At 44.7% G+C, this 144,179-nt stretch overlaps 1 protein-coding gene across 3 annotated transcripts; it reads right to left on the bottom strand.

The window, feature by feature from the left end:
• Positions 1-45,130: 45,130 nt before the first annotated feature.
• On the bottom strand, positions 45,131-121,395 carry LOC135506980 (neuronal membrane glycoprotein M6-a-like). 3 transcript variants are annotated; one of them, XM_064926425.1, is made up of 7 exons: positions 121,277-121,395; positions 57,251-57,443; positions 53,846-54,002; positions 51,589-51,742; positions 51,078-51,154; positions 50,205-50,270; positions 45,131-47,728 (listed from the first exon to the last, which is right to left on the bottom strand). In XM_064926425.1, exons 1-7 carry the CDS (start codon positions 121,278-121,280, stop codon positions 47,576-47,578), a joined length of 804 nt encoding a protein of 267 aa, XP_064782497.1. In that variant the 5' UTR covers positions 121,281-121,395; the 3' UTR covers positions 45,131-47,575. The 3 variants fall into 3 exon arrangements, with proteins under 3 accessions (XP_064782497.1, XP_064782496.1, XP_064782498.1); XM_064926424.1 differs by lacking the exon at positions 121,277-121,395 and adding an exon at positions 101,876-102,169; XM_064926426.1 differs by lacking the exon at positions 121,277-121,395 and adding an exon at positions 101,876-102,172 and having other exon boundaries at positions 47,635-48,376.
• Positions 121,396-144,179: the final 22,784 nt, after the last annotated feature.

Here is a 144,179-nt window from a genome sequence, read left to right as displayed (position 1 = left end):
ACAAAAGCATGGATGCATTTTTCTGCATCATTTTTGGACAGAAAATGTCTGATTTTTGCAATGTTACATAGATGGAAAAAAGCTGTTCTTGAAACAGTCTTGATTTGTTCGTCAAAAGAGAAATCAGGGTCCAGAGTAACACCGAGGTCCTTCACAGTTTAATTTGAGACGACTGTACAACCATCAGGATTAATTGTCAGATTTAACAGAGGATCTCTTTGTTTCTTGGGACCTAGAACAAGCATCTCTGTCTTGTCCTAGTTTAAAAGTAGAATGTTTGCAGCCATCCACTTCCTTATGTCTGAAACACAGGCTTCCAGCGTGGGCAATTTTGGCTTCACCATGTTTCATCAAAATGTACAGCTGTGTGTCATCCGCATAGCAGGGAAAGTTTACATGATGTTTTCGAATGACATCCCCAAGAGGTAAAATATACTGCATAGTGAAACAATAGTGATCCTAAAACAGAAATAATCTAGATCCAATAATAGTTGTTTGCAATACAGTCAATACATCTCAAACACGTAAAGTACATCCTCTACAGGTTGTGTTTCGTTCCCTCTCACATTGATGGTAAAATGCCTGTGCAATTAAGGCTGTTGAAACATTTGCATAATATTATGTGTATATTAAAAACGTGGAGTTACTGGACTTATTTTCAACTGTCTCACTCGCCCTCGTTCCCTTGGAACAACATTAAATATGGATAAAGTTTTAAAAACTTCTTTTTTTTACAGTTTTGGAAATTGCACTTGGATTGATTGTGTGCAGCTGTGAAATGTTACGCGAGTAAGAAAAGGTATTTTAGTGAAATTGGTTTCCTTGATGAGCCCCTAACAGTTTAAAAAAGATTCATTTGGAATTCATCTTTTTAAGCGGGATTATCTCTTCTCAGCCTGCGGCATGGTGGGATTATTGTAGTAGAACTGCTAGTTTCCTCACAATGATGAACGTAGATAAACACACTTATTTTAGTATGGGTAGATTTCAACCCAGAACACTTCCAAAAGTTTTACTAAAAAGAAAAACTTATGTAGGACATTTAAATAAACGGTTTTCAACAATAAGATAACTAGCAGAAACAACAGGCTTACCTACTGGAGACACAAGGTTAATATCCATCTAGGCTCATTATGAAGGACTAAAGGTCGTAGCAGTTTAGTAGTGTCTGAACCTTTGGTAGTAGCCTGTTTGCATGTATGATTACAATAGTCATTTCAAAATCGCTGCAGCTAATAGATATGTATTATCACCCCCATAATGGTGAACCTCACAAAAGGTCCCACCTGTCACATATTTTGTTTGCGATAATCTACCAGAACTGCTATGACCGATATTAAATAATTGAGCAGGCATTGTGCAGGCTCCATATTTTGGGAGCTTTACCTGACATGCCTCCCTGGCTTCCGCAGACTGTCCATCCCCAAAGGCACCCTATTCCCTATATAGTGCAATACTTTTGAGCAGGGTAGCAGTGCACTAGGTTGCCATTTAAAAGACACAGCCAGTGTACAGATGTAGGATCTTAATTTGAGCCAATTTGCTACAGCAGGAAAATAATCCTGCGCAACGGGAAATGTGAATTATTAATGGCCATTTTGGTAGGGGCTGATACATTTTTCATTATGGAAAATCATCTCTGGATTTTCGAAGTGGAAATGACAAACTTTAGAAGCCTTTTTAAACATAAATACACTACAAGTTATGTGAGGAGACATTTGCAGCCTGAACAAGGAGCAAAAAACATATTTTTTTTCAGGGGAGTGAAAAGAGATGAGAATCATCCCCTTCCCCACACTTAGCTGTCACGTTCGATCCCGTTCCTCCCTGGTAAAAAAGGTTTTTTTAAATGGGAGAACTTCCTTGTAACCCCACAATAACCCCATCCCGTTTGGGTTGTGTCCCCCACCAGAAGGAAACCCTCTGGTGATAATAGCATGTGAAGCATCCTCCAGCTAGCTTCCTGTTATGGTTCCTTGTACACTAATTTAAACAGTGTCATGGGCCACATACGGAATACTTGTTGACAGTTCTGTACGTCGCTTTGGATAAAGGTCTGCTACTGTGAATGCCTTATTATAACTCTTATGAGGTGGGCCTTTTATGGCCTATTGAAAGGATAAGGAAGAATAAGGATAAGGAATTATGAGTCAATAGACCCAGTGTAACCCATGGGTCTTGTCTTTTTCTCAGCATGGGCAAACTGCACTACAGGGGAGAGATGGAGAAGGAAAACAGAATTGATACTGAGGAGAATCGATTTGTTGCCCAGTGAGAGACCTATGAGGAAGAGAGACAAAGCCCTTTGAACAATTTGGCAAAGCGATACTATCACCTCTGTGAGCTGCATTACCATTTACTGTCTTATTAAGTCACTGACTCTTTAACGGCTTTCTCAGAGATAGCCCACTGCACATTTCTGCAAAAATTGTGAGTCCCAGCCACGTAGGCCTATCACCAAAGACTTCTCCTTCTCCCGAGATACAGTATATTCTCATTCAGAATATTGCAGTCATTTTTAGAAGGTACAGTAGTTATACTGGAAGGTAAAGTTAGGAGTACACACTAGAAACGGAAATCACGGTCACGGTTGTCGTCAAAGAGCAGGACTAGTGTTTGCTACAGTGTCAGTAATTCCACCACTAAACAGACGCTCCAGTTTGTTTGATTGTTAACATCAGTGGGGAAAGAAACGTGTCTAAAGTCTGGGACTGACCAGACCTCTGTGTTCCAGTGAAGCAGAACTCTTGCTTGGTGTTACTCTGTGGTGCACTAAATAATGCATGCTGTTATAACAGCGAATTCATCCACTCTCCCCCCCAGAGGGTGATGACATAACGATGCGCTGCTAACTGCTAGACTTCTATCTCTCTGTGCCTTTCGCTCAGTGTGCACACACACACATGCACACACACACTTTCTGAGTTCAAAAGAGTCATGATATCAGTCTAATGGGCCTTGCACTTATTTTCTTTCCGACGACGGAGGCGCTCCGGTTGTTTCTTTTCCATGGCGTCTATTCTTCATCCTCACAGTGACGTCCAGCCGTTCTGCAGTCCAGTTGCTGCTGAAATTGGGTCATGAATTTGTGTTTGAAAACATTACACACACACACACACACACACACACACACACACACACACACACACACACACACACACACACACACACACACACACCTCGATACAGTACCTCTCATTCCCTAGGAGCCAGGCACCAGCGAACCTGTCAGTAAATCTGTAGACTCATTGGATGTCTGTTCCCCTCGACGCCGCCTGTTGAATGGACATGTGCTGTTGTTGTCATTAAGTGTTTTCATCATTCATTAATACTGCCTTTTTAGTCTTCATCTTTCCCGGACTATAACATATTATATGAAATTACATGGTCATGTTTTTATATATATATACTGTACCACACACACACACCTGCTTGTTAATATATTAAATATTGTAGATCAAAATATGTGATACATGTTTCATTAAGGTACTACACGTAAATACATCACTGTAAAATGACTAGTAGAGAGAATACTACAGACACAGTGGAATCATTGAACAAAATCTGAAGTTTATTGATGAAATACAATAAAATCACAACATAGGTTTCCTTTGAATCACAGCAAAAATAATTAGCTACAAAAAAGAAAAAAACTACAGTAAAACATCAACTGCAGTGTTCCTCACCTGGCTTACTGTAAAACATCACTGCAATGTTCCTCACCTGGCTTACTGTAAAACATCACTGCAGTGTTCCTCACCTGGCTTACTGTAAAACATCACTGCAGTGTTCCTCACCTGGCTTACTGTAAAAAGCAAAGAAAGGGTTAATTACTGTACTTCTATATTTCCATCAACCTTGTCTTGTGGATTTGGCCAGAGGTTCTCATCCACAATGGATGTTTTCATTAGCCAAACAACTTGTGAAGAATCTTCGGGCATGGCGAATCCAGGCCTGACGCTGGTCTGCCGTGATGTCATTGCATGTGTCATCCATAGCCTGGAGAAGGGTGGCTTGTTCGTGAGGACGCCTATCATATGCCTCAATCGGGTTCACGAAAGGAGAGTATGGGGGTAGGTGCAGGGTGGTAAATAGTGGATGGGCCTGAAAACATGCTTGCACCATTTGAGCATGGTGGAACCTGACATTATCCCACACAATGACATAGGTCGCGCCATCAGCTTTCCAGACCTGATTTAGCTCATCAAGGAAGAATACAAGGAGAGCTGCATTATATGATCCAATACGAGGTCTGCGTCCCTCCACACCATCTTCCAATATAGCCGCACACGTGGTGATGATGGCCCCACGTTGGCCAGGTACTTGGATGGTTGCCCGCTGGCCAATTAAATTCCGACTTGTCCTCTGCCATTCATTTGACCACCACGTCTTCCTCGTCTTCCTCCTCCCACTGCTTGGCCTCTATTGTGACCTGGATCACCTGCCGGTTCCATGTTATCGCTATGTTGTTGTAGGTGGATACCACTCATTCCACTATATACTCGTACCACAATGTTAAATCAATCATCAGTAACGAGTTGGCAGTATTGGAAAAGCAATGACAAGGACCTGCATACATACACTCACCGGCCACTTTATTAGGTACACCTGCTTGTTATGGCAAATAGTCTGCTCCTTCGAATAACAAATCATGTGGCTGCCTGCAACTCAATATATAGACTAAATAGAGTAAATAGCTTTAGTTGTTGTTCGACCAAACACTAGAACGTGCAAGATGTGTAATCTAAGTAACTTTGACTGTGGTATGATTGTTGGTGCCACACATGGTGGTTCCAGCATCTCAGAAACCGCTACCCTCCTGGGATTTTTACACACTACAGGCTCTAGAGTTTACAGAGAATGGTGCGATAAACAAAACACATTCAATGAGCGGCAGATCTGTGGGCAAAAACACCTTGTTAATGAGAGAGGTCAGAGGAGAATGTCCAGACACATTCAACCTAACAGAAAGGCCACAAATGCTTAAATAACAGCCGTTTAAAACAGAGGTGTGCAGAAGGGCATCTTGGATTTAGGGAGCGCTATTTTAATTTTTGGATGAAAAACGTTTCCGTTTTAAACAAGAAATTTTGTCACGAAAAGATGCTCGACTATGCATATAATTGACAGCTTTGGAAAGAAGACACTAACGTTTCCAAAACTGCGAAGATATTGTCTGTGAGTGCCACAGAACTGAAGTTACAGGCGAAACCCAGATAAAAATCCAACCAGGAAGCGCCACATTTTTTGAAACCACCTCATGTCAATGACTCTTTATATGGCTGTGAATGAGCTACGAATGAGCTTACGTTTTCCACCTATTCCCCAAGGTGTCTACAGGATTGTGACGTCTTTTTAGGCATTTCCATTGAAGCATGGCTGTAAGGGACCATATATAGCATGTGGTCACATGGTGTCTCCCGCAGAAAATCTTGCGTAAAATACTGAGGTAGCCATTTTTCCAATCGCTTCTTATGAGAAACCAATTGCCTCGACAGATATATTATTGAATATATATGTTACAAACACCTTGAGGATGGATCCTAAACAACGTTTGCCGTGTTTCTGTCGATATTATGGAGCAAATTTTGAAAAAGGTTTGGCGTTATAGTTGTAGCATTTTCCAGTCGATTTCTCAGCCATGCATGATGAAGAAACGGGAGCTATTTCGCCTACAAAAATAATATTTTTGAAAAAAAGGAACATTTGCTATCTAACTGGGAGTCTCCTGAGAGCTGAAAGCATTTGAAGTTCCTCAAAGGTAAATTATTTAATTTGGTTACTTTTCCTATTTTCGTGAAAATGTTGCCTGCTTCCAGCAGAGCCTTGCATAGCATTATGCCATGATAAACTTACACAAATGCATGTCTAGGGTTGGCTGTAACGCATATTTTGAAAATCTGAGATGACAGTGTTGTTAACAAAAGGCTAAGCTTGTGTTTGAATATATTTATTTCATTTCATTTGCGATTTTCATGAATAGGAAAAGTTTCTAGGGGTATTTATGTCCGCTGCGTTATGCTAATGCATTTGGGGCTATGATTACGCTCCCGGATACGGGATTGCTCGTCGCAAGAGGTTTTAACGTACAACACCGTTAATAATTCAGGCTGTTGTGGAGGCAAAAGGGGGTCCTACCTAGTACTAGATAGGTGTACCTAATAAAGTGACCGGTGAGTGTACAGTAATGTCAAATCTGAAAACATGGTTTGGAAAAGTGGTACATGGGACCATAGAAACGGTGTCTGATAAAGAATGATGAAATATTACATCCATAGATAATGTAGTCCAATTGGTTCATATTCCACAGTAATTGGTGTTAATGGATCTCGTTATCCTGAAACTTTCATGATCTAAACATGGAATATTGTTTGTCAGTTTCCATAAAACTATGCATTAAGAGTAATGCAACAGTTACTTCTCATTTTGATCAGTTGTATCAATTGATAGTTAGATTATTGTAATGAAATGGATAGACAGTCATCTCAGATGTAATGTGTGAATTGCATTTTGAAATGGTAATACTTTGATGTTAAGTCATTTTGAACGGGTGATTTTAGTTCAATGAACAAATTATCTTACCTTTATATGTATTGTATCCAAGCAATTGGAAAAAGTGCATATTTGTCATCTTTTTCTTCTTACAAAATGTGTAGATTTCAAAAGGGATTTTGACTAAGACACAGTAAACCCAGAAAATCCTTCAGGCAGATCACTCCCATTTCACTGACTGGTGCATATCTTTGCTCAAGACAGGTAACCCTTTTTCTTTCTGGTTGTTCCATTGCCCTCTGGCATTGTTTTGGCCTTTTAAGTCACAGCTTCTCAAACATTCCCTGTGATGTCCTGCACTGCAGGATTTAATCTGACAGCCTGGCTTGTGATCTCTCAAATTACCAGAAAAACCCCTCCATTCTCCTCAGTGAGAAACCAGCCTAGATAAACCAGGCAAGATTAAAATACTTTCCCTTATCTGCAGCGAAAAAAGAAACAGGCTAGAGAAAACAGGCTAGACTTAACAATGTTTCAATTTTCAAACTTTCAAACTTTATTCACCACATGCACAGGACAAACAGGTGAAAAACAGTATAGTGACATTCTAACCTTGAGGTTTTTCCAAACAATGCAGGGATAATAATAGAAAATCAAATAATAAAAAAAAATAAGAATAAAAACCACACAAGAACTACAAAGAATCCATGTACTGTACAGCGGCCTGCGAAAATATTCACCACCCTTGGCGTTTTTTTCCTATTTTGTTGCCGTAACAACCTGGAATTAAAATTGATTTACACAACATGCCTACCACTTTGAAGATGCAAAATATTTTTTTTGATACAAACAAGAAATAAGACAAAAAAACAGAACTTGAGCGTGCATTACTATTCACCCCCCCAAAAATCAATACTTTGTAGAGCCACCTTTTGCAGAAATTACAGCTGTGAGTTTCTTGGAGTATGTCTCTATACTTTTGGCACGTATCTAGCCACTGGGATTTTTGCCCATTCTTCAAGGCAAAACTGTTCCAGCTCCTTCAAGTTGGATGGGTTCCTCTGGTGTACAGTAATCTTTAAGTCATACTACAGATTCTCAATTGGATTGAGGTCTGGGCTTTTACTAGGCCATTCCATGACATTTAAATGTTTCCAATTAAAGCACTTGAGTGTTGCTTTATCAGTATGCTTAGGGTCATTGTCCTGCTGGAAGGTGAACCTCCGTCCCAGTCTCAAATCTCTGGAAGACTGAAACAGGTTTCCCTCAAGAATTTCCCTGTATTTAGCGCCATCCATCATGCCTTCAATTCTGACCAGTTTCCCAGTCCCTGCCGATGAAAAACATCCCCACAGCACAGGGTGATGGGTGATGAGAGGTGTTGTGTTTGCACCAGACATAACGTTTTCCTTGATGGCCAAAAAGCAAAATTTTTGTCTCATCTGACCAGAGTACCTACTTCCATATGTTTGGGGAGTCTCCCACATGTCTTTTGGCGAACACCAAACGTGTTTGCAATGTTTTTTCTGGACACTCTTCCGTAAATCCCATCTTCCAATACGCCAATGTCTGCTGTGGAGCTTTGCAGCTCCTTCAAGGTTATCTTTGGTCTCTTTGTTGCCTCTCTGATTAATGCCCTCCATGCCTGGTCCGTGGGTTTTGGTGGGTGGCCCTCTCATGGCAGGTTTGTTGTGGTGCCATATTCTTTCCATTTTTAATAATAGATTTAATGGTCACGGTTGTCATATGGAGGAGACCAAGGCGCAGCGTGGTAATGTACATACTTCTTTATTAAAGAAAGAACACTGAACAAAACTAACAAAACGAATCATGAAGCAACTATGAGTAGTGCAGACTGGCAACTAAACATAGAATAAGAACCCACAAAACACCCAAGGAATATGGCTACCTAAATATGGTCCCCAATCAGAGACAATGTAAAACAGCTGCCTCTGATTGAGAACCAATCTAGGCAACCATAGACATATAAACACCTAGACTAGAAAACCCCTAGACAATACAAAAACTAAACAAACCACCCTCGTCACACCCTGACCTAACCAAAATAATAAAGAAAACAAAGATAACTTAGGGCAGGGCGTGACACCTTGGGATGTTCAAAGTTTCAGATATTTTTTTATAACTCAACCCTGATCTGTACTTCTCCACAAATTTGTCCCAGACCTGTTGGGAGAGCTTGGTCTTCATGGTGCCGCTTGCTTGGTGGTGCCCCTTGATTAGTGGTGTTACAGACTCTGGGGCCTTTCAGAACAGGTATATGGATATATACTGAGATCATGTGACAGATCATGTGACACTTAGATTGCACACAGGGGGACTTTATTTAACTCATTATGTGACTTCTGAAGGTAATTGGTTGCACCAGATCTTATTTAGGGGCTTCATAGCAAAGGAGGTGAATACATATGCATGCACCACTTTTCCATTCTTCATTTTTTTTTTCATTTCACTTGACCAATTTGGACTATTTTGTGTATGTCCATTACATGAAATCCAAATAAAAACACATTTAATTTAAAGGTTGTAATGCAACAAAATAGGAAAAACACCAAAGGAGATACTTTGGTGTATATACCGGTCATTGCCAGTACCTTATTCAATGTGCAGGGATACTAGAGTGGTTTACACATAAAAAGTACCTGGTAGTAGGAATATATAATTAGTTGTACTATATACACACATGTAAACAGGAATAATAGTGACCATTAGCAGCATAAATAGATTAATGGTACTGGTAATCAATAGACAGCAACATAATGGAGTAACACATCTAATCAATAATGATTTTAGCAGCAGCGTAGGTGTCTGAGTGGGTAGATACCTGTGGATGGGCATAGAGTCAGTGTGGATAGTCTATGGAAGGGGGAAAGCAGTAGTTGTTAGCCATTTAACAGTCTTACGGCCAGGGGATAGAAGCTGTTTCGGAGTCTGTTAGTCTGAACCTTGATGCACCAATATCGCCGGATGGGAACATGGAGAGCAGTTCATGTCTAGGGTGGTTGAAGTCTTTGGAAATTCGGACTTTCTCAAACACCGCCTGGCATGTGCGTCCTGGATGGCTGGGCGCTCGCCCCCAGTGATACGCTGGGCCGTCTGCACCACCCACTGTGAGGCCTTCTGGTCGAGGGCGGTGCCGTTGCCATACCAGACGCTGACACAACCAGTCAGGATGCTCTGAATAGCGCAGCTGTAAAAGTTCCTGAGAATCTGAGGGGTGATGCCAAGTCATGAGAGAGAGGCTTGCCGTGGCTTCTTCACGACCATATTGATGTGACCATGTCCTCAGTAATGTGGACACCCAGGAACTTGAAGCTCTTGACCCGCTCCGCTGCGGCCTCATAGATGTGGATGAGGGTGTGCTCTCCTCTGGTTTCCTGTAGTCCACAATCAGCTCCTTTGTCTTACCGACGTTGGGGGAAGAGGTTGTTGTCCTGGCAACACACTGCCAGTTCTCTGACATCCTACCTATAGGCTGTCTCATCGCTTTTGGTGATCAGGCCTACCACCGTTGTGTCATCAGCAAACTTGATGAGTGAGTTGGAGTCGTTCATGGCCACACAGTTGTGGGTAAACAGGGAGTACAGCAGAGGGCTAAGCACACACCCCTGAGGGGACCCCATATTGAGGGTCAGCGTGGCGGAGGTGTTGTTGCCTACTTTCACCACCTGGGGCCGACCCGTCAGGAAGACCAGGATCCAGTTGCCGAGGGAGGTGTTCAGTTCCTGAGTCCAGAGCTTGGTGTTGAAGGACGAGATGTAGTCGATGAACAGCATTCTCACTTAGGTATTCCTCTTGTCCTGGTGGGAGAGGGCAGTGTGGGATGCAATTGAGATTGCATTGTCTATAGATCTGTTGGCATGCAAATTGGAGTGGGTCTAGGGTGTCTGAGTTGATGGAGTTGATGTGTACCATGACCAGTCTTTCAAAGCGCTTCATAATTACAGCTGTTAGTGCTACAGGGCGGTAGTCATTGTGGCAGGAGTTGTAGGGAACAGGAATGATGGTGGCCAGTTTGAGACGGGGGGATTACAGACTGGGACAAGAGGTTGAAAATGAGCGTGAAGATCCCTGCTAACTGGTCTGCGCAGGCCAGAGGTATCAGATTAAAAGACTGTCCGTTCTCCTCTGTGAAAGGCTAAACATTACTGCTAATTATGCAGACTGTCTGGACAGTATGGGGTCCAAATTTCCTTGACTGCGCAGATAAACATGACATTTATCCAGGGGGCACTGGGGCGATCTAACACCCACAGCTTCCCTTAAACTCTTCCTGAACATGAGCCCCCTCCGTTGAGATTTGAACAAGGTAACATTTACACTACATTGCCCCCTTCGCTCATGTGGTGTGTGGTTGGTTCCTCCTAATCAAAAAAAAATCTTGTTTCTGGAAAGGTTTTGTTAGATTGACTCCTGCAACAGTGTTTATTTGTCACATACACCAAATAGGTGCAGTGTTGTTTTACAGGGTCAGCCATAGTAGTACATCACCACTGGAGTAAATGAAGGTTAAGTGCCTTGCTCAAGGGCACAAACATATTTCTTGGGTATTCACAGCCTTGTGAATACTGGCCCAACTCGCTAACCACTACACTACCCACCACCGCACTCTGTTGGGTAACTCTGTTGGGTGAGAGGTCTGGTCAACCAAACAAACTCACACATTCCATGTTTAACATACAGTATGCTGGTGACTGCACTAAATCATGGATGAACATTTGTGAGGATTGCGAATACAATTTAGATACAGAATGAGCCTTTGGGTCCTAGAATGATAACATATGAAAAGTAATGTTTGACAGTGATAGGAAATAATTTATTGAATCAATGCAAAAATAGCAGTTAGCAATCCTTTGTTTAAACAAACTAAACCCATCTAAAGTGCTGGCTGAGTGGACATAGAACGTAATCCAATATCTATACGAGTGTGTATGGCGCTAGCACCATTAAGGTTGTGGGTTTGATTCTCGGGGCTAAACATACGTAAAATGTATACACACATGACAATAAGTCACTTTGGATGACAGTGTCTGGTAAATGGCATACATTACTATAGTAATGCTGATCTATGTAGATGAAGCCTAACCTAGCTGTGACCCAATGGACATTTCCATATCAGTGACCTTATATCCTGCGTCACCAGTTTTATTTCACCTTTATTTAACCAGGTAGGCTAGTTGAGAACAAGTTCTCATTTGCAACTGTGACCTGGCCAAGATAAAGCAAAGCAGTTCGACACATACAACAACACAGAGTTACACATGGAATAAACAAATATACAGTCAATAATACAGTAGAAAAAGTCTATATACAGTATGTGCAAATGAGGTAGAATAAGGGAGGTAAGGCAATAAATAGGCCTGGTGGTGAAGTAATTACAATATAGCAATTAAAACATTGGAATGGTAGATGTGCAGAAGATGAATGTGCAAGTAGAGATACCCGGGTGCAAAGGAGCAAGATAAATAAATACATACAGTATGGGGATGAGGTAGTTGGATGGGCTACTTAAAGATGGGCTGTGTACAGGTGCAGTGATCTGTGAGCTGCTCTGACAACTGGTGCGTAAAGCTAGTGAGGGAGATATGAGTCTCCAGCTTCAGCGATTTTTGCAATTCATTCCAGTCATTGGAAGCAGAGAACTGTAAGGAAAGGCGGCCAAAGGAAGAATTGGCTTTGGGGGTGACCAGTGAGATATAACTGCTGGAGTGCGTGCTACAGGTGGGTGCTGCTATGGTGACCAGTGAGCTGAGATAAGGCGGAGCTTTACCTAGCAGAGACTTGTAGATGACCTGGAGCCAATGGGTTTGGCGACGAGTATGAAGCAAGGGCCAGCCTACGAGAGCGTACAGGTCGCAGTGGTGGTGTAACAGTCGTTGTTGCATGAAGGATCGGACCAAAGTGCAGCGTGGTAAGTGTTCATGACTTTATTGGATCAACAAACACTCTGAACAAAATAAACCAAGAGGGAAAACCGAAACAGTCCTGTCAGGTGCAGAACACTAAACAGAAAACAACCTCCCACAAAACACAGGTGGAAAACGGCTACCGAAGTATGGTTCCCAATCAGAGACAACGATAGACAGCTGTCCCTGATTGAGAACCATACCCGGCCAAAACAAAGAAATACAAAACACAAATAAAGAAACTAGAATGCCCACCCGAGTCACACCCTGGCCTAACCAAAATAGAGAATAAAAACCTCTCTATGGCCAGAGCATGACAGGTGGGTGGTATATGGGGCTTTGGTGACAAAACAGATGGCACTGTGATAGACTGCATCCAATTTGTTGGGTAGAGTGTTGGAGGCTATTTTGTAAATGACATTGCCAAAGTCGAGGATCGGTAGGATGGTCAGTTTTACGAAGGCATGTTTGGCAGCACGAGTGAAGGGTGCTTTGTTGCAAAATAGGAAGCCGATTCTAGATTTCATTTTGGATTGGAGATGATTAATGTGAGTCTGGAAGTAGAGTTTAGAGTCTAACCAGACACCTAGGTTTTTGTAGTTGTCTACATATTCTAAGTCAGAACAGTCCAGCATCACTACACTACGCGGGCAGGTGGTGTCATCTGCGTAGAGGTGGTGTCATCTGCGTAGAGGTGGATCAGAGAATCAACAGCAGCAAGAGCGACATCATTGATGTATACAGAGCAGAGAGTCGGCCCGAGAATTGAACTCTGTGGCACCCCCATAGAGTCTTCAAGAGGTTCGGACAACAGGCCCTCCGATTTGACCCACTGAACTCTATCAGAGAAGTGTTTGGTGAATCAGGCGAGGAAATCATTTGAGAAACCAAGGCTGTTGAGTCTGCCGATGAGAATGTGGTGATTGACAGAGTTGAAAGCCTTGGCCAGGTCGATGAATATGGCTGCACAGTAATGTCTCTTATTGATGGTGGTTATGATATCATTTAGGACCTTGAGCGTAGCTGAGGTGAAACCATGACCAGCTCTGAAACCAGATTGCATAGCGGAGAAGGTACGATGGGATTCAAAATGGTCGTAAATCTGTTTGTTAACTTGGCTTTCTAAGACCTTAGAAAGGCAGAGTAGGATAGATATAGGTCTGTAGCAGTTTGGGTCTAGAGTATCTGTCATGTCTTATTATGTCTGTTCCTGTCCTTTCTCTTCACTCTGTCTCTCTCTGCTGGTCTTATTAGGTTACCTTCTCTTTCTCTCCTTCTCCAGCTGTTCCACATCTCCCCTAACTAGCTCATTCACCCTTTCCCCACCTGTTCCCTCTTTTCCCTCTGATTAGGTCTCTATTTCTCTCTCTGTTCCTGCTACCGGTGTCAGATTCTTGTTTGTGTTTTTCATGCCAGAAGCAAGCTATCGTCTCGTTTGCTTCCACCTTGTCCTATCCTGTCGGAGTCTGCCTGGCAGGTGCATCCTGCACTCTACTAACGTTCTTTTGTTCCATTGACAACGTCGGAAGGATCTATGCCATTCCTGTTTTTTCATTAAAAGAACTCTGTTTTCTGTTAAAACCGCTTTTGGGTCTTCACTCAAGTACATAACAGTATCTCCCCATTGAAGAGAGCATCCCCACTTCCGCCCTCAGAGCATGCGCAGACCAGCTGGCTGGTGTGTTTACGGACATAGTCAATCAATCCCTATACCAGTCTGCTGTTCCCCATGCTTCAAGAGGGCCACCATTGTTCCTGTTCCCTGACAGGTAACTAGACCGACTACCGCCCCGTAGCACTCACTTCCGTCATCATGAAGTGCTTTGAGAGAAAGTCAAGGACCATATCACCTCCACCCTACCTGACACCCTAGACCCACTCCAATTTGCTTACCGCCCAAATAGGTCCTGCACCCGCAATCTCAACCACACTGCACACTGCCCTAACCCATCTGGACAAGAGGAATACCTATGTGAGAATGCTGTTCATCGACTACAGCTCGGCATTTAACACCATAGTACCCTCCAAGCTGTCATTAAGCTCGAGACCCTGGGTCTCGACCCCGCCCTGTGCAACTGGGTACTGGACTTCCTGACGGGCCGCCCCAGGTGGTGAGGGTAGGCAACAACATCTCCACCCCGCTGATCCTCAACACTGGGGCCCCACAAGGGTGCGTTCTGAGCCCTCTCCTCTACTCCCTGTTCACCCACGACTGCGCGGCAACGCACGCTCCAACTCAATCATCAAGTTTGCGGACGACACAACAGTGGTAGGCTTGATTACCAACAACGACGAGACGGCCTACAGGGAGGAGGTGAGGGCCCTCGGAGTGTGGTGTCAGGACAATAACCTCACACTCAACGTCAACAAAACTAAGGAGATGATTGTGGACTTCAGGAAACAGCAGAGGGAACACCCCCCTATCCACATCGATGGAACAGTAGTGGAGAGGGTAGTAAGTTTTAAGTTCCTCGGCATACACATCACAGACAAACTGAATTGGTCCACTCACACAGACAGCATCGTGAAGAAGGCGCAGCAGCGCCTCTTCAACCTCAGGAAACTGAAAAAATTTGGCTTGTCACCAAAAGCACTCACAAACTTCTACAGATGCACAATCGAGAGCATCCTGGCAGGCTGTATCACCGCCTGGTACGGCAACTGCTACGCCCACAACCGTAAGGCTCTTCAGAGGGTAGTGAGGTCTGCACAACGTATCACCGGGAGCAAACTACCTGCCCTACAGGACACCTACACCACCCGATGTTACAGGAAGGCCACAAAGATCATCAAGGACAACACCCACCCGAGCCACTGCCTGTTCACCCCGCTATCATCCAGAAGGCGAGGTCAGTACAGGTGCATCAAAGCAGGGACCGAGAGACTGAAGAACAGCTTCTATCTCAAGGCCATCGGACTGTTAAACAGCCACCACTAAGATTGAGTTGCTGCTGCCAACATACTGACTCAACTCCAGCCACTTTAATGATGGAAAAATGGACGTAAAAAATGTATCACTAGCCACTTTAAACAATGCCACTTAATATAATGTTTACATACCCTACATCACTCATCTCATATGTATATACTGTACTCTACCATCTACTGCATATTGCCATCTATATGTAATACATGTATCACTAGCCACTTTAAACCCTACATTATTCATCTCATATGTATACGTATATACTGTACTCTATATCATCTACTGCATCCTTATGTAATACATGTAACACTAGCCACTTTAACTATGCCACTTTGTTTACATACTCATCTCATATGTATATACTGTACTCAATACCATCTACTGTATCTTACCTATGCTGCTCTGCACCATCACTCATTCATATCTGATGTACATATTCTTTATCCCCTTACACTGTGTATAATAAATTTGTTTTGGAATTGTTAGTTAGATTACTCGTTGGTTATTACTGCATTGTCGGAACTGGAAGCACAAGCATTTCGCTACACTCGCATTAACATCTGCTAACCATGTGTATGTGACAAATAAAATTTGACTTGATTTGATTTGGGATGACCACGTCAGCTTTCAATCCGGGACTCTCAGACGTTACAAAAGAGAGGTTGAACAGGCTAGTAATAGGGGTTGCAACAATTTTGGCAGATCATTTTAGAAAGAGAGGGTCCAGATTGTCTAGCCCAGCTGATTTGTAGGGGTCCAGATTTTGCAGCTCTTTCACAACATCAACTATCTGGATTTTGATGAAAGGTAAATGGGGAGGCTTGGGCGAATTGCTGAGGGGGGTGGATGGCACCAGGTAGCCAGGTGGAAAGCATGGCCTTCATTAGAAAAATGCTATTGAAATTCTCAATTATAGTGGATTTATCGGTGAGAACAGTGTTTCCTAGCCTCAGTGCAGTGGGCAGCTGGGAGGAGATGCTCTTATTCTCCATGGACTACAGTGTCCCAGAACTTTTTTGAGTTTGTGCTACAGGATGCAAACTTCTGCTTGAAAAAAATAGCCTTAGCTTTCCTAATTGCCTGTGTATATTGGTTCCTAACTTCCCTGAAAAGTTGCATATCACAGGGGCTATTCGATGCTAATGCAGAACGCCATAGGATGTTTTTGTGTTGGTCAAGGGCAGTCAGGTCTGGGGAGAACCAAGGGCTATATCTGTTCCTGGTTCTACATCTTTTGAATTGGGCATGCTTATTTAAGATGGTGAGGAAGAGACTTTTAAAGAATAACCAGGCATCCTCTACTGACGGGATGAGGTCAATATCCTTCCAGGATACCAGGGCCAGGACGATTTGAAAGGCCTGCTCGCTGAAGTGTTTTAGGGAGCGTTTGACAGTGATGAGGGGTGGTCGTTTGACAGCAGACCCATTACAGATGCAGGCAATAAGGCAGTGATCGCTGATATCTTGGTTGAAAACAGCAGAGATGTATTTGGAGGGCAATTTGGTTAGGATGATATCTATGAGGGTGCCTGTGTTTACGGATTTGGGGTTGTACCTGGTGGGTTCATTGATAATTTGTGTGAGATTGAGGGCATCAAGCTTAGATTGTAGGATGGCCGGGGTGTTAAGCATGTCCCAGTTTAGGTCACCTAGCAGCACGAGCTCTGAAGATAGATGGGGGGGCAGTCAATTCACATATGGTGTCCAGGGCCCAGCTGGGGGCAAAGGGTGGTCTATAGCACGTGGCAATGGTGAGAGACTTTTTTCTGGAAAGGTGGATTTTTAAAAGTAGAAGCTTGAATTGTTTGGGTACAGACCTGGATAGTAAGAAAGAACTCTGCGGCAGATTGCAACACCGCCCCCTTTGGCAGTTCTATCTTGTCAGAAAATGTTATAGTTAGGGATGGAAATTTCATGGATTTTAGTGGTCTTCCTAAACCAGGATTCAGACAGGGCTAGTACATCCGGGTTAGCAGAGTGTGCTAAAGCAGTGAATAAAACAAACTTAGGGAGGAGGCTTCTAATGTTAAAATGCATGAAACCAAGGCATTTACGGTTACAGAAGTCAACAAATGAGAGCACCTGTGGAGTTGAAGTGGAGCTAGGCACTGCAGGGCCTGGATTAACCTCTACATCACCAGAGGAACAGAGGAGGAGTAGGATAAGGGTACGGCTAAAGGCTATCAGATCTGGTTGTCTAGTACGTTCGGAACAGAGAGTAAAAGGAGCAGGTTTCTGGGCGCGATAGAATAGATTCAAGGCATAATGTACAGACAAATGTATGGTAGGATGTGAGTACATTGGAGGTAAATCTAGGCATTGAGTAATGATGAGAGAGATATTGTCTCTAGAGACATTTAAACCAGGTGATGTCACCGCGTTTGTGGGAGGTGGAACTAAATGTTTGGTTAAGGCACATTGAGCAGGGCTAGTGGCTCTACAGTGAAATAAGACAATAATCACTAACTAGGACAGTAATGGACAAGGCACATTGATATTAGGGAGAGGCATGCATAGCCGGGTGATCATAGGGGTCCAGTGAGAGGTTGGGCTGGCTGGAGACACGGCGATTCAGACAGCTAGCAGGTCTTGGCTAGCAAGCTAGCAGAAGGGTCTTAGAGGGACGTCGCGACGGAGGAAAGTCTGTTTTAGCCTCCGCGTGCGGTGACGTCGATAGACCAGTTGTGATGGATTAGTAGGGTTCCAAGTAGCAGAGGGGTCCAAATCCAATTGAGAAAATGGGTATAGTGGCCCAAGAAATTGGCCGATGGATCTATTCAGCTAACAGTCCAATATGCTCTAGACAGCTAGCGGGCCGCTGCTAGCAGCTAGCAGGCCACGGCTAACAGGCTAGCAGATGGGCATTCAGGGGCGTAGGGGCCAGTTGAGTACCCCCTCGAGCAGATTACGTCGTAGTCCATTCGTGATGGATCGACGGGGTTCTGTGCCCCGTACCAGCAGTAGAAGGGGTCCGGGTATTGCAGCCAACGAGTGGCTGATGGACCTCTTCAGCTAGCCGGGAGAATGGGTCTAGCATGAGCTAGCTCCAGGCTAATTGGTGCTTGCTTCAGGACAGACGTTAGCCAGGAGTAATCACTCGGATAGCAGCTAGCTAGCTGCGATAATCCAGGTGAAAGGTTCAGAGCTTTTCGGGGATATGGAGAGAAAATAGGTCCGGTATGCTCTGGTTTGAGTCGCGTTGTACAAACTGGCGAGAGCATTCCGAGCTAAAGGTTAGCTGATGACCGCTAGCAGTGGTTAGCTGACTACTAGCTAGTAGCTAATGAGCTGGCTAGCGTCTGTTGAGGGATTCCGGTTTCGAGGTAAATAAAAATACTTTAGAAAAAAACAGATCCACACCATATTGTGTGAGGCGGGTTGCAGGAGAGTATTTTGAAGTTGAGGTTTAGAAAAATCTAAAGAAGATGTGCGAAGAAAAATATATAAAAAGATATATCCATGGGACTCTACAAGACGAAGGACTAAGACATCTGACTGCTACGCCATCTTGGATATAGCGATTGAATGATTGAATGATTTCAAGGGTAGCACTTTATATCCATTAGTTTAACCCTCAAACCCTTCTTTTATGCCTTTCCTTCCATATCCAGGACAACCTGTTTACCTCCTCCTAGCTTACTGGGCATATTTCGCATTCATACAACTAGCTATGACAAGAACTCTTGGAAATCCAACAATGTGAAATATAAACGTGATATCCTCTTAAGTGAAGTAGCCTATAGCTTCATGTCTTCAACTATTACACTGCTAGACCTCCCCAGTATCTATAAATATGCATTTCCCTGTTTTGTTCCTGAACTTTCCCATGTGCGTCAATACCTATATTTCCAGAATCAGTTATGGAATCCAACAATGTAATTATTTTTGAAACACAACTGCCCACATAACCATTACATGCAACACAGAAATACCCATAAATAACCATAAATATGCCTCTTTGGTCCCTGGACCTTTCCCTGTGCATCAATACCTGTGAAGAAGTTGAGAAGAAGAAGACATTGTTTTGCCATGCGACTGACTAATGAAGCAGGCAGGATGTTACATCATAGCTGCTTCCTCTTGTATGGCTGACCTTCCGAGGCAGTGAAGTTAAACACACTGCATCTATTAGCTTTCTGTTTCTATCTCTATCTCTCCCGGTTCCCTGGGGGTGAGGGAGAAACTGTCAACTCGGAGAGTCAGCACACTCCTCCTCCTCACCACCCACAGATGTGCCTCCTCCTAGATCAACGCTCATTCAACATGGAAAAGCACAGCGGGAGTCTCCCAGTGCGCTGGGAGGAAATCCTGTACACGCACACAGACACACACACACAAAATTCATGCTGAGGCCCTCCTGCTCTCTCCTGGGTCACGCATGTTACAGTGCAGTTCTCTCTGCTCCCTTCCAGAGACAAAGGAAAACCCTGAATTATGTCAAAATTATTAACATTTTCATTAAAATACCTTGAGCTGATCCCAGGCGTGGAAGTAATACCTTGTCAACTTTGGGGGCGGATTTGCACTAACGTTTCTTGCCAGCTTCACCCATAAATGTGTACATTCACTGACATTTTACTTTGCTGCGTTGTTTTGCCTATAGGAGTACACTGTAGCTAGCTGAGTGCAGCTTTCACTGACAGAAGAACACTGCAGAGCGATTTGTGTGACATTAAGGCTAATTGTGCTTGACTGAGGAAACTTGTAAATAGAAATGGGTGACAAGGGTCATCCTTGTCAAGTCCCTCCCTGTCGATCCTAAAGCTAGCGCTGTCTTCTGCTGGATCGGGCTCTCAAGTCTGTTTCTGCTGACTGCTACGTGGTGTGTCAGCTTCTCAACTCTCTTTTGGTCACCAGCAGGTTTTAAAATGAGAACTGATGCTCTGTCAGTGTCAACTGACCAACATGGTCTTACAATGCCTTATAGCATAGTTGTAGAAAGGTAAGAAGCCTAGCTTAACATGACGCAACTCTTAATTACAACAAGTCTTTTGCTTATGACCGCTGACATAACACTGCATATGTAGGATCTTAAATTGATCGCCCTGTTCCAGGACAACTTTTCTACAATGCAGAAAATGTAAAAAATTGTAATGTATTTGAGGTTTAAAAAGGCTTCTGAAGTTTGTAATTTACACTTAAACATTTCAGACTTGATTTTCCATTACGAAAAATATATCAACCCCTACAAAATGTCCATTAGTTATAATCCACATTATAATTCACATTTGTTTTTGCTGCAGGATTATTTTCTTGCTGTAGCAAGCTGACTCAAATTATGATCCTACATCTGTATAGGAGACATGGTGTAGATAGCTGTTATCGGATATATTAAGCCCTTTTGGTTAGTGACATGTATTCCGACAGTATGTCTTAGCATTATCTCACTGATATGACATTGTTTTAAATCCATTATGATACTACACAGTAGGTTAAGTATGACTATTAGTATACACTATTACATTAACAACTACATCTCTGATACTAATACTGTAACGTCTGCTTCCAGTTCACACTCTCATACACCTAGATCCCCTGAACGCAACTCACTCTCACAAAAGAACAGTCAATCTCCCTCGGCCTGGGGCTCCATGCAAGATCTCACCTCGTGGAGTTGCAATGATCATGAGAACGGTGAGGAATCAGCCCAGAGCTACACGGGAGGATGTTGTCAATGATCTCAAGGCAGCCGGGACCATAGTCACCAAGAAAACAATTGGTAACACACTACGCCGTGAAGGACTGAAATCCTGCAGCGACTTCAAGGTCCCCTTGCTCAAGAAAGCACATATACATGCCTGTTTGAAGGTTGCCAATGAACATCTGAATGATTCAGAGGACAACTAGGTGAAAGTGTTGTGGTCAGATGATACCAAAATGGAGCTATTTGGCATCAACTCAACTCGCCGTGTTTGAAGGAGAAGGAATGCTGCCTATGACCCCAAGAACACCATCCCCACCGTCAAACATGAGATGGAAACATTATGCTTTGGGGGTGTTTTTCTGCTAAGGGGACAGGACAACCTCACCGCATCAAAGGGACGATGGACGGGGCCATGTACCGTCAAATCTTGGGTGAGAACCTCCTTCCCTCAGCCAGGGCATTGAAAATGGGTCGTGGATGGGTTTTCCAGCATGACAATGATCCAAAACACACGGCCACGGCAACAAAGGAGTGGCTCAAGAAGAAGCACATTAAGGTCCTGGAGTGGCCTAGCCAGTCTCCAGACCTTAATCCCATAGAAGATCTGTGGAGGGAGCTGAAGGTTCGAGTTGCCAAACATCAGCCTCGAAACCTTAATGACTTGGAGAAGATCTGCAAAGAGGAGTGGGACAAAATCCCTCCTGAGATGTGTGCAAACCTGGTGGCCAACTACAAGAAACGTCTGGCCTCTGTGATTGCCAACAAGGGTTTTGCCACCAAGTACTAAGTCATGTTTTGCAGAGGGGTCAAATACTTATTTCCCTCATTAAAATGCAAATCAATTTATCGATTTTTTTACATGCATTTTTGTTGTTGTTATTCTGTCTCTCACTGTTCAAATAAACCCACCACTAAAATTATAGACTGTTAATTTCTTTGTCAGTGGGCAAACATACAATATCAGCAGGGGATCAAATACTTGTTTCCCTCACTGTACATCTATCACATTAACAACTACATCTTCCAAACTAATACATTATCACATTAACAACTACATCTCCTATACTAATACATTTCATGATGTACTGTATTTAATTCAGTAAAATACAATGCAAAATGTATTTAATTCAGTCTAATAGATGCTTATAAAAAGAAAAGACTGATCCATATGACAGGGTTGTTCCAATTTGCCTCGAGGAATTCAAACAGGCTTGTGTATTAAGATGGCGAAGCCTCCAACAAACAAACAAATAAACAGACAAAACACAAAGCTTTAAACGGTGCCTTCGGAAAGTATTCAGACCCCTTGAATTTTCCACATTTTGTTACATTACAGCCTTATTCTAAAATGTATTAAATAGTTTTTTCCCCTCACAATCTATACACAATACCCCATAATGACAAAGCAAAAACAGGGTTTTAGAAATTACTGCAAATTTATTAGAAATAAAAAACGGAAATATCAGATTTACATAACTATTAACATAAATATAGACCCTTTACTCCGTACTTTGTTGAAGCACCTTTGGCAGTGATTACAGCCTCATGTCTTCTCGGGTATGACGTTACAAACTTGGCACACCTGCATTTGGGGAGGATCTCATTCTTCTCTGCAGATCCTCTCAACCTCTGTCAGGTTGGAATGGGTAGCTTCACTCCACAGCTATTTTCAGGTCTCTCCAGAGATGTTAGATCTGGTTCAAGTCCGGGCTCTGGCTGGACAACTCAAGGACATTCAGAGACCTGTCCCGAAGCCACTTCTGCATCTCTCTGTACTTTACCCCATACATTTTTCCCTTGATCCTGACTAGTCTCCCAGTCCATGTCGCTGAAAGACATCCCCACAGCATGTTTCTTCCACTACCATGCTTCACTGTAGGGATGGTGTCAGGTTTCCTCCAGACGTGACGCTTGGCATTCAGGAAAAATAGTTCAATCTTGGTTTCATCAGGGGCCTTTTGGCAAACTCCAAGCGGGCGGTCATGTGCTTTTACTGAGGTGTGGCTTCCGCCTGGCCACTCTACCATAAAGGCCTGATTGGTGGAGTGCTGCAGAGATGGTTGTCCTTCTGGAAGGTTCTCCCATCTCCACAGAGTAACTCTGGAGCTCTGTCAGAGTGACCCTCGGGTTCTTGATCACCTACCTGATCAAGCCCTTGTCCCCCGATTGTTCAGTTTGTCCGGGTAGCCAGCTTTAGGAAGAGTCTTGGTGGTTCCAAACTTCTTCCATTTAAGAATGATGGAGACCACTGTGTTCTTGGGGACCTTCAACACTGCAGAAATGTTTTGGTTCCCTTCCCCAGATCTGTGCTTCAGCACAATCCTGTCTCGGAGCTCTACGGACAATTCCTTTGACCTCATGGCTTGATTTTTGCTCTGACATGCACTGCCAACTGTGAGACCTTACATAGACAGGTGTGTGCCTTTCCAAATCATGTCCAATCAATTGAATTGACCACAGGTGGACTCCAAGTTGTAGAAACATCTGAAGGATGATCAATGGAAACAGGATGCACCTAAGGTCAATTTTGAGTCTCATAGCAAAGGGTCTGAATACGTGTAAATAAGGTATTTCTGTTTTTTATGAATGTGCAAAAATGCATTAAAGCCTCTTTTTTATTTAATACATTTTAGGATAAGTATGTAACGTAACGTGGAAAAGTCAAGGGGTGTGAATACTTTCTGAAGGCACTGTATGATGAATGCTGATGATGCCCTCTTACCTTTCTCACATTTGCATGTCTGAATCGTGTTGTAGTAAGTACACGTTTAGCATGTTAATCACAAGGTGTCGGCGTGTGGGTGCTCTCCATGAAGTCTGAATGTGGGACTCTACAGGGAATGGGCTCAGCTGCAAAGCTTATGTGTCTTGACTTGTGTTGTACATGTTCAGCATGTCAATCATAGCTGTTATAAGATGTGTACTACTTCTGTGTGGAAGGGAAGGGTAGTTTACAGTCGTAGACAGTTGGGTTCTGTGAAGCCTCAGTGTGCTTGCCTATTGGAAAAAGTCTCAGGAGTGAAGCTTAGGTGTGTCTTGACTATTGAGTTGTACATGTTAAGCATAACAGCAGTTATACGATGTGTATAACTGAAGCCTCCACGTGATTGTCTACAGGGAATGGCTCAGGTGGTGTGAGGTCTGTGGGGCCTATTCTTAGAGTCAGTGGTATGCTGGATTTCATTTTACCGTCTGAGTTCGGTAACAAAGGTGACGGTGCATTCAGATATCCTGGTGTGTGTCCTATCTTAGCTTCCAAGCACGAGTTCATTTATTCTAATTAATACACCAGTGATGCGTGCACATGCTGGTAAATGAGAGTTAGAGGGACGGAACCCCAACGTTGCCACAGAGAGAGTGTTGTTGAACACACACACACACACACACACAAGCCCGAGGTCTTCCTCCTACATCCTAGGAGATTGCAACAACAAAATGTTATTCTCCTGATGCAAAACGAAGTGGAAAATATGACTACCATCACGCAAAACTTGATACATTAAAGATGACATGGCCGTGAGCTGATTTGTTAATAGGCTGTTAGTAGCTAATAAACAGTGTTTCACATGGATTTATCAGCAAAACTGCTGGGGGGGACAATGCCTTTTCCCCCATTTGACAGTCGTCACAAATCAACCACATCTGTACATGCCGTATCTGCCACTCAAAATGAATATGTCCTTTTAACCCCAACAGTCGATGTACCGCAGCCCCTCAAAAATCTAATTAGGATAATAATAATAGAAAAACATTAAAAACCGTCATTTTAAGCAAAATATATGTTTTTTTTGCTTTGGATGCGTCTCAATACATCGCATCCGCCGATGTCGCACTTCCGCATCTGTGGTGAAAGGAGACAGAGCTGGAGCGGTGTTTGTCAAACCATGAGACATCTGTGGTGAAAGGAGACAGAGCTGGATCGGTGGTTGTCAGACCATGAGACATCTGTGGTGAAAGGAGACAGAGCTGGAGCGGTGGTTGTCAGACCATGAGACATCTGTGGTGAAAGGAGACCAAGCTGGAGCGGTGTTTGTCAGACCATGAAACATCTGTGGTGTATGGAGACCGAGCTTGAGCGGTGTTTGTCAGACCATGAGACATCCGTGGTGAAAGGAGACCGAGCTGGAGCGGTGTTTGTCAGACCATGAGACATCTGTGGTGAAAGGAGACCGAGCTGGAGCAGTGTTTGTCAGACCATGAGACATCTGTGGTGAAAGGAGACCGAGCTGGAGCGGTGTTTGTCAGACCATGAGACATCTGTGGTGTATGGAGACCGAGCTTGAGCGGTGTTTGTCAGACCATGAGACATCTGTGGTGAAAGGAGACCGAGCTGGAGCGGTGTTTGTCAGACCATGAGACATCTGTGGTGAAAGGAGACCGAGCTTGTGCGGTGGTTGTCAGACCATGAGACATCTGTGGTGAAAGGAGACCGGGCTGGAGCGGTGTTTGTCAGACCATGAGACATCTGTGGTGAAAGGAGACCGAGCTGGAGCGGTGTTTGTCAGACCATGAGACATCTGTGGTGAAAGGAGACCGAGCTGGAGCGGTGTTTGTCAGACCATGAGAGATCCCGAAAATCTGTCTTTTAACTAAATTGTTTGCAGTTTGCCCTACAAAGTGTTCTGACCCCTCTATGGAAAGATGAGACTCTCACAGCAATACAAAATTAATATGTCCTTTCAAATCACTAACTCCCAATGAATACTGTTTTAAATCACTAACTCCCATTGCATACTATTTTAAATCACCAACTCCCATTGCATACTATTTTAAATCACCAACTCCCATTGGATACTATTTTAAATCACCAACTCCCATTGCATACGGTTTTAAATCACCAACTCCAAATTGCATACTGTTTTAAATCATCAACTCCCATTGCATACTGTTTTAAATCAACAACTCCCATTGCATACTGTTTTAAATCACCATCTCCCATTGCATACTGTTTTAAATCACCAACTCCCATTGCATACGGTTTCTTCTTCTCTCTTTATTTTACATGAAGATTTTCTTTTCCTTAAAATCCTTAAGAGTTTATAGACGCACACATGTGTCAATCTGAGTAACAATTTTAAAAAATCCCCATCAAAAGCTGTCAGTTCAAGCTAGAGAAATCAGTTCTTGAACAGCGTCTCAATCCACCGCAACCACTTATGTCGGCCTTCCGCATCTGTAGTGGAAGGTGACTAAGCTACAGCGGTGTTTGTTAGACCATGAGACATCCTGAAAATCAGTCTTCTCACGAATACGTCTGTAGCTTCAGAACGGTTTGGCCTGCAAACTAACATGACCCCACTGTGGAAAGGGGAGATTCAAGAACACGATGGTGTTCTCCGATGTTGTTCTTTGCTCGACGACCCCAACAAATGTCACAAGATTCGTCTGAAGGTAACGGATACAAATGAATGGAATTATGGAGGTAGTTTTGTGCAAACAAAAATAATAAGGAGTTAAATATGTGTAAAAAAAGATATCTATATTTTCTGAGCTTTCTTATATCCTAGGTTAACTTCTAAGCTAACATATGGAATTGTTTAAGATGGTGTCACGTCCTGACCATAGAGAGCCTTTATTTTCCATGGTGGAGTAGGTCAGGGCGTGACTGAGGGGTTAGTCTAGTTTATGTTTTCTATGTGGGGTTCTAGTTTTGTTTTCTATGTTGGTGATTGGTATGATTCCCAATTAGAGGCAGCTGATAATCGTTGTCTCTAATTGGGGATCATATTTAGGTAGCCTTTTCCCACCTGTGTTTATGGGATATTGTTTTGAGTTAGTGCATGTAGCACCTCTGTAGTCACTGTTCGTTGTTAGTTTTTTGTTTAGTTTTGCTAAGTTTCACTTTCTAATAAATTAAATTGAATCAACATCTGCTGCGCCTTGGTCCGTCTCTACAAACGATCGTGACAGATGGTCATGCTATGGATCATTTAGCTATTTGATTATGAATTTTAGGACCCCTTATGGTATACAAAAACATATTTAGAAATTCTTTAATAAACTATTGAATTTGGCCTTTACTATTATTATAGCCCATAGAAACACATTGAATAACACATTCAGAAACGGAAAGAAAGACATAAAAAATAAGGTTTTGAAGTGTCTGTCCAATATCTAGGAGATATAAGAAAGCTTAAGAAATATATTTGTTTTTTTTGTACACATATTTAACCCCTTATTTATGTTGGCACAAAATGACCTCCATACTTCCATTGGTGAACTATGCCCATGATATCTCCAGCTTAAACTGATGGATTTTGATGGGTATTTTATTACGTTACTTAAACTTATGCACGGGTGAGTCAATTAACTCTTAAGGATTTTTTAAAAACAGTGTCTTTTCCTTAAACAGTATTTTCTTAAACAGTCTTTTCCTTAAACAGTGTCTTTTCCTTAAACAGTGTCTTTTCCTTAAACAGTGTCTTTTCCTCTTCTCTTTCCTGTGCTCTAGTCTCATCCTCACAGTTGTTAATGTATTGGTCTATTAACTGTTTACTAAGCACCCTTGTCGACAGACAGCACAATTATAGCCCCCCCTCTCACTGCCAGTGCTTAGCGGTTAAATCTCTGTAATGAGACGTGCAATGCCACGCTGTGCTTCTTTATATCACGTCGTGGAGGTGCACCACTAAGCCCTGATACCCAGAATGCACTAAAACTATCCTGTCACATGGAATAAACTGTCTCCCCTCTCTCCCTGCCTCGCCACGGAAAACAGAGCTGTTGCTGAGCAGGGGAGAGGGGGTTAGAGGGTGGAGTAGTGGGTGGGGGGTTAATGGAGAGGTAAAGTGAAGCTGAGCACAGACAGAGGTTCTCCCCTCCCCAACCCAGGGCCAAACACAATGCTATCAACAGAAATGAGGACAGTAAACGCCATCTGCCTCAGCTCCCACCCCCATCAATAGTACTACCTCATCACTGAGCATTCCATTCTGCTCCACCCTTTCAATAACCCTTCATTCCTGAACGATCCACCACTGTCCCTCCCCACCTCAATCAATAACCTACTCCATCAGACCCTGAGAACAATCAGGCCCCCTCCCCCCAACACCCTGACTTTCACCTTCAACCCCTAAGCACTGCCACTGAACACACACCTTCCAGCAATCCCACCAGGCTAGTGAAGCGGCACTGAACACACACCTTCCAGCAATCCCACCAGGCTAGTGAAGCGGCACTGAACACACACCTTCCAGCAATCCCACCAGGCTAGTGAAGCGGCACTGAACACACACCTTCCAGCAATCCCACCAGGCCAGTGAAGCGGCACTGAACACACACCTTCCAGCAATCCCACCAGGCCAGTGAAGCGGCACTGAACACACACCTTCCAGCAATCCCACCAGGCTAGTGAAGCGGCACTGAACACACACCTTCCAGCAATCCCACCAGGCTAGTGAAGCGGCACTGAACACACACCTTCCAGCAATCCCACCAGGCTAGTGAAGCGGCACTGAACACACACCTTCCAGCAATCCCACCAGGCTAGTGAAGCGGCACTGAACACACACCTTCCAGCAATCCCACCAGGCTAGTGAAGCGGCACTGAACACACACCTTCCAGCAATCCCACCAGGCTAGTGAAGCGGCACTGAACACACACCTTCCAGCAATCCCACCAGGCTAGTGAAGCGGCACTGAACACCACTGGCATCTTGCGTCACGTCCGTCAAAGAATAAGTGAAGTGCAGTCAAAGCTGTGGACATACTGCAGCAACCACTACATACTCAATTCCCTTCTCTCAGCAGCTGTAGCCAGTTACTGACAGGGCCAGACAGAACCCCACTGACATTCTTACTTCATAAAAGTGGGCCCAACAAACAAGGCATCATTAGAAATTAACACAGTGTGTCACCTATGCATTCAATGCCCTTCTCTCAGGAGCTGCATGTCGCTAGTCACTGACAGGGCTCGGTGTTCTGAGGACCGCCCACGCTCTGTGTCGACCCCATTCCCCCCGCCTTCCCATCAGGCCGCACCGCAGTTGCTCTGGCGGCGTTTGCTCTGGCAGTGGCAGGTACCTGCAGTGTGTCCGTGACGCCACCCGCCTTCGCTACTGTCCGAACACATTTTCTGTGACACACACACCCTGTGACGCCGGTGTCTCGAGTTCTCTAACACTCTGGGCAAAGAGCAGGAGAGAAGATGCCCAACTCACGATGTGGACCTGAGTTAATGTTTACCGTATTGTCTCAAACTGACTTTGTGTGACTAGTGAATCACCGACTGATATGAATGAACAAGGTATTCAGGTGTACAGTGATACTACACCAGCTACCAAAGTATCCTGGGGTGTAGATATGGATTTATATAGGGAGCATATATTAAATGAATCTGGTTATATGTTCAAGGTTTGTAAGCCCTTTTCCTATGGCACATAACAGCATCATTCATTTGTGTCAGTTACATAACAATATCAGTGGAATGTCAGTAGAATGGCATCCCATTCCATAATGTTACCCATTATCCCATTATAATATCCATAGGCCTAAGGGTGTCTGAAAGGCACCCTATTCCCAATGGAGTGCCTAGGGAATAGGGTTCCATTTCAGATGCACTTCTAGTGTGTGATTGTTGCCAGCAAATTAACCCGAAGCCATTTGCAATATCCTAGCATCTGCAGATACACGTGGCGCAGATGTCTCAAGCACAGCGAGTGTCTTAGTTAGTGATTAACCTTTCACATTCAACATGGAGAAATCAGGGAGGTAGCTTGATTCAGCTCAGTATAATCAGGGTCTTGCTGGGGGGGGGTGCTTGGAAGGACACAGCCGAGATGCTCCCACAGTCTAAATGTCATGCTGTTTATAGTGACTAATCAAGCTTCAATGTGGTGTTTATTTCAACTGTCAGGCCTTTTATGTTTGTTTGTGTACAAGCGCTTTGAGTGAAGTAAGATACCAGAGTGGAGTAGTCTGTGCTTATGTACACTGTTTCATTCTCCCTCCCTCCCTCCCTCCCTCCCTCCCTCCCTCCCTCCACCAGTCTGTCTCTTCAGTTCTCTCTCCTTCCTTTCTCCCCCCATCGCTCTGTGTGACTCGAGTCATTAGCATTATAGCGGACACTTTCTTCTCAATTAACCATGTCGGTAAATCAAGCAAAACACCCTAGCAACACATGCCCATCCTGCATAGCAACGCATATTCTAAGAACAAAGTGTATCATAACGGGGGTTATAAACAATAAAAGGCATTTTCCATAGGAGCCCCTGTTCTAATCCGCCTGAATGAAAGACAAGGTGTTTCCTTTGTCACCGTCTAAATGGGAATACGATCCCAAACGAGCCAACTCTGTCACCGGAGTGAGTGAACCTGGAGAGTGGTCAGCTCTCTGGAACGATCTGGGTGTAGTGAGTGCGAAGTCAGGTGCAGGAAGCAGAGAGTTCAGGGTAGTGCTATTTAATGCACAAACGGTGAACATAAGCCACCACGCGAAACACTGGGCGCACATGAAACAAATGCCCCAAACACGGGGACTTAAACAGTCCAGCAAAAACCCACGAAATGGGAAACACGTTAACTTCAAACGTGCACACTAGTCACACAAACAATCCCGCACAAAGAGCAGGCGGGCCTACTGGTTAACATAGCCCGACTAATTAGCCTAAACACAATTAGCCTAAACCGCCGAACGCCACCCGAACAGGAAGGGGAGCCGCCTTCGTTAGGAGTCATGACAATCTCGTAATTAACTTTCAGGCACGGTGCCAGGCACGGTTTCCAGTGCACACTCACGCGCACACACAGCTTGCCTTAGATAACATATTGCCATTCATTACAAGGATATATGGTAGATTATATTTTCCCCTACGAAAGACAATTATCCTACAAAATGAAACACTGGATTCATATTCTCTTATGTTTTATGTATGATAAACCTGGGGCCAATGGAGCAAACATGTATTGAATTCCAGCATTTATATGTGGCTTGCCTAACAGCAATTCTGTTTATCATAGTTTCATATTTATGAAGGCATAAACAGCCGTTAGTGCTGATAAACAATATTGTTTTATGAGATATTTCTAAATATGGACTGACGATATCATGAACAATTTGTATGCACCGTTCGTGCAAAGTCAAGCAGTGAACATTCAGTCCAGGAAGACTTTTTACTCTCTTCAACGAACATTCTCTCTCCAGAACATTCTCTCTCCATCTTCTCCCACAAAATTCCTCGTATCTAATAATGGAATAACTTTGTGGAACCTTTGAATGGCTGGTCATTTGCATGAGTTTTGTGATTTCCATGGAAAGGTGGCCTATTGTACGGTTCAGTAAAGGTTCCCTGGGTTGGACAGAAACCTTATTTCCAGAAGAGTTCTGCTTGAGAGAACCCATCTCCTCTTGTCCTCATCGTCCTCCACCCCCTCCATTTCCCTCCTTGTGCTGTCCTCAAATCCACCTTTCCTCCCTCTCTTCCTACCGCACCTCCACCTCTCCTCCTCCTCTACTCCTACCTGCTCCCTCTCTCATCCCATCCACAGTCACCACGGAGGCCCCAGGTCCGTGAGATGGGACCTCCACTCGTCAACCGTGGCTGGAGATGGAAGGGTCCATCTGTGCTGACCACATGGCAGGGAACAGGCCAACTCAAGTATGGACAGGTCTCTGAGTGTGGGAAGGGGCCGTATGGGTGTATGAATTGTAATGAGAACCCTGGTGGATCCCTTTGCACACATACATACTATGTCTGTTGTTTCAAAAAGAGATCGGAACAATTCCCATTCCAGGATCCAAATTGGTCGTAAAATGCAAAACAGTCCATCTAAAATGTTACTAAAGCATTTTTCATAGTTTGTATTCAATATCAAACTCAATGTAGAAGCTACATTAGAAATGACCCTAAGGCTGGTACAAATCTCCATCCCATGTATATGGTCAGAAGCAAAACCAATAACTCAGACTTATTGACTATAACTTCATACGTTATTCAAAGCACCATCCAGAAAAACAATCATCCTTAACCCGAGCAGACTTCAGAGTGGCTGGAAGCTTGTCTATAAACCCAGAGCATCATATTACCCACATCCAGACACGGATGGTCTTGGAATTGACTGGAGGCACCCGTAGCAACCCATTAGGTTGTAACTTGGTGTGTGTCTCAAATGGCACTCAATACCCTACATATTGCACTACTTTGACCCAAAGTAGTGCACTATGTAGGGACTAGGGTGCCGATTGAGACATATTCTTGGTAATGGCGTAAACATATAGTGAACTGTGGCAGTTATCTAAACGGGGATGTCAACTCCAGTGCGCTCATTTAAAGAGCGGTGATAGTCCGTAATGAGCGCGGCTACGCACTTTTCAACCCTACTGGCACCGGCGCTGTCCGTTTAGATTTGTTAATGTTGCATTGTTAAAATGTGCTACCTCGTCTTCTTAAAAATGTATTATGCGAGTCAAACTACAAAGTCATACAGCCACAAAAGTTATGTTACTTACTAAAAAGGGACATGATGTAGCACATATTGACTTAAGCTTTGGAAAGTGGGTCATTATTATTTGCCCCGCACAGTATCTTTTCTTTTATTTAACCTTTATTTAACCTTTATTTAACCAGGCAAGTCAATTATGAACACATTCTTACTTATAATGATGGCCTAGCAAGAGTCAAAAAGCCTCCTGTGGGTACGTGGGCTGGGATTCAAATAAATCAAAAATAGGACAAAACACACATGACAAAAGAGACACCACAACACTACATAAAGAGAGATCTAAGACAGCAACACAACATGACAACACAACATGACAACACAACATGCTAGTAGCACAACATGACAACAACACACCATGGCAGCAACATGTCAACAACACAACATTCTCTTAGCACAAGACAACACAACATGGTAGCAGCACAACATGACAACACAACATGGTAGCAGCACAACATGACAACATGGTAGCAGCACAATATGACAACAACACAGCATGATAGCAACACATGACTCCACAAAGCAAGTACTGCAGGCTCTAGTTTTATCTTATCTTGATTATTTTGATTATTTTTGGGACGGCAGGGTAGACTAGTGGTTAGAGCGTTGGACTAGTAACCGGAAGTTTGCAAGTTTAAACCCCCGAGCTGACAAGGTACAAATTTGTTGTTCTGCCCCTGAACAGACAGTTAACCCACTGTTCCTAGGCCATCATTGAAAATAAGAATTTGTTCTTAACTGACTTGCCTAAAAGGGTTTTATAAATAAGCATCAACCAGTGGGTCTTGCACCGGGTATACAGAGATGACCAGTTTACAGAGGAGTATAGAGTGCAATGATGTGTCCTATAAAGAGCATTGGTGTCATGTCTTGTTATGTCTGTTCCTGTCCTTTCTCTTCACTCTGTCTCTCTCTGCTGGTCTTTTTAGGTTACCTTCTCTGTCTCTCATTCTTCAGCTGTTCTACATCTCCTCTAACTAGCTCATTCACTCTTTCACACCTGTTCTCTCTTCCCCCCTGATTAGGTCTCTATTTCTCTCTCTGTTCCTGCTACTTTCAGTGTCTGATTCTTGTTTGTGTTTTTTGATGCCAGAAGCAAGCTGTCGTCCCGTTTGCTTCCACCTTGTCCTATCCTGTCGGAGTCTGCCTGGCAGGTGCATCCTGCATTATACTACGTTCTTTTGTTCCATTGACTACGTTGGAAGAGGATTTATGCCATTCCTGTTTTTTCATTAAAGAACTCTGTTTTCTGTTAAAACCGCTTTGGGTCTTCACTCAAGTACATAACAGAAGAATCAGACCAAGAATGGACCCAGCGGCTCCGGACCCTTTTCACTCCCGTCGAGATCCAGGGAGCGATGCAGGCAGACACGAGGAGGAGTTGTCTGCTGCTCGACATGCCGTTGAGACCCTGGCCGTCCAAGTCTCCGACCTCACAAGACAGGTTCACCAACTCCACCTCGATCCACCGCCCACTTCCAGGGTTTCCGAGTCTCCAGAGCCCAGGATCAACAACCCGCCGTGTTACTCTGGGGAGCCCACTGAGTGCCGCTCATTCCTCACTCAGTGTGATGTGGTGTTCTCTCCAGCCCAACACTTACTCCAGGAGCGCAGCCCGCATCGCCTACCATTTTCTCCTTACCGGACGGGCGCGTGAGTGGGGCACGGCAATCTGGGAGGCGAAGGCTGAGTGTATTAACCAGTATCAGGACTTTAAGGAGGAGATGATACGGGTTTTTGACCGTTCTGTTTTTGGCGAGGAAGGGCCCTGTCTTCCCTATGTCAGGGGAATAGATCCATAACGGATTATTCTATTGAGTTTCGCACTCGCTGCCTCTAGTGACTGGAACGAGCCGGCTTTGCTCGCTCGTTTTCTGGAGGGTCTCCTCGTCGAGGTTAAGGATGAGATCCTCTCCCGGGAGGTTCCTTCCTGTCTGGACTCCTTAATAGCTCTCGCTATTTCTTTCGTGGAAAGGAGCTCGCGTTCTCCGTTGCTCCTCCAGCTGGGGGTATCCGCATCTCGGCCAAGGAGAAGGAACGGAGAATCACCAATCGCCTCTGTCTCTACTGCGGCTCCGCTGGTCATTTTGTCACCTCATGTCCAGTAAAAGCCAGAGCTCATCAGTAAAGGGAGGGCTACTGGTGAGCGCAACTACTCAGGCCTCTCCTTCTGGATCACGCACTACCTTTCCGGTCCATCTCCGCTGGCCCGGTTCATCTGCTTCCTGCAGTGCCTTGATAGACTCTGGGGCGGAGGGCTGTTTTATGGACGAGACCTGGGCTGGGAACATGACATTCCTCTCAGACAGTTAGGGAGCCCACTTTAGATGGTAGTTCTCTCCCCAAGATTCAGCGTGAGACGCTGCCTTTAACCCTCACTGTCTCTGGTAATCATAGCGAAACCATTTCTTTTTAATTTTTCGTTCACCTTTTACACCTGTTGTTTTGGGTCATCCCTGGCTAGTGCGCCATAACCCTTCTATTAATTGGTCTAGTAATTCTATCCTATCCTGGAATGTTTCTTGTCATGTGACCTGTTTAAATCCCTCCTGTTTCCTCTGTCTCTACTTCACAGGAAGCCTGGCGATTTGACAGGGGTGCCGGAGGAGTATCACGATCTGCGCACGGTGTTCAGTCGTTCCAAGGCCACTTCTCTCCCTCCACACCGGTCGTATGACTGTAGTATTGATCTCCTTCCGGGAACTACTCCCCCCGGGGTAGATTATACTTCTGTCGGCTCCCGAACGTAAGGCTCTCGAGGATTATTTGTCGGTTTCGCTCAATGCCGGTACCATAGTCTCCTCCTCCTCTCCCGCCGGAGCGTATCTTTTTTTTTGTTCAGAAGAAGGATGCGCCCATGCGTGGATTATCGAGGGCTGAATGACATAACAGTTAAGAATCGTTATCCGCTTCCTCTTATGTCTTCAGCCTTCGAGATCCTGCAGGGAGCCAGGTTTTTCACCAAATTGGACCTTCGTAACGCCTACCAGCATGAGTGGAAGACGGCGTTTAACACTCCGTTAGGGCAGTTAACGCTCCAGCTGTCTTTCAACTAGTTAACGACGTCCTGAGAGACATGCTGAACATTTTTGTTTTCGTTTACATGGACATATCCTGATTTTTCTCCGAGCACGTGCGGACGCGTCCTCCAGCGCCTTTGGAGAACTGTCTTTATGTGAAGGCTGAGAAGTGCATTTTTCATGCCGCCTCTGTCCCTTTTCTCGGTTCCGTTATTTCCGCTGAGGGCATTAAGAAGGTCCAGGCTGTCATTGATTGGCCCGTTCCTAAACGAGCTGCAGCGCTTTCTGGGCTTCGCTAATTTATAAATTCGTTTCATGTCACACAGCCCTTACTTCTGTTAAGACGTGCTTTAAGTGGTCCGTTTCCGCCCAGGAGCTTTTGATCTTCTTAAGAATCGTTTACATCCGCTCCTATTCTTGTTACACCTGACATCTCTAGACAACTCAGAGGTGGGCGTGGGACATTCTTTCTCAGCGCTCTCTCTCTGACGGCAAGGTCCATCCTTGCGCGTTTTTCTCTCATCGCTTAACAGAACGTAACTATGATGTTGACAACATCCGCTAGCCTAGGCGAATGGCGACAAGGGGGCACTGTTCCTTTGTCGTTTGGACTGACCATAGGAACCTTGAGTACATCCGTTCAGCCAAACGACAACATGGTTTAGTTTGTTATTTCTTATCGTCCGGGCTCAAAAACACCAAGCCTGATGCTTTATCTCGTCTCTTCAGTTCTTCTGAAGACCCCAGGGGACACGGGCGTGTTGTCGGGTTGACTGTCAGGCACAAGCATGACACTCCGTCGCCGCGAGCTTGTCCTAGGAACCTTCTGTTGTTCCCGTACCGTCCGGCCGTTCTTCAGTGGGCCCACTCTGCCAAGTTAGCCGGCCACCCCGGCGTTCGGGGTATGCTTCCATTCGCCAGCGTTTCTGGTGGCCCACAACGTGACGCGCGTCGATTTGTCGCGCTTGTTCGGTCTGCGCGCAGACTAAATCTGGGTCTCCTAGCAGAACTCGACCGGCGCTTTAGATTTTAACCGGACTGCCTTCATCAGCGGGGAAGACAGTTATTCTTACGGTTGTCGATAGATTTTAAGGCGGCTCATTTCATTCCTCTCGATAAGCTCCCTTCTGCTAAGGAGACGGCTCAGATCAAGAATGGCCTTCCGTCTGACGTCGTTTCCGACAGAGGCCCGCAGTTCACGTCTCAATTTTAGTCTCTCGTCCGGCTTTCATCCCCAGTCTAACGGCAAGCCGAACGGGCCAATCAGACTGTTAGCACAGTCTTTCTTTTCGTAAGCGTCTTGGTCAGAACAGCTCCCCTTTGCCCACAACTCGCCAGTCCTGTCTGCTACCGGTCTATCCCCTTTTCAGTGTAGCCTCGGGTACCAGCCTCCGCTGTTCTCATCTCAGCTCGCCGAGTCCTGCGTCCCTCCGCTCAGGCTTTTGTCCAGCGTTGCGAGCGCACCTGGAAGGGGGTCAGGTCGGTTTGCCATAGGCGCAGACTGTGAGGGCCGCTAATAAGCGTAGGACCAAGAGTCCTAGATATTGTTGCGGTCAGAGAGTATGGCTCTCAGAATCCCCTTAAGACAGCTTTCGCAACCCCTGTTCACATTTCTCAGGTCATTAATCCTGTCGCAAATCACCCGGTCTTCCATGTCTCCTGTGTTAAGCCCGTTCTTCGCGCCCCCGCTCGTCCCCCCCATCCTTGTCGAGGGCGCACCCATCTACAGGGTTCGTAAGATTTTGGACATGCGCCCTCGGGGCCGTGGTCATCAGTACCTAGTGGATTGGGAGGGGTACGGTCCTGAGGAGAGGAGTTGGGTTCCCTCTCGGGACGTGCTGGACCGTTCGCTGATCGATGATTTCCTAAAGGTTTCCTCCTCGAAGCTCGGTGAGTGGGGGGTACTGTCATGTCTTGTTATGTCTGTTCCTGTCCTTTCTCTTCACTCTGTCTCTCTCTGCTGGTCTTTTTAGGTTACCTTCTCTGTCTCTCATTCTTCAGCTGTTCTACATCTCCTCTAACTAGCTCATTCACTCTTTCACACCTGTTCTCTCTTCCCCCTCTGATTAGGTCTCTATTTTCTCTCTGTTCCTGCTACTTTCAGTGTCTGATTCTTGTTTGTGTTTTTTGATGCCAGAAGCAAGCTGTCGTCCCGTTTGCTTCCAACTTGTCCTATCCTGTCGGAGCAGGTGCATCCTGCATTATACTACGTTCTTTTGTTCCATTGACTACGTTGGAATATGCCATTCCTGTTTTTTCATTAAAGAACTCTGTTTTCTGTTAAAACCGCTTTGGGTCTTCACTCAAGTACATAACAATTGGTGGCAAATCTGCCTCTCGAGAGCCCCCTTACCTACTAATGTATAAATTACGTCTCCGTAATCTAGTATGGGTAGAATGGTCCTTTGAATCAGAGTGAGGAAACCAAGTCTAGATTTAACCTTTGTCTGCAGCTTGGATATGTGCTGAGAGACGGACAGTGTACCATACTCCCAAGTACTTGTATGAGGAGACAAACTCAAGCTCTAAACCCTCAGAGGTAGTCATCATACCGAATCACATGACCTTTTTTTTGAGGTGTTCAGAACAAGGTTTAGGGCACAGAACGCTTGCTGGGCACTAAAAAACCTTTGTTGTAGAGTGTTCAACACACAAATATGACTATAATCTGCATATAAGTGGATGAGAGTGATTCCTAGAGCCTGAACTTTGTTGTTGATTTAAATTGAGAAGAGCGTGGGGCACTTCCTTGATGACAGGCAGTGGCTGAGACAGCAGATAGATGAGACAGATGAGAGAGGTAGTTAGCAAACCAGGCCAAAGACCCTCAGAGACACCAATAATCCTTAGCCGACCCACAAGAATGGAATGGTCTACCCGTATCAAAAGCTTTGGCCAAGTCAATAAAAATAACAGCACAAGACTGCTTAGAGTCAATGGCAGAGGTGACATAATTTAGGACCTTAAGGTTCTAGTATCCATAACCAAAGCGGAAACCAGATTGCGTAACAGAGAGAATACTATAGACATCAAGAATGCCAGTCAGTTGATTATTGACAAGTTTTCCCACCATGGGGCGGCAGGGTAGCCTAGTGGTTAGCGCGTAGGACTAGTAACCGAAAGGTTGAAAGTTCAAATCCCCAAGCTGACAAGGTACAAATCTGTCATTCTGCCCCTGAACAGGCAGTTAACCCACTGTTCCTAGGCCATCAATGAAAATAAGAATTTGTTCCTAACTGACTTGCCTAGTTAAATAAAATAAGCAGGGCAAGATAGAAAGTGGCATATAACAGAGAGCATTAGCTTGATCTCGCACCATGGCTGCATTCCAAGCACTGGGAACCTCCCCAGAGAGGAGAGACAGGTTAAAAAGGTGAGAGATAGGCTCAGCGATGATAAGGGCTTCAACCTTAAAGAAGAAAGGGTCTAAACCATCTGACCCAGATGTTTTTTTGGGGTCAAGCTTAAGGAGCTCCTTTTGCACCTCAGACTGCAGGGAGAAGCTGTGTAGGGCGGCAGGGAAAAAAAGAGGGAGGAGCATCAGGGCTAGTCGAATTAGAAGGGCTGGGAGATGAAGAAGTGTTGGACGGGCAAGGAGGCATGGCTAAGTCAAATAGGATTCTTGACTTAATGAAGTGGTGATTAGTCTAGGTCCAAACGGCTTCTTAACAGCTTCTACCCCCAAGCCATAAGACTCCTGAACAGCTAATCAAATGGCTACCCAGACTATTTGCAGGTCATGAAGGAAGGTTTGCTCATTAAAGGTTTTCAGCAAGCGTCTATAATAAATAAGGACAGGTTGTTTAACTGAGCATTACAAACACAAGCCTTCAAACAGTGATCACTAAGGTCATTACAGAAAACACCAGACTGATACCTATCAGGATTATATGTGAGGATAACAAGGAGAGTAGCCTTTTCTGGGTGTTTGGGGTCATACCTGCAATGGATAGCCAATTCAGAATTTTTTTGTTGGGTTTTTTCAATATTTTTTGTTACATCATGTTTCCGCCATCTTCCTACTACTGAAAAGAATGATAACTAACCTGGTTTTTGATGAATATTTCTACTTCGTCAAGTTGGAGGCGCAGGACATACTGCTCACCCTGGTTCGTGCCCTAATCCCAGAGAGTCGGAAAAGAAAAAGGTGGCTTAAGAGAGGCCAACGTGCGGGCACCCTGATGAGTTCATAAACAGATTCTACGCTCCGTTCTATTGGCAAATGTACAATCATGAGAGAACAAACTGGACAAGCTCTGTTTGAGACTATCCTATCAACGGGACCTGAACAACTTTAACATATCCTATGTTACTCTGAGTCGTGCCTGAACAAGGACATAATATACATCTTGCTAGATGTTCTATGCATCGGCAGTACAGAACGGCAGAGATGGGTAATGCTCAAGGGGGGAGGTGAGCGTCTCTTTGACTTAGAATACCTCATGAGAAGCTTTAGATCATACTATTGACCAAGAGGGTTTTAATCTATATTTATTGTAGCCGCCTATTTAGCACCACAAACCGATGCTGGCACGAACAAGAAATGGACAAGAAAATGGACAAGTGGACAAGAAAATGGACAAGAAAATGCTCATCCAGAGGCGTCACTCCTAGTGGCCAGTGATTTTAACGCAGGGAAACTGAAATCTGTCTTACCCTAATCACTACAGCCAAAAAAGCTATACATCACCTTTACTCTCCCTCACCCTCCATTTGGAAAATCTGACCATAACTATATCCACTTGATTCCTGCTTACAAGCAAAAACTCAAACAGGAAGTACCAGTGACACACGGAAGTGGTCCGATGAAGTGGCTACTAAGCTACAGGTTCGCTAGCACAGACTGGAATATGTTCCGGGATTCATTGGAAACTGTTTATGATATTATTGAGACAAAGCCACCTCTGCATAATTCATGACACGAGGGAGCGAGATAAGGGGATGAGGCGTGCGAATCAGTCCCGTGTGATGCTTTTATCATAACAGACCGTGTGTGTGTGTGTGTGTGTGTGTGTGTGTGTGTGTTCATGCCTGCATATACAGAAGGGAATTGGCGATTGGAGTTGACAGCAGAGTGGATTATATCTGCTCTGCCTGGGTATTGCTGCTCTACTGCTTCACTGAAACACTACCATCGGGATACGCTTTGTATTCAGCTCCGGTGTTAAGTCGACACCGGCTGCTGGAGGCAAGCACACGTGACAAAATCAATGTTGTTTCTCTCTCCCTACACTTCCTCAAGGTCGTGTCTTTACTCAGCAGTGAACACAATACAATACTTAGCCCCTATCATCACTGACTGATAGGGAGCCTGAAGAATGTACGCTCTTCTATTTTCAGTCCGGAGACCAGACACTTCTGACCCTGAGCGAAGTAACAAACTTTCATCACTCAAAGATTGCATCTGAAATGGCACCCTATTTCCTGTATAGTGCACCACTTTTGACAAGACGGCCCTGGTTCAAAGTAGTGCACTATATAGGGGGCTTGTCTACTTAATATTTTCTATTTTGAGACCAGGCAATTCTGGTCGTCAGCAGAGACACTGTTCTGTCACACTGACTAGCATTTGAATGGAACCCTCACTCAAAGGTAGAGGCTATTGAGGCCATAGAGACATACTGTACACTATAAAATGCTTCATTGGCACATAGGGATGTCTGTCTCAGGCCATTCTAAAGGTTTGATGACTCTGAGCCTTCTTGTCGCTGTTGATGACCTTTGAGGATACTTTCTTTTTTTGTCTTCTACATTCCTTCACATTTTCTTCTTTGTTATGATTGACAGTTCAGCCTGCTTTTGGTAGGTGACAGCACCTCAGACGAGAGGCAGCAACAACTTCAGCTATGTTCACCATGCTTTCCGTCTGAACATAGATCTGTGCCCCAGCAAATGTCAATGTAAGTGCCCACCCTCCCTCTCCAGTGTATTGAACGTGAACAGCAGTAAGCACTCTACCCTCCCTTTAGTTTTCAAAGTGACCCAACACATAGCCAGACACCACGGGGGAGAAAAGCATAGCAGTACTATGCATGTCCTTAAACCACCCTTTGACCTCAAACTCCAGTCACTATGGAGCTCTCTATGATTTCAGCACTCTCCTGTGAAACAAGATGGCACACCTGTCAAAACATAACAAACTCAGCGCGGTAATGCAGTCAAATGTCTAACCTGTACATGCAACCAGACAGCTGTGGAAGCTACTTTACATTCAACAGCAACACAAATGATGACTGTGGAAGAACTGAAGATGAAGAAGAAAAGCATCTGATTTTCTATAATTCTTTTTAACCTTCCTACCTACAGTACTGGGGCTGGTTAGGATTGTTACGGAGGTCAGCGGCGCTGCACGGGGCAGAATAGTATACATGTTGAGGCCGGGTGCTATTCTTAAATCGCTCAGGAATGAAGCTGAACTTTTGGGATGCTTGACCTATGGCACGTTTGTGTTACTTTTCACATCGATACTTTTCACATTGAGTCCCAGTATGCCTTGACTCAGAGTGAATTTAGCAATACATTGGGGCAGTACACTGTGGTACACCTACTGTGCTATTCTACCTGCATTCCTGTCCATCTCTCCATCCCCTGATGTCTCCCTAATGATGAGCGGGTGGAGAACAGTAGCACTGAAGAGTGGCACTGAACACACACACACGCACAGAGACAGACGGACGGACGGACGGACAGACAGACAGACAGACGTGCACACACACACATTACCATTCACAGTCACATCTCTTAAAACATCCATTTATCCCAAAAGCTCCTGCTCCAAAACTGGCCAATGAAAGCTCATGCTCATAATTCATGCAATAAAAGGAGGGCTTAGGCTTCCATTTATTTCCTGAATAGTTTCATTAGGTTTCAATGCATCACTGTCAGTAGTGATAGAGTGTGTTTGGAAGCGTGTCTTTTGGTGCTTCGCCAGAGCCACCCAGATCAATTGTTCATCGACAGTTGAGACGAGCTTTCATTGTTCAGAGAAGTCAAGTCTTACACAGGCTGTTACTGCCACCAACTGGTTAGAGCTATTATTGCACACACTTTCTGTCATCCACAAAACAATTGTCAGCATCAACTAGCTGTTGTTGTTCTTACTCACGAACACAAGACAACACTGAAAACCAAGTTTCCAAAGGAGACAACAATAAAAGTTCTACATTATAAACTGGGGGAACTAACTTAAGTCTCTGCAGTCTCCAGTCTGTGATCTCATCCATTGGTTCCCCAAGGTATTGTTCAGTAGATGGTCCTGGCAGGTCTGGGTTGTATCCAGTTGCCAGGTCATATTAGTTTCCTCACCAGCTAGCTACAGATTTTAACACCAGATAATGTGATTTAACAATTTTTTGGGGTAACCATTATACTGGGAGTTACATGCTTGCCTATACAAAATGTCGGCAGAGATTTTTCAACAAAGCTGGTTGGTATTTTCGATACTATCTTTGTCCTCAATTTGTGGAAACTAGAGTCTCGAAATGTCCATGTCCAGTTGCAGGGGTCAGTTTGAATTTAGAAAATGCTCAGTTATTAAAATAAATGTTTTTCCCTACATGAAGCAACTCAACAACGTGTATGCTGCCATCTTGTCTTTTTGTAATCTTCTCTAATTGATTGAGACAGGTGGGTCCACCCCAAAGTGCTGCATGTCATGATGACAGACACCTGTCTCGATCAATGAGAGAAGAGCAGTTGTTGTGGTTAAGTGCTTTGCTCAAGTGCACAAATGCAGGCATCTAGGATTTGATATCAGTTGCTAGCTCACTTCTGCAGACTAACAGACCCAAGACTTAAACTGGCAACCACACATCTTTGCCCTCAGAACAGCCTCAATTCGGTGGGGAATGGCCTCTACAAGGTGTCAAAAGTGTTCCACAGGGATGCTGGCCCATGTTGACTCCAATGCTTCCCACTGTTATGTGAAGTTGGCTGGATGTCCTTCGGGTGGTAGACCATTCTTGATACACACAGGAAACTGCTGAGCGTGAAAAACCCAACAGAATTGTAGACCTATTAAACATGGATACCTTCACTCCCCTGTAAGACCTATTAAACATGGATACCTTCACTCCCCTTTAAGACCTACTAAACATGGATACCTTCACTCCCCTGTAAGACCTACTAAACATGGATACCTTCACTCCCCTGTAAGACCTATTAAACATGGATACCTTCACTCCCCTGTAAGACCTATTAAACACGGATACCTTCACTCCGCTTTAAGACCTATTAAACGCGGATACCTTCACTCCCCTTTAAGACCTACTAAACATGGATATCTTCACTCCCCTGTAAGACCTACTAAACATGGATACCTTCACTCCCCTGTAAGACCTATTAAACATGGATACCTTCACTCCCCTTTAAGACCTACTAAACATGGATACCTTCACTCCCCTGTAAGACCTATTAAACATGGATACCTTCACCACCACCAAACTGTTAAATGTGCTGAAGTCATGTTTGGAAATTAGGGGATAAGACACACACATGTACGTTACATGTCACATATGTCTGATTCAAAGGATGTGATCCTCTGGTATACACTGCAATGATCCCAAAATGGCACCCTAATCCCTAGTGCACTATTTTTGACTAGAGCCCTAGTGAAAAGTATTGCACTGTATAGGGAATAGGGTGCCATTTCAGACGCACACTCGGTCTAGCCTTTCTGTGACATGGTGAATGTCATCTAAGATGCTCTAGTCTATATCTGATCGAGGCTTGTTTCTCTTCGCACACTACCTTAAGGTCAGACTCTGGCTGTCTTTGATTGGCCCAAGGGCTTCAGTCTATCTGCTCAGGATGAGAAGTTCACCGGGGTTAGTTAAGAGTTTCCTGAACACGTTTTCATTTGGTACACTGTACAAATGTAATATGCTATTTAAATGCCACAGGTAAAGGTTAGCCAGTGTAGCGAGAGCATGCATAATGTTCCCCCAGGCCGGTGAATGTTTGTGATATGATATCATGCACTCTTCTTCAAGCCAAGTTATCTGGTATAGTGGGGTATAGTAAGGCCATTCTATTTGTGTGGATGGATGGAAACTGCCTTAGGTGATGTGTGTGTTTTGGACAGTCTTCAAACACACCTGCATTGCATAAATGGGTTCAGAAAGATATTTGCAAGAGCTATAACATCATCATCATTATGTAAGGTCCACTTTCTTCTTCTGCTAATAAGGTAAATCTATTTCTATTCCATGCACATTGCCAGAGGTGTGTATAAACGGAATCCTTGTAGGCATGTACATACCCACTGGGCAAAATCTGGTTGAATCGATGTTGTTTCCACATAATAAAATAAAAAAATGTGATGATGTTGAATCAACGTGGAAAACTGATTGGATTCGCAAAAAGTCATCAACGTAAGTCATCAAAGTAAGTCATCAAAGTAAGTCATCAACGTAAGTCATCAAAGTCATCAAAGTAAGTCATCAACGTAAGTCATCAACGTAAGGGAATTTACTCCTTTTTCACCCAACTCTAAACCTAAATCCAATGACATGGTAACGTGTTTTTGTTGATTTCACATTGAATTCAGGTAAATCAAAACTCAAATTCAGGTAAATCAGAAAATCAGAACTAGACGTTGAAGTGACGTGTGCCCAGTGGGTATACAGGTATATACATATACATATACAGCTCTGACATAAATACATAAATAAAGAAATGGACTCGGGGGTTTAATTATTAACAAGTACACAAGTGTATTTTATTTAACGCAAGCAAGTTTGTTCCTACAGTTAAAAAAAAAGCCACTGTTTAAGCCATTGGCACATGTACAAAACAGATCATGAAGAATCGTACAGCCTGCTACAAAGCATTCTTAGTGAAAGTACAAAAGACTAATATGGGAGGAGAAAGCGGAAAGCATTGTCAGGTTAATACTGAAGAAGTGAATACGCAACATCAGAACAAGTAGCATCTGTTTTATAAGACAGGGCTTTCAAAAAGGAATATGACAAACCAAAGGAGGAAGGGAAACAAAATAATTCACGACAACCTAATAGGCTATTTGTTTACGTAGCATAATACTGTTAGCGTAGGAACCGCAATGCTGCACATATAAGAAATCAGTTGACTCAGACAGTCCAAGCGTAAAAATGAGAAATGAAAATGATGAAGAGAGAGGATTTTTAAAAACTTTTTGAATCAGTTAAAAACTATTACCACTGAATGCATAACCATGCCACAAATAACACCTAGATTCACGGTTCTTTTTAACTAGATAATACAAGTCATTTTTTTCTTGGTTAATAACCAAACGTTGCATGACTACAGTACAGAGATTCAGCTTCAAATCCAAACGCACGTAACACCAAGAAAGAGCTCACGATGGTTGAATAAGTGCACCGAGACATTTTTGTTCTTTTTTTTAGCAACGGAATGATGAAACGCTGTACTGCAAAACTAGAGTAGTAGAAAGAGTTGAGACAAAGTTTGGTCCATACTCAAGAGTAATATGGTTTTAATGTTTTATTGACATTTCATGTTTTTTAGTATAGCTTCACAGACAGTCAGGGTTTGGGTCAGTTTTTTTTTCAATTCAGTAAATTCTGCAAAAATGTCCGTTTATTTCCTGAATTGACAGGACATAAATGGAATTGAACCCAACCCTGCAGACGGTTCAGTTATCTCTCAATGTGATGTTCAACTTTTTCCACGTGTAGCAATACGGCCGTTTCAGGCCTAAAGCTTGTTCATCCGCTTGCCGTCTAGATTCTGTTACCATATTTATTTCACTGGTATCTCTGAAATGGACGTTCACAAGAATATCACCAAACTTTGACCAATGAAATGAATGACCTGAAATTGAAGTGTCTCACATATATGTATATATTTATATACCGTAGATATATATACAGAGCAGAATACTGACAAAAAAAAACATCTCGTATTTTTTCTTCTAATAACTTGCATTTAAAAAGTTGAAGATTAAAACATATACAAATGAAACCTGTAAAATGTTATTTTGCATGTGAGTTATGGCTTGTGATGAATGAGAAAAGTGGTTTTCTACAGAGTTTCCCCCACGGCAAGATCCTGAAAGGCCATTCTAATCAGATGAATTTCTACGTCATGTCATTCCCACAAGCCTCTTCTTCTTCCTCCTTATACTACATATCATCATCATCATCTTCATCACTCTACTGACTAGCCACTCAAACAACTGTTTTCTTTTCACAGTTTCAGAACACTATTATTATTGACAGACAATTTCAATGACTAGGCTACTCAACAAAGCTAGCATATGTTTCTGACAGGCCAAGCTACAGTTATAGCAATATGTAAAAAGTCACTTGAAGGTACTTTGTTCTGTTTGAGAATCCCTGGCACTCCCAACCAATAAAGAATTTTCTAAAAAAAAAGATTCTGTACATAGTTTTTATACCGGCGATGCTTCCTGTTGCGGAAGCTTATTATGCTGTAATTGACCTGTAAATGATACAAGTTCGGTCCCATTTTGGTCTTGTTAAGTGGATATGTTGAAATAAAAATGGATGTTAAAACCTATGTATGATTGGAGCTCCGTTGGATGACGAGTGTTTAGGAACGTATAAATATAAATTACGCGTAAATGTGAATTAAAAAGCGATAAAAACTCAACAGCCCCCAGCCCGACCGCTCCTAAAACCAAACATAAATAAATGGAAGCACTATATCTCGACGTCGAGATATAGAACAACATGGTAAAAAGCAATGACACATTGTAAAAAGATGTGCTACTACTAATATACAAAATGCAAAGGGGGAAAAGAAGAGGGGAAGAGGTAGAAGAGGAGAAAGAGGAGAAAGACGAGGGTATGAGAAGAAGAAACAGAGGAGTAAAGAGGAGGAGAAATACAAAGGAAATCTCAATACAGGAAAGAAGGGTTGGTCAGAGAAGACGCACGGTATCCCGTAGGAACGCCTCATCACACCCGTAAGCTTAGTGGAGTCGAAACCACCCACAACACGACACCACCCCCCCCCCCCCCCCTTACACTTGTGCCCCTACGAACATAAACACCAGACATTGAATAGCTTGTGTGGTTTCTGTGTGTGTTCTGCTGCGTGTGTGTCATGGACGTGTGTGTGTGTGTCGGAGAGGGAGGGAAGGATAGGGGGACGGGACGGGTCGTGTGCTTTAGGTGTAGGCATTGAGACGCTCTTTAGAGCGAGTGGAGTGGATGTCGTGGAGCTCTTGCTCCTCCTTGGACTTGATGTCCTCGTACTTCTGCATCCGACACGCGTCCTTCACGTAGGCCCAGTTAGCAGACAGTACCATTAGGTAGTGGACCTGTATTAGAGGGACACATGGGTTACAGGGATGTTAGTGGGGGGATTGTTAATGAATTAGGCTGAAACATAGTTAGTTAGATGATTAGACAAAGCTGTAACCAAAAACTCAAAGCAGGTCGTTTAGTGGCACTGTGCCTTCACTGGTTTCAAACCGAAAACAAACCAACCAAACTTTAAGGGATGGATTAGTTGATCAACCTTATTCTTTAGTGAGCTCTGTGTCTATTACGGCTGTGTCAGCAGTTGTGCTAGTCAGGTGAACGGGGCGTGACAGGAGAGCCCGGTTATCAATATACCCACGATAGCAACCAGAGGGGCTTGGTTATTATGATCAGTGGTGCCAGCAAAGCATATTTTAGTTAATAATAACAGAATCATGTGACGTGACTGATGACAGAGCTGGCGATGCTTTGGGGGCGACCCCTAAGCTCCTAGGTTCAGAGTTCAGTTCGGCCATGTTGATATCGAGGCGGTCGGCTCCTCTCAGCTCCTGACGGCGTACAGTGATGTCACTGAGACCACTGAGGTCAGGGGTAAAGGTGATGGGCCAACCGATAGGCCCCCGTCAGAAGCGGGTGCAGTATTTGCCCAGACTCTGAGACGTCAGGAGGACATTGTTACGGATAAGGACCGTGGCAGCTGACGCCTGTTCCTCATCGGACCAGAGAGGAAGAGAAAAGGAGAGAAGCAGTTATTGGACTCTGAGTCGCGTTCATTAGGCACCAAATGGAAGAAGAAGGACTGAAACAGGTGGCGACTGCGTTGAGCGCCCGACCTAATATCCCTGATGTGTTTCTGCAGTAACTCTTTTCTCCACTGAGTGGCAGTGAAGTGTCAGTGATCAGCCAACCAGAGCATCTGCTGCAGAGGTTCTGAAGAAGTAGTTATGAGGTAATTAAATAAAGAAAAACACCTGCACGCCTCTGGTCCAGTGTATGACATGTATCTATTGATGATATTGTGTTGTAATGATGATGTGAAGATTAACATGCCTAACGAATTCCCTAAACTTGGGATAAATAGGTTATTATATTCTTTTGTTATATAATGACATGACCCAAACTCATCATGAATAAACAGACTCACCAAGATAGATCCAAGTTGGAGATACAGACAGTACTTCCTTCATACAATCTCACAATGATCTAAGATAATTTATCACAGAAAATATTGGACGAGAAGATGGTACATCAATACTGTCTATGCAAATTGATTTCTTACCTGTTTTCTAAACCTTAGCTCTCGGTGAGAACTAACACGAACACACTTCGGTGAGTCATCCCCTTGTGTATTACCATAGACATCCACTGGGTGGCCAAAGAGCACACAGTTGGACCACAGATACAGACTTTGTGTTGTGAAGAGCCACTCCCGCCCAAATTGATTACCATTTCATTTACTCTTGTCTTTTATAGTCCTCAGACAATGCAGCAACAAGGTCCTATTTTGTAGATTTAAAACATTACGTCATGGGTCTAAGGACTGGAAATGTATGACGTTGTTTATATTTTGTGCTAACAGGAAGCTGTTATGGACATATCTAGTTGATGACAACCAAACCATAAGAAACTGGTGTCATTGATGTTTCGACAAAACATTTCTCTGTTATTTTCACTGTGAACATATGTTTTGGTTTAAAAAGGAACTAGATACCGAATAACAGCCTTCATTAAATGTGTATCTTTCCACCCTGGCTACAGACGCAGCAGTCTTCTCCAGTGAAGATGGTTGCTCCAGTCCTCACCATCACTTAGCTGCTCTCAACAAGCCCCTTTCTTCTTCCCCAGTTTCCATGGCAACTGCACCCTGTGCTTCTCCATCGCTAGGGTAACACCTCCCTCTAATCAACAGCTCTCTCTCTCTCTCTCTCTCTCTCTCTCTGTCGCTATGTCTTACTCTGTGTCTCTCTCTCTCTCTCTCTCTCTCTCTCTCTCTCTCTCTCTCTCTCTCTCTCTCTCTCACTCTCTCTCACTCTCTCTCTCACTCTCTGTCGCTATGTCTTACTCTCTGTGTGTGTCTCTCTCTCTCTCTCACTCTCTCTCTCTCTCTCTCTCTCTCTCTCTCTCACTCTGTCACTATGTCTTACTCTCTGTGTCTCTCTCTCTCTCTCTCTCTCTCAATCACTCAATGTCTCTCTCTGTCTGTCTATCACTCGATCACTCTGTCTCTGTTTTGCACTTTCTCGATCTGCCTCGCTCTTAACACTGGGAGGACCTCATTCAAAGGCAGCAGCCTAAACAACAGTCAATTTTTCCTCCCGATTACCAATCTCTTGAATCCCTAGCAGCATAACCTTTGGTATGTCCCCACACAACAAGACAATCCTCTCCCACTGAGGTTTACCCTGCCTGCCTAGCTTTATGTGTTCAGACAGAGGGGAGGGAACAGAGTGGCGATGCTATCAACACACATTTAAGGACCAATAGGCAGGTCACTCAACCCTGAGGCATAAAGTAGAGCTGTCATTGTCTCACCATGGCGATGACTGCAGCTCCAGCCCCAGCCAGGGCACAGACGAACAAGTGGAACGTCATGTCCAGCTGAAAGACAATCAGACACAACACAGCTTTATTAGTCACCAGGAAATGGAGACAACTAACAACATCGGTGCTTGTTTTGTTGGTATTCAAAATGGGACGCAAAGCATCGTTCCAACTTGTCATGTCTGTGTTTACAATATTTCCAGGTCATGTTGAGATTAAAAAACCTAATCACAGAGCGGTTGCTTTGAGAGTGAGATAGGGCAAGACGTGTTAAGATTTGTCCCAGTGCAACATTAGCTCACTTTTTTAAAGGGAATTAAACGGAGGACAAAAGGATAAAGGAGGATAAATGTTCAACAAAAAGACAGGCTAATCTTTATTAATGCTAAGTTTTTTGTTCCCTTTCCACAAGAGGTTAAAGTTCATACCCCATAGAAATCTGGTAGCGCCACTACACTCATCACACTCACACAAACCACCATTTAAAAAGACAGAGGAACCCTATAGCAGTGTTCCCAATCCTAGTCCTGGGGTCTCAAAGGGGTGCACGTGTTGTGTTTTTGGACCTAACACTGACACACCTAACTCAAATCAAAGGCTTGACGATGAGTTGATTGGTTGAATCAAGTGTGTGAGCGTTAGGGCAAAAGCCAAAAAGTGCATTTTGTTCCCCAGAGCCAGGATCGGGAAACACTTTCCTAAAGCATTTATGATTTGAGAAAACTTATTCCAACTCTATGGACAGACAGCCTTCAATGTGAGAGAGGAGCCTAACCCCTGAGGTGCGGCGATCACTAAAGTTCACAGCCATCAGAACCTCGCCTCCCCCTTCATCCCTCCCCAGCCACACGCACACATCCTTACCTCGTTAGACTCACACATCTTAAAGAACTTCTCGGAGCCCGTGCACACCTTCCTCTCCTCCCCGATAGTTACCATGCCTGCGAGAGAAAACAACAATCCAGTTCACATTTACATTTCAAGTGACTTAGCTTGGCAGGCGCTTCGATCCACAGAGACCTAACAACAGCTACTGCGGCGAGTTACAACAAACACTCATGTTAAAGGGCTGTAAAATAGATCTCCTTCAGGAGCATTAAATAGCTGCAATGAAATGTAAAAAAATACTGATTGAATTGTGTGCCCGCGATGTGAGCAGACTAAACGACGCACTATTCAGTATAGTATGCTCTATAGGTCATCGTCTTGTCAGACATCTTATCCACATTCATGATAGAACACAAACAAACAAACAACTGGAAATAAACCAGCAAAGCCCTGGTTAACCACTGCCAGTGTCAGTGACTGTGTACGTATACTGTGAATGGCAACAGTGGTGTGAATGGATGGCGGCGCCACCCGGGACCGCCCTTACCAAACTGGCGCAGGTCCAGGCAGAGGTTGGCCCCCTCCACCACAGTGGTGTTCTGACAGATGGTCCAGATGTTGAAGTACATGAAGACGGGCAGCGAGGTGAAGGCTGTCACACCCAACCAGGCCAGGAAGAAGATATAGGTCAACATAATGAACTGCAGGAAGAAACGGAGGACACAAGAGGGAATGGTTCATCAGAGACAGAGGAAAAGTGAGAATGTTAGAGAAGAGCACAGAAGGAAATGAGGGAGGGGGTAAAGAGAGGGAAGAGAAGAGAGTGAGGAAGGAAGGAAGGAGGAGAAGGAAGAGAAGGACAGTCCATTAGAAAGAGAAGGAAGGAAGGAGGAGAAGGATGAGAAGGAGAAGGATAGTCCATTAGGAAGAGAGAGGGAGGGGAAGAGAGAGAGGAAGGATGAGAAGGAAGTGAAGGATGGTCCATTAGGAAGGAAGGTTCATTAGAAAGAGGAGGGAGGGAAAGAGAGAGAGGAAGGATGAGAAGGAAGTAAAGGATGGTCCATTAGAAAGAGAGAGGGAGGGAAAGAGAGAGGAAGGAGAAGAAGGAAGGTTCATTAGAAAGAGAGAGGGAGGGGAAGAGAGAGAGGAAGGAGGAGAAGGAAGTAAAGGATGGTCCATTAGAAAGAGAGAGGGAGGGAAAGAGAGAGGAAGGAGAAGGAAGGTTCATTAGAAAGAGAGAGGGAGGGAAAGAGAGAGAGGAAGGATGAGAAGGAAGAGAAGGATGGTCCATTAGAAAGAGAGAGGGAGGGGAAGAGAGAGAGGAAGGAGGAGAAGGAAGTAAAGGATGGTCCATTAGAAAGAGAGAGGGAGGGAAAGAGAGAGGAAGGAGAAGAAGGAAGGTTCATTAGAAAGAGAGAGGGAGGGAAAGAGAGAGGAAGGAGAAGAAGGAAGAGAAGGACGGTCCATTAGGAAGAGAGAGGGAGGGAAAGAGAGAGGAAGGAGAAGAAGGAGAAGAAGGAAGAGAAGGACGGTCCATTAGAAAGAGAGAGGGAGGGGGAGGAAGAGGAAGAGAAGGACGGTCCATTAGAAAGAGAGTCCATTAGGAAGAGAGGGGAGGGGAAGGAAGGAGGAAGAAGGAAGAGAAGGACGGTCCATTAGGAAGAAGAGGGAGGGAGGAGGAGGAGAGAGGAGAAGGACGGTCCATTAGGAAGAGAGAGGGAGGGGAAGAGAGGGAAGGAAGGAGGAGAAGGACGGTCCATTAGGAAAGAGAGGGAGGGAAGGGAAAGAGGAGAGGACGGTCCATTAGGAAGGAGGAGAAGGAAGAGAAGGACGGTCCATTAGAAAGAGAGAGGGAGGGAGGAAGAGGAGAGGAACGGTCCATTAGAAAGAGAGAGGGAGGGAAGAGGAAGGAGAGAAGGAAGAGAAGTCCGGTCCATTAGAAAGAGAGGGAGGGAAGAGAGAGAGGAGGATGAGAAGGAAGAGAAGGACGGTCCATTTAGAGAAGAAGAGAGGACGGTCCATTAGAAAGAGAGAGGGAGAAAGAGAGAGAGGAAGAGAAGGAAGAGAAGGACGGTCCATTAGAAAGAAGAGAGAGGGAGGGGAAGAAGAGGGAGGAAGGAGGAGAAGGACGGTCCATTAGGAAGAGAGAGGGAGGGGAAGAAAGAGAGGAAGGAGGAGAAGGACGGTCCATTAGGAAGAAGAGGGAGGGGAAGAAGGGAGGAAGGAGGAGAAGGACGGTCCATTAGGAAGAGAGAGGGAGGGGAAGTCCATTAGGAAGAGGAGGAAGGAGGAGAAGGACGGTCCATTAGGAAGAGAAGAGGGAGGGGAAGAAAGGGAGGAAGGAGGAGAAGGACGGTCCATTAGGAAGAGAGAGGGAGGGGAAGAAAGGGAGGAAGGAGGAGAAGGACGGTCCATTAGGAAGAGAGAGGGAGGGGAAGAAAGGGAGGAAGGAGGAGAAGGACGGTCCATTAGGAAGAGAGAGGGAGGGGAAGAAAGGGAGGAAGGAGGAGAAGGAAGTGAGGGATAGGCCCAATAGAGAGAGAGAGAGAAGATGACAGTTATAAGTCAGTAGAAGGCTGACTGGCTCATCAGCTGTCATTAGCATTGGGCCATAATTCAAAGAGACATCTTAAGCTGTAAATTCTCCATCACCAGATCTCTAATCCCGTCTCTCGTGTACTTCCTCCAGAAACATGTGTCCTAATTGTCTACCCTAATACTTATTATACCTATCCAACGCCTTCAGAAATAAAGGGAGCTGATAGGGCGCATAGGATAGGGGTTGATTTAAGTGTGTTTCTTACCCAGGCGGAGACGCACCGTCCGCAGGCGGTGATCTTGAAGTCTCCGTACAGGTCCCTGATGGCGCCGGTGGTGAAGAAGCCCTCCACCATCAGCAGGATGCCGTAGACGAAGAATGCCGCCGCCACGCCGTAGATGACATACTTCAAGATGTCAATCCTGCGGAGGAAGACAGAGAGACAGGAGCAGAGCGATGGGATCACTCAGTTGGTGTGGCTAGCACACCAAGACTAGCGGTTTCATTCCCAGGAACCATAGAACTAGGGATTAGAATACTAATGAAATATTCATTTAATAGGATCTCTATGACAGGAACTTACAAAGATCTATTTTTGGAATCAAAACATTGCTAAACAATACATGTGTGCATTGAGTGCGCAGACCATTTAGTACAGTACTTCACTATGACATGTTTTTAGGCCCAGCAGCCCCATTTGTAGTCCAAGTGCATTTGACTACAAATTATATTACTTCCAGCAGTGACAGACAGTATTCTGACTGTATACTGCAGTCAGTTTGCTTCCAGTCATTCTGCATTTTTCCCTTGCTTGGACTAGTGGATAAGCTCTCATTTAGCCAATGACTTGTGTGTTTAATTCTGTAGGGTTATGTAAAAAAGCTCTAATGTCCCAGAAAGAACCTGGGTAGGAAAGTTAGGGTTAGCTCCATCCCTCCAGGTTAGGAAAATATTTCGGAGATAGTATTAGACAAACACAATGGGTTGATTTCACAAGCTTTCCTCTGATAAAGATGATTTTATAGAGGTGTAAACCGTATTTGTTTTGTACCCTCAATGAATTTCACATCTAGTACGGCACACACCACATATTAGTGGCCTAGAAAGTGTATAGAAAGCCCAGTTACATCAGTATAGAAGGCCCAGTTACATCAGTATAAAATGCCCAGTTACATCAGTATAAAAAGCCCTGTTGTATCAGTATAGAAAGCCCAGTTACATCAGTATAGAAAGCCCCATTACATCAGTATAGAAAGCCCAGTTACATCAGTATAAAATGCCCAGTTACATCAGTATAGAAAGCCCTGTTGTATCAGTATAGAAAGCCCAGTTACATCAGTATAGAAAGCCCAGTTACATCAGTATAGAAAGCCCCATTACATCAGTATAGAAAGCCCAGTTACATCAGTATAAAATGCCCAGTTACATCAGTATAGAAAGCCCTGTTGTATCAGTATAGAAAGCCCAGTTACATCAGTATAGAAAGCCCAGTTACATCAGTATAGAAAGCCCCATTACATCAGTATAGAAAGCCCAGTTACATCAGTATAAAATGCCCAGTTACATCAGTATAAAAAGCCCTGTTGTATCAGTATAGAAAGCCCAGTTACATCAGTTAGGCCAGATCTACTGCTCATGTCACAATCTCCCACCATTTCCAACATCTAGTAGAAGCACACACACACACTTGCATTCACTAGCACACACCCCCTCCCTCCCTCCCTCCCTCTCGGCAGGTGGAGTTCCGGTGAGCAGGTGCCCCCGGACCAACCCAGAGTAATTTTAGAGGGCTTAAATCCCCCAACGGCCCCGTGCCAAGACATCACGCAGACGTACAAACACATACACACACACACACACACACACACACACACACACACACACACACACACACACACACACACACACACACACACACACACACACACACACACACACACATGATATTGGAATCCACACAGGAGTGGAAAAATCGATCTCCGTCAGTGTGCTGCGTCAGGGAAAAATCTCCCTCCCTCCCACTCAGACACATATTCATGATCAAACAACTGATAAATCCACCTGCCAAGGCAGTAGCTGCTCTTCCTGGGGTCCAGCAAAATGAAAGCAGTTTATACCATTTTAAAAACATTACAATACATTTACAGATTTCACAACACACTGTGTACCCTCAGGCCCCTACTCCACCACTACCACATATCTACAGTACAGAATCCATGTGTAGGTGTGTGTATAGTGTGTATGCTATCGTGTGTGTGTGTGTATGCAGGTGTCTGTGCCTATGTTTGTGTTGCTTCACAGTCCCCGTTGTTCCATAAGGTGCTTTTTATCTGTTTTTTAAATCTAATTTTACTCCTTGCGTCAGTTACTTGATGTGGAATAGAGTTCCATGTAGCCATGGCTCTATGTATTACTGTGCGCCTCCCATAATCTGTTCTGGACTTGGGGACCGTGAAGAGACCTCTGGTGGCATGTCTTGTGGGGTATGTGTAGGTGTCTGAGCTGTGTGACAGACCTCGGTGCATTCAACATCAATACCTCTTCTAAATACAAGTAGTGATGAAGTCAATCTCTCTTCCACTTTGAGCCAGGAGAGATTGATATGCATGTTATTAATATTAGCCCTCTGTGTACATCCAAGGGCCAGCCGTGCTTCCCTGTTCTGAGCCAATTGCAATTTTCCCAAGTCCTTTTTTGTGACACCTGAACACACGACTGAACAGTAGTCAGGTGCGACAAAACTAGAGCCTGTATGACCTGCCTTGTTGACAGTGTTGTTAAGAAGGCAGAACATCGCTTTATTATGGACAGACTTCTCCTCATCTTAGCTAATGTTGTATCAATGTGTTTTGACGGTTTACAATCCAGGGTTACTCCAAGCAGTTTAATCATCTCAACTTGCTCAATTCCCACATGATCCATTACAATATTTAGTTGAAGTTTAGGGTTTAGTGAATGATTTGTCCCAAATACAATGATTTTAGTTTAAGAAATACTTAGAACTAACTTATTCCTTGCCACCCACTCTGACACTAACACTTAACAAAGAGTTGCAGTCATTTCAGTCACTGTATAGTGAGACTCACCCGCACTTCAACAGTTCAGTACTGTTGTGTACTGTTATACTGTTATACTGTTATTCAGTACTGTTATACTGTTGTGTATACACTTACAAGACAGCTGTGCACCGCCAATGGTTAAACACTTCAGAACAAAGAAAGAGAAGGAAATGTTCCGTTAAGCAACTGTGACTCACTTCCAGTAGAAATCCCCAGGGACTGCTTGGGGGACATGTACATTTTACTATCTAGGCAGACCGAGGATACTGCGTCTCGATAAGATGTTAACTAGGCGTGCCAGTCATAGCACAGGTGAGATTGGAACCAATCCCTTTACAGTTACTGTAGCTTTCAAAATAGGGCACTTTTTGTATGTGAGGACACACAGACTGTTGTTGTAACCACACTAACAAGGCTAGTTCCTTCAGGGGTCGAAGCAGACAAGGAGTAGGAAGAAGTGAAAATTCCAAGGCAACTTCTCCTCATTGAGTTTCAACACATCTCCAGGCTGCATGTAGGTGTTTTGACAAACCAGACCATGAGTCATTTTGAAAAGGGCGGGGGGGGGGGGCAATGTGACGCCCCTCCCACGCAAACACACCCACACTCACATGGTTAAGACGTCCAGGGTTTCCATGGGAGCTCGGACCACCTCGAAGTAGTTCTGCAGGATGGTGGCGGTGCCAGAGAGGGCCTCGTGCCCGCAGCCGCAGAACAGTGCCACCCCAGCGTACAGAAGGATGGTGGCGAAGAGAGAGGCATACGGGAGGACGCCCAGGCATTTGACGCAGCACTCAAAGCAGCCTGGACAGAGACAGAGAGGGAAGAGGAGAACGTTTAGACTAAAGGCGGTGGTAGAACATCTTAGATAGTCACATGTGCTCTAGTCATGAAATACGGTACGTCACACTCTATTCACGGCTCGACAGGAGTTGAAATGCGTTTGACACCAGAACCAAAGAAAATAAAAACACTGTAACAGCGAGGGAATCATTGTTTCAGAATCAGAAGGTCATTAAATCAGCGTTTTTCATTTAACCTTTTATTTTATTACATATATTTTACTACACCAAATCCCACCGCATCTAATTTAAAACGCACAGGGATCAAATGATATCCCATCTATCATCCGATAACAACAAACCACATTTCTCCAGTTGACCGAGAGCCAATAAATTGCCTGTTGCCATCTCGGGAAGGAAGTTTAATGTCGCTCCAGCCAATCATAATCGCTCCTCGGACAGATTTATGGGTTTAATACAAAGAGAGCAAACGGTATTGATCTGTGGATTGCGGATTGCGGCCCTGCAAATGGAATCCCTCCCTTCACCCAGGCTAGAGCAGCTGCTGGATGGATGACTAGTCGTAAACACGGTGAGTGAGTGAGTGAGTGAGTGAGTGAGTGAGTGAGTGTGAGAGCTACAAAACAGAACACTGATAGCTAGAAGGAGAAGACCGTGAGAGAGGGATAGAAGGAGAAGACAGTGAGAGAGGGATAGAAGGAGAAGACAGTGAGAGAGGGATAGAAGGAGAAGACAGTGAGAGAGGGATAGAAGGAGAAGACAGGATAGAAGGAGAAGACAGTGAGAGAGGGAGAAGGAGAAGACAGTGGGAGAGGGATAGAAGGAAGAAGACAGTGAGAGAGGGATAGAAGGAGAAGACAGTGAGAGAGGGATAGAAGGAGAAGACAGTGAGAGAGGGATAGAAGGAGAAGACAGTGAGAGAGGGATAGAAGGAGAAGACAGTGAGAGAGGGATAGAAGGAGAAGACAGGGATAGAAGGAGAAGACAGTGAGAGAGGGATAGAAGGAGAAGACAGTGAGAGAGGGATAGAAGAAGACAGTGAGAGAGGGATAGAAGGAGAAGACAGTGAGAGAGGGATAGAAGGAGAAGACAGTGAGAGAGGGAGAGGGATGAGAGAGGGATAGAAGGAGAAGACAGTGAGAGAGGGATAGAAGGAGAAGACAGTGAGAGAGGGATAGAAGGAGAAGACAGTGAGAGAGGGATAGAAGGGATAGGAGAAGACAGTGAGAGAGGGATAGAAGGAGAAGACAGAGGGATAGAAGGAGAAGACAGTGAGAGAGGGATAGAAGGAGAAGACAGTGAGAGAGGGATAGAAGGAGAAGACAGAGGGATAGAAGGAGAAGAGAGAGGGATAGAAGGGGAGAAGACAGTGAGAGAGGGATAGAAGGAGAAGACAGTGAGGGAGAGGGATAGAAGAGAAGACAGTGAGAGAGGGATAGAAGGAGAAGACAGTGAGAGAGGGAAGAAGACAGTGAGAGGGATAGAAGACAGTGAGAGAGGGATAGAAGGAGAAGACAGTGAGAGGGAGGGATAGAAGTGAGAAGACAGTGAGAGAGGGATAGAAGGAGAAGACAGTGAGAGAGGGATAGAAGGAGAAGACAGTGAGAGAGGGATAGAGGGGATAGAAGGGATAGAAGGAGAAGACAGTGAGAGAGGGATAGAAGGAGAAGACAGTGAGAGAGGGATAGAAGGAGAAGACAGTGAGGGAGAGGGAGACAGTGAGAGAGGGATAGAAGGAGAAGACAGGGATGAGAGAGGGATAGAAGGAGAAGACAGTGAGAGAGGGATAGAAGGAGAAGACAGTGAGAGAGGGATAGAAGGAGAAGACAGTGAGAGAGGGATAGAAGGGACAGTGAAGAGGGAGAGAGAGAGGGATAGAAGGAGAAGACAGTGAGAGAGGGATAGAAGGAGAAGACAGTGAGAGAGGGATAGAAGGAGAAGACAGTGAGAGAGGGATAGAAGGGGAGAAGACAGATAGAAGGAGAAGAGAGGGAGAGGGATAGAAGGGGAGAAGACAGTGAGAGAGGGATAGAAGGAGAAGACAGTGAGAGAGGGATAGAAGGAGAAGACAGTGAGAGAGGGATGAGAAGGGATAGAAGGAGAAGACAAGAGAGGGATAGAAGGAGAAGACAGTGAGAGAGGGATAGAAGGAGAAGACAGTGAGAGAGGGATAGAAGGAGAAGACAGTGAGAGAGGGATAGAAGGGAGAAGACAGTGAGAGAGGGATAGAAGGAGAAGACAGTGAGAGAGGGATAGAAGGAGAAGACAGTGAGAGAGGGATAGAAGGAGAAGACAGTGAGAGAGGGATAGAAGGAGAAGACAGTGAGAGAGGGATAGAAGGAGAAGACAGTGAGAGAGGGATAGAAGGAGAAGACAGTGAGAGAGGGAGAGAGGGATAGATAGGAGAAGACAGTGAGGAGAGGGATAGAAGGAGAAGACAGTGAGAGAGGGATAGAAGGAGAAGACAGTGAGAGAGGGATAGAAGGAGAAGACAGTGAGAGAGGGATAGAAGGAGAAGACAGTGAGAGAGGGATAGAAGGAGAAGACAGTGAGAGAGGGATAGAAGGAGAAGACAGTGAGAGAGGGATAGAAGGAGAAGACAGTGAGAGAGGGATAGAAGGAGAAGACAGTGAGAGAGGGATAGAAGGAGAAGACAGTGAGAGAGGGATAGAAGGAGAAGACAGTGAGAGAGGGATAGAAGGAGAAGACAGTGAGAGAGGGATAGAAGGAGAAGACAGTGAGAGAGGGATAGAAGGGAAGACAGTGAGAAGGATAGAAGAAGACAGTGAGGGAGAGGGATAGAAGGAGAAGACAGTGAGAGAGGGATAGAAGGAGAAGACAGTGAGAGAGGGATAGAAGGAGAAGACAGTGAGAGAAGACAGTGAGAGAGGGATAGAAGGAGAAGACAGTGAGAGAGGGATAGAAGGAGAAGACAGTGAGAGAGGGATAGAAGGAGAAGACAGTGAGAGAGGGATAGAAGGAGAAGACAGTGAGAGAGGGATAGAAGGAGAAGACAGTGAGAGAGGGATAGAAGGAGAAGACAGTGAGAGAGGGATAGAAGGAGAAGACAGTGAGAGAGGGATAGAAGGAGAAGACAGTGAGAGAGGGATAGAAGGAGAAGACAGTGAGAGAGGGAGAGGGACAGTGAGAGAGGGATAGAAGGAGAAGACAGTGAGAGAGGGATAGAAGGAGAAGACAGTGAGAGAGGGATAGAAGGAGAAGACAGTGAGAGAGGGATAGAAGGAGAAGACAGGGTGAGAGAGGGATAGAAGGAGAAGACAGTGAGAGAGGGATAGAAGGAGAAGACAGTGAGAGAGGGATAGAAGGAGAAGACAGTGAGAGAGGGATAGAAGGAGAAGACAGTGAGAGAGGGATAGAAGGAGAAGACAGTGAGAGAGGGATAGAAGGAGAAGACAGTGAGAGAGGGATAGAAGGAGAAGACAGTGAGAGAGGGATAGAAGGAGAAGACAGTGAGAGAGGGATAGAAGGAGAAGACAGTGAGAGAGGGATAGAAGGAGAAGACAGTGAGAGAGGGATAGAAGGAGAAGACAGTGAGAGAGGGATAGAAGGAGAAGACAGAGGGATAGAAGGAGAAGACAGTGAGAGAGGGATAGAAGGAGAAGACAGTGAGAGAGGGATAGAAGGAGAAGACAGTGAGAGAGGGATAGAAGGAGAAGACAGTGAGAGAGGGATAGAAGGAGAAGACAGTGAGAGAGGGATAGAAGGAGAAGACAGTGAGAGAGGGATAGAAGGAGAAGACAGTGAGAGAGGGATAGAAGGAGAAGACAGTGAGAGAGGGATAGGGAAGGAGACAGTGAGACAGTAGAAGGAGAAGACAGTGAGAGAGAGAAGGGATAGGGAAGGAGAAGACAGTGAGAGAGGGATAGAAGGAGAAGACAGTGAGAGAGGGATAGAAGGAGAAGACAGTGAGAGAGGGATAGAAGGAGAAGACAGTGAGAGAGGGATAGAAGGAGAAGACAGTGAGAGAGGGATAGAAGGAGAAGACAGTGAGAGAGGGATAGAAGGAGAAGACAGTGAGAGAGGGATAGAAGGAGAAGACAGAGGGATAGAAGGAGAAGACAGTGAGAGAGGGATAGAAGGAGAAGACAGTGAGAGAGGGATAGAAGGAGAAGACAGAGGGATAGAAGGAGAAGACAGTGAGAGAGGGATAGAAGGAGAAGACAGTGAGAGAGGGATAGGAGAAGACAGTGAGAGAGGGATAGAAGGAGAAGACAGTGAGAGAGGGATAGAAGGAGAAGACAGTGAGAGAGGGATAGAGAGAAGAGGGATAGAAGGAGAAGACAGTGAGAGAGGGATAGAAGGAGAAGACAGTGAGAGAGGGATAGAAGGAGAAGACAGTGAGAGAGGGATAGAAGGAGAAGACAGTGAGAGAGGGATAGAAGGAGAAGACAGTGAGAGAGGGATAGAAGGAGAGTGTAATGGATAATACTGTGTCTGTGAGGGGGGATGTTTTATTATCTCAGACGACAGGAAGTATCTATCTGACCGTCTCCGATGAAGGAAAAGCGTGTTTGTGATTCTTGAGTGTAACGATCCCATCTATCTTCAACTGGACTGGATAGGCGAGGTTCAGATATCGCTTATCAAACGAATCGGCAAACGTCCAATTGTAATATTGAACTCCTATTTTCCATAGCCTGGTCCCAGATCCATTCGTGCTCTTGCCAATGCCAACAACATTGCTGTTTGACATGACAGTGAATGAAAAGGAGTTGGCATGATAGCTCAAACAGACTGGCACTCAGGCTTTCCTTGTTCTATTACTAATGTGCAGTAGGTGACTACAGCACAAATCCCAGTTCTAATCTGCCTCTATTGTACATTGGTGCCTCTGGACTTGCTTTAGTTACAACACTTGGAAGTCATTTAAACTGCAGGGTCCCAGTTGTGTTGTGAATGAATAGCCCTCACACCTACGCTACACCTTGACATCACCTGAAAGCACTTCTGCCTATTTCTGTAATACCCCTCTCTGTGTACACAGGATGCTCTGGAGACCATCGCTGCTGCAGCCTGGAGAACGTGCGTAACCGTGTGTGTGTGTGTGTGTGTGTGTGTGTGTGTGTGTGTGTGTGTGTGTGTGTGTGTGTGTGTGTGTGTGTGTGTGTGTGTGTGTGGTGTGTGTGAGAGAGAGGGAGTGTGTGTGTGTTCCTGTGGCAGACTAGACACAGTGGGTTATTGATTTCTGAGCCCAGTCCATCAGAGGACAATATGGGCAGTGGGCACCTTCATTAATCTAGTAACACACCTGATAAGTCAGCCAAACAATGGAGTCATAAGTATCTTTGTGATGGCAGCTGATCAATCATTTACAAAGCTGATACGTCATGTGGGTGAGGACTTGGGGAATGATTCAATCTGTATAACTTGGATTAACAGACCAGGGTATTTTCACATTTCTTGAATGAATCGTACTGCATTTACTAGAGTCAGCTGTAAATACTATAGCTCAAACTTCACTATTTCATCTTGTTAATTATATAACTGGTGCAATGATTTGCAAAGATGACACGATTGCACCTCTACTGCTTTCACCGAAGTATGCCTTTCCGTCTTGCCCCAATGCCCAGCTCAGAATACGAACACGAACTGTGCTCTCTCAGATGAGAAACATTCGAAAGAGTCCATGGATATTCATTGGAAAAGGTCGGCCGGATGCCCCCAGGACTGAATCTGGGAAAGCCATTGTCAGCACAAAGTGGGAACGAGCAGCACAATTCACTTTCTTTCCCAGGAAAAAATCCTTCATTCTACGAATCTATTGGCTGATGTGAGTGGGGTGTGTGTGTGTGTGTGTGTGTGTGTGTGTGTGTGTGTGTGTGTGTGTGTGTGTGTGTGTGTGTGTGTGTGTGTGTGTGTGTGTGTGTGTGTGTGTGTGCACAGTACGCCCGAACACAGCGAAGGCCTGAAAACGGAATAAGACAATGTTTGTTTTCCATTACCCTCAGCCCAGCAGAGACATGACTAAATAGGGTGGTGGCAGGTTGTAATTACATTGCCCTCCTTTATACAATATGTCAGGCTAGACGCTGTGAGGAGGATGCGTCTGTAGCCATGCCCTCCTCTATACAATATGTCAGGCTAGACACTGTGAGGAGGATGTGTCTGTAGCCATGCCCTCCTCTATACAATATGTCAGGCTAGACGCTGTGAGGAGGTTGTGTCTGTAGCCATGCCCTCCTACAATATACAATATGTCAGGCAATATGACGCTGTGAGGAGGATGCGTCTGTAGCCATGCCCTCCTCTATACAATATGTCAGGCTAGACGCTGTGAGGAGGATGTGTCTGTAGCCATGCCCTCCTCTATACAATATGTCAGGCTAGACGCTGTGAGGAGGTTGTGTCTGTAGCCATGCCCTCCTCTATACAATATGTCAGGCTAGACGCTGTGAGGAGGATGTGTCTGTAGCCATGCCCTCCTCTATACAATATGTCAGGCTAGACGCTGTGAGGAGGATGTGTCTGTAGCCATGCCCTCCTCTATACAATATGTCAGGCTAGACGCTGTGAGGAGGATGTGTCTGTAGCCATGCCCTCCTCTATACAATATGTCAGGCTAGACGCTGTGAGGAGGATGTGTCTGTAGCCATGCCCTCCTCTATACAATATGTCAGGCTAGACGCTGTGAGTGAGGATGTGTGTCTGTAGCCATGCCCTCCTCTATACAATATGTCAGGCTAGAAGCTGTGAGGAGGATGTGTCTGTAGCCATACCCTCCTCTATACAATATGTCAGGCTAGACGCTGTGAGGAGGATGTGTCTGTAGCCATGCCCTCCTCTTCTTCTGCCATGCTGTTACCCACTGTGGGGGAGTGTAGTAGTTGTATGTATGACAACATGCCTATGGGGGATACGGCAGGTAGCCTAGTGGTTAGAGCGTTGGACCAGTAACCGGAAGGTAAAAATCTGTTGTTCTGCCCCTGAGCAAGGCAGTTAACCCACTGTTCCCCGGGCGCCGACGACGTGGATGTTGATTGAGGCAGCCCCCAGCACCTCTCTGATTCAGAGGTTAAATGCGGAAGACACATTTCAATTGAATACATTCAGTTGGACAACTGACTAGGTATCGCCCTTTTTACCTTTCCCTGCATATATGCACACTCACATGTACACGGACACAGGCCTGGCAGATAGACACGGACACAGGCCTGGCAGATAGACACTGACACAGGCCGGCAGATAGACACGGACACAGGCCGGCAGATAGGCACGGACACAGGCCTGGCAGATAGGCACGGACACAGGCCGGCAGATAGGCACGGACACAGGCCGGCAGATAGACACGGACACAGGCCACGGACACAGGCTTGGCAGATAGGGCGGACACAGTCCGGCAGATAGACACGGACACAGGCCTGGCAGATAGACACGGACACAGGCTTGGCAGATAGACACGGACACAGGCCTGGCAGATAGACACGGACACAGGCCTGGCAGATAGACACGGACACAGGCCTGGCAGATAGACACGGACACAGGCCTGGCAGATAGGCACGGACACAGGCCGGCAGATAGACACGGACACAGGCCTGCAGGCAGACACAGGCCACAGGAAACAGGCCAGTCCGGCAGATAGACACGGACACAGGCCTGGCAGATAGGCACGGACACAGGCCTGGCAGATAGACACGGACACAGGCCTGGCAGATAGACACGGACACAGGCCTGGCAGATAGGCACGGACACAGGCCGGCAGATAGACACGGACACAGGCCTGGCAGATAGACACGGACACAGGCCTGGCAGATAGACACGGACACAGGCCTGGCAGATAGACACGGACACAGGCCGGCAGATAGGCACGGACACAGGCCGGCAGATAGGCACGGACACAGGCCGGCAGATAGGCACGGACACAGGCCTGGCAGATAGGCACGGACACAGGCCTGGCAGATAGGCACGGACAGTCCTGCAGATAGACAGAGCCAGCGCCAGCTAGACACGGACACAGGCCTGGATGGCACGGACAGGCCGGCAGATACACGGACACATGCAGATAGACACGGACACAGGCCTGGCAGATAGGAACGGACACAGGCCTGGCTTACACGGACACAGGCCTTAGTAAAAGGCCTGGCAGAAGGCACGGACACACAGATAGACACGGACACAGGCCGGCAGATGGTTTAAACACAGGCCGGCAGATCAAACACGGAACAGGCCGGCAGATAGGCACGGACACAGGCCGGCAGATAGACACGGACACAGGCCTCACTTTAGACACGGACACCAGATAAACGGACACAGGTCGGCAGATAGGCACGGACACAGGCCGGCAGATAGGCACGGACACAGGCCTGGCAGATAGGCACGGACACAGGCCGGCAGATAGGCACGGACACAGGCCCGGCAGATAGGCACGGACACATGCCGGCAGATAGGCACGGACACAGGTAGATAGGCAGACACAGGCACGGACACAGGCCGGCAGATAGGCACGGACACAGGCCTGGCAGATAGGCATGGACACAGGCCGGTAGATAGACACGGACACAGGCCTGGCAGATAGGCACGGACACAGGCCTGGCAGATAGGCATGGACACAGGCCGGTAGATAGGCACGGACACAGGCCTGGCAGATAGACACAGATACAGGCCGGTTGATAGACACGGACACAGGCTGGCAGATAGGCACGGACACCCAGAGCCAGCGCCAGCCAGTGGTGGAGAAAGTACCCAATTGTCATACATGAGGAAAAGTAAAGATACCTTAATAAAAATTTAGTAAAAGTCTAAAAGTACTTGGTTTAAACATACTTAACAATCAAAAATAAATATAATTGCTCAAATATACTTAAGTGTCGAAAGTAAAAGTAAAAGTATACATTATTTCAAATTCCTTATATTAAGCAGATCAGACGGAACCATTGTCTTGTTTTTTTATTCACGGATAGCCAGGGGCACACTCCAACACTCAGACATAATTTACAAATTAAGCATTTGTGTTTTATTGAGTCTGCCAAATCAGAGGCAGTAGGGATGACCAGGGATGTTCTCTTGATAAGTGCGTGAATTGGACCATTGTCCTGTCCTGCTAAGCACTCAAAATGTAACGAGTACATTTTTATTTTCCTAGGCAAGTCAGTTATGAACAAATTCTTATTTTCAATGACGGCCAAGGAACAGTGAGTTAGCTGTCTTGTTCAGGGCAGAACAACAGATTTTTTACCTTGCCAGCTCACTGATTCGATCTTGCAACCTTTCGGTTACTAGTCCAACACTCTAACCACTAGGCTACCCTGCCGCCCCATCACCATTTCCCTGGGTGTCAGGGAAAATGTACGAAGTAAAAAGTACATTATTTTCTTTAGGAAAATAGTGAAGTAAAAGTTGTCCAAAATATAAATAGTAAAGTACAGAACGCCCCCAAAAAAGACTTAAGTAGTACTTTAAAGTATTTTGTACTTAAGTACTTTACACCACTGGCACCAGCCGTAACCCACCCAACCCTCCCTCACTCCCTCCCTCCCTCCACACACGCCCAATAGGATGTCATCAGAAATGATTGAACACCCTACTGACTGCCTGGTTCAGACCCCTCTGGTCAAATACACGTCCAACAATGTCCAACACTCAACACAGTTGCCTGATGAACAACCAGCAAGGGGAGGGCTATGTTGGATCATCATTCTTAGCAATACGTCATAGACGCCCACAGGCATGTCAGGAAAAGGATGATTTCACCAACAGAGAGAGAACTTATGGCGGTGTGTGCATGTTTGAGATCTGGGAAGGAACATATTGTCTTGTTGATCTAGTATATTCATGATTGGGATAAACCCATGTATTCATCTAGTCTAATCTATGCTAGGATACAGAATTGATAGATAGCTGACATTTGATTGATAACTAAGCAATAATTACTTTCCAAGTGGATAACACACCACACATCATCTCTACAACTAATGGCACCTGATATGGGATCCATCTGATGCATGACAGTCCTCTAAGGACTCAAATAATAACACAGATCCATGATCTATCTCTCTATGTACACCCTATGAACATGAATAGTACTACATAGATGATTAATAACTGTATGTAAGGCCCAGTAAACGAACAGACACAGAGTAGTCAGTGGGCAAAAACTGGTTGAATCAATGTTGTTTCCACGCCATTTCAACAAAGAAATTCAATGTGATGACATTGAATCAAAGTGGAAAACAGATTGAATTGTCTTTGTTTTCACCTAAACCCAGTGGCATGTTTTGTAGATTTCACTTTCAGCTCATGTTAGTCGAAAACTCAACCAAATATTAAATCAAAATGATAAATGACGTCTGTGCCCAGTGGGAAGTCCTGCTGATCGATGAGGTATCAGTAGTTGAATGGCCTCTTAAAGGTATCTTAAAGGGGATGCGAGTCTCTTAATGGGGAGGCTAGGGGACATTTACTGTAGTGCTGTGCTGCTCTTAAGTGGTTGTTTTTTCATCTAGATGGATGGTGGCACATGCACACCAACACTCACATTGAATGGTGATGGATAGAGATGCTCGCTTGGCTCAATAGTTCTCTGTCAGCACTATCAACTCCATTTCCCAGGGGGCTTTGGCTTGGATGCCTAATCACCCAGTGAGGGCCTCGTCTGTCTATCTGGTCTGCTCAGCCTTTTACACTACTCATTAAAATGGTAATCTCTTCTCGCCTCCTCCCTGTGCCCTGCGGAGGAAAAGTTCCCTTTACTTCAAATAAGACGTTCCAAGGCAACCCCCGCTTATGAATTATAATCAAGAAAGCCTAATTCTTGTTTAAAATCCTGGACGGGTGTTTAAGAGAGGCTATTTATATAGGGTTAGATACCATGTTTGGTTATGAAGCTTGATAGCCAGGAACAATACCCCACAATTCCCTGTTTCATACTCTCCAGGACACAGATTAAGCCGAGACTAGATACCCTCCATTGAGTTTGCTTTTCAGTCCAGGACTAGGCTTAATCTGTGTCTGGGAAACCAAAGACTCCAGCCACCCTAGTCATAGACGGTTCTCTCTGCTACCGCACAGCAAGTAGTACCGGAGCACCAAGTCTAGGACCTAGAGGCTTCTAAACAGCTTCTACCCACAAGCCATAAGACTCCTGAACAGCTAATCAAATGACTATTTGCACCCCCCCCCCCTTACTTAAGGGCTTGTAAGTCAGCATTTCACTGTAAGGTCTACCTACCACTGTTGTATTCGGTGTGTGTGACAAATAAAATGGGATTTGATTTGAAACCAGCCCTTACAGAAATACTGAGCAGAATGGATTTTAGCATAGGCTAAAGCTCAAGTGCTAATGACATAGAAGTCGCTAATACAAAAGAGCGTAGGCTGTGGCATAAGCATTGATTGGCTTTGTACTCTATTATCCCTGCAGGTGCATAGGCCTCTTCCAGATTGGCTGTCATTACGAAGCAGCCGCTCAGACACTTAACACACGTTAAAGTGAGGCAATAAAATGAGAGACAGAGGGGAGAAATGGCGTCAGTCGGATCGTTATTAATAAATGATTTTAAAAGCTGTGTGATATTCCATTCCAGCTGGCACATTGACCCACCTCTGTGCCCACTCCTTTGAAGGGTATTAGAGATTTAGAGTCGGGGGTTCTGCCCGCCCTGCTCTTACTGTCAGTCATTTACCTCATTGGGAATGCATCCCAATTAGATCATACTACTATTGTCAGCATTGACCTTACTTGGAATGCAGCCAATCAGGTCATACTAATCAGGTCACTCATCAACCTCAGTGGGATCATAGCCAATCAGCTCATACTTCTAACAGTCACTCATCGACCTCATTAGGAATGCAGCCAATCAGGTCATACTACTAACAGTCAGTCATCGACCTAAGTGAGATCACAGCCAATCAGCTCATACTACTAACAGTCACTCATCGACCTCATTACGAATGCAGCCAATCAGTCATTGACTTTGACAGAAGTGAAAGAGAGCTGTTCAGACACTCATAGAAATAGATAAACAACACAGAGACACATTCATTTCACTATAAACCACTTATTATCCTCAAATATTCTTCCATTTTGAATGCCTGCCTTCTGATTGGTGAGGGTAAGATACAAATCAGCAGGTTTGTGAACTTCCTTACACAATAATAGTCTATATACTTGTCAATCCCCCAAATTAATTATGTTTGGCTTCCCTGTCTGTTCAGGCTCTTTGTTTTAGCTCATCCAACTGTTAAATGAGCCAATTCTGTTTACCACTGATTCCATCCTGTGTTTGCATACATAGTCTTCGATATAGGCTGTGCAGCCTTGGGCATAGGGGGACATGTCGATGTCCATTTCTACACTTACGACTTCATTTATGCAAAGCCTGGCGTTTGAGCTCTGACGCACAAGGCAGAGAGCATGGGTTTACATGTGGTTGCGCTTTTGAACACAAACAAAGGAAATCAAGTTCTTACGTCTAAATATGCGGCATTGTCTATAATTGAGCTCGGAGCTATGCTGAGATAATTTTCTAATTAAACTGGGACTTCTTAAAGACCGCCTTGAGACCTCACATCAAACATCATGGTACACAAACCTTGTGTGTAACCGTACATTTCCCCCCCCCCAGCACCTGTGAGAAGAAGTTTGTGATCAAATTACTGTCACAGCTACTTTTCACAGCATCGAGTCCTGCTCCTTAAGGCATGACCATTTTGCACGATTCAAATCTCATTTGTAATGGACAGCCGAACCCTAGTGAGATGAGAGGATCAATCATTAGCCTTGCTAGCACGTCTTCACCACCGACGCCTCCCTCCCTGTCCTCAGCCGGACATACAGACAGCTAGCGGTCGGCGCTATTACCCATCTCTCAGCCAGCCGGCGCGTGTGACTCAGAGGCAGTACTGAGATAAGCTCCGCTGCCTTCATCCTCCAACTGGACTCCTGACTGGAATAGCAAACAGGCCGAATGGCCCAAAGGCAAATGGCTAATGACCTAACCGTCCGTGGGTTAGCTACTAGCCCATATATACCACGGCTGTCTCTCACACTGAGACTGACTCTCTGGTCGTCATTTTCAGTACAGTCCATGTTTCACACCTCCACGTTTCTAGGACTGACTGTGACGTGGTCTGAAATGGCCCCCTATTCCCTATATATGCAGACTAAAAGGATGCAGGGGCCGGTTAGGACGTAGACATCAACTCACATTGCCAGTCTAGTTGATTCTTCACACCCGCCATTTCAGTGTGAACACCAGTGTGATGCGTGGTGAGAGGAGCTCGGGTGCCAAGATGGCTGCCTTGGCGTGAGTCCGCCAAGGTGGGTGTTACTCATTAGTGGTGGATGAGGGGGAATTGGGTTATTACTATTATAGGACATAGTGAACCACACACTAGGCCTGCACATCCATTAAGACTCAGGTTAACTACCTACAACCCAGAGCCTGTGTGTTTATGTGTGTGATAAGGGGGGATGAGAGGTGTATCTGTTTGTACAGTGCATTGTTAATGTTGACCGGTGTCCAGTAGAATGGCATGGCAGGTATTGATAGATTACAGAAAGGGACTAGAGCCCTTGCATGTGTATGAAGAGGAGCCATGTTTAATCTATACAGAAGGAGACATCCCAGCTGCCTTGGCAGACAGTACAGCATCCCATTAATTAGAGGAGTTAAAGAGCTGAGACAAGGGAACGTGAAATTAACCTGAATTGCCTTTGACTGAATGAATTTCCTTTGACTATAATTCTTATTCCAGTCACTTAATACAATGGCAGCGTGGCTACAGGCACACATGCACGCACGCTAGAGCTGGGCGATAATGGACAAATGCCTGAATTTATGCGATAATGATAAATAGAAGGATACGTTTATAATATTAACGTTTGTTTTTTTATCCCTCAAACTACGACCACTAGTTTGGTTGTAACCATCAATTGTCCCATTAACAAACACCCATGTGAGCAAACGTATTTCCTTTCAAACACATTTGTCTAGTATACAGTAGGCTACTTATTGTAGTGAACGATATCAGCAAAATGCCCGCGATAAATGATCGGTATTGTTGGTGTCAATAATGTACGATTTATCGTCCCAGCTCTAACGCAGGCAGGCAGGCAGGCAGGCAGGCAGGCAGGCAGGCAGACAGGCAGACAGACAGACAGACAGCAGACAGACAGACAGACAGACAGATCCAAAACCTTGATCCCAATATGATCAGATCAACTATCCTTGACTAACACCACACCCTTCGAGCCCAGCTCACCCTTTCGCAGTCTAAACCAATAGAAACCAGACACCCCATTTAGTCTAGTCACCAGGTCTCATAGGGCAGTAACCAATGTGCCAATGTCACAGGCCACTTCATTCTACTCCATTGTCCCTTCATAATTGAATCAAGCAGCACTGAGATGTCTGTTGGAAAGCTAAGTCAATACCAAACAGTCGATACAGATGCAGTATCTACCTGGAGTACCATCTACTGCCACAGAGTAGGGAGAGACAGGCCCCGTACACAGTGTTGGGATAGAAGACGATATCATAAGCAAACGATACAGTATCTACCTATTTTCTATGTCACAATAGGAAGACATGGGAGAATATTGCTTACAGTAACCCCACAGAATACGATGTATTCCATTATCCACATGAGCATAGCACTTAAAATGTATGTCCCAATATATTGCTTTGTATGCTAGTGTGGGTATGCTAGTGTGGGTATGCTAGTGTGGATTTTGGCACTGAGCAGATAGTATTCCCTTTGTGTCTCAAGTCAACCCTTTGTCTTATTGCAACTCATGCTCCACCGACAGGCTGCATCCTGGGTAATATCTCCCATGCTGCTCGGCTCCACAGGGGGTGACGATTGGCCTCTTTTTTTCCCTCTCTCAGCATTCTATCTGTTAATCTTGTTGCATATTAATCCTTGTTATTGTTGTTAGTACAGTTTCTCGGCACGCGAGACCGATAGACAGACATCCTTATCCAAGATGAAACACAGTAAAGAAGTCACAGAACTCACATTTGATTTGACATTCCTTTATGAATTGTAAATGTTTCAGAGCGATGTGTGACTCAAATCAAACTCGGCGCAATTCAATGACATATAAATGTTTTGTAGTTCTTGCAGGCTTAAATGTGTATCTATCTTCAATAAAGATTTGATCGCAAGTGATTTGAAATCCCTGGGTGTGACTGCGGATGTAGTGTGGTAGTATTGTGGTAGTGTTACCACAGAAACCTACAGTGTGACTGTCAGGGACAGTTAGGGAAGCAATGCCCTCAGAGCAGGACGGACATCACAACAATAACACTATACTTTCCTCAGGCTATAACACGTTAACCCCCCCCCCCCACACACACACACACACACACAAACACACAAAATATGAAGGTGTTTTCATCACCATTACCATCAAATCAGATGCAAGATTTGAAAAAATGCCAGAACATTCAAATGAATGTCAGGTCCGCTCACAAATTAGGCGACCAGTTTCGTGGGGAACGCATTGGAATGATCGGTCAGTACAACTGGTTGATTGTAGTAATGTCATGTGTAAATCAGGTTTGGACTAGCTGTTTCTGAATTCATTTCCAGAAGTGGATGAATTATCCCCGTCGGCAGTGAGGCAGGCAAGCTACATGCGTTTTATATGATTAGAGCCTTGTTGCTATGGTACCTACGGGGCATTCTCTTTAAACCATCACTTTTTAAATGATTTATGAAGATGCCGGTATTTAAAATACAGGATAGGCAGACAGACGGAAAGAAAATGGAAAAATTACGAGGAAAGAAGTGTGTGTGTGTGTGGCATAGAAAAAACAAGTGTGGCTCTAGCAGGTGTACATTTCCACTAATAGGATTTAAAGTCAGTACTAAGGGATAGATGCTGCGTTGAAGCGACCCTCCCTCTCTCCATTTCCAAAGTTCAAAGGATGATAGGAGATTTGGGTTGGGGGGGGGGTGCGGGGGGGTGACGAGGTATAAAAAAAACATGTTTTCTTAATACTGTTAAGAAAGATAACACACATTCTATCTGTCAATCATTGGAGTATTAAAATGAATATTAAAATGTAATAGGGCTCAGCCAGGACAACAGAGAGACTAGGAGAGATTGGGAGAAATGGAACTGGGGAGGATCCTTCAGTACAACACCAAGCAACAAAAGAAAAGAAGCTGTTCGAGCCTCTAACACCACAGGAGATGTTAAAGCAGCCTGGTGAATAATTGATATGCATCATTTGCATATCAGTCTAGAGAAGTAGCAGTAAGAGCAGTAACAGGGTCCCAGAGCCCCTACAGTAACTGCAGGTGCCGCTTTCTCAGGCACCTCTCAAAGTGGTCTATACACAGCAAATCATTGTTTTGTTTGATTGATGTGTTTTTTGTTGTTTGGGTGAAATTGGTTAATTGGAGAAATCGGTGGCATAGTATGAAGCCACTTGAAAGACAGTCCAACAACACCTTCTCTGCTTGTCAGTGGTGCAAAGCACTCAATAAAAGTGGCAAATCACTCAATAAAATGTGTGAATCAAATCAAATTGTATTTGTCACATGCGCCGAATACAACAGGTGTAGACAGTACAGAGAAATGCTTACTTACAAGCCCTTAACCAACAATGCTTTAAGGTTAAGAAGAAAAATGTGTAGCAGAGACAACGCCGCCTGATATAGAAGTCCTGGATGGCGGGAAGCTTGGCCCCAGTAATATACTGAGCCGTACGCACTACCCTCTGTAGTGCCTTGCGGTCGGAGGCTGAGCAGTTGCCATACGAGGCAGTGATGCAACCAGTCAGGATGCTCTCGATGGTGCAGCTGTAGAACATTTTGAGAATCTGAGGACCCATGCCAAATCTTTCCAGTCTCCTGAGGGGGAATAGGCTTTGTCGTGCCTTCTTCACGACTGTCTTAAGTGTGTTGGGACCATGATAGCTTGTTGGTGATGTGGACTCCAAGGAACTTGAAGCTCTCAACCTGCTCTACTGCAGCCTCGTCGATAAGAATGGGGGCATGCTCGGTCCTCCTTTTCCTGTAGTCCACAATCATCTCCTTTGTCTTGATCACGTTGAGGGAGAGCTTGTTTTCCTGGCACCACATGGCCAGGTCTCTGACCTTCTCCCTATAGGTTGTCTCATTGTTGTTGGTGATCAGGCCTACCACTTAGGTGTCATCGGCAAACACTTGATGCTGGTGTTGGAGTCGTGCCCGGCCATGCAGTCATTAGTGAACAGGGAGTACAGGAGGGGACTGAGCACACACCCCTGAGGGGCCCCCGTGTTGAGGATCAGCATGGCGGATGTGCTGTTGCCTAGCCTTACCACCTGGGGGTGGCCCATCAGGAAGTCAAATATCCAGTTGCAGAAGAAGGTGTTTAGTCCCAGGGTCCTTAGCTTAGTGATGAGCTTTGAGGACACTATGGTGTTGAACGCTGAGCTGTAGTCAATGAACAGCATTCTCACATAGGTGTTCCTTTTGTCCAGGTCTGAAAGGGCAGTGTGGAGTGGAATAGAGATTGCATCATCAGTGGATCTGTTGGTGCGGTATACAAATAGGAGTGGGTCTAGGGTTTCGGTGATAATGGTGTTGATGTGAGCCATGACCAGCCTTTCAAAGCACTTCATGGCTACAGACGTGAGTGCACGGGTCGGTAGTCATTTAGGCAGGTTACGTTAGTGTTCTTGGGCACAGGGACGATGGTGGTCTGTTTGAAATATGTTGGTATTGCAGGCTCAGTCAGGGACAGGTTGAAAATGTCAGTGCCAGTTGGTTACTTGCCAGTTGGTCATCGCATGCTCGGAGTACACGTCCTGGTAATCCGTCTAGCCCTGCAGCCTTGTAAATTTTGACCTGTTTAAAGGTCTTACTCACATCAGCTACGGAGAGCGTGATCACACAGTCGTCCGGAATAGCTGATGCTCTCATGCATGCTTCAGCGTTACTTGCCACGAAGCGAGCATAGAAGTAATTTAGCTCATCTGGTAGGCTTGTGTCACTGGGCAGCTAGCGGCTGTGCTTCCCTTCGTAGTCTGTAATAGTTTGCAAGCCCTGCCACATCCGACGAGCGTCGGAGCCATCGGCCCCATGCTTTCTGTGATGCTTGATTGTTTTTCTCCTCAACAGACTGGTGCATGGTTGTGATAATTCGTCCCAAAGATTCAATGGCAAAAATGCTGTGAACAATGTCTTGTGACAGTGTTATGTTATATGAAAGAGGTGCATCAGCTTCTAGTCTACACACAGAGAGAGGCAGCACCTCATGTTGAGTCTAACTCCTCCTGCCTGAGAACAGAGTGGTGAGGTCAGATACCAGAATTTGATATGACGTTCAGAGGAGTCAAAATAGAGACAAAGAGATAGAGACAGAAAGAGAGAGCCTCAAATAGAAAGAGAGAAAGACAGAGAGATAAAGAGAGAAACAGGAAGAAAGAGAGACAGAGAGAAACAGAATTCAACTGCCCTGAGGTGACGCTATGTTGAGAGTTGTCACCAAACCTCCCTCCCTCCCTCCCTCGACACCACTTCAGAGGCGTTCCCCTGGGGACAGGCCGGATAGCCCTAGCAGACAGCCGTCACATGTCACTAGAATCCCTTCAGCTGACAGAGTTCTGGAGCTCACAGTCAAGTCAAACAGGCTGTGTGTGTGTGTGAGTGTGTGTGTGTGTGTTTCCCTGACTCTTCCCTTCTCTTTCTCTAGGTAAACCACAACCAGCTTTCCCCCCTCTTTAAACAGCTTTGATAAAACGGTTCTGAAGTTCTCAGTGATGTCATCTTTAGCAGGCTTTCTGAGTCGGTTAGTTGGTTTTGACCTATGGTGTTTGGGGTCATAGGCGGTTATATTCAAGGTTATACCCTGGTCTAGTGTGGCCTTTAGATGACCCCTTCCACCTTGTGTGGTGAGGTCAGGATGTGGATGTGAACCACAAACTTGAAATCCCTCTCCGATTCAACATAATCTACCATTCAGAAAAGCTTGTTTGTTTTATCCATATGTCCTTTCTTCTTTAGATGGAAATACAAGCATGGCATTCCAGAAAGCATGTAGGCTATAGGTTATGGCTCTGCCCTAAAGCACTCAAATCCCTCTAAAACACATCAATAGGCCTACTGTAACTATCCACCTTTAGTCCTTTGGAACGCTTCATACTGTAGTGCACTGACCACATAAACTAAATCCAACCCTATTGTCCTGTCAGTACAGGTCTATAGGTCTCCATATAAGGAGGCGATCTGCTCCATCACCTGCAGTTAGATTTTAGCGCTATGCATCTGTCTGGCATGCTAGCATTTAGCCGTAGCGATGATGTTGCCTTGACGGGGCATATGTTAGAGAAGGCTGGACAAATGGGAGAGTGCAGAGGCAGAGGCAGAAAGCTCGGGATGGGAGATAGAGAAGATGCTTCTTCCATTATTTAGGGCTGCTAGCCTGCCAGGGTCATTAATAATGTAGGTAGCCTAGTGTCGCGCTGGGATCGCCTTACTCTGTGCTGCTGCTGCTGTTGTTGTGATGCTGTGGAGAGAATCATTCAGGTGGCCGGGTCTGAGGGAGGACTTATTATTAAGGCATAACCAGGATCAGAGGTGTGTGTGTGTGTGTGTGTGTGTGTGTGTGTGTGTGTGTGTGTGTGTGTGTGTGTGTGTGTGTGTGTGTGTGTGTGTGTGTGTGTGTGTGTGTGTGTGTGTGTGTGTGTGTGTGTACAGTGCATTGCAGAAGTATTCACCCCCTTGGTGCTTTTCATTTTTTTGTTGCATTACAACCTGTAATGGCAGGCGGCGGGGTAGCCTAGTGGTTAGAGCGTTGGACTAGTAACTGGAAGGTTGCAAGTTCAAACCCCTGAGCTGACAAGGTACAAATCTGTCATTCTGCCCCTAAACAGGCAGTTAACCCACTGTTCCTAGGCTGTCATTGAAAATAAGAATTTGTTCTTACCTGACTTGCCTAGTTAAATAAAGGTAAAATAAAACAGTAATGTAAATGGATTTTTGGGGGGATTTCATGGACAAAATAATCCAAATTGGTGAAGTGAAATGAAAAAAAGGACTGAAAAGTGGTGCATGCATATGTATTCACCCATTTGCTTTGAAGCCCCTAAATAAGATCTGGTGCAACCAATTACCTTCAGGAGTCACATAATTAGTTAAATAAAGTCCACCTGTGTGCAATCTATGTGTCACATGATCTGTCACATGATCTCAGTAAATATACACCTGTTCTGAAAGGCCCCAGAGTCTCCAACACCACTAAGCAAGGGGCACCATCAAGCAAGCAGCACTATGAAGATCAAAGAGCTCTCCAAAAAGGTCAGGGACAAAGTTGTGGAGAACAGATCAGGGTTAGGTTATAAAAAAATATCAGGAACTTTGAACGTCCCACGGAGCACCATTAAATCCATTATTAAAAAATGGAAAGAATATGGCACCACAACAAACCTGTCAAGAGACGGCCGCCCACCACGGACCAGGTAAGGAGGGCATTAATCAGAGAGGCAACAAAGAGACCAAAGATAACCCTGAAGGAGCTGCAAAGCTCCACAGTGGAGATTGGAGTATCTGTCCATAGGACCACTTTAAGCCGTACACTCCACAGAGCTTGGCTTTACCGAAGAGTGTCCAGAGAAAAGCCATTACTTAAAGAAATAAATAAGCAAACATGTTTGGTATTCACCAAAAGGCATGTGGGAGACTCCCCAAACATATGGAAGAAGGTACTCTGGTCAAATGAGACTAAAAGTAAGCTTTTGGCCATCAAGGAAAATGCTATGTCTGGTCAAACCCAAATAAGCATGGTGGCGGCAGCATCATGCTGTGGGGATGTTTTTCATTGGCAGGGACTGGGAAACTGGTCAGAATTGAAGGAATGATGGATGGCACTAAATACGTGGAAATTCTTGAGGGAAACCAAAGGGTGGCTCTACAAAGTATTGACTTTGGAGGGTGAATAGTTATGCACGCTCAAGTTATGTTTTTCGTCTTATTTCTTGTTTGTTCCATAATACAACATATTTAGCAACTTCAAAGTGGTAGGCATGTTGTGTAAATGAAATGATACAAACTCCCCCAAAAATATATTTTAATTCCAGGTTGTAAGGCAACAAAATAGGAAACATGCCAAGGGGGGTGAATACTTTCGCAAGCCACTGTATGTGTGAGAGGTGTGTGTGTGTGTGTTTAGGTAATGTCAGTGAAATAAGTATTTGTCCTATAATCACCATAGCAATGCCAAAACAAGACAATATCAATCATGACACATTGTTGTCAACAATGACAGTAACATAGGTGAAATACAATTACAATCAGGCAGAATGGCATATACCATTGACTTTTATGAGAACACACAAAAATGATTGAAGCTCCCTCATTCTGTGGTGTGTTCATACTCAATCCCACACAGTAAATCCATGCTGCATTTTGGACAATAAATATAATATAATAAATATAATAAATATAATAAAATAAATATAATATAATACATATAATATAATAAATATAATATAATACATATAATATAATAAATACAATATAATACGTATAATATAATACACACTCTGCTACAAAACAAGCAACAGAAGGCATCTCCCTCATGACAAAGAGACTCCTCTCCTGCCCCCCCCCCCCCCCCGCCACCTTTTCAGTCTTTCCATCTGTCAGAGCCCATGTCAAACAGGCACCCCAGGGATTACCCCCCGCCCCCTCCTCCTCCGCCTTTAATCCATACGGGATCAAAGGTCATAATTATCTAATGGTTACCTCCGAGTGGGGAAAAGAATAGAACAGGCGTCTTCAATAGAACCCAGGATCTAGTGGGCAATTGGAATACAAGGCAGCATGCCCCCTTTGCCACTCTATCCTTTCTCTGTACAACTATACACCAGCTAATCCTGTGAGGTGAGGGAGGGGACTGGGTAACGAGACAATGGAAGGGGAATTACAACCCGCTACGCGCAGTTTGACTGAACAAAGACACACAAGGGTCATAGACATTAGGCAAAGAAGCTATTGTTAGGGTTAGACATACTATATACTGTAGTATATAAATCAAAGTGAATTAGCAAATGGGTTTTGTTGATAACCTGGCTATAAGGGACCTTCTTTTGTTCAGAAGGAACAACCCACCTATGTAACAGTGAGGACAGCTTCCTCTTTCCTCTTGTTGCGGGTGTGAGGAATAGAGAGGACAGCTTCCTCTTTCCTCTTGTTGCGGGTGTGAGGAATAGAGAGGACAGCTTCCTCTTTCCTCTTGTTGCGGGTGTGAGGAATAGAGAGGACAGCTTCCTCTTTCCTCTTGTTGCGGGTGTGACGAATAGAGAGGACAGCTTCCTCTTTTCCTCTTCTTGCGGATGTGAGGAATAGCTCACTGTAGCTGTTAGCTTTTACTCTGTACCAACCTCTCCTCCTCATGCCGGTGTGTATAGGTCTCTACGGCTCCTCCTCCACATCTCCTCTCCGCCCGACTCATGTGCGCATGTTTAATCGACCAGCGTGGTTGCCATGTCGACGGGCGACAGGGAGGGAGAACAGAGCAAATTTGGCTCTAGCACTCAGTGACCCACTTAACTGTAAAATGTCACAACAGATACACTGGGAAGGACAACGTGTGTGTGCGTGTGTGTGTGTGTGTTGTATATTATGACTTTGGGTTAATTCACATTAAGTAAGGTCTAGGAAGATCTGGTTTAAAGCCACTCACAGTAATCCACTACCATGCCACATCTCCATATTTGGAGATGTGGAACAGATGTCAGAATCGACTGAAAGATAAACATGCAGAGCAGAGTGTGTACGTTTCTGTAAACGCTGGTTCCCTGGCTTATATTTACTGCTTTGTACAGATCAAAAGTCTAGTTTCAAATACTGTATTATTCATAGTACGAAGTCTGAAAATCTGTAAATTGGGGACAGGAAGGGAAATAAAAGAGAGTACATGTTGACACAGAGTGGAAGAGAGACAGCGAGACAGACGGATAAAGAGAGATACAGAGAGACTGTCAGAGATAGACAGAGAGAGAGGGAGAGAGAGAGAGAGAGATACAGAGAGACTGTCAGAGATAAACAGAGAGAGATAGTCGGAGAGAGAGAGATAGACAGAGAGAGAGAGACATAGAGAGAGACAGAGAGATACAGAGAGACTGTCAGAGATAGACAGAGAGAGAGATAGACAGAGAGAGACAGAGAGAGACAGAGAGAGATACAGAGAGACTGTCAGAGATAGACAGAGAGAGAGAAAGACAGAGAGAGAGAGACAGAGAGATAGAGACAGAGAGACTGTCAGAGATAGACAGAGTTAGACAGAGAGAGAGACAGAGGGAGAGAGACAGAGAGAGAGAGAGAGAGAGAGAAGAGAGAGACAGACACAGAGATTTGAATTTGGAAGTTTACATACACTTTGGTTGGAGTCATTAAAGCTTGTTTTTCAACCACTCCACAAATTTCTTGTTAACAAACTATAGTTTTGGCAAGTCGGTTAGGACATCTACTTTGTGCATGACACAAGTAATTTTTACAACAATTGTTTACAGACAGATTATTTCACTTATAATTCACTGTATCACAATTCCAGTGGGTCAGAAGTTTACATACACTAAGTTGACTGTGCCTTCAAACAGCTTGGAAAATTCCAGAAAATGATGTCATGGCTTTAGAAGCTTCTGATAGGCTAATTGACATAATTTGAGTCAATTGGAGGTGTACCTGTGGATGTATTTCAAGGCCTACCTTCAAATTCAGTGCCTCTTTGCTTGACATCATGGGAAAATCCAAAGAAATCAGCCAAGACCTCAGAAAGATAATTGTAGACCTCCACAAATCTGGTTCATCCTTGGGAGCAATTTCCAAATGCCTGAAGGCACCTACCACGTTCATCTGCACAAACAATAGTACGCAAGTATAAACACCATGGGACCACGCAGCAGTCATACTGCTCAGGAAGGAGACGCGTTCTGTCTCCTAGAGATGAACGTACTTTGGTGCACAAAGTGCAAATCAATCCCAGAACAACAGGAAAGGACCTTGTGAAGATGCTGGAGTAAACAGGTACAGAAGTATAAGGAAGAAGCCACTGCTCCAAAATCTCCATAAAAAAGCCAGACTACAGTTTTCAACTGCACATTTGGACAAATGTCATACTTTTTGGAGAAATGTCCTCTGGTCTGATGAAACAAAAATAGAACTGTTTGGCCATAATGACCATCGTTATGTTTGGAGGAAAAAGGGGAGGCTTGCAAGCCAAAGAACACCATCCCAACTGTGAAGCACGGGGTGGCAGCATCATGTTGGGGGGGGGTGCTTTGCTGCAGGAGGTACTTGTGCACTTAACAAAATAGATGGCATCATGATGAAAATGATGTGGATATATTGAAGCAACATCATCAAGACATCAGTCAGGAAGTTAAAGCTTGGTCGCAAATGGCTCTTCCAAAAGGACAATGACCCCAAGCATACTTCCAAAGTTGTGGCAAAATGGCTTAAGGACAACAAAGTCAAGGTATTGGACTGGCTATCACAAAGCCCTGACCTCAATCTTATAGAACATTTGTGGGCAGAACTGAAAAAGTGTGTGCGAGTAAGGAGGCCGACAAACCTGACTCAGTTACTCCAGCCTTGTCAGGAGGAATGGGCCAAAATTCACTTATTGTGAGAAGCTTGTGGAAGGCTACACGAAACGAGTTAAACAATTTAAAGGCAATGCTACCAAATACTAATTGAGTGTATGTTAACTTCTGACCCACTGGGAATGTGATGAAAGAAATAATAGCTGAAATAAACCATTATCTCTACTCTACTATTATTTTGACATTTCACATTCTTAAAATAAAGCAGTGATCCTAACTGACCTAAGACAGAGAATTTGTACTCGGATTAAATGTCAGGAATTGTGAAAAACTGAGTTTAAATGTATTTGGCTGAAGTGTATGTAAACTTCCGACTTCAACTGTAGATAGATAGATAGAGAGAGAGAGAAAGAGAGAGAACGAGAGAGAGAGAGGGAAAGGAAGAGAATGAGAGAGAGAGAGAGAGAGAGAGAGAGAGAGATATAGACAGTGAGAGGGATGACCCAGAGAGCTTTGGCGTCTGAGTCCTTGGGCCTGAGCCCGAGGTGTTGTTGACCTGCTCTGAGGGCTATCAGCAGTGTAATTTGGTTAATACAGCTTTAAGGACAGATCCACTACCACTCATCCACTACCAGTCACGTGTTATACTACACAGTAGGGAGAGTACAGCAGGCAGCCTATCAAGACAATAAATACAATGTTACAATACAATATAATATACAATATAGCCTACTGTAGTATTCCTTCCAAATATTTTAACATTCTCAATATCGGTCTCAAAAGATGCATCTGTGACAACGCATGAACGATGGTCTATTGTGTATAAATGATATGGTTCAATGTGTCCGGGGTCCAATGTGGTCCAATCATTGACATGGATTGTGCTTTTCCTTTTCCTTGTTTGCCCCTTTATCAATGCCGTAACTTGGCAACACTATGTTAATTCCCTGACAACCCTTGCATGGCGTTCTTGTGTCCAATCACAAAATAACAATCCGAGTTTCCCCCTTTCATGACTTATTATTGCAGCAATTATTGACGGCAGACAGTTCTGAGCCAGCAGTTTTCTGAGCCTGCATTCAGTCTGAATAAGTAAGCCTTGGTAGCTACGGTCGCTAACCCTCTTCAACGGCTGTCAAGTTCTTTGCTTGTTTGGCACACCAAGCTGATTCGTGACTGAAGCTTGACTGGTTGGATAAAAGGAAGGCGCTATGGTATCATTTGTAGAAGCAATTTGGAAGGGGCACACTGCTCTGGTCGTGTCTTTTCCAGGGTCTTTTGTGAGTCGGGACTGATGGTGATTACTGGTATTCACTAACATATAACAAGCTGACCCGGAGCCCATTGTAGAAACTCTGTGTCTGGTCCTGACGTCAACAGGCCAGACTGAATGAATGAGGGGTCTGTGTTCGGGATGTTAGAACGCTCTTTTGTCTTCCACTGATTGGGCTTGTGTTATGTTCCAGGGATGGGGGGGGGAGGGGGGGGTAGACGGGTAGACTGACTAGAAAAACAGAGAGACAGACCGGGCAGTCGGGATCACTGAGGTCAGTGCAGTGAGGACAGGGAGTTACTGTAGGTGGTTAAGATAATGGGATTTAGGTGATCTCTACGGTTAAGGTAATGGGAGTTAGGTGACCTCTACGGTTATGGTAATGGTTGTTAGGTGACCTCTACGGTTATGGTAATGGTTGTTAGGTGACCTCTATGGTTAAGGTAATGGGAGTTAGGTGACCTCTATGGTTAAGGTAATGGGAGTTTGGGGTTCAGAGAGGTTACCAATTTCTCAGTTGATTGCATTGGAAGCATGATGACAGCGATATGAGGACTGTGGGTTTGATAACCCCATGGGCCACTTAATTGTATGTTGTCGCAGACAAACTGAACAAGGTGAATATAATTAATTCAGTATATTAACACCCGTCATGGCAATTAAGATGTTCAAAGGTTTCTGTATTCAATAGGCCGTTCATAAAGAACAGGACATGCTATGATGACAGGTTGGGCTGATGGGGTTGAACAAGGACATTAGATGGGAAGGGCCCGAGCTCTGAGGATGCTGTGTTAGCCCACTTGGGGAGGAGGGAGAGTTGAGTCTCACGGCCAAACTCCTGGGGGTTCTGGCTGTCAGGTGGCTATAGCCTGCTGGCTTATTCACACCATGTCCAGCTGGCCTATCTGGCTAGCTAGATGTACATCTACCAGCCTCAGAGTGACAGAGAGAGAGAGGAGAGAGAGAGAAAGAGAGACAGAGAGAGACATTTTAAATACCATGTGAAAATGAACATCTCAAAACCCCTCCTGATGATTAGAACCAGAGCACTGTCCCAACACACACACATACCCAACGGGCCTGTAGGTCAGAGAGAAGGGTCTGAATCCTGTGACTGAGCCAGAGCCCAGACAGACTGCAGCTACTGCTCTGAGGGGAGGGGTGACAGCGACACGACAAAACAGCCCAGCCCAGCCTGGTCCATTACCATACAATAGACAACAATAAAGCAGTGGGCCTCAGATTGTACAAAAACAATAAAGACGGACCCCTTTGTGCCTGTCGTGTGTTTACTCAACTCTGACATGGAAAACAGCTAGCGACGAGGCAAACATGATATCGTCACTAAATCATGTAAACAACAAAGAACACAAAGGAAAACCAACCTCACTGCAATGATTCCCCCGATTACTTTTGACGCCAATAATCTAGGCTATTACACCAAGATGGCTATCTTTTTCAAAATGGCCGCCATTTTAATTCATGGGTTTTCCATAGGTTGAATGAACATAGTTTAATATAATGTTATCTTATGGTAATACTGTGCTATTATGAATTGAATGTTCATAAATCACAATTTCTTTCTCCAATTACCCCTATTGTAAGTGTCTGTTTTCACAATGTTACTCTACGTCAGTATCAAATAACCTAAGCGCTCAATGTGATTCTAGGCTTTATTACAAAACCGTGTTGGCAGCCAAAGGTAGTAAGCAACATTAGGTTTGTAACAGCAGCAGAATCTTCTGCAGGATTTAAAGTCCATCTATCAACAGGCACTACGCTGTGCAGTGCAGAGAGATGCACGAGGATTCAGTGCCAGGGTTTACAGATGTCCCACTTGTTCACTAGATATATAGTCCTGCATCCAAGGCATGTGATGTCTCATAGGACTCAGATCAACTACAGTGTGTAACAGTGATGAGTAACTTTGCCTGGTACCTGAACACTTGTGTTAGCTCCCCAAGCCAACCAATCGGCTTTAGCTCAGTTTGGCGAACACTCTCTTGTGGCAGGCAGGAGATCCAGAGGTGGATCTTTAAATGATAGCTCTATGGATTGAGACTTTTAGGCATCCGTTTGTGTCTCATCCATAATGTATGGTGTTGTATAAAGCAGTGAGTCATGGACACAGTGAGAAGTGATGACGGGTGATGGAGGAGTAATGGGGGAGTAATGGGGGAGGGATGGAGGAGTGATGTTGGAGAGATGGAGGAGGAGGGATGGAGGAGTAAGGATGGAGAAGGGATGGAGGAGTGATGGGAGAGGGTGGAGGAGGAAGGATGGAGAAGGGATGGGGAGAGGGTGGAGGAGTGATGGAGGAGGAGGGATGGAGGAGAAAGGATGGAGAAGGGATGGACAAGGGATGGAGGAGTGATGGGAGAGGGTGGAGGAGTGATGGAGCAGGGATGGGAGAGGGTGGAGGAGTGATGGAGGAGAGATGGAGGAGGAGGGATGGGGGAGAGGGTGGAGGGTGGAGGAGTGATGGAGGAGGGATGGAGTAGTGATGGCGGAGGAGTGATGGAGGAGGGATGGAGGAGTGATGGTGGAGAGATGAAGGAGGAGGGATGGAGGAGGAAGGATGGAGAAGGGATGGAGGAGTGATGGGAGAGAGATGGAGGAGGGATGGAGGAGTGATGGCGGAGGAGTGATGGAGGAGTAATGGGGGAGGGATGGAGGAGGAGGGATGGAGGAGTGATGGAGGAGGAGTGATGGAGGAGTGATGGAGGAGGGATGGAGGAGGAGGATGGAGGAGGGATGGAGGGAGGATGGAGGGATGGAGGGATGGGGTGGAGGAGGAGGGATATAGAAGGGATGGAGGAGGAGGGATGAAGGAGAGATGGAGGAGGGATGGAGGAGGAGAGATGGAGGAGGGATGGAGCAGGGATGGAAGAGTGATGGAGAAGGGATGGAGGAGTGATGGAGGAGGGATCAAGGAGGAGGGATGGAGGAGAGATGGAGGAGGGATGGAGGAGTGATGGCGGAGGAGTGATGGAGGAGAGATGAAGGAGGAGGGATGGAGGAGGAAGGATGGAGAAGGGATGGAGGAGTGATGGGAGAGGATGGAGGAGTGATGGAGGAGAGATGGAGGAGGGATGGAGGAGTGATGGGAGAGGATGGAGGAGTGATGGAGGAGAGATGGAGGAGGGATGGAGGAGTGATGGCGGAGGAGTGATGGAGGAGTAATGGGGGAGGGATGGAGGAGTGATGGAGGAGGAGTGATGGAGGAGGGATGGAGGAGGGATGGAGGAGGGATGGAGGAGAGATGGAGGAGGAGGATGGAGGAGTGATGGCGGAGGAGTGATGGAGGAGGGATGGAGGAGGAAGGATGGAGAAGGGATGGAGGAGTGATGGGAGAGGATGGAGGAGTGATGGAGGAGAGATGGAGGAGGGATGGAGGAGTGATGGCGGAGGAGTGATGGAGGAGTAATGGGGGAGGGATGGAGGAGTGATGGAGGAGGAGTGATGGAGGAGGAGTGATGGAGGAGGGATGGAGGAGAGATGGAGGAGGAGGATGGAGGAGGGATGGAGGAGGAAGGATGGAGGGATGGAGGAGGAGGGGTGGAGGAGGAGGGATATAGAAGGGATGGAGGAGGAGGGATGAAGGAGAGATGGAGGAGGGATGGAGGAGGAGAGATGGAGGAGGGATGGAGGAGGGATGGAGGAGTGATGGAGGAGGGATCAAGGAGGAGGGATGGAGGAGAGATGGAGGAGGAGGGATGGAGGAGTGATGGAGGAGTGATGGAGGAGGGATGGAGGAGGAGGGATGGAGGAGAGATGGAAATAACAGGAGAGGGATTTGATGGGCACAGAGGACAGGTGAGGATACACTCAGAAAAAAAGGTGCTCAAACCTTAGAGTTTTTCGGCTGTTCCCATTGGAGAACCCTTTGAATAACCCTTTTTGGTTGCAGATCGAAGACTTTCAGGTTCCATGTACAACTCTTTATACAGAGGGTTCTACATGTAACCATTTTTGAGTTCTACTATGGAGACAGGCCGAAGAACCCTTTGGAACCCTTTCCACCGTAGAGGTCACTGTATAGTTCCATAATACCTCTTTCAATTCAATGTTAATGTTTTATTCTTTATCCCAGAGGGGGTAATTGTGCAGGCAAGGTGGGAAAATGTATATTCTCCTCTCTACTGTTCCTCCATTCCTGCACCTTGGTTGGAGAGATCGTGTTAATTTCCTTATGCACGGACACCAGCAGTGTGTCACTCCTCTTCCTCTGGCAGTAGCAGGTTCTTGGTCCTTGACGCTCTTCTACAGAAGGATAATCACAGTGATGCTCCAGAGAGGTCATGCACTGTACTGCCTGGGGACTGGTATGTGATAGCAGCTGTCACTGGCAACATTACAAGCCTCCCCAAAACAATTCTTCCAGCCTTCACTCAAGCCCTGGTCCGGCGTTTTTCTCTCCTCCTCTTCAACACTCCCATTGTATTATTTACATTTCCCCTGACCTCCACTACAGTGAGCAGTGGTTTAAAGTACTTCAAGTCAAAAAATACTTTAAAGTACTACTTAAGTCATTTTTGGGGGTATCTGTACTTTACTTTTCTATTTATATTTTTGACAACTTTTACTTTTACTTCATTACATTCCTAAATAAAGTTATTTACATTTTCCCTGACACCCAAAAGTGTGCTGTCTGGCTTGCTTGATATAAGGAATTTTAAATTATTTGTACATTTACTTTTGATACATAAGTATATTTTAGCAACTACATTTACTTTTGATACTTAAGCATATATAAAACCAAATACTTTTAGACTTTTACTCAAGTAGTATTTTACTGGGTGACTTTTACTTGAGTCATTTTCTATTAAGCTATCTTTACTTTAACTCAAGTATGAGAATTGAGTACTATTTCCACCACTGACAGTGAGACTGAAAACACAACCCAGGCCCAGAGACATCGATGCTCTCAGGTCTTTATAAAGCAATATGTTGTGTGTGTGTGTGTGTGTGTGTGTGTGTGTGTGTGCGTGTGCGTGTGTGTGTTTAACTATCCAGGTGGGGACATTTTGCCGGTCCCTAAAAGGAAAAGTACTATTTTAGGCTTAAGGGTTAGGGTTAGAATTAAGGTTACGGTTTAGAGATTAGGTTAAAAGTTAGGGTTAGGTTAGGGTTTAGAGATTAGGTTAAAAGTTAGGGCTAGGTTACGGTTTAGAGATTAGGTTAAAAGTTAGGGTTAGGTTAGGGTTTAGAGATTAGGTTAAAAGTTAGGGCTAGGTTAGGGTTTAGAGATTAGGTTAAAAGTTAGGGCTAGGTTAGGGTTTAGAGATTAGGTTAAAAATTAGGGCTAGGTTAGGGTTTAGAGATTAGGTTAAAAGTTAGGGTTAGGTTAGGGTTTAGAGATTAGGTTAAAAATTAGGGCTAGGTTAGGGTTTAGAGATTAGGTTAAAAGTTAGGGCTAGGTTAGGGTTTAGAGATTAGGTTAAAAGTTAGGGCTAGGTTAGGGTTTAGAGATTAGGTTAAAAGTTAGGGCTAGGTTAGGGTTTAGAGATTAGGTTAAAAGTAAAGGCTAGGTTAGGGTTTAGAGATTAGGTTAAAAGTTAGGGCTAGGTTAGGGTTTAGGTTTAGGGGTTAAAGAAAAAATTATTTTGAAAGGGAATACATTTTCTGGTTCCTACAGGGATTATAAAATGGTGTGTGTGTGTGTGTGTGTGTGTGTGTGTGTGTGTGTGTGTGTGTGTGTGTGTGTGTGTGTGTGTGTGTGTGTGTGTGTGTGTGTGTGTGTGTGTGTGTGTGTGTGTGTGTGTAAAAACGACACATCAAACATCTCACACCACACACAGAGAGGACTAACCAAAAGCACAAAACAAACAATCCAACCATAATAACCTAAGTTCAATAATTTGAACTAATTTGTCAATAATTGTCTCAAACGTCACTGATAAAATGTAACAATGAATACAAACAAAAAGGGCATTGATCTAAACACCTCCATGTCAAACAGCAAAGGATTGAATCTACACAAGGTGAATGAAAAGAAAAGACCTTGACCATAATTGTCTTTGTTGTGGGAGTGTATGATTCTAGCTGACAGCATCTCCCCCCGCCGCTAAAAGCAATCCTCAACTGTCAATCATCCGGTTGCTAAGAGACAGACTCAGATTAATACAAAGAGGATACAGTGGAGGAGAGAGGAGTGGTGGGGGGACCGGATGATATTAAAGCCGCTTCACATACCAAGGAAAGGTTCATTTAAAACGCCCTGCCGTGGTGATGTACGTCTTAACCCATCGTGTTTTTTTGGCGGTCAGAGAAAATTTAAATCTAGTAGATTTGGATGAGAAACTAACTGCTTTGAGCCTGGTGGAGAAAGATAAACGTTTCTCAATGTGTGGTGACGTACACAGTTTGACTGCAGAGATGTTTCATTTTGGCTCTGCAATACGGCCATTAGCCATTCACATAGAATTACATAGAATTTTATAGGATCTCCATGGCCATCCAGTATTTGATCCTCATGTAGCTTATAGACAGACTACAGTGATGGAAATAAACACATAGACATCCTGACTGTACCACCACAGGGATCACAGCATCACCAAGCTGTTTCCACAACAACCCAACTGGATTGCTCTGCGGCTATATGACCAACCAATCCCGTAGCACTCAGGTCTGTAGCCATAGTTCTTTGAAAGGCTGGTCATGGCTCACATCAACACCATCATCCCAGAAACCCTAGACCCACTCCTATTTGTATACAGCACCAACAGATCCACTGATGATGCAATCTCTATTCCACTCCACACAAACCTTTCCATCTGGACAAAAGGAACTCCTATGTGAGAATGCTGTTCATTGACTGCAGCTCAGAGTTCAACACCATAGTGCCCACGAAGCTCATCAATAAGCTAAGGACCCTGGGACTAAACACCTCCCTCTGCAAATGTTTCCTGGACTTCTTGATGGGTCGCCCCACAGGTGTTAAGGTAGGTAACAACACATCTGCCACGCTGATCCTCAACACGGGGGACCCTCACTGGTAAGTGCTCAGTCCCCTCCTGTACTCCCTGTTCACTTATGACTGCAACACCAGCATCAAGTTTGCCGATAACACCTAAGTGGTAGGCCTGATCAACGACAACGATGAGACAGCATATAGGGAGGAGGTCAGAGACCTGGCAATGTGGTGCCAGGACAACAGGGCAAAGGAGATGATTGTGGACTATAGGAAGACCAAGCACGCTCCAATTCTTATCGACGGGGCTGCAGTGGAACAGATTGAGAGCGATGTGTCCACATCACCAACAAACTATCATGGTCCAAACACACTAAAACAGTTGTGAAGAGGGCACTACAAATTCTATTCCCCCCCAGGAGACTGAAAAGATTTGGCATGTGTCCTCAGATCCTCAAAAGGTTCTACAGCTGCACCATCGAGAGCATCCTGACTGGTTGCATCACTGGCTGGTATGGCAACTGCTCAGCCTCCGACCACAAGGCACTACAGAGGGTAGTGCGTACGGCCCAGGACATCACTGGGGCCAAGCTTCCCACCATCCAGGTCCTCTATACCAGGCGGTGTCAGAGGAAGGCCCTAAAAATTGTCAAAGACTCCAGCCACCTAGTCATAGACTGTTCTTTCTGCTACCGCACGGCAAGCAGTACCGGAGCACCAAGTCTAGGTCCAAGAGGCTTCTTAACAGCTTCTACCCACAAGCCATAAGGCTCCTGAATAGCTCATCAAAGGGCTACCCAGAACCCTCTTTTACACTGTTGCTACTCTCTGTTCATTATCTAGGCATGGTCACTTTAACTCTACCTACATGTACATATTACCTCAATTACCTCGACTAACCGGTGCCCCTGCACATTGACTGTACCAGTAACCCTTGTATATAGCCTCGCTATTGTTATTTTATTGCTGCTGTTTAATTATTTGTTACTTCTTTATTATTTATTTTTTTACTTATCAATTTTTTACTTATCACTTTTATCTTCTTAACTTCTTAAAGCATTGTTGTTTAGTAAGCATTTTACTGTAAGGTAAAACTACTACACCTGTTGTATTTGGCGCATGTGACAAATCAGATTTGATTTGAATCCCACAACTGCTATACAGGCTAAATCCTGACAGAACTAAACAACACAGGGTAGGCAAGTGGCCATTTCACAGGAAGCTACCCCTCAAAAGCCCTTCTACATTATGTGTACTTCACTGGAAAACTCCTGCGCCAGGCATGTCTGTCAATTAGCACCATTAGATACAGTTTATGCAGATGTAGGATATTTCTGCTTGGCAGGAAATGCACATTTGTAGTGTATTTAAGGCTTCGAAAGTTTCCACTTTGAAATTTCAGATGTGATTTGCTGTAATGAAAAATGTATCAACCTCTACGTGTCACGTTTCTGACCTTAGTTCCTTTATTTTGTCTTTGTGTTAGTATGGTCAGGGCGTGAGTTGGGGTGGGCAGTCTACGTTCGTTTTTCTAGGTTGTGTTTATGTGTTTGGCCTGGTATGGTTCTCAATCAGAGGCAGGTGTCGTTCGTTGTCTCTGATTGAGAATCATACTTAGGTAGCCTTTTCCCAACTGTGTTTTGTGGGTGAATGTTTTCGTGTATGTCACCTTTCAGAACTGTTTCGCTTCATTCTCAGTTGTTATTTTGTTTAGTGTTCTGTTGAATAAATTAACATGGACACGTACCACGCTGCATATTGGTCCGATCTCTCCTACTCCTCCTCAGACGAGGACGACGAACGTTACACTACAAACATGTCCATTCATTATAATCCACATTATAATTCACATTTCCTGTTGCTGCAGGATTATTTTCCTGCTGTAGCAAACTGGCTGAAATGAAGATCCTACATCTGTAGCTAAACAGAGTCTGGGCTAACTGCTAACAGGATAGGAACAGGTTAAACTACGTGTAAATAACTTAAAGCTATCGCTAACAATAGCATCATGGTATAAAGCACATCCTGTTTTTGGGTTGTGTCAGATTAGTGTTTTTGTCTACAATTTAGAAGCACCACTTTTCTCATCCACATAGTGTTGCTCAATTAATTTGCTGTGTGGGGAAAGTGGCCATTTTGGGCGGCTGACAAGCAGCTCCATCTTTTAAGTCTTGTCAAATGCATTATTCCATAGCACCATTTTCCACAGGATGACTCATGGTAAATGTATTATTCCTTCACAGCTTTAATTCTGGGTCAGCTTATTCTAATATGCATTATCTTAACCTCTCATGCTACAAAGGTGGGCCAAATAAACGTTGAAATATATCCAAACCTGTATGCTTTTTGGGTAAGACTTTACTTAAAGCCCACCCCGGTTTAATGCATTATTATTGTATCATCACTTGTTATAAGCACACATAAACCTGGGTCTCATACTTTATGTCACTGGGAGTATTAAAGCTTGTCAGGGATCAATTAGATTTAGCCGCAGGCCGATGTTTTTCTTGAGCGGATGGTCTGGGGGCCGGAACATAATTACAAATAAATTGTAGACTGCAAATTGACTGCATGACGCCCATACATATATAATATTTGACTAAAGCGGAATCATTTCAAACCTTGCTTACAAGTGTCTCTCTGTTATGCGTGGGAACACTTGAAACCACTTGGAGCTGATTTCCTGGTGTTTTTTACAGTCCTCTATGTCCAGCAATAAAAATGTACAAATAAAAAATAAAAATGTGCTCAAAAAACGAATAATGTAACTCTGGGCAAAGTGTTGGGGATGCTACTATAATCAATAGAGGTGTATGACGTTTCTGTGAGAGCAGAGTAAGTGATGCCCTCCAGTAACAGATACCCTGTAATCACCCCATACGTTCACTAAGCAGGGGCATGAGGGGACTGTAGCTTGTGTCATCACATCACTGTGAGAGAGGGGCAAAGATAGCCACATCCTATTCATTTCCACAGGTTGGTTCCCAACGGCATGCCAACACATTCCAGTCTCCACATCAATAAACAATGTTATTGTAAACCTGCACAGCAAGAGGAACGCAGGGTTTCATCAAGTGGAACATCTTTCACGCTCATATGTCTCTCTTCCCATTGAAACTCTACCTTCCATTGCTCAAAGGCTTTTAGATAGATAGTTTCACTACCACGTCACCCCCGAGAGCTGACAGTAACAAAGCGGATCACTCTAGCAACTGTGGTAAAGAGAATAGTCTTTGGACGAAACACCCATGGCTGGAAACAGACATCGGTGGCCGTGGCAACCCTTTACCAGTCCAACAACTCAACAGCAACCTTTCCACACGTCTTCCATAATACATGAGGTCTGTGGCTGCTATCAACCAAAAGAGGCATGAAATAAATAGAAAGGCCAATTTTTACGACGTCAGCGAGGGGTCAGAATAAAACACAGGGGTTAAGTGCCTGGGTGCTTCCCTCAAGAGCAGCAGACACAACAACAGAACCCTGACCTCTCCCTTCTGGCCCTGTACTTCATCTTAAATTCTGAATCAACAGAATTTGAACTGCCTCAGTCTGTGGACATGGTACACTCTGCTCCCTACCTCTGCAGTCATTACGCTGGGAGTCTGACAGCTCAGAACGATGTATCACTGCGACCTCATCGTGTGTCTCGCTACACCATTATCCTCTAACGAGACACATTTCGGTTTGAACGCATGCAGTTGTGCAACTGACTATGTTTCCCCTTTCCCTTCCCTCCCTTCCCTCCCCTCCTCAACATCATCCTCCTCCCCATCATTATACTCAATCCCCACTGGTCTCACTTTAAGCCAACAATTCGACAAGCATCTCCTAACACCAGCATGAGATTGGGGAATGATAAGAGTTTCCATGTATGTGTCCTGCTATAGTGTTACCAACTGGGTTTGATTCATGTTCATTTGCCTTGGGGGGGGGGGACAAACAGGAAGTGCTAATTGATGGTGCTGGTACTAACTGCACTGTAATTAGAGGTCATTCATTAGCCTCCGTGTCAGTACCGGCCCAGGCAGCATCGTAAACCAGGAACACTCGGCAACAGCATTAAACAAAGTGTCTTTTGATGGAGTCCATCCTGCAAGACACCGCAGCACCGCTGATGGCTCTGCTAATGAAATCAAATCACATTTTATTGGTAGTATACACATAGTTAGTGGCCTTCCTAGGGAGCTAGCATCTATGGTTCTTTCCTGTTCCATTGTGAAAGACTGACAATGTACAATATAGCCCGAGGGTACCACTTTACATAAGGCAAACAGGTATAATGCATTATAGTATCTATGAAGGCCTCAGAGGGTCTACCGACTGATAACTGCCTAATGAATTAACTGTTCTTAAACTGAGCGATGACGAGTGGACCGTGGCAGTTTGCTGTCTGGCTGCCTGTCTGCCCACAGCGGATCAAAACAAGTCGCTTGACTTCAATAATGCTCGGCCCCATAAACAAAAGGAGAACGCCAGAAATCGATAGAAGACACAACATCCAATTTGCACCCCGGGGACAAATTCCATTGTACATTTAAAGATGGTCCTTTCAGAACTTCTGGCATGAAAATTCAACCGTAAAGCGATCATTGTTAAACAACGATTCTCAACACAAATATGTGGCGCAATGTAGGCTACCGGTCGCAAGGACAATGAGATGGGAAATGACAAATCTCAGGCTAGATAATTGCTATTAGCCTGAAACACCACTGACATTGCACCAATCTATAGATTGTATTGTCTATCACTGTGCACTATCAAAGTCCAATGCCTATAACCCTGTCCAGCTAGATTGAGTATGCAGTTCTAGTATGCTCTACTGTGCTCTAGATTGACAGTACACACAGAGTAATTTACTCCAAGCTACATGTTAAATGTGTCATAATCCGTTGATGTTTACTAAATGACAGTAAGTGTTGATGTAATGTCAACCAATGACTGTATTCCTGGCTGGGTTTTGAACCCATGACCTTGGTGTCATACGTCATTTAGCGTAACAGTGGGTTGATACAGTGGCGCCCTGGTAGAGTCTGGTAGAGTAGGCTAATCAACAAAGGCCTTGAAGTAAGCAATTGTACCCATCTGAACAGAGCACTACAAAACAGTTGCTTGACTTCAATACAATTCTGCTCCAAAATACAAGCAAACAACAACAAAAATCTAGAAGACTGTAAGAGAAGCTATTGTACAGTTATAGCCAGTCCAGCGCTTTGCCAAAGTCCGCTTTCCCAGAGGCCCCAGTCAGAACACTCATCAAACGTAATCGGTGGCGTTGCCCTGGTACCTTGACCTTCCTTTCAGAACTTTAGTCCCCAGGCTCCTCAAGCTGGAACCATGATAGAGCTTGTTAGCATAATTGCAGGCCGGAGAGGAGTGGAGCAGACAGAAGGGAAGAGAGGGAAGCCCCGGCCGGGTCTTTCTGGCCTAAATAGACTACACAAGGACCATCCAGGCAGGAAGTGTTATGGTTCAGGTCTTATCAGTGGCAAGGCCAGCCTAGCAATCACCCTGGAGCAACAGAACACTACTCCCTGCCTGCCTCCTTCTCTGCATGACCCCCACACCCCACTATCTCCCTCTCTCCCTGCCTCCCTCCCTGCCTCCCTCCCTCTCTCCCTGCCACCCTCCCTCTCTCCCTGCCACCCTCCCTCTCTCCCTGCCACCCTCCCTCTCTCCCTGCCTCCCTCCCTCCCTCTCTCCCTGCCTCCCTCCCTCTCTCCCTGCCTCCCTCCCTCTCTCCCTGCCTCCCTCCCTCCCTCTCTCCCTGCCTCCCTCCCTCCCTCTCTCCCTGCCACCCTCCCTCCCTCTCCCTGCCTCCCTCCCCTCTCTCCCTCCCTCCCTCCCTCCCTCCCTCTCTCCCTGCCTCCCTCCCTCTCTCCCTGCCTCCCCTCCCTGCCTCCCCCCCTCCCTCTCTCCCTCCCTCCCTCCCTGCCTCCCTCCCTCCTCCCCCTCCCTGCCTCTCCCCTCCCTCCCTCCCTGCCTCCCTCCCTCCCTCTCCCTGCCTCCCTCCCTCTCCCTGCCTCCCTCCCTCTCCCTGCCTCCCTCCCTGCCTCTCCCCCTCCCCTCCCTCCCTCCCTGCCTCCCTCCCTCTCCCTCCCTCCCTCCCTCCCTCCTCCCTGCCTCCCTCCCCCTCCCTCCCTCCCTCCCTCTCCCTGCCTCCCCTCCCTGCCTCTCTCCCTGCCTCTCCCCCTCCCTCCTCTGCCTCCCTCTCTCCCTGCCTCCTCCCTGCCACCCTCTCTCCCTGCCTCCCTCCCTCTCTCCCTGCCTCCCTATCTCCCTGCCACCCTCCCTCTCCCTGCCTCCCTCTCCCCCTCCCTCTCTCCCTGCCACCTCCCTCCCTCCCTGCCTCCCTCCCTCCCTCCCCTCCCTCCCTCCCTGCCTCCCTCCCTCTCTCCCTGCCTCCCTCCCTCCCTCTCTCCCTGCCCCTCCCCTCCCTCTCTCCCTGCCTCTCTCCCTCCCTGCCTCCCTCCCTGCCTCCTCCTCCCTGCCTCCCTCCCTCCCTCCCTCCCCCTCTCCCCCTCCCTCCCTCCCTCCCTGCCCTCCCCTCCCTGCCTCTCTCCCTCCCTGCCACCCTCCTTCTCTGCCACCCTCCCCCTCCCTCCCTCTCTCCCTGCCTCCCTCCCTCCTCTCCCTGCCTCTCTCCCTCCCTCCCTCTCTCTCTCCCTGCCTCCCTCCCTCTCTCCCTGCCTCCCTCCCTCTCTCCCTGCCTCCCTCTCTCCCTCTCTCCCTGCCTCCTTCTCTGCATGATCCCCACGCCCCACTAACTCCCTCTGCCTCCTGGATACTGAAAGTTATAGATCACTTTCTCTAGGCCAATACCCACTGGTGGGTGAAGTGGACGGTGATTTGTACCTTATGGCTTGCATGGGTACTGTATCAAGTGGATTCAGATATCTATCTTGGAACCCGCAGTCTGAGTCACAGACCCTCAAGAATGTAATCAAAGAGCCAAGACAAGCTCTAAGGTGAGTTTGTAGTCGGTAGAGTGTGAGGGATTTCTATAGAACTATATCACTGAAAACACTGGTTCAACATTTTATCCACACGCATAGAGAATGAGAGTATTTTTGTCACTGAACCTCAGTTTGAGGGGGATCAGTGTCATTTCGGCACCCATTTCACAGCACAGTACACTCTCACTATGTTTCCAGGCTCAATCACTGATGGAATCCACAGTGGACCAGTAGTCAATTGTTTATGTACCAGAGTCAGTAATGTGACAACAATTGTCTCAACTCGACTGCTTGTACGAACAGAAAAAAGCTCCAGTGTCCTAAATGACAAGCAACGTCCAATAACTTTACCCCAAAGTGAAGGAAGGCAGCCAATTAGTCATTCAAATTGATCAACGTAAATCTATTACCCGCGAAAATCCCACACAGCTCTGTTACAGAGGTCCAAGAGAGTGCTAAGGGTGGATGTTCATACATTCATCCGTCGGAGTTCTGTTGATAGCAACAGCAGCATGACGCTCGCTGTAGATGGAGGAGTGCAGCCTGGGTATTTCATTTCACTCCCGCTACGGCTTTATCGCGCCCAGATAAATCAATAGTGCTTCAATATTCAAACTGCCTCAGAGACCGGCTTGATTCTAATTGAATTATATTATAAGCCCTCCATTTTCCGAGCTATGATATAATAATATATAAGCTTTGCAATGTGGAAGTGCTGTACATCCTGATACAATCAACAAGAGATTGGAGATGGTGGAGGATGACAAGGAATAGTTGACCGAAATCAGGATTTTAAGTCAACAAATGGCACTTTTGTCTCAGCCAGTCCTCACCATAACGTTCAGCATCACCGACCCCATCATCAGCACCATAGCGCCATCAGAATCATCACCATGTTCGTCAGTACCGTCAACGCCGTTATGAGTGTTACGGTTTTCTTCAGTGGAAGGAGAGGAGGACCAAACTGCAGCGTGGTTATTTTGTAAACATCTTTAATAAAGATGAAAAATACGAACAGTATGCAAAAACAATAAACGTGAAAACCCGGAACAGCCCTATCTGGTGCAAACAAACACAGAGACCATGACAATCACCCACGTCACACTCAAAGAATATGGCAGCCTAAATAGGGTTCCCAATCAGAGACAACGATAAACACCTGCCTCTGATTGAGTACGCACACACACACACACACACACACACACACACACACACACACACACACACACACACTACTTCGTAATGCTCTGTATTTCTAAATCTAAGTGTTTGGGAAGACCAGATATGTTTATGTGTGTGTGTGTGTTTGTCTGTGTGTGTGTGTGTGTGTGTGTGCGTACAGTGATTAATGTCTGTGTAAGTGTGTGTTGCCGCGTTGATATATGGGTAGGCGGTATTTGCTTTCTCAAAAATCGACACCATTACCTTGTTAATCTCCATCCTTCCTTCTTCAAACCCAATCCCGCTATCCCTCCTGCTTTCTCCAAAACAACATCCCTCCACCCATCAGAGAGAGAGCGAGAGAGAGCGAAAGAGCACCTCCCATCTCTCCGTCGTCACTACCATCGCTGTCGTTTTGTTTCTCCACAGCACATCTCTCCTCACCCAGCTACCTCCCTCCCTCCATCCCTCCTTCTGTCATCCCTTGCCCTCTCCCTCCAATTGTCCCTTCCCTTCGCCTGCTAAAGAGATTTGCATTGATCATTTTTTTCTGTGGGTTCGGCTATATTTGTGGTTAGCCAAGAATGCCGCAATGAAGTATAGGAGACCCGCAGCCACATAGAGGGAGGTAGAGAGAGAGAGAGAGAGAGAGAGAGAGAGAGAGAGAGAGAGAGAGACTATCAGTATCCAACACCCCAAGGCATTCATTATTATCTCAAGAAAGCAGCAACAGCCTGGACAAATAGTCACAGACCCTCTTTTTTCTGCACCTGACTCTTTAGACTCCAGAGAGTATGGTAATGAGGAGATGACATGCAGGGAAACAACTAATGGAAACTTCAAATGGATCGAGTCCAGCTGTTGAAGATTTGTCCAAAGGCCAGAGCTAACACATTTCCTCCCAGAGGTGGGTGGGGTGGTGCTCACTCAGAAGTAGACAACCATCTAATCCCACCAACCCCTGTCGGTAAACATAGACAGACTCTGTTGCTGTCAAACTGTGACGGGGAACATTTTGGATTTGGTCACATTGAGTACCATCGCCATATGGTTGTAGTTATTTTGGCATTGGAAGGGAGAGAGAGAGATAGAGACACAGAGACAAAGAGAGAGAAGGGATAGAGAGAGAAGGGACAGAGACAGAAACAGAGTTGTTAACATATGTTTCCCATGCAAATAAAGCCCATTGAATTGAATTGAATTGAGAGAGACAGAGAGAGAAGAGATAGAGACAGGTAGAGAGAGAGACAGACAGAGAGCGAAAGAGAGAGAGAAGAGAGACAGAGACAGAGAGAGGGAGGATGAGAGATAGAGAGAGGATGAGAGAGAGATGGAGAGAGACAGTGAGAAAAGAAAGCTTATGGGGTCTACAAAAACAAAATGTTATGTTTAAGCTGCCCTGTTTTTCTTTCTCTCTCTCCCTCCATCTCCCTCTTTACGCTCTCTCTCTCTCTCTCTCTCTCTCTCTCTCTCTCTCTCTCTCTCTCTCTCTCTCTCTCTCTCTCTCTCTCTCTCCCTCCATCTCCCTCTTTACGCTCTCTCTCTCTCTCTCTCTCTCTCTCAGAAGTGGGTCAGGACTAATGAGCAGCAGAACAGTTACTTAAAGATGCGCGGGGACCATTGGAAGGACAATGACCATGGAACCTTCAATCCCTCACTCTCCCCCTATCTTTCTTTCTCCCCCTTCTCTCTCTCTCCCTTCCCCCTCTCTCACTCCCTCTTTCTCATTCTCAATTCAACTCAAGAGGCTTTATTGGCATGGTAAACATGTTTACATTGCCAAAGCAAGTGAAATGGATAAGCAAAAGTGAAATAAACAATAAAAAAACATTACACTCACACAAGTTCCAAAAGAATGAAGACATTTCAAATGTTATATTATGTCTATATACAGTGTCTTAACGATGTGCAAATAGTTTAAGTATAAAAGGGAAAATAAATAAACATACATATGTGTTTGTTCTTCACTGGTTGCCCTTTTCTTGTTCAAGCAGGTCACAAATCTTGCTGCTGTGATGGTACACTGTGGTATTTCACCCAGTAGATATGGGAGTTTATCAAAATTTGATTTGTTTTCAAATTCTTTGTGGGTCTGTGTAATCTGAGGGAAATATGTGTCTCTAATATGGTCATACATTTGGCAGGAGGTTAGGAAGTGCAGTTCAGTTTCCACCTCATTTTGTGGGCAGTGAGCACATAGCCTGTCTTCTCGTGAGAGCCAGGTCTGCCTACGGCGGCCTCTCTCAATAGCAAGGGTATGATCACTGAGTCTGTACATAGTCAAAGCTTTCCTTAAGTTTGGGTCAGTCACAGTGGACAGGTATTCTGCCACTGTGTACTCTCTGTTTAGGGCTAAATAGCATTCTAGTTTGCTCTGTTTTTTTGTTAATTCTTTCCAATGTGTGAAGTAATTCTCTTTTTGTTTTCTCAGGATTTGGTTGGGTCTAGTTGTGTAGCTGGTCCTGGGGCTCTGTTCACAAACACAGGACCAGCTTGCTTAAGGGGCTCTTCTCCAGGTTAATCTCTCTGTTGGTGATGGCTTTGTTATGGAAGACTATCGCTGTCTCTCTCCCCCTCTTTACACTCCAACCCAAAGTGTAACCTTTTGCAACCTGTTTTTAGTGGAGGGGTGGGGGGTATGTGGTTCATATGTGTCAATTGGGTTTGTGAAAGCGGTGTGGGGGAGGAGAGGGAGGGGCAGGGAAGGAAGGAAGGGAAACATCTGCTTGGGCTAAAGATGGGTCCCCATGCTTTGCTCTGATTGGCTAAGAGTGTTCGTCATCTATAAAAACAGTCCAAAATATTCATTCCATCTCCATAACAGACAATGCATTCGCATGTTTCATTCATAATGGGTAAATAGTCTTAGCTAGCGCTGCATACGTGTTCTGTTGATCCCCCCTCGACAAGACAACACCTGCCCATCCTCCAGCACAGTGCCATTAAATGAGATGAATGGTACAGCAGCCAAGCACCCCGCCACTAAACAAACAACTGTTACTGAGACAAAGGGACAGGAGGACAGACAGGCGCGCTAATCTGATTTGAGCTGATTTCAGCTTAGATAGCAAAGTAATGGCTGCATTGTTGCCATACCCGGGGAAAATCGAAAGAGTGAGAGGAGGAGGGAGGGATAGAGGGAAGTCAATTCACTTCTCTGCTGTCTCTTGTGAGCCGTCAAGACAAGCGTTCAAGCAAAAGACAAGACAATTCCCATGGACCCCCCCCCCAATCCACCACTCAACAAACAAGGGACACCCAAGCACCCGCCTCCTTCTCTCTCTCTCTCTCTCTCTCTCTCTCTCTCTCTCTCTCTCCCTCCATCCTCCCTTCCCTGCACCTTTCAAAACAGCATCGCTCAAATCAAAATAAAATCAGCGCAATTCCAATGAACGATGAGGACAATCAATAATAATGAGAAAACTCTCCCCCAAAAAACTCAAGTAATTCCAATACATGTGTTTCTTTGTCTGCATCAGTAGCTTATTCTCTCAGCGTCCAAATACACGTCTGTGTCAAAGAGAGACTGTGTAACATCGGCATACAGTACATACAGTTGCAGCAGCAGCAACACAAAGGAAACATGGATTAGCTCCGAGATGTATATATATTAAAGATTTTACACCGTACCTTTTGAATTCGGTCCTTCTTCCATATTCTCTTCCATTGTGTCTGGGTTTGTGTCCACTTCGATTTCAATACACAGAAATTTCACAAAGCCTCTCGGTCACAACTGTATAAAGCCTCCTCTCGGCTGGGTGTGTGTACAGTGTGAGTGTGTTGGGGTGTGTTCTGTCCCCTAGCTGTGAGTTGTGGCGTTGTAGCAGTGAGCAGCTCCTAGGGAAGTCCGCTCTCAGTGTTGTGCCGTCTCTCTCAGACTCTCACTCACACCCCTCCCTCGCTCCTCTCTCTCTCTCTCACACACCCCTCCCTCGCTCCTCTCTTTCTCTCTCCGGCACTCACACCCCTCCCTCGTTCCTCTCTCTCTCTCTCTCCGGCACTCACACACCTCCCTCTCTTTCAGCACTCACTCCCTTCCATCTCTCTCGGACTCTCACACCCGTATCTCTCTCTCTCAGAGCGCGGCAGCCCCTGGTCTCATTCCTTCTGTTCTTCTGAAGACGATCAATTCCTCCTGTCCATGACTAGAAACCACAACACCAGGAAGCACATAATTGGACTGGGAGAGAAAGATCAAACTCCTCTTTCCTTTAAATGTCTTAAGCATCAATATGTTTTTGGAGGAAGGGGTGTAAAGGAGAGACTGATTCCAGGAGGAATGGAAGGAGAAACTCGACTTCCTGTGAGTTTCTTTAAATGGAAATTGGGAACAATACTGCTGAATTGGAAAGACAGAATAGGAGGAATGGGCTCGCTACAAGGAGAAAGACGTAAGCAGGTGTTCAGCCATAAAAACAAGGGATTGAGGGTTTGTATTAGAAGCAGGATGGTGGAAGCAGCAGCAGCCCGGCACACTGTGAGCAGATGGAGGGGTGTAACCAGCCCAACAGCCACTCTCCCTCTCACCCTCCTCTCCCACCAAACACCCCTGTTTTTTAGAGTAAATGGAAGAGCCCGCCAGTCAGCCTGGGCTTAAGTTATGCTGCACCGACTAGTGAAAGGAAGAGGATATATGTTTTTACCTTATGATTTTAAATAATGCCTTTTTTCATTCCTGTGTTGGGCTTGGATGGAAGCATGTCTGTGATTTGTCACAAAGATATACAATGCGGGGCCTCCCGGGTGGCGCAGTGCCACCAGAGACTCTGGGTTCGAGCCCAGGCTCTGTCGCAGCCGGCCGCGACCGGGAGGTCCATGGGGCGACGCACATTTGGCCTAGCGTCGTCCGGGTTAGGGAGGGTTTGGCAGGTAGGGATATCCTTGTCTCATCGCGCACTAGCGACTCCTGTGGCGGGTGCGTACGGTGTTTCCTCCGACACATTGGTGCGGCTGGCTTCCGTGTTGGATGCGCGCTGTGTTAAGCAGTGTGGCTTGTTTGGGTTGTGTTTCGGAGGACGCATGGCTCTCGACGGGAGTTGTAGCGATGAGACAAGACAGTAACAACTAACAATTGGATACCAGGAAATTGGGGAGAAAAAGGGGGTTAAATAAAACAAAAAATAGATATACAGCTATGGCTCTCGAGGAACCCTTTTCTCAATGGCAAAGAGCACGCACAATCGCTGGCGCACACACACACACACTAGTGATAGGGGAAAATATTGATACAATTACATATTATTTTGGACAATATTGTATCGATACTTTGACTCCAATGATTGATGAGACTTCTTTGTTGTTGCGAACTAAAGGCTTTAGTCTCAGAGAAGGTTAGTCATCAGACAGGTCCCTCTTGCAAAAAAGATTGTATCTCAATGAGACAAAACTTTATAAAGGTTAAATGACAACAATTGATCACTGGTTACACCTAGATCGATTTGAGTTGTGTATCTCCACTCTGCCTCGTTCCCCAGCACCTCAGCCAGTACTACCGAGGGCTACTGTCTGTACGAGGCAATGATTGGTTATGGTTGGCGAGTACAATCAGGGCTGGACACAGCACTAATCAGTCACACTGCTCTGGCCAACAGCCAACACACACATACACACACACACATTCAAGCATTGGCACAAAAATGTAGTACTGCGTGTTACTGCTTCGTACACACACACACACACACACACACACACACACACACACACACACACACTAAGATAAGACCTGCAGCCAAATCAATGATCTCTCAATCAATCAATATTAGCAATTGGCGTTAAATGATGACAATAGAACGGTGACAAAGAAACACGTTAAAGGTGACGGCACATGATGATAAAAATGATGAAAATGCAAATGACGAATCGAGGTCATTATTAGAACAGGTGAAATAAACCACAGCCGTATTTCACTGCTGTGTGAATCTGATCCTGTTCATTGTCTATGCTGTCAGCAGCAGTGGCACGTCCACGTAAACACAAGTGGGAGACCTGAGCACAACTCTGCTCTGGCTGCAGGAACTGAACGGAGGCAGCGGTAACCACGGCGCCCGTCGCTCTGCACGCAGCGGCAGGTACAACAGCCTAGTAACGACAGGCTGCGCGCCTGGCGACGGTGGTGAGATGTGACGTGGCGGCCGCCGCCCGAGATGAAAATGACTGGCTGCAGTCAGCGAGGTCATTAACAATGTAGCAGCTATAGAAGCGAGGCCCTTTCACGGCTACTAGATAGGAGCGAAGACGACTCTTTCTCAATTCATCTTTCCTTGCATCCTCTCTCCTCGCCTCCTTCTCCAAATGCTTTGGATGACAAAGTCCTCCAATACAATTGAGAAGGAAGAGAGGAGATAGAATGCAAGTCATCACAGAATGACAAATTGAGATTGAGCCGCAGACTCCAGAGAAAAGCAGCGCAGCTGATAATAATTGTGTGCAAGTAGTGCCAGAGCAGAGTTTATCTGGGCAGAGGAGGAGTGAGGAGTGACCCTGCATCAGGTCTGAGGGGAGTGTAGAGCTCACGTTGATGAAAGACACTGTAGATAGGAATACGGAGTGGATGTGGAATCAGATACGGTTGGGCTTGGGCTGACAGCTGACTGAAGATCTCAGGACTGAATCAGATACGGTTGGGCTTGGGCTGACAGCTGACTGAAGTGCCAGAGCACTGAAGTTTCAGATACGGTTCTGGCTGCAGACTGGAGGACTGAATCAGAGCTGAGCTGACTGAAGATCTCAGGACTGAATCATCAGGCTTGGGCTGACAGCTGACTGAAGAGGACTGTCAGACGGTTGGGCTTGGGCTGACAGCTGACTGAAGATCTCAGGACTGAAAGACACTGACTGAAGATAGGGAATCAGATACGGTTGGGCTTGGGCTGACAGCTGACTGAAGATCTCAGGACTGAATCAGATACGGTTGGGCTTGGGCTGACAGCTGACTGAAGATCTCAGGACTGAATCAGATACGGTTGGGCTTGGGCTGACAGCTGACTGAAGATCTCAGGACTGAATCAGATACGGTTGGGCTTGGGCTGACAGCTGACTGAAGATCTCAGGACTGAATCAGATACGGTTGGGCTTGGGCTGACAGCTGACTGAAGATCTCAGGACTGAATCAGATACGGTTGGGCTGACAGCTGACTGGCTTGGGCTGACAGCTGACTGAAGATCTCAGGACTGAATCAGATACGGTTGGGCTTGGGCTGACAGCTGACTGAAGATCTCAGGACTGAATCAGATACGGTTGGGCTTGGGCTGACAGCTGACTGAAGATCTCAGGACTGAATCAGATACGGTTGGGCTTGGGCTGACAGCTGACTGAAGATCTCAGGACTGAATCAGATCGTCCAGATGCACAAGGCAGATACTCTAGACGTATAAGAGATAGAAGAAAGATACTGAATGAAATATAGATCCTACAGATACTACAGATCTGGAAGTAAGCCATGTGCTTTTGTGTAGAATTCAAGTGACAGGAATGTAGGTCTACTGCGCCAATGAACAACGACAGATGAAAACATATTTTTTTAGTGACACTCACAGTGCAGAACTTTTAGTTATTTTGATACTTATGCTATGAACCAGCCACTTATCTGGCCATTACTATGCTATTAATGTCTCTAATCTCAGCATCTCACGCATACTAATCAGACAATGGGGAGCTGCTCAATGACAACCTGAGAGACGGGCTGTAATTGGCTAAAATGGCAGAGAGGTTGAGTTTCTGAGAACCAAGGGCCAGGATGGATGACTCATACCACAGGTCTGGAGGTAGGCCCGCACACACGCACGCCCACACACACTACTGCTTCTGTATCAAAGATAGGTCAAATACAAAAAAAGCAACCAAGCAGTATAGTTCTGAACAAGACAGTGTTCCAACGACAAAACAATCAAATCTTCTCTACAATACAAGTTGTAATTTTCTCAAGAGACACATTACTGAAACCAAGACACAGACTCAACATACTGATAGCCTAGAATATGTCATGTAATCATTCTGAATATATGCCATACAGATGAATTATGAATTCATCATTTGGTTATAATTGTACATTATTGAACATTGCTTACCTCTAGGACCTAGGTTATTAAATAGCAGCATAATTGTTGTTTTAAATGAGGGCTGTAGAAGGTTGACAAACAGTACTATGCAGAGACTGTATTGGCTCTAACATGGGTGGAAAACTTTTATGTACAGTTGAATAGTTGTGAGTATGTATGTTACTATGTACTTTAGGACTAAATGTTGTGAGTATGTATGTTACTATGTACTTTAGGACTAAATGTTGTGAGTATGTATGTTACTATGTACTTTAGGACTAAAAGTTGTGAGTATGTATGTTACTATGTACTTTAGGACTAATAGTTGTGAGTATGTATGTTACTATGTACTTGAATGTGTGTGTGTGTGTGTGTGTGCGTGCGTGTATGTGTGTGTGTCTGAGCATGTGTGTGTGTGTGTGTGTGTATGTGTGTGTGTCTGAGCATGTGTGTGTGTGTGTGCGTGCGTATGTGTGTGCGTGTGTGTATGTGTGTGTGTCTGAGCATGTGTGTGTGTGTGTGCGTGTGTGTATGTGTCTGAGCATGTGTGTGTGTGTGTGAGTGTGTGTGTGTGTGTGTGTATGTGTGTGAGCATGTGTGTGTGTGTGTGTGTGTGTGTGTAGCCTAGTCTAATAGTATATTTGGATGCTTTGTATTGATCCTGAAAGCAACCAGGTGGTGTGATGGTTGTTGTGGGCGTATCTCTCTGCTTGCTCTGCTACCGACTTCCTATCTCCTAAACACACCACTTCAATCACGCCGTCTCTTTCCAGACTGATGCACCTTCTTGAATCTATTACAGGCTACAAAAAACACATCTCCCTTTCTCTCTTACATATTCAAGAGTTCATGTATCTAAACATTTCATATAGGAATGTGTCTTCATCTAAGCACTCTCCCCTCCAATTGCAGCAGAGGCAGAGAGAGAGAGAGAGACAGAGACAGAGACAGAGACAGAGACAGAGACAGAGACAGAGACAGAGAGACAGAGAGACAGAGAGACAGAGACAGAGACAAAGACAGAGACAGAGACAGAGAGAGAGAGAGAGAGAGAGAGACAGAGAGAGACAGAGAAAGAGACAGAGAAAGAGATAGAGACAGAGAGAGAGAGAGACAGAGAGAGAGAGAGACAGAGAGAGAGACAGAGAGAGAGAGAGAAATTGTCCCACAAAATGGGACAAACACCAAATTGAGACTCTGCACGCAGAATTCTGCAAAAATATCCTCAGTGTACAACGTAGAACACCAAATAATGCATGCAGAGCAGAATTAGGCCGATACCCACTAATTATCAAAATCCAGAAAAGAGCTGTTAAATTCTATAACCACCTAAAAGGAAGCGATTCCCAAACCTTCCACAACAAAGCCATCACCTACAGAGAGATGAACCTGGAGAAGAGTCCCCTAAGCAAGCTGGTCCTGGGGCTCTGTTCACAAACACACCCTACAGAGCCCCATGACAGCAGCACAATTAGACCCAACCAAATCATGAGAAAACAAAAAGATAATTACTTGACACATTGGAAAGAATTAACAAAAAAACAGAGCAAACTAGAATGCTATTTGGCCCTACACAGAGAGTACACAGCGGCAGAATACCTGACCACTGTGACTGACCCAAAATTAAGGAAAGCTTTGACTATGTACAGACTCAGCGAGCATAGCCTTGCTATTGAGAAAGGCCGCCGTAGGCAGACATGGCTCTCAAGAGAAGACAGGCTATGTGCTCACTGCCCACAAAATGAGGTGGAAACTGAGCTGCACTTCCTAACCTCCTGCACAATGTATGACCATATTAGAGAGACATATTTCCCTCAGATTACACAGATCCACAAAGAATTCGAAAACAAATCCAATTTTGAAAAACTCCCATATCTACTGGGTGATATTCCACAGTGTGCCATCAGAGCAGCAAGATTTGTGACCTGTTGCCACGAGAAAAGGGCAACCAGTGAAGAACACGCACCATTGTAAATACAACCCATATCTATGCTTATTTATTTTATCTTGTGTCCTTTACCATTTGCACATTGTAAAAACACTGTATATATATATATATATATATATATATATATATATATATATATATATATATATATATATATATATATATATATATATATACGACATTTGTAATGTCTTTATTGTTTTGAAACTTCTGTATGTGTGATGTCTACTGTTAATTTTTATTGTTTATTTCACTTTATATATTATATACCTTACTTGCTTTGGCAATGTTAACACATGTTTCCCATGCCAATAAAGCCCCTTGAATTGAATTGAGAGAGAGAGAGAGAGAGAGGATGCTCAAACGGATTGCTGGGAGCAGAGGAGTGTTGAAGTGACAGAATCGGGACTGCCGACCTGCGTAGCCTATCCATTATAGAGGGGCTGTAGTGCTGGAGTGGTGCACAGACTAGAGCTAGAACCCAACAGAAAACACAGGCTCGGAGAGACAGACATTTTAGATTCCACAAGCTATTTCCATTGTAAACAGCTGGTGGTAGATTCTGTGTATGTGTTTATGTGTGGGGAAACAGAGACTTACAGCATATGGGGCCTGTTCAGGGGGGTGAAATGTTTAGAGTGTTCTGATAAAAATATATTGTGTGTAGAACAGGAATGACTGTCTACGTAGAACAGAATGCAATGTATCTAATCAAGTCAGCTCTGGACATTCCATTTCTATCTACTCTGAGGATTTTATTTTGAACGTCCTGGACATTTCAGCAAACCGAATGTTGCTAGATTACATAAGAGCGGAAGCTATTAACGCAAATCTGCAAGCTCTTCACAAGCACAGAAGTGTGCATGTTTACATATTAAGACACACACCTTTGGTTGATACGATGAAAATCCTGGCGATGCTTCAAAACCCTTTGTGTTAATAAGAAACTCACCGAATGAATAAACAAAGCATATTCTCTACGATTTTCAGCAAGAAATTTAGTCAGAAGTATCGCAACTTGTTCTTTAACAGAGAAGTAAGTCAGAGGGCTGTTCATTTCACTTTCAAGATGGCAGATGAAAGACTTCTCCAGTGGCGCCGGGTTGCACTTTTCAGCTCGAGCCGCCACATATATCTGACTACAGTACTACAGTGAAATGAATATGTCTGCGAGGGCAAAGGCACTGATTTATTCGCAGACAAGACAAAGCCATGTCACGTGATAGCATGAAGGATGCCAAAGGTAGTGGACATTGTCTCCTAGTCTTCACAGTCTTCACAGTAGCACAGAGGAGGCTGGTGGGAGGAGCTATAGGAGGACAGGCTCATTGTCATGGCTGGAATGGAATCAATGGAACGAAGTTAAACATATGTTTGATTTGCTTGCTACCATAAAATGCATTCCATTCCAGCCTCCCCTGCAGTAGCAGTGGCATATTAAGTATATTTATATTTACAGTATGTGTATAACAGGTACTACAAAAGGCTTATTTGTTTAAGTGAATTAACACAAACAACCCAATAAATAACTATAAATGCTAACCTAAACAAAATAATTAAAAAACATGGAATTTGCATTTTAGTAGCATCCCTCATCTACTGTATATATAAGTGTATCTCACACCCACTGTGAATTGGGTATTCCCATCGGCACTAGCCTAAAGAAAAGGAGGACGGATGGGGGAATTCTCCTCTTCTCTAATATACTGTATACTTGTGTGACCTACATACAATGGATTGTGCACCGCCTGAATCTACCTTGGATACTAATCAGCCTGGCTTGGTGTGTGCAAGATAGCCTGGTTAAACCAGACTGAATGCTGCACTCAATGAGGAGGGTGGCGCTCTCTAGTAACGGTAATGATTACCAATATCATCGACGTCTGTGTGTGTGCGTGTGTGTGTTTTTGCGTGTGTGCGTGTGTGTCTTTGCGTGTGTGCGTGTGTGTTTTTGCGTGTGTGTTTGAGTGTGTGTGTTTTTGCGTGTCTGCGCACGCGTGTGTGTGTGTGTGTGTGTGTGCACGCATGTGTATACCAGTGCTTGCAGCGTCCAGCAGATCTTTCTCAGTACAGTGGAATAGCTGAAAGTCATACCGCCAACTGGCTTCAAAACAGCATGTCGAAAGAAGAGAGGACAACTGGTGTTTCAAAAAAGCATAGGAAGAGAGATAGGAATAAGGGAATAGATAGAGAGTGGGGAAAGGGAGAGAGAGCGAGAGCGAGAGAGACAGAGAGCGAGAGAGACAGAGCGAGAGAGAGAGCGAGAGAGACAGACAGAGAGCGAGAGAGACAGAGCGAGAGAGAGAGACAGAGAGAGAGAGAGAGAGAGAGAGAGAGAGAGAGAGAGAGAGAGACAGAGAGAGAGAGAGAGAGAGAGAGAGAGAGAGAGAGAGAGAGAGAGAGAGAGAGAGAGAGAGAGAGAGAGAGAGAGAGCGCGCGAGAGAGAGCGAGAGAGAGAGAGAGAGAGAGAGAGAGAGAGAGCGTGAGCGAGAGAGTCAGCAGACAAGAGAAAAAAGTGACAGGCAGATAGCGTGGGAGGAAGATAAGAGGTAGAGAAAGACAGAAGGAGAGAAGGAGAGATAAAAGGTCATGTCAGTGAATGGCCTCGACACTCTAAAGCTCTCAGTCACAGCTCTGAGGTCACATCCACGGGACACAAAACACCAAACAACAATTCAAGACAGATTCTCTTGGTATGTGTACATGCTGGTCGGCTCGAGTTCGGTCGCCACGGTAGACGGCGACCACGACGACCGGGCGATCCACTTCCTGGTTTGAGAAGTGAATAACCTCTATCTTTCAGTGACTTCCACCTGGCACTCCATGAAAAGATGAACTATCCACGGGAATAGTGAAAGAAAAACGGGACATCTTGAAATGAATGATCGCTCTGCTGTGCTGTGTGCATATGCGTCATAAATTGTCACACCAACGCAAAGACGATTTCTAGTTAGCCAAACTCACCTCTCATATCTCATCATATTCTCAGTGGTAGATGGAGAAATTGAACTCATTCTGAACCACAAGTAGTCCACCATTGGCTTAGTAAAGATGTAACAAACTACTATCAATACCAAACTGGATTTTGCAGTAAAGTCAAAGAGGGGTAATCTATTTATCTGCCAGTCAATATAACATAATGCAATCTTCCCTCGGGTGAATTAAACTCAGTCTGCCATTAAGTGCCACTGACAATAACGATGACAACATGAGTCTGGTAACATGATTTTATCCATGTCTGATGGCATTCTCTTGGCTGCTCTAATTCATTGTCCATCGTACTTAAAGGATTCCTTATCATCCCTTATTCCGGGTCCGGGAATAATTCCATTACATCTTTTAAGACGACTGTACAGAAATAGAAAAAAAAAAATCAGGCCAGAGACAGTGGACAGACACTCCTCCTCTCCTCCCCTCCTTATCTCTTCTCTCTCTCACTCCTTCTCCTCTCCTCCTCTCCCTCGCTCCATCTCCCCCTCATTGTGCTATTTCCCCCGACCAGTCAGAGCATGCACGCATCGCGGCGCCCAAGGATTCCCTTGATGTTTAAAATAGCTCTCCGAAAACAGGATTAAAAATTCATTCACTTGTTTCCTTAATTCACAAATATTTAACCCTCCTCCCTTCACCTCCCTGTTCCCATTCTCTTTACACTGTCAAAAGACAGAGTAGCATCCTTGTCTTCAAAACGGCCCTGTTGAAAAGGACATCTATAGGGATATATACAGCATAGTGTGTGTGTGTGTGTGTGTGTGTGTGTGCGTGCGTGCGTGCGTGTGTCATGAATATTTCAATAAATAAATATATTAAATAAATAAATGAAGCGTGTTATGATAATGTAATAACCCCAACCACAAACAATATTGATATCTCCACAGACCCTATCAATCATTCAGTCTCACCTGGCCTTTTCTATTATTTTAAGCCTACAGTACGCAATCCACTTTAGACGATGTATCTACTGAAAGCTGTTTCTCTCCTGAACTTGATTCTGCTCTGATAAAACTCAGGATTGTGCCTTTAAAGCATAATTACCCATTTTTATTTTATTTTCAATCCCTTATCAGGGGAGTTGGGAGAAATGGCCATGCATCTTTTATGCAAAGTAATGTTTGCCTTGTGACGCTGAAGATAGTGGAGCGCAGTGACGTCAGGTGTGAGCCAGCAACATCTGGGTTGTTTTGAAACCAACCTGCTCAGTAACAGCTCCATCATCGCTAGGCCGCTGTAGGTCTGGTATCGCCGAGGCAACGGCACGTGACTGTTTGCTCTCAGCATCTGATGTACCAGACACATAGGCTAAGCGCTTCCTCTTCTGTTGTTAATTTCCTTAAAATCTCTATATATTGGAAATGAGCTAACCTTTTAGAAGGTAAACTCTGACCTCAAGTTGGTGGAACCCTTCAACAGCCTAAGGTGACTGTGTGCTGGTCAGTAACTGAAACACCTCGAGCAGCACTAGCAGTTTGGCCCTCCTTCAGTTCGAAAAGTTATTATGTCGGAAATGGATGGAAATGTGTCTCGGGGACATTATGACGCTTCAAACACATAATGGCCCATTTCTACAAGGAAAGAGCAGAGTGTGTGTGTGTGTGTGTGTGTGTGTGTGTGTGTGTGTGTGTGTGTGTGTGTGTGTGTGTGTGTGTGTGTGTGAAAATATGGCTACTAAGAGGAAGCCATCAAGGTGGTGGGAGAGGCACTAATGCTTTCAGGGACAGAAAGGGTGCTGATGAGTGATAGGTGAGCATATGTACCACGAGAGGGAAAGATGTATATTTATGACTCTACTGTATTGCAACCAGGGACTGGGGTTTCTGTGGAGTGAATGTCATTTTCGCTATGTGAATTAGCATGTTGAAGTAATGTGATGTATTACGTTGAGATTGTTGCCCTGCATTTTCACACCACAATAAAATATATGTTACCTGCTTCGATTGAAGCAAGCCCAATGTCTAAATCTGTGTTGTCTATGTCTGGGTTCAATACAGTACCTGAGCCTGGCACTACAACAGCTAAGCGATGAGAGGAGTGGAAGAGGAAGAAAGAGTGAAACAGAGAGGATGGAGGGATGGAGGAGCGAAACAACGAAGAATGGAGGATGGAGGGATGGAGGAGTGAAACAACGAAGATGGAGGATGGAGGGATGGAGGAGCGAAACAACGAAGAATGGAGGATGGAGGGATGGAGGAGTGAAACAACGAAGAATGGAGGGATGGAGGAGTGAAACAACGAAGATGGAGGATGGAGGGATGGAGGAGTGAAACAACAAAGATGGAGGATGGAGGGATGGAGGAGCGAAACAATGAAGATGGAGGATGGAGGGATGGAGGAGCGAAACAACGAAGATGGAGGATGGAGGGATGGAGGAGTGAAACAACGAAGATGGAGGATGGAGGGATGGAGGAGCGAAACAATGAAGATGGAGGATGGAGGGATGGAGGAGCGAAACAATGAAGATGGAGGATGGAGGGATGGAGGAGCGAAACAATGAAGATGGAGGATGGAGGGATGGAGGAGCGAAACAACGAAGATGGAGGATGGAGGGATGGAGGAGCGAAACAACGAAGATGGAGGATGGAGGGATGGAGGAGCGAAACAACAAAGATGGAGGATGGAGGGATGGAGGAGTGAAACAACGAAGGTGGAGGATGGAGGGATGGAGGAGTGAAACAACAAAGAATGGAGGGATGGAGGAGTGAAACAACGAAGATGGAGGATGGAGGGATGGAGGAGTGAAACAACGAAGATGGAGGATGGAGGGATGGAGGAGTGAAACAACAAAGAATGGAGGGATGGAGGAGTGAAACAACGAAGGTGGAGGATGGAGGGATGGAGGAGTGAAACAACAAAGAATGGAGGGATGGAGGAGTGAAACAATGAAGATGGAGGATGGAGGGATGGAGGAGCGAAACAATGAAGATGGAGGATGGGATGGAGGAGCGAAACAATGAAGATGGAGGATGGAGGGATGGAGGAGCGAAACAACGAAGATGGAGGATGGAGGGATGGAGGAGTGAAACAACGAAGATGGAGGATGGAGGGATGGAGGAGTGAAACAACGAAGATGGAGGATGGAGGGATGGAGGAGTGAAACAACGAAGATGGAGGATGGAGGGATGGAGGAGCGAAACAACGAAGATGGAGGATGGAGGAGTAAAGCAACGAAGATGGAGGATGGAGGGATAGAGGAGTGAAACAACGAAGATGGAGGATGGAGGGATGGAGGAGCGAAACAACAAAGATGGAGGATGGAGAGATGGAGGAGCAAAACAACAAAGATGGAGGATGGAGGGATGGAGGAGCGAAACAATGAAGATGGAGGATGGAGGGAGGGAGGGAGGAGCGAAACAACGAAGATGGAGGATGGAGGGATGGAGGAGCAAACAACGAAGATGGAGGATGGAGGGATGGAGGAGCGAAACAATGAAGATGGAGGATGGAGGGATGGAGGAGTGAAACAACGAAGATGGAGGATGGAGGGATGGAGGAGTGAAACAACAAAGATGGAGGATGGAGGGATGGAGGAGTGAAACAATGAAGATGGAGGATGGAGGGGTGGCAGCGGAAGATTGACGGGAGGGACAGGAGCTCATATCACAGTCTGATGTCATGGCTATGACCCAGACCCAAATTGCTACACTATTCCCTATATAGTGCCCTATGGGTCCTGGTCAAAAGATGTGCACTATAAATGGAATAGGGTGCCATTTGGGACTGGGACATACATACAGGCAACGCTCCAGAAAGCTTCTCATGTGTGATGCACTGCCTCTTGCCTCCACATTTAATACACATACATGGTAGTTACTTTGGCATTTCTAATCTCAGGGACATTCAATAATATTATATTAAATGACGTTTGGGCTGTGTTGGGAGATTTTGTGTATCCGAGAAGGATGGTGTTTTGTGTAGTATGTGTATTAGAGTGCTATGGCTGCAGGCTGTGGTTGACTTGACGCTGCAGGCTGTGGTTGACTTGACTTGACTTGTCCCACCCATGACCTGGATAACAGTTATACTGCGAAATTATAGGAGGAGAAGAGGACAGAGAGTGGGGAAGGGGCAGAGCTATATCATTGAGGGAATCCTCTCCTCTCTACTCCTATCTTCTCCTATCCTCCTCTCCTCACATATAGCCACCATGCCTCAGTGACATTGGGAATGCTCTTTCTGTGCCTTTAGTGGAAGCTCTGATGTGAATTATGACCACTGTGTTAGAATATGGTCATGTACTGTGTGTGTGTGTGTGTGTGTGTGTGTGTGTGTGTGTGTGTGTGTGTGTGTGTGTGTGTGTGTGTGTGTGTGTGTGTGTGTGTGTGTGTGTGTGTGTGTGTGTGTGTGTGTGTGTGTGTGCATATGAGAGAGAGAAATCAAAAGAGTAGGCCTGATTAAGAGTATCCTCATGTGGATGTCATGTGTACACACACACACACACACACACACACACACACACACTGATTAGCCAAGTCATTATATGGTGGTGAACAGGAGGAGGAAGAAAAGGACTAAAGGAATTAGCTGATCACAGACTCTTGGCTTGGTATTACTCAGTAACCACGGCAACACACTCTGGTAGAAATGCATTGTCTGCCGGTGAAGAAGAATATGCACAAAACACCTGTTAGAATCTACCTGATTTCTATACATATTCCTGAAACACCCAAACAGGCACATCTCCATGTTAGGTCTATGGTAACCTGCCGAGGAACACACTGAGCATGCCCTGCATGTGTCTAAGTACCAGGCTCATAACAAGGCAGTCAGAGAGAGTCCAAGGCTACGCTACAATAGACTGCAGGAATCAATACAGGCCTGTTGAGAGCAACTCCATTGAGAGGTGAATGGAAGGAAGGAATAGAAAACAGAGTGAACGAGAGAAGGATCAACAGAAGAAGAATACATGTCCTGCCCAATTCTTATTTGGTCAAATCACATAAACCTGTAAAAGAAGGATTAGCATCATTTGTGTGTTTTACTGTCTATGTCTTCGCTCAGAATGAGACTCACAGTTAATCAGACAACAAAACACTACCTTCTCAGAACTGTTTGACTTTTTACACATAGTACTTAATGTATTGTGATATATGGAGAAGAAATTCTAACTCATAACAACAGTTACCATCCCCTTTTCCAGCACAACCCGTATGAGGACTTCATGTCTTATTTAGATTCGTCCTAAAATGTTATGTAAACATGCTATGATTACCCAGAATGCTCCCTGTTGAAGCTCTGTGGGGGGTCTGAAGGTTGTGGTTCTCCTCTACCTGTATCCACCACTGTACACGCACGCACACACACACACACACACACACACACACACACACACACACACACACACACACACACAATGTGTCTCCTTCCTTCAAGTAATATTGAAGGGATGAGAACGGACGAGGCTGTCTAAACCTTGGATCACGGTACCTCTTTCATTACAGTAGACTAACAGATCTAAAGAGCAACTCAATCCCATCATAATATGTGTGTGTGTGTGTGTGTGTGTGTGTGTGTGTGTGTGTGTGTGTGTGTGTGTGTGTGTGTGTGTGTGTGTGTGTGTGTGTGTGTGTGTGTGTGTGTGTGTGTAACTTTGCACAATATACAAAAAATGTGGTCTGAGGCTGTTGAAATGTACAATACAGAGACCATAAAGTTTTCCCCATCGCCCGCCTGAACTTTAACGCAGTCTACCTCCCTCCTCTCCCCCTGTCTGTCTGACCTGGTCTACATCTAATGCCAGCCATTCCCAGCTCAGCACACATTCTCCTGCAGAGAAGGTTTCTTCTTCTTCTTTAAGTACCCAATTTGTGGTGAATGCGGGAGGTCAAAGGGCGATTGTGTCATAAGGGAACTGAATTCCATTCCAGAGGGGATTGAGTTTGGAAACTGAGAGTTCTGAGAGCCTTGGCAACAGTGAAGTACACTTGCTAGAGCCACAACGCTTTTGGTGGCAGGACATAGCTTCTGTACTAAACACACTTAGCTGGTCTGCTACACTCAAGGGCACTCAACAAGTGTACACTCGGGTGTTCACTACAGTACACTGATGCACTACAGATATGAACAACACAATGTGTTCCTCTTTTACAGTAACACCTGAGGGAATAGACAGGAACAGAGAGCAGCCTAGCTCACCATGTAATAGCACCAAGACAGTGGAGCCAACAACGATAAAGGACCATGTGACTCAAAGACAGAGAACGAGAGGGTCTGGATTTTAGATCAAACACCTTTGGGCCCTGGTCAGTTGGAGGAGAGCCTACATTCTGCTAAGGCCTCACCAGGAACAACGGTTGATCACGCACGGACTATTTGGTAACGTTTTGTGCAGGTACTTGTTTGACATATTACTGCATTGTTAGGAGCTCGTAACTTAAGCATTTCTCTGCACCCTCTATAACATCTGCCAAACTGTGTACGCAACCAATACACGTTGATTTGATTTGGCCTATGGGGAATCAACAGCAGAAAGGTCTTTACGATAGAGAAGGAGAGAAACGACAGACAATTGGTCAGAATATGAAGCTATGATGGAAAGGGTCATCTAAGGAGAGTAGAAATCAGCCAGTCAGACCTTGCTAGGGGGGTAAACACTACTAGATAGTCCCTGTGACTTAGAGATGAGACTTCTCACTGGTTCAGTGTCTCGGAGCATCTGGAGAAGTGAGTTAGTGGTGGTGGAAGGGAGTTTTGTATGTCAGGCTCTCTCTCTGGCCAAATCTGATCTAGGAACAGTTCACAACCCGTAACTCTATCCAAATCGAAAGCAGAGACAAAGAACAGGAGAGCAGGAGTAGGTGGGTGGCTCAATGACTCCCTAACCCGCACATCAAAACTTGGCCAGCACCGCCTGCTGCCGTGGGTAGATTGTCTGTTATTGAGATTTGAGCTTTTGTCATTCCATACAGGAAAGTAAAATGACCTCTCTTCAAACACACAAACACACACAGAGAACTTCGATTAAGGAGATAGAAGTTTGGAACAATGGGGGATTCTAGCCTGGGGTCTCTGCCAATGATTGCAATTCCATACAGCCTAATGCTGACAGTGCTGTTGTATCATAATTAATCATTCTCCTCTACAGTAGTGTGTGCATGCCACACACACACACACACACACACACACACACACACACACGCTGGGTAATCTGTCCTCGCTGAGGGTGTAAGGGAGCGGATAAACTTCTCAGGTTCAGGTAGAATAGAAAAATCACAACTCTGCAACTGTATTCTAATTAGTGCCCAAATCTTTGTCACTGCATACTCTTCACACAATAACGTCTGTACACCATCTGACTAATGTTCACCAATGTAGAGGCTGAACAGCTGCGTCATGGGCGTTTTAGCATATTGGCATATTTAGCAAATTGGCATATTGGTAACTTATTGGCCAGATGGAATGAGATAGGCAGACATGTTATTGGCATGGCGGGATGGGGTCTGTTTGTGGGCCTCATACTCTCATGCCATCTGATGACACTTGATCTAAGGCTGCAAAAGTGGCAAGAGTTCCCGCCTAGAGACCCCAGGAGTGTGCACGTGAGTGCAGCCGTGCATATGTCTGTGTCTCTGTCAGTGTCTGTGTGTCTCCGTGTCTGTGTCCAACCCGTGGGGTCAGGCCCAGACCCAGCAAAGCCTGGGATGCAACAGATGAAATCTCATAGAGAAAAGACAGACAGACAGACAGACAGACAGACAGACAGACAGACAGACAGACAGACAGACAGACAGACAGACAGACAGACAGACAGACAGAGCTATTCACATTAGCAAACTCTCCCGGTTCTCAGCTGGAGCAGGGAGTCAAAGGACATGAAGTGAAATTGTTCCACAAACACTGCAACGCTTGTGAAGATTATCAAAAGGCCCCACAGAAAGAGGAGAATGCTTGGAGGGGGCACAGAACAACTGCATAATACCATCATTTAGCACTCATGTGATTTGCTGGATGCATAATGGAGGGATGATGCAAAAAAGAATGATTGAAAGAATGAATGGCCGTTACACAGTAACAATGTCTGTCTGTCTGTCTGTCTGTCTGTCTGTCTGTCTGTCTGTCTGTCTGTCTGTCTGTCTGTCTGTCTGTATGTCTTTCTTTTCACTATGAGATTTCATCAGACGTAATACACCATGGGGAAATTGCTGCTCGGGTTATAAACACTCCAAACAATGAAATGGCAGTCGTTCTCAGGGTGCATATCTCTGCCAATATACTCCACTAAAATTGCTCTGTATCAAATATCCATGAAAAAAGATATCCGTATAAAAGACCAACCATAGACAACAACAGATTACATAATCCAGATTGTTTCTTTCCTTCATTCTCTAGATTGATGAGCACCTTTGACCAAGGCCTACAAAGACAAACCAATAACAAACCAATTAGAAACTACTTCGAACCTGTGACAAACACTCTCCTCAAGGGGCCAGGTGAGGCTCAAGGCCACTTCCCCTCATTCAAGATGAGTTTTTCCTGGCAGCTGTGCTGTTCTTTCCTTTCCTCACATCTGTTTGTGTTCCACCAGTAGCATATTGACATGGCAGCGAGACACAGAGAGAGAGAGAGAGAGAGAGAAACAGAGACAGAGAGAGAGAGAGAGAGAGAGAGAGAGAGAGAGAGAGAGAGAGAGGGAGAAAGGGAGACAGAGAGAGAGACAGTGAGGCAGAGAGAGAGAGTGAGACAGAGAGAGAGAGAGGGAGACAGAGATAGAGAGACAGAAAGAGAGAGACAGAAAGAGGCAGCGAGAGAGAGAGAGTGAGTCAGAGACAGAGGGGGGGGGGGTACCAAGGAAAATAGCAGCCGGCCCTGTCCTTCAGGGGGGAATTTAAACATTGGGTTGACATCATTGGAACAATAGAGAATCTGACACACAAATGTACTTTGAAGTCTATTCTTTATGATTACCTTTCATTTGCGTTACCTTTTCACGTTCAATTGAAAAAGAGGCTAAGCTCTTGATATACTGTACATTGCTTTGTTTTCAATTGGACTTTGCATCTTTAGACATCCACACAACATTGGTATAAACCAGTATAAAATGTATCCAGGCATTATGAGCAGTCGTAAAAGCAGTGTTTCAGTAAAATGGCAGCCTTGCCACTTGTTTTGCTCTACAGCTGAGGGATGTGGCTGGAAAAATAATGAATATACCATTAAACCAATTCCCAGATCCCAGATTGTAGCTGTAAATCTAGTGCCTGGTGAGTTGTAATTGCATTAAACATCTCACCGTAGCTTCTATCACTTCCTCATATCTAGCAAACAGACAAGCAGCATGATGTGATTATGAGCTTCATACTGGACTACTTAACAGCATATTAGCAGCATGGTAAATAAAAGGGCATGGTAATAAAACAACATGTTTTGAGGAAATTGTGTGTGTATGGGGGACAGTGTGTGTGTGTGTGTGTGTGTGTGTGTGTGTGTGTGTGTGTGTGTGTGTGTGTGTGTGTGTGTGTGTGTGTGTGTGTGTGTGTGTGTGTGTGTGTGTGTGTGTTTTTGCATGTGTTCAATACCATTTCATTACTCGGCCTGGCAACGCAACTCAATTGAAAGCACTTTAGTTATATCCCTTCCATGCACAGTGTACACATTCCTTTCCCAGGAAGGCTATTGAGTTCAAGCCATTCATTCTTATTCAAGGCTACTCAATAGATACTGTTACAGAAGGCTCCCACAAGACAAAGAAACTGTTGCTTGTATCAAATCAAATTCTAATTCTGATTGATAAAGGCTGGACACGGGCTACCCATCCCTCGCAGGAATTTAGTTCTAAACATGTTGACGTTTATTTAATAGATCATTTAAACACCTTTATTCCACATGCGGGAACATTGCATTCCTCTTTCTAAAATGTAGGCACTAGCAATATGATTTAAACAGTTTCCGAATCAGCAATTCAAACGCTCTGTTGTAACATTGTTCATCCAGTGTCAGAAAGTGTCAATCACCGCAGCACCCAAACCCACGTTCCGTTATCCTTGTTCGGAAGTAGCATCAACAAGTCGCCAGTAAATCATAAACAATAAGAAGACAAATTGTATTTCACTTACCCATCTCAATCTAGTTCTCTTCACTATGGTGGTGAATAAAGTTGTCCGGTTGTAGACCTCAGTAGCAACTCTCGAGATACAGCAGCCCAGTCCAATGTGGGTCGCAATGCACAGACGTAACAGTAATCAATCGAGCGGGTGAACTGGCAAGCGCAGAGTTCTAGAGGGGAAAATCCGGAGGAATCAATGGTGTTTTGTCCGACCGAATTAATGAGTAAAGAAAACGGACAAAAGTACAGTATTGTGTGGTCTGTCCGAAGCTAAATCCCTGGTTCATTTTAACAAAGAAAAAGCACACAGAGCATGGGTTGTCTGCATGTATGGCTACGTTAAGTTCAAGTCATCAATTCAAACTGTGATGATTGAATATGCCTACATTTCAAAACGTCGATAAAACCCTATATTTTTACATTAGACACCACAAACTTGTGAATTTAGATGGTGAATAAAATCAATAAAACACTTGGGGTATCCTAGCTTGGGTTGTAGCCTATTGCGTTATAAACAGGTAGGAGGTAGGCCTTGGCTTGCTTAAACATCAGATGTTACCGTGGTTACTCCATGACATCAGTGTGAAAAAGGTTACTTGTAATATTCTCTACGGAGAGCCGCTGTAATAGTCTCTGCAAGGGAGAGAGAGAATGTTAAATAAAATATATTTGAGGTTACTTTACACGTACATGATATTGGTCCTTTTGACGGTTGAATGTGTTGTTTGTTTGACTTTTTCCAGCGCTGGTAGGTTCCATCGTTTGCACATTAAATCTCTTGACTCATTGCAGGCGATGTCGTCAATCAAAGGATGTTTCCTCGCAATCAGCTGGACGTGTTCGCCATTTGGTCTGTGGTTTGATTAGGCTCGGACATATTGTGCAAGTGTTTGTTTGCAAATTGTATCAGTATTGAAAATAAAAACCGGAAGTACAAACCGATATACAGACCAACTACTGAAAGTTGGAGTAATTACACTACTCTATTTTGTCTCTATTTTCGAGCAGCAGGTGAAACCTCACATACAACCAGTAGAGTACGTTTAAATGCAACATTCTGGCTTGTAAGGAACATTTACACAATTTAGGCACACAACCCTGATGTCTCAGGCTGTATACCAAATGTTTGTGTATTACAGCCTGGTTAATTAGACTAGGCCTAGGCTAGTCCCGAATATGGTGATTCTTTCCATTGACTGTGGTGAAGCTTTCCATTAACGGTATGCACATTTAGGCTACATAGAATAGAAAACGAAAACTCTCTCATCTGTCATGAATGTTGAATAAACATAGTCTGCTGATTATCCGTGTGGTTGGTTCTTAGTAAGGTCGAAATTTGAGACAAAATTTTTAATGTATTTTTAAAAATGTGTTTAACCTTTATTTAACTAGGCAAGTCAGTTAAGAACAAATTCTTATTTACAATGACGGCCTATACGACCAAATCCGGATGACACTGGGCCAATTGTGCGCCGCCCTGTGGGACTCCTAATCACGGCCGATTGTGATACAGCCTGGATTCAAACCAGAGTGTCTGTAGTGATGCTTCTAGCACTGAGATGCAGTGCCATAGACCGCTGCACCACTTGGGAGTAGTATTAAACTGACTTCAAAACATTTTGTTTTGTATTTTGTATTTATTATGGATCCCCATTAGCTGCTCCCAAAGCAGCATATATTCCTGGGGTCCGGCAGAATTAAGGCAGTTTATACAATTTTAAAAACATTACAAAACATTCACAGATTTCATGACACACTGTGTACCCTCAGGCCCCTACTCCACCACTACCACATATCTAAAGTACTAAATCCATGTGTATGTATAGTGAGTATCTTATCGTATGTGTGTGAGTGTGTGTGTGTATGTACGTGTCTGTGCCAATGTTTGTTTTGCTTCACAGGTGTTTTTTTAAATCTGTTTTTTTAAATCAAATTTTACTGCTTGCGTCAGTTAAACATGGGTCTTTGTGCGGGGCAATCAATACTTGTTTGCTCATCATCTAAGACACGTGCCCAAGACGAAAGTTCATGCACCCAATGCATGCATACTAACTGAAGTCTTGCTGGTGTTTACATGGTTTTGCGCATGTGCCAGGTGATTTCAACGATGCTACCAGCGATCTAAAAGATGAAGTAAATCATATTTTCCTGGCGATATTTTGTCAACCATTTACTTTTTTGTTTTTTTGTGCTGATCTTAACTTTTTTTCTACATAATGTTTTCGCAATCGTTTCTTGTGACCGAAAATAGCTTTTTATTTATTTATACCCCTTTTTCTCCCCAATTTCATCTATCCAATTGTAGCTACTATCTTGTCTCATCACTGCAACTCCCGTACGGGCTCGGGGGAGCTCGGGCTCGGGGGAGACGAAGGTTGACTCCCTTAACACAGGGCTCCAACCCGGGCTCGCACCAATGGGGAGACGTGCAATGGTTGAAAGTCATGCGTCCTCCGATACACAACCCTAAAACCAAGATCCGTACTGCTTCTTAACACAGCGCGCATCCAACCCGGAAGCCAGCCGCACCAATGTGTCGGAGGAAACACCGTGCACATGGCAACCTTCGTTCAGCCGCACCTACGCCCGGCCCGCAAACAGGAATCGCTGGTAGCGCGATGAGACAAGGATATCCCTACCGACCAAGCCCTCCCTAACCCGGACGACGCTAGGCCAATTGTGCGTCACCCCACGGACCTCCCGGTCGTGGCCGGTTATGACAGAGCCTCAAAGGTTTGAACACACAGGGTCTCGGGTGGCACAGCTGGCGCTGCAGTACAGCGCCCTTCACCACTGCGCCACCCGCCCTAAAATAGCTTCTTGAGATCATAAAAGCGATCACTGGCCTCGATTCGGATGAAGATTTGTGCTTCAAAGAATCTGAGGAGCTGGACACACTGCTCACCCCGGGCCGGGCCCTAATCCCAGAGACTCTGAAAAGGAAAAGAAAAAGGCGGCGTGAGAGAAGCTGACGTATGGGCACGTAGACAAACTATGTCGGCGAATTCATAAACCGCACCTACCCTCCGTTCTATTGGCAAACATACAATCACTGGAGAACAAAGTAGACAAGCTCCGTTTGAGACCAACCTATCAAAGGGAAGTGAATAATTGTAATATCCTATGTTTCTTGGAGTTGTGGCTGAGCAAGGACTTGGATAATATACAGTGCCAATCAAAGGTTTGAACACACATATTCATTCAAGGGTTTTCTTTATTTTGTACATTGTAGAATAATAGTGAAGACATCAGAACTATGAAATAACACATAGGGAATCTTGTAGTAACCAAAAAAGTGTTGAACAAATTCTTCAAAGTAGCCACTCTTTACCTTGGTAGCAGCTTTGCAAACTCTTGGCATTCTCACAACCAGCTTCATGAGGTAGTCACCTAGAATGCATTTTAATTAACAGGTGTGCCTTGCTAAAAGTTAATTTGTGGAAATTCTTCAAAATCTGTTTTGCTTTGACAAGTTAAGGTTGGTATACAGAATATAACCCTATTGGTAGAAGACCAAGTCGATATTACGGCAAGAACAGCTCAAATAGGCAAAGAGAAACAACAGTCCATCATTACTTTAAGACATGAAGGTCAATCAACCTGGAAAATGTAAATAACTTTGAACCTTTTTTAAAGTGCAGTCGCAAAAACCAGAAAGTGCTATGGTGAAACTGGCTCTCATGAGGACGGCAACATTGAAAAGGAAGACCCAGAGTTACTTGTGCTGCGGAGGATACGTTATTTAGAGTTACCAGCCTCAGAAATTGCAGCCCAAATAAATGTTTCACAAAGTTCAAGTAACAGACATTACTAAAGGACACTAATAATAATTAGAGACTTGCTTGGGCCAAGAAACATGAGCAATGGACATTAGACCGTTGGAAATCTGTCTTTTGTTCTGATGAGTCCAAATTTGAGATTTTTGGTTCCAACCGCTGTGTTTTTGTGAAACACGGAGTAGGTAAACAGACGATCTCTGCATGTGTGGTTCCCACCGTAAAGCATGCAGGAGGAGGTGTGATTGTGTGAGGGTGCTTTGCTGGTGACACTGACTTTGATTTATTTAGAATTTAAAGCACACTTAACCAGCATGGCTACCACAGCATTCTGCAGCGATACACCATCCCATCTGGTTTGCGCTTAGTGGGATTATCACTTGTTTTTCAACAGGACAAATACCCAATACACCTCCAGGCTGTGTAAGGGCTATTTGACCAAGAAGGAGAGTGATGGAGTGCTGCATCAGATGACCTGGCCACCACAATCACCCGACCTCAACCCAATTGAGATGGTTTGGGATGAGTTGGAGCACAGAGTGAAGGAAAAGCAGCCAACAAGTGCTCAGCATATGTGGGAACTCCTTCAAGACTGTTGGAAAAGCATTCCAGGTGAAGCTGATTGAGAGAATGCCAAGAGTGTGCAGGAAGTACCAGTGATTCACACAGTATGGAAGTGGCCAGATGAAGCGGATGCTAAACTACATGACTGTTTCACGAGCACAGATTGGAATATATTCTGAGATTAGGATGGCATTGAGGAGTTTACCACATCAGTCGCCGACTTCATTAATAAGTGCATCGGTGACATTGTCCCCACAGCGACCATACTTACATATCCCAACCAGAAGCCATGAATTACAGGCAACATCCGGACTGAGCTAAAGGCTAGAGGTGCCGCTTACACGGAGCAGGATGACACAACGGTGGTAGGCTTGATCACCGACGATGATGAGCCAGCCTATAGGGAGGAGGTCAGAGACCTGGCAGTGTGGTGCCAGGACAATAACCTCTTCCTCAACATCAGCCAGACAAAGGAGCTGATCATGGACTGCAGGAAACGGAGGGCTGAGCACTTTCCCAGTGACATCGACAGGACTGTAGTAGAACAGGTGGAGAGCTTCAAGTTCTTCGGTGCCCACATCACTAAGGCGTTATCATGGTCCCCACATACCAACACAGTCGTGAATAGGGCATGACAATGACTCTTCCCATGCAGGAGGCTGAAAAAGATTTGGCATGGGCCCTCAGATCCTCAAAATGTTCTACAGTTGCACCATTGATAGCATTTTGGCTGTACCAGGCAGAGGAAGTCCCTAAAAATTGTCAAAGACTCCAGCCACCCAAATCGTGTACTCTCTCCTAATGCACGGCAAGCGGTACCGATGGGGTTCGGTATGTGTAAAAAATATATATTGCCTGAGCTTTCTTATATCTCCTAGATAAAGGACAAACACTTCGAAAGCTTGTTTCTACAGATTTTTTTGTCTTTGTTTGCAATTTACGAATGTGCTATTCATTGTGTTTCTCTGGGCTATAGTAGTAAAGGCCAAATTCAATATTTTATCAAATTATTGTTTTATATATACACTGCTCCAAAAAATACAGGCAACACTAAAATAACACATTCTAGATCTGACTGAATGAAATATTCTTATTAAATAATTTTTTCTTTACATAGTTGAATGTGCTGACAACAAAAACACACAAAAATGATCAATGGAAATCAAATTTATCAACCCATGGAGTTCTGGATTTGGAGTCACACTCAAAATTAAAGTGGAAAACCACACTACAGGCTGATCCTACTTTGATGTAATGTCCTTAAAACAAGTCAAAATGAGGCTCAGTAGTGTGTGTGGCCTCCACGTGCCTGTACGACCTCCCTACAATGCCTGGGCATGCTCCTGGTGAGGTGGCGGATGGTCTCCTGAGGGATCTCCTCCTAGACCTGGACTAAAGCATCCGCCAACTCCTGGACAGTCTGTGGTGCAACGTGGCGTTGGTAGATGGAGCAAGACATGATGTCCCAGATGTACTCAATTGGATTCAGGTCTGGGGACGGGTGGGCCAGTCCATAGAATCAATGCCTTCCTCTTGCAGGAACTGCTGACACACTCCAGCCAGGATAGGGCAGCAGGGTAGCCTAGTGGTTAGAGCGTTGGACTAGTAACCGGAAGGTTGCAAGTTCAAGTTCAAGTCCCCGAGCTGACAAGGTACAAATCTGTCGTTCTGCCCCTGAACAGGCAGTTAACCCACTGTTCCTAGGCCATCATTGAAAATAAGAATTGTTCTTAACTGACTTGCCTAGTTAAATAAAGGTCAAATAAATAAAAATAAACATGAGGTCTAGCATGGTCTTGCATTAGGAGGAACCCAGGGCCAACCACACCAGCATATGGTCTCACAAGGGGTCTGAGGATCTCATCTCGGTACCTAATGGCAGTCAGGCTACCTCTGGTGAGCACATGGAGGGCTGTGCGGCCCCCCAAAGAAATGCCACCCCACACCAGGACTGACCCACCGCCAAACCGGTCATGCTGGAGGATGTTGCAGGCAGCAGAACGTTCTCCACGGCGTCTCCAGACACTGTCACGTCTGTCACATGTGCTCAGTGTGAACCTGCTTTCATCTGTGAAGAGCACAGGGCGCCAGTGGCGAATTTGCCAATCTTGGTGTTCTCTGGCAAATGCAAAACGACCTGCACGGTGTTGGGATGTAAGCACAACCCCCACCTGTGGACGTTGGGCCCTCATACCACCCTCATGGAGTCTGTTTCTGACCGTTTGAGCAGACACATGCACATTTGTGGCCTGCTGGAGGTCATTTTGCAGGGCTCTGGCAGTGCTCCTCCTGCTCCTCCTTGCACAAAGGCGGAGATAGCGGTTCTGCTGCTGGGTTGTTGCCCTCCTACGGCCTCCTCCACGACTCCTGATGTACTGGCCTGTCTCCTGGTAGTGCCTCCATGCTCTAGACACTACGCTGTCAGACACAGCAAACCTTCTTGCCACAGCTCGCATTGATGTTCCATCCTGGATGAGCTGCACTACCTGAGCCACTTGTGTGGGTTGTAGACTCAATCTCATGCTACCACTAGAGTGAAAGCACCGCCGGCATTCAAAACATCAGCCAGGAAGCATAGGAACTGAGAAGTGGTCTGTGGTCACCACCTGCAGAACCACTCCTTTATTGGGGGTGTCTTGCTAATTGCTTATAATTTCCACCTGTTGTCTATGCCATTTGCACAACAGCATGTGAAATTTATTGTCAATCAGTGTTGCTTCCTAAGTGGACAGTTTGATTTGACAGAAGTGTGATTGACTTGGAGTTACATTGTGTTGTTTTAGTGTTCCCTTTATTTTTTTGAGCAGTGTATATTTTTAATACCTAAAGGGGTCATAACATTCTAAATCAAATAGCTAAATTACCCATAGTATGACACCCCACCCCCTGACCCTTTTACTCATCACATATGCTGCTGCTACTGTTTAACATCTGTCACTTTATTCCTAGTTGTATGTACAAATCGAGTTCAATTCCTTGGTACCCTGTGTATATTACCAACTCAGCAAACCAAATTCGTTCTGTGAAGCTTCCCATGACATTCATTAGGGAGTGTCAAAACTTCTCACAACACAAAAACTGTCCAGTCGTGGTGATGATTACAGAATATTTGTATAAAACATTCACCTAGTGTTGCAAGAATGTTCATAGAACACATTTAATCATCTGTTCTTTAAATGTTTCCAGAATGTTTTATTAAGTTGTGGGAAGAGAACAAAATGGAGACATCACAAGAGATATGTTCCCAAAACACAAAAACTGTTCTGTTGTGCGAATGATTCTACAATGTTTATTTTAGGGTGCAAAAAACACTCACCTGATTTTACAAGAAAGTTCCCAGAACCCATTTAAGCTGTTTTTTAAAAAGGTTCCCAGAATATTTAATTAGGTTGTGGGAACAGTCTGGTGGGAACATTGTGGGGACATCACAAAAGACATGTTCCCAAAACACAAAAACTATCCAGTTATACATTATTTATTTTATGGTGCAAAAACCATTTGCCTGATATTACAAGAACGTTCCCAGAACGCATTTTGTGTTTTCTTTGAAGGTTCCCAGAATGTTGCATTAGGTTGTGGAAACAGTTATGGTGCAAACATTGTGGGGAAATATTTTATACAAACATATACTTTTTGGGGTGGTTGTTATAGATATTGTGCACCACATTTTTGTGAACGTCAGAACATCTCATCTAAAACATTTTTATAAATAAATTGATTTTATCAGAAACATTCTCAGAATGTTTTTGGGATGTTATCTGCCGAGACCTTAGCTGCTTTTAGCAACGCTAGTATACACTAGCATTGCTAGGAATTAGCTTGACAAAAAAAAAACGGAATAGTCCACCGGAAGCCAGAAGTTAAATAAAATTCCATTTCAACTGTCAGTAGGGTTGGTCCTTATGTAGAGGGGATTTAGAAAAAATCATCTAATAGAACATAAATTAAACCGGCTTTCCAAACCACAGGCAAAGGGAAATAACTAACATTTTGCCTGTGGTCTTGGTCATTTACTTGGTTATGAGGTTGAGGGTGGTATTGTCCAGGGAAGGGGTAGCCAGTTGCCTTTACATGTGCATTTACACATTCTGCATTCGTGGATTCATGTTGAACTGTTTATTTACCTTCAAAGGTATATTCAGCTATGTCTGTGAGTCAATTTCCTTTTTTGGTGTCATGTAGAGTTGTGTATTTTAATATTTTCTTCACAGTAGCCTAAACATGGACATTGGACAACCTGCACCACTCCCTCACTGTAAATAAACCATTCAGCACTTGAAGATCTGGTTACAAGTCATGCCTTCCTGCATCTACATCCTTGGCTACTATGGGTCTGCTATTTTACACTATTATTTGCATACCATAATAATAGCAATAATTTCGAGGCCCCCCTCTCTCTCTCTCGCTCTCTTTGTCACTCTCTCTTTGTCTCTCTCTTTGTCTCTCTCTTTGTCTCTCTCTTTGTCTCTCTCTCCCTCTCTCTCTCTCTCTCTCTCTCTCTCTCTCTCTCTCACTCTCTCTCTCTCTCTCTCTCACACACACACACACACACACACACACACACACACACACACACACACACACACACACACACACACACACACACACACACACACACACACACACACACACACACACACACACACACACACACACACACACACACACACACACACACACACACACACACACACACACACACACACACACACACACACACATACATATACACACCCACCCCTTCCTGTGGTTGTTGTTTATCAATCTTAGGGGAAATGACGTCTCTACCTAGTCCTTCCATAGGCACGTATAATGAATGATATGGTGCTGTATGTGAATTGCTTTCCTATTATTGGCTACTCTCCTGATGCGAATAGCATATTTCTGTACACATATATTATAGCTGAAAAATATATTATATACTGAATCACTTATACTAAAATTATAATTTAATGTCGGATTCCATCAATATTTATTTACATTATAAATGTAGCTTTTTGGGCTTAAGAATTGGCAACATTGCACCTGTGCACAACTCATGTCAGTCCATTTCAATCATTTCTGATCCGTCAGCCTTCGCCTGTCGTGTAAATTCACACACTCACGTTGCTCTCATTCTTTCACTGCTGTTATTAAACAGACAGTTTCCCTCCTACAGTAGACTCAAAAACAGATGTTTTAGCCAGAGTAGTGCTGCTATCTTCTGGTCATTCCGTAGTAGGACACATGTATCGTTCATTATAATTGGGAGTCGCACTCAATATTGTTTTTCCGTTTGGTGCATTCAGCTAGGTGCGCATTATACACCGCTCCTCTTTTTACTCACAAATGTAGGCACATTGTTTACCAATTTATTAATAGTTTTTAATCTGATTGATTCACAAAGCAATGTGGTAATGTGTAGGCTATCATCAGCTTTGAATTACCCAAATATCGATTCTTATAACGTCTATTTATCCAGTCAATCAATTCCCACCGATTTTCTTAAATGATACATGACTTATAGTATTACGTAAGACGATCATGATAGGGAACACCAACACTAAATGTGCTGTAGCCAATGTAGGCTAAAGCCATTATCATTACACACAGTGCTTGGAATTACGAATTAGAATACGTGAGTATTTCGAATGTTCTAATAATGGAATAGAAAATAATCGAGTTATTTTGGTTGGACTACAATCAGGCGAAGCCTATCTATGGCGGCTACGCACCGCTTACTGGTCAATATGACTCGAAATAAACCACGGATATGCCTTTAACCGTGAAACTGACGCCTAGTATCTTTGATTGCCAGGCTAAACAATCAATGGACGTCCAGAAAATAACAACGTGGCTAAAACCGTCCGCTGAAGTAGCCAATCGTTGCAGCCGCAGCAAAGCCTATTTGAGCCTACTACGTCCTCTAACTCTGACAATTTTTGTCTGAGCAGCGATTTCAGCACCACTTCGCTGTCCACTGACAGGATCACCAAAGGTAAGAAGACTCAAGATTGGCACTTTCTTATTCCACTTTGAATGGTTTTAAAACGTCCCTAAGATATTCAGGAACTCCGACAGATTAAGTGTAGTATTTTAAACATCCTTTGTGGTTTAATTAGCTCATAAATACATAACCATGTGTGGGTTATTAGGTTAATCGTATTGAATAGACTGGAGTGGAGTCGCGACGCACCCTTAGATACTGTGGTAACTCGCTGGAACTCTGTGTCCACAACCCATATGTCAACACATTGTGTCATGTATGCAGGATAAACTTGCTTGTAACTTACACGTTGCACGGGTCATGCTCTTGGACAGAGTGAGTATTGTAATGTAGTTGCAGCTTATGCTACTATGATACGTGGTAGGATAAACTGAGCAAGTGCTAAGTAGCCTAGTCCACCTGATATGTTACAGTAAATCTGGGACAACAGGGTAGCATGCAGAGTTTACACAAAAGGCTATTTATTCTACACATAAGCATGTGAATCATTATATTGGTGGTTTTAGCTTGAATGCTATTATTGCAGATGAGTTTGATCCATCAGAAAGCAGTGATAACGTACTGTTTCCCAGTGTTTCATGTTGTAAAAGCCTACCACTGCCAACGACATGTTGATGTGTTGAATGGCAAATGCCCACAATCCTCATGTTCACCTGTGTTTTATGTTATCACACGTTGCGCTGCGTTTTGCATTGGCGCCTTGCTTGCAGTGGAACACTGTGTTCCCAGGTGGATTCTCTCTGTCTCGCCACACTGACAGCCAGCAGTGCCACACTCAGGGGCCTCTGTTAACATTTCACATTGGCATTGTCGTCATTTGGCAGACGCTCTTATCCAGAGCGACTTACAGTCAGCGCATTCATCTTAGGATAGCTAGGTGGGACAACCACATATCACAGGCATGTAAACTCTGACGTTACACAGTACACTGTCATCAACCACCTGTCAACCAATCACCACGTCGTTAAACGTCTCCTAAACGGTCAGCGTCAGTTAGAGGAGAGGAACGATAGACAGAATCCACTGAGGATACTGTAGCGAGTAACAGGTGTTTCATTCTCACACATGAACTGACTGAATTAATGAAGACTAAGCTATTATTAGCTGCTAGTGGCTCTGCGTACTGTATCATCCAAGAACTGGGGAAGAGAAGAGCAAATAGAAGCCATACTGTCCTAAATACAGTCCAGCATGATATTGGGGAAGTAGGGAGAGAAGCGTTTAAACGTGTCTGTTGATATAACCTAGTCTTGAGTCTGCAGAGGATGTGTCCCATCTTAAAGTTACCCACAGGGTTCTTGATTGTCAACGTGACTGTGATTGTACAGGTGTGCAAAAGAGGATTTGGTCTTTGTTCATTTTTGTCCGGGCTGGATGACATTATTTACAGGCTGATATACATCACCTTTCACAGTACCTGCACTGTATTTATAAACTGTTGACCAATCGAGAGCTTGGGACTTTAAGGGTCTATCTGCATTTTTGACAAAATTGGGTTATTGACATAGCCTTGTTCTGTTCAATGTATTCCCACTGCTTCACTTTTCCTAAAAAAAGTTCAGGAGTAACAATGTGCTTAACAAGTCACAAAATAAGTTCCATGGACTCACTCTGTGTGCAATAATAGTGTTTAACAAGATTTTTGAATGACTACCTCATCTCTGTACCCCAAACATACAATTATCTGTGTACAGTCCCTCAGTCGAGCAGGGAATTTCAAACACAGATTCAACCACAAAGACCATGGAGGTGTTCCAATGGCTTGCAAAGAAGGGCACCTATTGGTAAAAAAAAAACAGACATTGAAAATCTCTTTGAACATGGTGAAGTTATTAATTACACTTTGAAGGGATAGTATATCAATACACCCAGTCACTACAAAGATACAGGCGTCCTTCCTAACTCAGTTGCCGGAGAGGAAGGAAACCACTCAGGATTTCACCATGAGGTCAATGGTGACTTTAAACAGTTACAGAGTTTAATGGCTGAGATAGGAGAAAACTGAGGATGGATCAACAAAATTTGTAGTTACTCCACAATACTAACCTAAATGACAGAGTGAAAAGAAGGAAGCCTGTACAGAATAAAAAATATTCTAAGACATTCATCCTGTTGCAATAAGGCACTAAAGTAAAACTGAAAAACAAATGGGCAAACAAATGTTACTTTATGTCCTGAATACAAAGCGTTATGTTTGGGTCAAATCCAACACAACACGTCACTGAGTATCACGCTTCATATTTTCAAGCATGGTGGTGACTGCATCATGTTATGGGTATGCTTGTCATCGGCAAAGGCTAGGGAGTTTTTTGGGATAAAAATAAATGTAATAGATCAAAATCCTAGAGAAAAACCTGGTTCAGTCTGCTTTCCTCCAGACACTGGAAAGAAAACAAGTTCAACTTTCAGCAGGACACTAATCTAGAACACAAGGCCAAATATACACTGGAGTTGCTTACCAAGAAGACATTGAATGTTCTTGATTGCCCTAGAAAATCTATGGCAAGATTTGAAAATGGCTGTATAGCAATAAGCAACAGACAACTTGACAAAGCCTGAAGAATTAAAAAATAATAATGTGCAAATATTGTACAATCCCAGGTGTGCAAAGCTCTTCGAGACTAACCAAGAAAGACTCACAGCTGTAATCGCTGACAAAGGTGATTCTAACATGTATTGACTCAGGTGTGAAAACTGACTCGGGTGTGAAAGATATTTCTGTATTTCATTTTCAATAAATTTGCAAAAATGTATACAAACATGTTTTCACTTTGTCATCGTGGGGTATTGTCTGTAGATGGGTGAGGATATTTTTTTGTAAATCCAATTTGAATTCAGGCTGTAACAGAACAAAATGTGGAATACGTCATGTGCTATACCCTAATTGCTGTTGTGAGGTTCAAAATAATACCATATAATAATTGCTGACACCATTCAAACCAATGAGGGTTCTGAACTTAAAGACAAATATCTCAGAACCATCTTGTTGCAGATAGAACTTATCGTCCCAAGCTCTCCAAATGTAGATTTGGCTTATTGTTTTGTTGCGCAGTACGTTGTAGCCTACCTAACACGCGAGAAAACCTCAGTTCAGATGCTGGCCTATTCTTCCATGTGTCGAATGAGTTCATCTCTGTTTCTAACTGGATGTGACTCAACTAAACTACTGATAGCACAGCGTTATGGAAAGCCTATCGATGGAGGATATTATGGTGAGCCATCTGCATTATTAACAGTTAGATTGGGGATACAGTGTCCCTCTGGTTTAATTTCAGTAGCACTTATACACCATTCCCACAGGTCAACAACATGGTCCTAGGAGGTGTTTGGTTTACACTATGCATATTTCCGTAGGTCCACACACAACACAGATCTGACACAACATGAATGGCGTTCTCAGGTGGAAATAGTCAGACACACACACACAACCACAAGCATTTCGCTACACTCGCATTAACATCTGCTAACCATGTGTATGTGACAAATAAAATTTGATTTGATTTGAAATAATTCAATCTATTCAACTTAATCCATGGCATCTCACACTCTAAGGTCAGGGGTCAGGGAGAAGAGAGAGGAAAGAGTATGGGTAATCATCCTACCTACTGACATGCTACGCACGACTCAGGTTATTACTAGATAGTAGTGTGTCAGTGTGATTGAATGGCTCCTGTAGCCTGTAGGCCAGGGTTGTGTCCCAAATGGCATCCTAGTCCCTATGTAGTGCACATTTTTTGTGTGCCATAGGACTTTAGTCAAAAGTAGTGCACTACACAGGGAAAAGGGTTCCATTTGTGACACAGATTAGTTGATGTCAGGTGACATTTAGTCCACCATGAGCACAGGACCAGACTTCAGCCAATAGGAAACCAGACTTAGTTCAGTATCCTCTGCAAGTCACTTTCACTGACAATCATTCTGATCGCCTTAGGGCACAGATGGGTGTGTGTGTGTGTGTGTGTGTGTGTGTGTGTGTGTGTGTGTGTGTGTGTGTGTGTGTGTGTGTGTGTGTGTGTGTGTGTGTGTGTGTGTGGATGGCAACAACGTAGACCTAGTCCTGTTCCACTCTCATGTAGCCAGAACGCTGCAAAATAATAATTTTGTAGCGTATGGAATTGGAAACTGGAATTTTAAGGCTATATATTAACATGTTGAATTACAACGTTAGTGCTGTTTGTTGTTTCTTCAACGGATTAAGGATTTAGTGTCCATTTTTGTCCAGCAGTCCTTCCTTATAAATGTTTTGCATTTCTTTGAAATGCTTTGAATCTATACATAGCCTTACATGTAGCTTAGTACTTGATGTAAGAGGTCATTTCCATGTAAAAGGTCCCATGAGTACCAGCATGTGAAGTTCATAGGAGCATATCAAACTGGATGTCCCATAAAAGATAAGACTATATATATATTATTATTTTTAATTAAGGCATATGTAAATCTTTCAATCATTTTACATCCTAAAAATTGGGAATAAGCAAAGACTTTGACTTCTGGTCTAACAGATGGAAAAGGGGTCTTAAAAAACAAGTACCAGGAAAAAGTCTTAAATGTTAAATAATATCAACACCTGTATTACGTTTTGGAGGAATGTTTCTGCCTTCTGTCAGTTTAAGAAACACTGCCGTGTGCCTTGAAATTACGGTCCCAAAAACGGACGTATCTGTAAGACACTTTCTAATTTCTCTCCCTGATGAGGAGGGAGGATAAGGAAAGTTCACACAAGTAGCAAGTGAAGGTGGACCTACCAATTAGTTATAGTTTTTTATGCATTATCAAGTGAATAAAACTCTAAAATCTGTTACCATATCAGTAACGGTTTTTCCAACAAATCACTAATGGAATTATTGGAATTGAAATGGCTACAATCGGAAATCATAGGTGTCACAAACCAAAATTAGTTTCACAAATTTGGACAGCACAGTACAGTACAGTACAGTAAAGAAAAGTAGAGTACAGTAAAGAAAAGTAGAGTACAGTACACAGTAGAGCACACTAGAGTTGAGTACACTATAACGTAAAGTACTGTAGTGTACTGAACTATACTTTACTTTACTGTGCTGTACTGTACTGAACTCTACTCTACTCTACTGAACTCTGCTCTACTCTACTGTACTGAACTCTGCTCTACTGTACTGTACTCTACTCTACTCTACTGAACTCTTCTACTGTACTGAACTCTACTCTACTGAACTCTGCTCTACTCTACTCTACTGAACTCTGCTCTACTCTACTACTGAACTCTACTCTACTCTACTGAACTCTGCTCTACTCTACTCTACTGAACTCTACTCTACTCTACTGAACTCTACTCTACTTTACTGTACTGAACTCTGCTCTACTCTACTGAACTCTGCTCTACTTTACTGTACTGAACTCTGCTCTACTACTGTACTGAGCTCTGCTCTACTCTACTCTACTGTACTCTGCTCTGCTCTACTCTACTCTAACTCTACTCTACTCTACTCTACTTTACTCTACTCTACTGAACTCTGCTCTACTGTACTGTACTCTGCTCTGCTCTACTCTACTCTACTGAAACCTACTCTACTCTACTCTACTGAACTCTGCTCTGCTCTACTCTACTCTACTGAACTCTGCTCTACTGTACTGTACTGTACTGTACTGAAATCTACTCTACTCTACTCTACTCTACTCTACTCTACTCTACTCTACTCTACTCTACTCTACTGAACTCTACTGAACTGCTCTGCTCTGCTCTGCTCTGCTCTACTGTACTGTACTGTACTGTACTGAACTCTACACTACTCAGCTCTTCTGTGCTTTACTTTGGGTATTATTCTGTACTCTGTCCGGTCCAGACCAACCAAATATGGTCTTGATTGGGGCCAGAAGCACATTAAAGTAATAGTGTGTAGAATAATACCCAAATATGTGAAGGAGGATATTGCACATTTCTACCTTTGTGTACCTGGTTAGGATACATCACCATGAAGAGAATGACATTCATATCCATAATTATGCACTTCTGTATAGTACAGACCATGGAGCCATGATGAAATTCCGTTCCTGCAATTCCGTTACCGATTGTAAATCCCCTTCACTTACTGTAGTTCAATACCAAAATATAATTTTTCAAAGTAAAAGTGTCATGTCATAGCTGACACTCCATTATTTCTGCAGACATCTTTGAATCTTAATTCAGAGCAGATATTTAATATTTTGTTACCAAAATCTCCACAGTTCTTCCAGTAACTGTGTTTTAGTCAAATGTTCAGTGTAACATGTCAAAAGTTGTCCTTGTGCATAGAGTTGTATGGTTTGTTCGGCTTTTGAATCAATGTTTTTTGTTTGGCATACATTTTAATGTGAAAAATCTCATTCTCAGAGCAATTCCGTTGCCGTGGAATTGCCCGAGAGCAACACTTTTCACAGATTATTTCATATATTCCATTGCACAACTTTGATTGCCTCTTGTGTTTCTATAAAAAGAGATAAACACTATATTGGAAAACACTTCTGGTGTGTATTGGAAAACACTTCTGGTGTGTATTGGAAAACACTTCTGGTGTGTTTTGGAAAATACTTCTGGTGTGTATTGGAAAACACATTGGAAAACACTTCTGGTGTGCATTGGAAAACTCCTCTGGTGTGTATTGGAAAACACTTCTGGTATGTATTGGAAAACACTTCTGGTGTATTGAAAACTCCTCTGGTGTGTATTGGAAAACTCCTCTGGTGTGTATTGGAAAACTCTTCTGGTGTGTATTGGAAAACTCCTCTGGTGTGTATTGGAAAACACTTCTGGTGTGTATTGGAAAACACTTCTGGTGTGTATTGGAAAACACTTTGTTGTGTATTGGAAAACATTGGAAAACACTTCTGGTGTGTATTGGAAAAAAAACACTTCTGGTGTGTATTGGAAAACTCCTCTGATGTGTATTGGAAAAAACTCTCCTCTGGTGTGTATTGGAAAACACTTCTGGTGTGTATTGGAAAACACTTCTGGTGTGTATTGGAAAACACTTCTGGTGTGTATTGGAAAACACTTCTGGTGTGTATTGGAAAACACTTCTGGTGTGTATTGGAAAACTCCTCTGGTGTGTATTGGAAAACACTTCTGGTGTGTATTGGAAAACACTTCTGGTGTGTATTGGAAAACTCCTCTGGTGTGTATTGGAAAACACTTCTGGTGTGTATTGGAAAACTCCTCTGGTGTGTATTGGAAAACACTTCTGGTGTGTATTGGAAAACTCCTCTGGTGTGTATTGGAAAACTCCTCTGGTGTGTGTTGTCAGTGTGGACATCCTTCATTCTTTCCACCGTGAACAGAAGGAATAAATAGAAGGAATAAATAGAGGTGAATAATATAGTCTTCTCTTCTTCATGATCAACCGACGGCTAGCTTGTCAGAGCAGACAGGAGAGAGAGAGAGACCATTGTAAATACAACCCATATTTATGTTTTTTTTACTCTCCCTTTTGTACTTTAACTATTTGTACATTGTTATAACACAGTACGTAGCTATAATATGACATTTTAAAAGTCTCTATTCCTTTGAAACGTTTGTTAACTGTTCATTTTTGTTAATTTCACTTTTGTTTATTATCTTTTTCCCCCGTGCCAATAAAGCCTTTCGAATTGAATTGAGAGAGAGAGACTCTTTCCACTAAAAACAACACAATAACCTCCATAAAAACACATTGCGTGCCACCCGAACCTCCACAAAATCACATTACACAGTATACAACAACACAGTACAATACAATTCCCAATCCAGCACCACATTACAAACATACATCCAACCCCTCCTCTCCTGTTGTACAGACAACCCCCCTGACACCCCCATACCTCCTGAAACATCTCCACACTGTTAATCATTTTATAGAAATCAAAATCAACCCTAAGGCAGAGAGAGAGAGAGTTTTTATTCTTGTCATAATTTGTTTTGCTCATGTAAATTCCATTACATTTCATGCCAATTAGACCTAATCTTCCTGAAATCCATTAAATTAAATTCCCAGAGTTAGAAGGAAAGGGGGGGACTCGACGGCAAAGTGGAGAGAGAGGCAGCGTATGACTGGCATTTGTAGATCGTGCTGCTGCAAGGTTGCAAAAACCTCTGGTCCTTTGGTGGCTAATTAAACCGTACGGCTGTTCTTCCCTTGGCAGTAAAGGCAACGTGGCTGCAGCGATATAGAGCCTTTGAAAACGTCCCCAGCTGTCATGTGCAGAGCTGATATAGGCCTAGGAGTCTGAATAATCTTACCCAGTGAACATGACCGCGGTCTTTCATTTTGCATTCCAGTCGTCTTCAAAAACATTTGAATTCACTTGGTTGTCGTGAGGAAATGAATTCATTAGACTTGTTGTTCATACATGCCAGGCGTCATACTAGAGAATTGGAGTGGTTCAAGAAAAGGATAGAACGTTGTAAAACTCTTTATTCGGTTGTGGACTGGTTCGTCCTGCTGTGCTCCTCTCCTTGGATTGTCCTTGACCTTTGTGACCAGTAACAAACCATCACCACAGCAGTGTGTAGGGCTTCCAGCCAAGTAGTCCTGCAGGACGCGTCTCATCAAGAGATTGTTGTAGCAGTCTAATGACTGGCTGTAGCTGTAGTATTAATAATGTAGCTTAACGGAGAGTGCATTGTCAGGCAACTCGGCAAAAAAGCAGGACTTGGTGTCATTAGTCTATACTTAAGCAATAAGGCCCGGGGGTGTGTGGTATATAGCCAATATACCACGGCTAAAGGCTGTTCTTATGCACTACGGAATGTAGAGTGCCTGGATACAGCCCTTAGCCGTGGTATATTGGCCATATACCACAATACCTTATTGATATTATAACTGGTTACCAATGTAATTAGACCAGTAAATAATGTTTTTTGTCATACCCATGGTATACTGTCTGATATACCGCAGCTTTCAGCCAATCAGCATGCAAGGCTCAAATCACCCGTTTTATAGTTATGATTTTATCATTCATACTCTGAATGGATGGTTTAACTCTTTCAGTAAGGATGAGCAACTTACACCTCTCTTTCTCACTCACACTCTCTGTCTGTTCTCCCTCTCCCCACTTCTCTATCTCTCCCCCGTCTCTCTTTTTCTCTCCCTCAAGCAGTGCTCAGGGCTACTTCAGTTGAACAGCCTTCCTGAGTCTGCCTCCATCGCCTAGGTAACGCTGCACCAAGTTTCCTCTCTGTCGCTCACCCCCGCAGCCGAGGGTGCTGGGATGTGAGTCTGATCACGAACATAGTCGCGGCATCACCGAACAAACCAGCCTACACATCCATCCACCTCTCCTCCACCCATGTCCATCACATGACACACTTAGAAAAACACATATACCATTAAGTGACTTACAGACATGCGTACATACATGTTTTTTAACTTATCGGTGATCCGTGGAATCAAATTCCCTATCATGGCGTTGCAAACACTATGCTCTACCAACTGAGCTACCAGTTGACTCTCCATCTAATCCATTCATTCATTAGTTGAAGGTACATTTGTCATTCTCCTGCTAATTAGAGACAAGTGTGTCTAGTCATTACCGTATCTACTGTCCTGTCCACACACACACATACATGGATGCCACAGGAGGTTGGTGGCACCTTAATTGGGGAGGGCGGGCTTGTAGTAATGGCTGGAATGGTATCAAACACATGGGTTCTATGTGTTTGATGAATGGTACTCTCTCTCTCTCTGTCAAAGGGTTGTTCCGGGTTTTGGTCACATGGGCTTTTTCTATGTGTTTGATGCCATTAAACCCAGTTTCCCTCAGTTCTGTGCTCTGTGTTTGTATGTTAGCACCCAGCCCTAGTGTTCTGTGTTTTCCTGTCGATTCCGGTGGATGCTCTTGTGGAATTCTGTTTTTGTTTTTGAGTGTCTCTTGAGGCTTTTTGTGCTATTCCTACCACCTTTTGGATTTGCCATTTTTGTATTTAAGGACTTCTCCTTTTTACTTTATTAAATACAACTGCTGTGTCTGCCTCATCTTCTGGGTTCTGCTGACTATTCGTGGCTCAGTTGGTTAAGTGACTGTTTCTCAGGTTCTCGGGTCTCTCTCTCTCTCTCCTCTCTCTCTCTCTGTAAAATATCATATGAAGACCCTCCAAGCCCCCTCAACCAATCTCAGATCCTCAGATGAGTTTAGAGACCAATCCGATACTCACAGTCAGGAATATCTCTGTCTTTTTCCACCAGCATCCTGTCTTTTTCCACCATCATTGTCATGCAGATTGAGGCTTTATAATAGAGATTGTTAGCCTCTCTAGACCCAGTGAGGGATCTCTCCACAGTGTCCTTATCAGCAGGGGCCATTACGCTGATTGCATTGTTACCATTTTTCTGACGGAGGAGAGAGCCAGCAACACAGGAGACTGGAACTGGGGATGGCAAGGGGGAACGGTGGGTCCCTGCTAGAGGTTGTGCCGGGTTAGTTAGGTGGTTGTGGGTGAGGTGTGCAGTCAGTGAGGTGTGCAGTCAGGGGTTTAGGGCGAGGAAGTGTGTATTGTTTATGTTACGCTCCTGAGTGTGTGTAGGTACTTGTATGTTTGTGTGTGTGTGCATTGTGCGTAGGTGTGTATAGGTAGGGGATTTATCATCATGGTACATGAATAGGTTCACAGATGTATGTGTGAATCGGGTGTGTGTGTGTGTGTGTGTGTGTGTGTGTGTGTGTGTGTGTGTGTACGAGGGGGAGTTATAAGACACGTCATTTTAATACAGGGAGCTGCAGTTGCCTGGCTACCGGCGGGGGCTGCACTTGTCTCCCACACATACACACACACACACACACACACACACACACACACACACACACACACACACACACATACACACACACACACACACACACACAACTATGCTGCACCAGTCAATGAGTGCACACACACATACACACACAGTCATACACACACGCACACATACACACACTCCTCCGTCTCTATCTCTGAGACGAACACACAAGGCTCCTCTCTCTTCACTCGCCGGTTCTGTCTTCGCTGTGACAACATCACCACACCTCAGCTCTGTAAGCTTAGCTACATTCCCTCTAACAGAGAACCTTGTCAATCTGTTAGCTAGCTACCTTCGCTCTCAGAGAGCCTTGTCAATCTCTTAGCTAGCTACCTTAGCTCTAACAGAGAGCCTTGTCAATCTGTTAGCTAGATACCTTCGCTCTAACAGAGAGCCCTGTCAATCTGTTAGCTAGCTACCTTCCCTCTAACAGAGAGCTTTGTTAATCTTGCTTTGGAGAGACTGGAGGGTGAAGGGATCCTTCTGGAAAATGGACACAGACAATCTGGAGTGGTACACTAAGAACAATGCCGACGTAAAGGTAGGGAAAAGAGGGGAGGAGGAGATAGAACGAGGGAAGGAGAGAGAAGGGGAGGAGTCAAGCAGTGTTTTGTCTATGCGTTTTGTCTATGCGTTTTGTCAATGTGTTTTGACGATACGTTTTTGTCGATGCGTTTTGTCAATGTGTTTTGTCTATGTACGTGCTCACGGGTTCTGTTATGCTCTGTTTCTGTCTGGCTGAGACAGAAGACAGGTTATGATCTACAGGACTTTAATGAGGACCAGCCAACCTTTTGATACAGGATGCAAAAAAAGAAACGTCCCCTTTTCAGGACCCTGTCTTTCAAAGATAATTCGTAAAAATCCAAATAACTTTACAGCTCAGACTGTCCGCAAATAGGCTGAGAGAGGCTGGACTGAGGGCTTGTATGCCTGTTGTAAGGCATGTCCTCACCAGACATCACAGGCAACACTGTTGCCTATGGGCATAAACCCACTGTCGCTGGACCAGACAGGATGATGTGATGGTTGGATTTGCGTTTATTGTCGAAGGAATGAGTGTTACACCGAGGCCTGTACTCTGGAGCGGGATCGATTTGGAGGTGGAGGGTCCGTCATGATATGGGGTGGACTGTGTGTGTCACAGCATCATCGGACTGAGCTTGTTGTCATTGCAGGCAATCTCAACGCTGTGCGTTACAGGGAAGACATCCTCCTCCCTCATGTGGTACCCTTCCTGCAGGTTCATCCTGACATGACCCTCCAGCATGACAATGCCACCAGCCATACTGCTTGTTCTGTACGTGATTTCCTGCAAGACAGGAATGTCAGTGTTCTGCCATGACCAGTGAAGAGTCCTGATTATCTCAATTCCATTGCTCGGAGGGTGAGGGCCATTCCCCCCAGAAATGTCCGGGAACTTGCAGGTGCCTTGGTGGAAGAGTGGGGTAACCTCTCACAGCAAGAACTGGCAAATATGGTGCAGTCCATGAGGAGGAGATGCACTGCAGTACTTAATGCAGCTGGTGGCCACACCAGATACTGACTGTTACTTTTGATTCTTATCCCCCTTTGAACAGGGACACATTATTACATTTCTGTTAGTCACATGTCTGTGGAACCTGTTCAGTTTATGTCCCAGTTGTTGAATCACACAAATATTTACACATGTTAAGTTTGCTGAAAATAAACACAGTTGACAGTGAGAGTTTGCTGAGTTTACATGCTGGTGTTTTCACTGATTCATGTACAGCATCTCTCAAATCTGTTTGCTTACAAAGTGACTGGCACTCAAACCACGTTTCTGATCAGTACGCATTT

Source organism: Oncorhynchus masou, chromosome 20 (genome assembly GCF_036934945.1).
Source record: "Oncorhynchus masou masou isolate Uvic2021 chromosome 20, UVic_Omas_1.1, whole genome shotgun sequence".
NCBI lineage: Eukaryota > Metazoa > Chordata > Actinopteri > Salmoniformes > Salmonidae > Oncorhynchus > Oncorhynchus masou.
The sequence above is the reverse complement of the archived record's forward strand: the minus strand, read 5'-3'. Positions and strand labels throughout refer to the sequence as shown.

Bases quoted from the DNA above. Each gene is read 5' to 3' on its own strand.
- LOC135506980 (XM_064926424.1), bottom strand. From the start codon at position 101,912: ATGGAAGAGAATATGGAAGAAGGACCGAATTCAAAAG. The intron at 51,155-51,588 runs GTAAGGGCGGTC...TTTCTCTCGCAG, and splicing joins CCTGGACCTGCGCCAGTTTG to GCATGGTAACTATCGGGGAG. The intron at 50,271-51,077 runs GTAAGGATGTGT...ATTGTCTTTCAG, and splicing joins AGATGTGTGAGTCTAACGAG to CTGGACATGACGTTCCACTT.